This window comes from Gastrolobium bilobum, unplaced genomic scaffold (assembly GCF_033153095.1).
Source record: "Gastrolobium bilobum isolate Gb01-03AN ecotype WA unplaced genomic scaffold, APGP_CSIRO_Gbil_v1 utg15463, whole genome shotgun sequence".
Classification (NCBI taxonomy): Eukaryota; Viridiplantae; Streptophyta; class Magnoliopsida; order Fabales; family Fabaceae; genus Gastrolobium; species Gastrolobium bilobum.
Window position 1 is genome coordinate 93,902 of NW_026897110.1, and position 144,179 is coordinate 238,080.

Genomic DNA, 144,179 nt, shown 5'->3' on the forward strand with positions numbered 1-144,179 from the left:
CCTGATCCATTATATATTTTATATTTTTTTTTATAAAATATAAATTTAATAAATTTAACCGTTGAATTTTTCTGATATTATTATACTGATCATACACACTTGATTTTAGACAAATAGACATATACACATAGGATTTTATAAGAGTTATGTTGTAGGAAAAATGATTGTGTAATTTTATAGAGATTCGTTTTGTGTGCCGTAATTTTCTTTTTTCTTCAAAAAATTGGACCCCACAAAATGTTGTGTGTGTAAAAAAATTTATTGTGTCATGTTAAATAACAAATGTAAATCCCATATACATATTATAATTTCATAATAAATACTTACTTATATTTTAAAAAGTATATCATACATTGCAATGAAATTGTTCGATGAAGTATCAACTAATTTTTAAATGATATCAGAATTTGTACACTTGATCTACTTAATTACAATTTTAATTTTCAAGATCTATAAAATATTATAAAACAACAGGTTCGACAAGAGTCACTCCTAGAGCAAGTGGATTTTCTACGTATGTACATAGGCTGTTTGACCAATTGGGCTTTTTTATGATTTTAATTTATCAATTTAGTATTTAGTTGAAGGTATTTACGAATGGAGGCCATTTAGTGACGCGAGGGGGGGCCAGCGTCACTGAGTGCCGCTACCAACCCCTCGCGCCACTCATACTTTTTCTTCTTCTTTTTTTACTTTTTCCTATTAAGTGTCGCCCCCCCTCCCCCGGAGCACTCACAGAATTGTGCCAAGTGGCACAATCTGATTACTTCTATTACCGTAAAATTTCGGAAAGCCATAACTTTTGACTCGGGTATCCAAATCAGATGATTTTTTTTTTGATTTCACATAACTTTTCGAGATCTACGCAATGGCATCTCATTTAACATAATTTATCTCTCACAAACATAATTCAAATATGTAAAAAAGTGTAATTAGTGTTGCAAATTTAAACTATATTAATGAAAGGTAAAATATATCAAATGAGGTGTCATTGGGTAGATCTCGAAAAATTATGTGAAATAAAAAAAATCATTTGATTTGAATACCCGAGTCAAAAGTTATGGCTTTCCGAAGTTTTACGGTAATAAGAGTAACCAGATTGTGTCACTTGGCACAATTCTGTGAGTGCCTCAGGGGAGGGGGGCGGCACTCAATAGAAAAAAGTAAAAAAATAATAAAAATTTGTGAGTGACGCGGGGGGTTGGTAGCGGCACTCAGTGACGCTGGGTCCCCTCGCGTCACTAAATGACCCCCGTCCGTAAATACCTTGAACCATATACCAAATTGGTAAATTAAAGGAATAAAAACCTCTAATGGGTGAAAGAGCCTATGTACATAGATATATAAAAGATGACATTGTAAAAAGAAATTGACTTAGATAGGATGCAATGAATTTTTATCTAAATTTCAAGATTTTGTCAAGTAATAAATTTATCATGGCATATTAATTAAATTAATCATAGTTAACTAAATCATGTTCAACTTTTCATTTTTCTTCACTTTCTTAACTTCTTAACTTTCAAAGTTGGCTTTGATTTTAAATATTGTCCTTCATCTTCCTCTCTTTTTTTTTCCTTAATAAAATCACGTTTTAATCAATATTGTCCTATATTTCTTAATTTTTCCATCTCTCATGCTTTGCTAAATGCAGGAAGTGAGCTGAATAAGGCAATTAACAAAACTTCAATGGAGTGTCTTAGATTCAGTATGTACACTCTAATTACTAATTGCGATAATGTTCTGAATAACAAGCGAATGATGCTTCCTTAGATTTGTTAACTCTTGTTGTCGCAAGGAATTCATAAAAATTATGTTTCACAAATTGTATGTATTAATTAAATCCAACATTTTTTTCAGCGGTATCCCCACTCATCTATTTGGGGGAAATTAATCCCCTTTCTGGTGTAAAGAGTGAAGATTCATGTCTTTTGCCATCAACTCCAAATTATTTAGCTTAAGAATTGAATAAAAAACTTTTCAATTCCTGGGTTGCTTCTTGCAAAACTCGCTTACTAGTTGTGCCACCCCTCAGGATTTAAACCAATATATAAAGTTGTTCTATCTTGTTGGATTGAGACATCCAATCAACGATTGATATGTTTCTATAGGATTTAGATGCCTTCTCTCAGGTGCATATAAAGGAGGTACTTTAGAAAATAATGAATCACTGTGCACTATGATAACATCATAGTCAAAGGATGTGGTGTGTGTAAAGTGACATATAAGATAGAGAGTTCAAAAGTGTACGTACCTGTAGGTTTTACCTTTTATTTATAGAGTTTATCTATGGGTAGTGGATTTTTGAGAGTCCAATGCTTGATCCATTGCTATCGCACTAGAATTAGTATAATTAATGATATTTTCTTTAATTCTTCTCTTAGCTATTTGCCCTTCTTGGGCCTTCTAGAGTGTGGGTCTTTATGAAGGGTCTGTAACAAAAGTTAAAAACCAATTATTTTTTAGATATTTATTAACCTATGAATAACATGATTATTCAAAATGATTAATGGTAATTGACCTGGACCTATACTAAGTAGGATCTAGGGTCCAAAATATTTTACAATCTAAGAGGCCAAATAAAGAAGGCTTAAGGAGTAAGAAAACGTGTTCATCACGCAAGCATACGAATAACAACTTAGAGTTCTTAAGCCTCCTCAGCAGCCAATGGCTGATGGACATGCATGTGGTTCTGGCTAGACCTAAGAAGCATAACTCATAAAACAAGCATCCTGCAAAAATCACTTGTTCCCGCCAGTAGGATAGAATGACATCGTACTAAGGCAGTATAAGTAGATCATGTCATCCCTATATAAAAAAAAGCTCAGTGCCCATGCATGATCATCTTATCAAAAATAACTTAAACTTATTGATTAAGTACTAACTTAAGCGTCTGAGTATCTTGCAGGTACCTCTTTCTATCTGTCCCAGCCAAGCAAAAATCTCAAGCACTAGTACAACCATTCTAAAGGAGTATCCCGTGACCATCTTGCTGCATATTCATCTCGGATTCCAACTGAACCAGATTCAATCGTGTATGGTTAGACCCAACATCTCTTGGACCGATCATAGGCGTCGTCTATGGAAATTGTAAATTTTTATTTCCACTCCAAAATTTTGAAAAACATGGTTAATACCAAGAGTAATATATCAAATCCTAGAATAGATCCCAAAATCTAAACCTAGGAAGAACATATGTAACCCCAACCTCACCACCTCAAAATGACCAAACTCCATACCAACAACTAATGACTACCAACCTCCAAATCCATGATACCCTAAAGCAGCAAAACCTTAGGTTGAAAAATCAAGAAAGTGAATTGCCTGAACTCAAGAAAATACAACGATAAACCACTGAGAAACATCAATCATTTCTAGTTGAATGTTCTAATGAGAATGTCCAGTAGTCTCTCCATAATGAAGAACAAGCTCAATCTCGAAGGTAACCCAATCCAAAACAAAAAGAACCTAAAAACCCTCATCCACATCATGGCCAAATCTCTTCGCATTTGGTAGATTAAAACTCTTATCCAGTCCAAAAGACCATTTCAAAAGTGGCTTATCCATTCATCCCAGAGATTATGGATATTCTTATGTCGAAGGATATCGAAATCTCCACTAAAAATTATAGAGGAAAAGACGATCCACACAAGCACTCGAAACAATTTCGTACCAATATGATGGCTCAGGAAATTCCAAACGTAATCAGCTATATATTGTTCCTAACTATTTTGAAAAAGGTAGCCTTAAGGTGGTATTCTTCTTTATTACTGAATTTCGTTCATGACTAGAAATATTTTATCCCACCAGTTCGAAATAAGATTTGCAATACGCAAGGCGTAGTACAAGTCCACCAATGCATTAAAGGATGTCAAACAAGGATCCCACAAATCCTTCCAAGATTACATGAATTGATTTTTTAATGAAGTTTTATTGGTGAAGAACTTGGATCCATATGTCTCCTTACATTTGATTATTGATGGCCTACAAGAAAGACTTTCCTTTACCTCCCTAGCAAAACATAAGTCTTTCCTGTGGAAGAATTTAGAGCCTGATCAGAAAAGTACATCAACTTAGAAGATTACAAATGATCCTGTGTCGATACTGAAATGAAAGCATAAGCTATAAGGAGGAAAAATGATTTTTGACCCACAAAAATTTCTGATATAGTAGATATGTATTTCGAAGCCAAAAATGTTATTTCATCCCATAAAGATGCCCTTCAGCCCTGCAATCATATTGATGATATCTATGGGAGGATAATTTAAGAATTTCCTTACAACTTTTCATAAAGCTTTTTACTAAATGCATGTTAATAAATGTTATCATATTTGCAAGATTGTATGTCACATATTTTGCAGGTTGCCTACATCTACAAAAAGATTATTATTCAACGTATCTCTGCAAGGCTGGATTGGCCAAACTAAGATGAAGATACAAAGAAAACAGAAAGTTAACATAAAAAAAAGTTATACCCCCATCAAAAAGAATCCTACCTAAATAAAGGCATTTTAGAAAGGAAAACACCTCTAATATAAGAATTTTTTGAGCTCATATTATTCTCAGTTTTGAAAGGAATCACTACGGCCAGTCCGTATGTTAAAGCTTATACTTTGAAAATTCATATCTCTTCACTCGCTTAGCCAAAAATTATGAACCATATGTTTTTAGAAAGCCCTAGATGACTAGTTCTTCAGGTCCAAATCTCTGAATTTTTGACAGCCTAAATTATTCTCAGTTCTAGTTTCTTTTTTTTTGGTAAGTAAAGGTTTAGGTGAGGTTTGTTCTAGATTTTAGCTACCATTTCTTGTGAAGGAAATTTCATTATTTTGAACTTTATCTCTATTTTCTACTTTTGTTTTCTTTGACTGTTGGAATTGTCAATGTTTTTGTAGGCTTGTGAATATGAAATATTGATTAGAATAATGTCACTGCTAGACTTTAAAAGTAACCTTTAGAGGAATAATTTTGCATTTAATTATCGAAAGTCGTATTCCATAACAGTAACAAATTGGGTCGACATAGGGAATTAAACTTTATGGTATCACAAAGACAATCAAGATTAAGTTTTCCTATAAAGGAAGCCCAAATAAAGGTGTCCTAGAGAGGAAAATATCTTACGAAGACAATATAGCCTTAGTTTTCTTATGAAGGAAGTTTAAATAAATGCATCCCGGAAAGAAAAATATCTCGCAAAGACAATGAAACCTAAATTTTCCTATAAGTGTAGCCTAATAATGTAAAGGTAACTCAGAAGGGGAAATATCCCCTCGACAATTTTCTCTAATTTCCTATAAGAGTAGCCTAATATAAAGGAAACTCAGAAGGGAAAACATCCCAAGAAGAATTTTCTAAGTTTCCCTATAAGAGTAGCCTAATGTGAAGGCAACTCATAAGGGAAACACCTCGTGAAGAATTTTCTAGGTTTTTTTTATAAGAGTATCCTAACGTAAAAGCAACTCATAAGGGAAAAGAACTTGTAAAGCCAAAATTAAATATCTCCATAAGAGAAGTTTACTTGAAAAACATCTCAGAAGGGAAAAAGATAACAAAAAAAAAAAATCTCACGAAAAAATCTCAGAAGAAAAAACATCTCTAGAAAGTGAAGAAGATTTAAAAACATTTCACAAGTGAAGTTTATCTCAGACGACAAAAACATCCAGTTGAAGGAAAAGGCACCCTTGTCAATTGATGATTCATAGAATGCCAAATAAACATACAGAAATTTAAAGCATGATCAAGAAAAAGAGAACATTTAAGAGCCTAACTTTGATATCTCGACACTTCAACAAGTGAAGCTCTAATCTGGGGTGGAGGGCAACTAATTTGGACCTACTAAGCAGGATCAAAGATCCAACCCATTTTATAGCCTAAGAGGCCTAGTAAAAAAGGCTTAAGGAGTAAGATAATGTGTTCATCCCACATATACATCATCGAACAAGCATATGAATGCCATAACAGCAGCTTAGAGCCTCTAAGCCTTCTCAACCACCAATAATTCAAGGACAGACATGTGATTCCGGCTAGACCAAAGAACATAGACCATAAATAGGCATCCTAAAAATGAGATAGGCTACATAAGCCATTTGAACCCACCAATGATATTGAATGTCGTTGTACTAAGGTGGCATAATTAGGTCATGCCATGACTATACAAAGAAGGCTCAATGCCCAGATTATTTTATCAATCATAACTTAAGCTCATTGACCAGGTGCTGACTTAAGTATCGGAGTGCCTTGCAGGTATCTTTCCATAATCTCCCAGCCAAGTAAAGATCTTAAGCACCAATACAACCATCCCAAAGGACTATCTAGCTTCAAAGACCATTCCGCTATAGATTCATCTTAGATTCCAATTGGACTAGACTTAACTGTATGCGGTCAGGCGCAACATCTGTTGGACTGATCAGTAATTATTGTCTTGATCCAATAACACTTATAAATTTCTCTTCTTTTCACCGTCGTAATTTGAAAAATGTCCTTGGCCCCATTAAATCAAGTATTACCTATTATCCAACGCCTAACATTCAATATCCACACAAAATCCCCCAAAATCCTCACCCTAACACGAAACACAGCATGACCTAACCCGCCGCATCTCCCTACATACATAGTCACGTATATAAGATAACCTCAAACATACATACAAAGGATGTGACCTTGAGAACTAAGAACATAAATAATAGAAATTCACTCATTGCGTCCTCTCTCACGGAAAACACTTCATCAATCACCATTCATATCATCTGCCAAGATACTAGTCTTCCCGTATCATGATATTGGAACCATATTAAAGGTAACACATCTTATCGACCACCACATCCCGTATCAAACATTTGTGAAACAAGAATAAAGAATGAATCATTTTTGTTTGAATTTTTCATGCGATAGGATCATAAGGAGAAAAAAATAAACAAAACAGTAAATAAAGGCACCGTAAAATTTGTTAAAACCCTATCGGTGGCATAAATTAATATCTCATCTGTTTTAGAAAGCATAATTTGTAGGACATTTTCCGGTGTAGTTGGAGGAAAAAATAAGTCAATCTCGCAATTTTTAAAACTAACTCAACTATTATGTTTTGCTTTCGCATTGCACCTGAACTTCAAAAATTTAAGATTTTTATTCCATTTAGTACCTTCTTACCTTTCATTTGGGTTCATCTACTACCGACTCCAATTAATTTGAGATAAAGGTATTGCTGTTGTTGATTGCACCAGAACTTCACCTTAATGCTTTTCTTTCTTATTGAACCGAAACCTACACTATAAAATTGATTAATCTCACTATAACTTCAAAGTTTTAGTATCACATAATTTTTTTTTTAGATTTTTATTCCGTTTAGTAAAAATAAATTTTATGTATTTTCAATTTAATTTGTCAACAATAAGAAATCACATTAGCATAATAATATTTTTCACTTTTAGTGAACATTCATTAAACAGGTAGAATCTTTAATTACTTTATTAATAAGTTGCATTATATGATTCAACAATAATATAGCATTTTCCCGCTATATGAGATTGACTAGGTGAAACTGGCTACATAGAATAAACAACGTCATTGAGTTATGTTATGAACCAAATTCATGAAAAGGCTATTCAGATTTATATCCCTTTTATCCTCTATAATTTTTTCTCCGGTGCCCCTCTAACTTCAACTACAAGGCTATACTTTTTCCTCATTAGATGCTACCTCAAATTTCTTTTTAATACATTCATTTTATTTTTATCTTATTTAATATATCTTGTCTTATATGTTCACTCATTCATCACAACACCCCTCATCTCTGCAACACTGAGCTTATGCTTTTATTTGTTCTTCATTTCCCAACATTTCAATACTATACAGCATCGCAGGCTTCCTTAAGCTTTGGACTTCTTCCGATCATAAGCAACATCCAAGACATTTTTTCATTTCATTCACCCAGCTTGAAATGATATGATTTACATTTCTTTTTTCTTGTTTTTTTTACGATAAATCACACTATTGAACCTCAACTCGTGGAATGATATGATCTCTAATTTTAATCTCTAAACTATTGATACTACCCCTCTTGCTAAAATTACATTTTATATACCCTGTTTTACTTCTACATGATCGCAAGCAATTTGCTTCCATCTCCACATTTTTATTTAATTATATATTCCCTATCTCAACTCAGGTTTAGAATTTCCTATTTTTATCATGTTTTTCACAATTTTCTGACTATTGAATTTGTGTTCCAACATATCAACAGGATTGGTATAAAGTGAAAATCAAGTGAATTTACTTGCAAGCATTATTGTAACTGGTGTTTTATTTTATTTTATTTTATTTTTGGTAATAAGGTTGCATGTTTTGTGTGAATGCTTGCTTATTCGAATCTGGGAAGAAATAACTGCTGCTCAACGTCAATCCCTTGTTACTTTCATTAATGACGGAGCATATGCAAATTTTCAAAAATGTTTCCTCAAATGGAGGAAAACAATTCAGATTGTATTCCCACTTACAAAGCAGTACATAACCGGCCTTTCCTCTAAAGATAGAAAACTTGAAAAGGGCATGACGGGGACAAGCAGGGTGCTATCTGAGCTGTGTGATTTTGTATATATGTACAATGAAAACTGTTTCCTTCAATATTATACAATAACTATTGGACATGATGCTCAGAGACGGAAAGGAAACTGTCTCCTCAGAGATCGAGTAACTCAGCATTCATAGATTTTGAATCAATTCCCTCCAGCTAACCGTTATTATCAGATAAGATAGGTATAAGGTTCCAGAAACCAGCATTACCATCCCAATCCTTCCAGATAATATAGTGAGGAAAATGCAAAACAAAGATGCCTCTCAAGCTGAACGGCAACTGGGGTCATCTCTGTCTGTACTGGTTGAACGGATGTGAGCAGGAATGAGATCAGACTATAGAGAGAATTTCGGCTGGACTGCTCAAGATACGGCCTTGATTATGTTGAAGGTGATGAACAATGTATAGTGGAAACTCAATCCTGGGGATCGGCACTGCTTCCAAAAGTTGAAGAGGGAGGAGCTAATCCAGGCATCTGCTCGGGGGACCAGGGGTAAACCCCTTCTTTCAGGGTTAAATCAACACTAGAGCCATCAACAAGTGGAGAATATGGTTTTGTCATTTTATTTTTCGGTATTCCCTGAATATCGATGCAAAAGAATTTATCACTCAGAACTGATTAATATTGTGAACAATATATGATGCGTAAGCATGTTTATGACATGGTATTTTCCCGCATCATTTTAGACATGGTCAGTTGTTAGTCAATCACGGGATACCACATATAATAAACTATAGCAATAAACAAATGAATGTTTAATGAAACACATGATGAAAAAGGAACATACCTTTACACCTGGGCCGTAGGTGTTTAATGCATGCGCAATTGAAGAGTAAACTTGAAGAGCTTGATGGGATTCAGGGCTGCATTTTATAATGCGAACATTTTCTTTCATATCCAATGATCTAGACTGCAAATATAAAATGAGCCGTGATGGAGGAGCTTTAGGGTTGTCTTTTTTTCCATGTGTCAGTTCCATTGTACCCAGGTTATCCCACAGTATATCCCATAGTATTGAACATGGATCCCTTGCGGGGCTGAACTTCCTCTGAGCAATAATATTGGATGGTTGCTGAAAATAACAAAAGATTACCATGTAACATTGGATTAAAGAAAATGGATTTTTAGTAATTGTTCTCAATCATGAATACGTACTTGCAATAGTATGACTCTTCTATGAGTGACCATGAGGATTTTCCCTTTTGGAAGCATGAAGTGATCTTCATATGCATCTGATAAGGCAAACTTTCCGCGAACTTTGAATAGATCAACCTGGCCAAAAAATGAACCTGATTCTGCCAACTGCAGTATGACCTTCATGACAGAAGTATGGCAATTGTTTAGAAATTGAGCACCCAAAAGAAAGTCAAAACAAATACAGGAACCAAAAGGGAAAAAGGAAACAAGGCACGTTTCATTGATCGGACTAACAAACAGTAAATTAGACAGAAAAATATTTTTATAACAATGGCCATCCACATATTGAAATTCACTCTCCCTAGCTGCTCAATATCTGGATAACAGCTCTTGAAGCTCAAAATAGGTATTATAAAAAAAAGTTTCAGGTGTCTTTACTAAAGTTTATGGAACGTGATGAAATTAGTTTAGTTGATTGGGGGGTGAATATCATCTTAATAAAGAAAGGTGACGGTGCGACAAGAATTGCATGGATATAGACTAAGAAAATTTGACATTATAGTTATATAGACTAAGAAAATTTGACATTATAGTTATTCTCTGTTTCAGAGTCATAGCCAATGTCAGAAATGGTCAGTAAACCAGGCGACAAAGAAGATGAAGTGAATCCCAAAATTCCAATAAATAATAAAGTACTACTCTGAAGTAGAGTCCTCAATGAGAATTAGCTTTCTTTGTTTCAATATATATCATATAAATATTATAATTAAAAGCTCAAACGTCTAAAAGACAAAATGAACTTCAAGTCTGTGATCTATGGCAAGTTGAACCTGCGGTACCTGTCCTTCAGCTTTGTACTCATTATATAGTCGAAGCAAATTATCGCCACTTATAACACGAGGTAGTCTCCTCCGCAGAAGTTGTTCGTCAGATGTTATAGCAGATGCAATTTTCATTCTCATAGCATTAGCACCTTCAGTCGTTTTTGACAGAAGATCCAGAACTCCACTCACTGGTTGTGCAGCTGCACCAATAATACCCTTCCCAACGCCCTGAACAAAACCCTCAACACCAGAAGATTTTGCTCCTTCAAGAGGCTTTGTCAAAATGCCAGTTACCCCTCTGAATAAACCTTTAGCTAATGCTCCACCTCCCTCTCTTATAACATCACCAAAATCCTCCACACCTTTGCTTTCCTGTCACAAAAAAGTTATATTAAACATAGATATCAGCATCCTATCTAAGCATTACACAAGACCTGATATTTTTAAAACTGCAAAATTAGGAATAACAAAAATAAGGCAGGCAAAGCAATAGCTAAGAGAAGCAATGCCGTATTCCCAGGTTGCTGCTTAAAACTTCAACCTTTAGGTTTAGTGGTTGAAGCTCATGCTTGCAAACTTGTTTTATTAATTATTATCAAATTCAATATAATATACTGGTCATTTTTGCTCTGGACACGATCAAAGGGCTCAGTAACCTTCAATGTAGGGGTGGTGACACTTTATAAGTTAATCATAACATTATAAATGAATAAATTACGCTAGATATTAAACAACTCATGTGCTTTCATTCTACATCTTAAGCTGTGAAAAATAGAAAAGATTTATTTAGATAGTCGAATTTCCTGATTTCTAGGGATAGCTGTTGTAAAATTGTATAGTTCCTGATATTAAGGATATATTTGGCGTGTACAGCCTATATAACCCCTAACCCTTTGTAACAATTGATTATTATTAAGAAAACAAGAAAAAAAGGATTTTTTTCTCCTCTATTTTTGGTGCGCATTCTCACAAGAATTTAATATTAGAGCCTATATGATCAAGTAGTTCAGAGTTCGATTATTGTTACCCCCGTTCTTCTAAATAAAAGTTAAGTTTCAGCATAAGGTAGGATGCGGTTCAACCCTAAAATTTTTTCATGTGAGGGGGCGTTAGTTATAAAATCATTCATATGCTATCACTAAAAAACTTAAGCTTTTGAGAAGGTTGATTTATGACAAAATATTGATGTAACATTTATTTTGGATCCTTTGACAATTAGGAATCAAATAATAAGAACCTATGCATCTTTTTTTTATTTGAATGAATTTCATACAAAATCCAGAGTTAGATTGAAACTCAAATTCATGCTTATGTTAACAATTCAAATTAATCCAATGTTACATCCATCAAGGAATCTTATAATTTTTCAAAGAAAAGAGAATAATCAACCATTTGATCACATACTTAAATTTATTTAAATTTTCTAAAATTTGACATGTAAGATCAACATGATAATCACTTATAATGCAACAGCTGGATTGACAAAATCAGTTTCCATTAGGGGTGGCCAATGGGTGGATTAGATCTGTTAAATTTCTTTTAAGAAAGTCCATCCTGCCCATTATCCAAATAATTTAATCATATGCTAAATTAAATGAGTAATGGTGGTGGTAGCTGTGATAGATAGATTTGGCATTTATTTTTGTAATATCCTAGAAAAATAATAGTAATTTATAATAATTATAAATTAATAATAATAATAAATTATAAATTAGTAGTGATAATATATATATTATTAGGAATAATGATAAATTGTGATTAATTGAATTATTAATTGATTGATCTTTTATGCATTAATGTTTGATTGGTAATGTGATTGGATTATGATGAGTTAACAATCTTTATTTGATTAGATATGATGAGTCAGTGATATTCTGAGCCATAAGAAATTAAAAAGAAAAAGAAAATAAATGTACGAAGCCCAGCCCATGTCTGAGCTCTAGACTTCAGCTATAAATAGAGACCTAGCCTAACCCTTAGTATTTCTCTTCTTCTCCTCTTCTCCTCTACTCTCTCTTTCTTCTTACTTCAAATTTTTATTTATTTTATTATTATTTTCCTTTGGTTACCAACCGCTTCTCTCCCCCAAATCGATTTTCTTCTAGAAGGTAGCAAACACGGAAACCAGGTAATCCTAATCCCTAGGTAGTTGTAGGTTTGTTGTGTATGAAATTTTATTATGTGTGATATATGTGCGAAGGTTATATATTTTAGTATCCGGTAATAGCCCCAACCGTGTAAAATTCCTGTTAATAGGATAGCCGCCAGATTGCAGTTAACATGTTTTTTATTTAAAGATTAATACTCTAAGGATATTATGTCTATCAGATTAAAAATAAGAGAATCATGGAAAAATTGCATAGAACAGCATACACAAACCTGTCTCTGCCGACTTTGAATGAACTTCTTATCCATAGACAAAGCAGCTACACCTTTACTCATATGTCCAAGTGCACTACTTGCATTGCCCAATATGTCAACACCTGAAAGCAGCTGAAGTGGCTGGCCTAGAAGATCCTTCCGGATATTTGAGATAGCCATGCTAATCATAGAACTTTGCCTCATGCACACATTCTCGATAAACCTCTGGTTTATCCTGACCTGGTTCAGAGGTACACATTTATTATTAGCACTAATTCATTATATTCTCCAAATCAAAACTGAAAAAACAAATGGCATAAATCTCAGAATTTGTTATGCCAAAAATCCTCAGCATTTCTAGATACATCTCTGACACTAAAATGCAGAGAAGATACCAGGAGGTATAGGAAATTATTTCAGTTAGTCTCCTATCTGTTATGCACATCTGAGTGCAGTTTCTGTTTCAACTGAAAGTTGTCAGTGATTCTAGTAAAGTCAGAGAGATAGCTCTAACCGTGAGAAAACTGTGGTGTGCTATTTTGTGAATAATCTGATTATATCTCTATGTTAGGAAATACTCTGTAACAGATTTCATTCCTAGAATTAGGCATGTTTAATTGTATTTTTTTAGAGAACACTTATGACAGTAATACAACTTTAGCTTCAGTTTTCAGTTCATGTCTCTCTCTCTCTCTCTCTCTCTCTCTCTCTCATTTTCTTTAGTTTTCCTTTTCCCTAACTTTCCTTTACTTTCCTCAGTTTCCCTGTATTCTCAAACTCTATCAGAAAGTGAGATTATTGCATAATTAGTCAAACATGTATGCAATTACATCTATGTTACATCTATTTATCTGTTTCAAGTTCTCTTTACAAGCATGAGTAAGATAATATTATTTTATGAGCCTAATACTTGGTTGTTATTTTCTAAGCAAAATTTAATCATTTTGTGAAAAAAAGTTAGATAGAAATTAAAATACTTACAGGCATATTTTCCATGTTACCCAACGCAGTCATTAAGGATGCCCAGAACCCAAGAACACCCCTTGGCCTTTGACTTGGTGACATAGCCATTGACACTTTGAATCGAACTTCCGAAATATTAAGGACACTGAAATTCAAGGTAATGTCATATGCAGTTTCAAGGAACCCAACACAGATAATCATGCATTTCCAAGTGAGAGTCTTGCATACCCAATTTGAATGATTGGATCAACTGATACAGCAGTTGTTTGAGAATCATGCAGCCTACTGAGCTTCACCTGCTGGATCATTTCGTGAAGGCGCCAAATAATAGGTTCATGAATGTTTATCAAAAAGGCAGCAGAACTTTCTAGCCCCTGCTCACAAGAAACCAGTCATACAATAAATCAGGAAGTTAATCATTGACACAACTTTTTTGCTGAATAGTAATTATAACATGGTGATGCTCACATGAAGACCAATATATGGATAGACACAAAGATCCAACGATCCATTTGACAGCATTGTAACGGAACATTTCAGGATATAATCAGTTTCTGCCACAACTCTCTGTGGCCTAAAAAGAACTGGCATCGGAGTTAACGGCAATTGGTTGTCCACTTGTAAACCACACATTCTGAGTTCAAATCTGGAACACAATAGAAATTGTATTTTCAAAACTAAATGATTGCATATAACTGGATACTCAGACAGAAAAATAATTTAAATTAAATCTTCTAGGCAAGAGGCCAAGTTTTATTGGTAGACTAGATTATGGATTTGAACTTATTTTCACTAGGAAACTTGAGAAAATAGTTAATGAAAGAAAAATAACCAACTTCTAAGTTCTAACCAATTAAAAGATATAGCTGTTAACAAAATGCAAACCATACCTACTAATTCCAGAGCCCAAACCAGTTGAATATGCCAGAACAAGATTCTGAACAGACAGGTACAAAATTTCCTCAGGTGTATGATCAATAATAGATATCCCAAGCTCAGCAACATCAAAATTTATGTGAAATTCACAATCTGTAATTGACATAAGTTGTTGCTTTTGAGAATCATTCATTAATGATAAATATCTTCTGCTCAGAATGCCTGTAGGTTCAGTTTCAGGCATCCAATCACTGATCTTAACAACATTGATTTTCTCTTCCTTTACAATAGTAACACGCAAGGCTTTGGTTGGTCCATCTGCTACATGGACGGGTTGGTGATCAGAAATTTCATCAATATCATACTTGAGTGATTTCATTGGGTCAGTTCCATCTACCAAGAATTCCAATAAACGTCTTCTACCAAGATCTTCCCACAGAAATGAAGCAGCAGAATTTGGTAGAAGCAGCTGCCAGGAATCACCGGTACCATCAACTTGACGAAAGCGAATGGGCAAGAACATGGAGCGATTTTCAATCCTGTTGACAGAAAGGTACTTTCAAAATGGGAAGAATAACTACACAAATGGTAATACTGATGAAGAAAGAAATGAAGAAGTCCAAGGAAATTTTATTCTTAGCTCTTAATCAAATCAAGATCATGACTACAAGTGGACGAAGTAATGAGGAATGCTAAATCCCTCAAATGCTACTTAACAGGAATAGATTACACTCTTATCTAACACAAGTTGACTCAAAGACAAAGGAAAATAACTGCTTGAAATGTTACAAAACATGCAGGGAAAAGCAAATTCCTATTTTTCCCGTCCTTAATGTTAAAAAATGATAGTATTAAAGAACTCAGAGAGGTATATCCCCCCTTATGGTTGGAGACTGTAAACTAACCATGTTTCAGATCCTCTATACAGATCCTTTGTTGGGGCTCTCCAATATGCCACTAAACTAGACCTAAAATTAGCTTTGTAGTGTTATTTGTCAATTCCTCTCCTAACCCCATTACGAGAGTTCATTGGGCTTAAAAGGTGGACAATACACAAATCTATTCACTTGTGCTGAGAAATTCCACAATATTTATTAGAAGAATGAGGGACGGCAAGGATCAAACTCTGGACGATTTGGTAATAGAGGCTTTGATATCATGTCATGCAACCAACTCTTCTAAAAGTTTAAGATGTTAGGTGAAGGCATATATGAATAATTTTGTATTTTATATTATATTTCTATCAGGTACCTTACACCATGGTCCTTTGTTGCAGACTACCAATCCTATCAACCACTACTCCTCCAAGCCACTACTAAGATGCTGATTGGGCATCAAATCTTGATGTTGACGAGATCAACCTCCGGATCATGCATTTATCTTGTACCAAACCTCACATCTTGGTTGTCAAAGAAATAGTCACTAGTTGCTAGGTCCAATACTAAAGCAGAGTACAGGAGTATATCATATACAGCTGCTGAAATCTTATGGATTCACTCTACTTACAGAGCTAAAGGTTGTGAAATTATCAGCACAGTTTCCTTGTCACATAATCAAGTGCTTCGTTCTAGAACAAAACACATAGAATTGGACACAGAGAAGGTGATAAATATAATTCTCAAGGTTATCCAGATCCCACCACAAGACCACTGTGCAGATATTCTGACTAAGGCTCTATTTATCAGCAGATTAAACTCAGTTTATGATCAATTTCGTTGATCCATCAACCCTGTGTTTGAGAGGGAAATGTTAGGATATGATAGTCGTTACTGTATTTAAACAGCATTCCGCAGTTACAGCAGTATTCTGCATGCGTGCAGTTACTGACAGCTATCAGTCTCTTTTAGTCAGTTACAGACAGTTACAGTTAGTTAGAGTAGTTCTAACTATAGATGTTTGTGCTAGACACTGTAGAACACAAAATAACAGTATCACACTCAGATCTGGACTCAAGAACAAGTCTTCGCTTGCTTAACTACACTAACTACTATCACACTCTAAACAAAAAAAAATAAAATGAAAAGAAGAAGAATATTAGAGAGGAAATTTGGAATTCTGAATCAGAATGTTATTTACTTGAATGTTAATGTACAAATGTATACAAAATATAGACTGATGTGAATAATTACTTTCCCAATAAAGAGCTAAATTTAGGGAAACAAATTTGGAGCAAATCAGAAAAAAGTTTAAACTGTTAGGTGAAAATAGATGAATGGTCATATACTACATTTCTAACATGTTCCCTTAGATACAAAAGTCCTTTGGGCTTGAACCATGGATAATGTATACGTCCATCTACTTTGTGCTTAAATTCAACTTTTTAGAATTTAAATAGGAATGTCAAGGATCGAACTCTAGACCACTCGGTCATAAAGGCTTTAACACCATGTCATGGATCAACTCTTTGAAGGCTTAAACTATTAGGTGAAGATACATTAATGGTTATATAATAAATTTAGAACACACCTTTTCAGAATAGCAATCCTTTGTCCACATCGTGCAAGTCTCTCTTTCTATCTATTAGGTGAATACACATGAATAATTATGAATTGTTGTGCACGAACCGATTGACAACATTAATTGCATATGCTAAAGCCGGTCTAGTATAAGCAATATATTTCAATCTTCATACTAGCCTTTAATACTACCTTGCCTTTTATCAAACTTGGGACTCTCTTCACTTCCCATTTGGTGGTTCTACTCAATAGGGACAACAGTAGCTTTACACGCAAGTTTTCCTACTTCCATAAGGAGATCAAGGGCATATTTTCTTTAAGAGGAAAAAAACACCTTTTTTACCTTAGATTTCAAAGGTCTTTAATTTTGAATTCACCAATCCAAAGAGAGTTGGGTCATAGTGAAAGTGGTAGCCCAAAAACAGGGTCTTTGAGCACAATGAAGGCTTATGCGACAGCTTGGCCATAATGAAGATGGGATAAGCAATGAAGGTGATGTGGCGATGATTGAAAAAAAGATAGACTAGGTGTAACACCCCAAATTTCTAACAATTTATAAAACATTCTTTTAATAAATAAATTGTAAAAATTCACGTTTTATATAATTATGATAATAGAAATATTGCGGAAGCTAATCTAAAACTAATTTGGGGAAATGTTACCGCCACACCTGTACAGGGACAAGACAAGTGCAAGGCTAACTCTATTACATTCAAATAAAATCTAAGACTTCATTTTTATACATAATATTTATGACTAGCTAGAAATCCTGAGTCACTGCCCACTGCTAGTCCGATCCTTTGGAACCTGTTTCAAAGAAACTCTACTCCCCCGAAGGATCATTGCAGACTGCAGTCAAACAAACACAAAAGTCAGCAAAGCTGGTAATCCCAATCAAAATACAATTAATGTAATTAATAATCAAATTAAATCAAATATCAATATATATAATCAAATAGTGATCAATCAATATCAATTCCACATTAATCAAATCAAATATCAATATATATAAAATAATAATCAAATTAATATCAATTCCATCATATATTATTTATCTTTATTAAGTTCATTTAGTGTACTTAGTGGGAAGAGAACCATGGTAAACCCAGGAATAAGAGAGAAAAAAAAAACGGATTAAAGACATACATAAATAAATATATATAGATTAATGTGAATAATTGTTTTTCTAATACAAGCTGATACTACAAAACAAATAAGGAGGAAATCTGACCTATAATAAGTCATGTACTCCCTATAATCTATCCTATCATTATCTGTCTAACAAAAGATAAAAAAACGAATCTATAGTAATTACACAATTTTTTATATTTACAACAATTATAATGGCTCATAGAGTAGAAAGTGAGAGAACAAAAACCTGTAAGGACTCGACAATGAATTTGGACGAAAAATAACTTCAAACCGGGATCCCTTTGCACCAGTTGTTACTGCTACCCTTAATTGCATTAGGTCATCTCCAACATCTTTTTTCAAGCTAATGCGCATTGCGCCTTCATAGCTCACACTAAATGGTGTACTCCATTTGTAGCCATCAATACGCAACTGAATGAATATATGAACCTTTATAAGATAGAAAACAAGCCAAGAAATGTAAGTAGGACAAATATTTTGAAAATCAATAATTCACACCTTCAATAGTTCAACTTTGGCTGATGACTGCCACCCAAAGGGTTTTGGAGGATCAGTAGGATGAATCCATACAGCTGACTGAGTATCACATTGCTGCAGGCAGAGACTACATCCAACCCTATTAATGAACATTGTGTGTGGCTGGAAATGAACCACCTGGACATCAAAAAGCTTGACAGTTTAGTTACTTACATCTGGTATGGGGCTGGTCTTGAACCACGCGATATGCACTAGCCATTGATAAAGTTATAGTGTGTGTTTGGATAGGCCTTTTTTCCCCCTAAGAAAAGCTACTTTTAAAAAAAATAAAAATCTTTTTGCACAATTTTATGCGTTTGGGTAGCAACTTTTTAAAATAAAAAGATTAAAATAACGAAGTTAAAATGGTTTATTTTTTTTTTTTTTTTTTTTTAAAGTCAGGATTCTTTCTAAAAAAGCAAAAGTCAAAAAAAAAAAAACAGAAGTTAAAAGTTAAATTTTTTTTTTTGAAAATCTAATTTTACTCCAACCACTCCACCCCACTACCACCACTACTGCCACATCATTTTTAGTAATTTTATATATAAAAAGTACATATTAATTTTAACATTCAAATAACTTTTTATTTAAAAGTACTTTTTATATATTTCATACAAATGTAAAATAGCTTTAACTTTTAAAAAACCATTCTAAAAAAGGCACGGCATAAAAAGTCTTTTTGTCAAAAGCCTATCCAAACAAACCCATAGACATTACCAGAACGGACATAAGAAGATAAACCAAATAATAATTTACTGAAGGCAAGAGTATAGACACTCCAACCTTTGTTCTGTCTGAAGTCATTTTCAACAAAGCTGAAAGCTTGTAGTAAGATCCATCAGAATTGAAAGCCTTGACATCAATACGTTCCTGCAAGAGTTTCAATGAACATTATATACTATGGAACAAACATGAGGAAATACTAATGCATTGCAGAAAAGATGAAGCAGTTGGTTTGTCCATTTATGAATAACACCTTGTTTTCCAATTCAAGCAGAGAAATCCCAGAGCTGTAAACTTCAGAATGGCGCATAGAAACAGAAATGCCCAGCCTAGGTGACAAGTATGTATCTTTCTGAGATTGAAACATTGTAACTCCACTACGACCAGCATAATCTTGTGGAGAAAGCATGCTAGGGAATGGGCTATTGTCTTCAATTACTTCAAGTACTTGTAGGTTTCTCCTTGAAAAATGCCTTTTATCCATTGAGCTTATGGGATTTTTCAAGGCTGTCTTGGCAGACTTAACTGCCCTAGAGAGAGAGACAGAATCCATCTCTGCATTTTCCATAGGTTCCACTTCCACCACACGATATGCCAAAGCTAGAGAAGAATCATTGACAATCCAATAAGGGACAAAAAGTCTTAAGGTTTTTGGTGCAGCATTTGTCCCACCCATATCATGTTCAATGCTCACACGCAATTTCCTGCACAAATGTTGATGGATATTGTTAGAATATATGAATCATATCTCAAAGTATCTTGATTGTATCTTCAAATAGTTTAGAACATCTTATATGATCTCTAAGGAATACTTCTCTTATTTATTTATATTTCACAATTTATTTCCTTATTTTAATAGAATTTAGAGTCTAATATTAATATAAATATAGATAAGTACTTTGTAGATTGTTTCGCATCATAACATATCAAATTAATACCAATTTCATATTATTCACTTTATTCTCTATTTTCTTGTTTCCCTACCTAAACCTCTATAGTTTTGACATGGTATTAGAGTGGTACAATCCTCTGAGATCTGTTCCATCACTATTCCGCTATCGGGTTTCCTAAAATCAGAAACTCAATTGTAATGATGTCATTATCACCATGATTATTTTCTTCTCATCTCTCTCAACAAACCAGTTGTGGTCACTGCCCAATGAAAAATATTTCCAAACCCATCATGCCCACTGCGCAACGGTTCTTTTCTCTTCGCTAAGCCTTAATAACAGTTTGCCAATCCTATCGTGCCTACTTCTAACAGCGCACTGCCAGGCCATCAACTTTTTCAGCTACGGAAAAAATTTCCCAACCAAATTTAGAAACCCCCATATGTAAAACACCTTAACAAAAAAATAAAAACGCCCAGTCTAGGTCGTCCAGATCTCAGACGCACGCCGTCATCTGCCTCCACGTTGTTGGACTATTGGTGCCTTCTTGCCATCAACCTTTATTGCTGATTCACCGGCCTTCATCACATGGTTTTGGAACCACCCTTCATTGTTTAACCCTAACTGCTTTCATTGCAGCCCATTGCGCGTGCCTTCATTGCGCTTGAAGATCCATTGGTCACTGTCCTTGAAGACTCATTGCCACCACCACAGTTTGCGGCCACCTTCCACCTATTACGCCTTCGATAACTATTTTTTGCAGAGCCTAGATTATATAATTTTATTATTTTCCTTTTCAAAAGGTCCATTTGTAACAAGTGTGAAACTTAGTAAGCTTTAACTTGAAGGGGTGTGAGAATATATGAAAAATATCACGATATCTTGATTGCATATTAGAATAGTTTAGATTATCTTATATGATCTCTTGGGAACTTTTCTTATTTCTTTATATTTCATGATTTATTTTCTAATTTAAATAAGGATTTAGAGTCTAACATTTGCATAAACAGGGTTAGTGCTTTGTAGATTTAAACACATCATAACATATCAAATGAATACCAATTTCATATTATTCACTATATTCTTTCTTTTCTTTTGTCCCCACCAAAATCTCGATAATTTCAACAGATATGATCAAAGCTATGATAAATATTATGCTTACAAAACATGTTAGAGATATATTATAAAACCATTCATGTATCTTTACCTAACAACTTAAACTTTTGGTAGAGTTGATTAATGACACTGTATCAGAGCCTTTATGACAAAATACTTCACCTCTAAGAGCAATATTATAAAAGAACATCTAATATTTGACTATGGAAAGGTATTTAATAAAGCGCAAAAGCATATACTAACTTAAAGAAAATTTATGTGATTTAATTTTTTTCTTTAAAAACAAATTACATACTGTTGTAAATATGGAAAATTTGTTATTATTTGTTTCCTTTATTAGCTAGATTATGTTTTCTTATTTCTTGGGATTTAGGTTTTGTAAAGAATCAATTTAACCCAAAAGCTTAAGCTATTGGATGAGGTTACATTAATGGTTTTATATATCTCTAACACGCCTCTCATACGAGAGCCTTTTGGGCTTGAAGGGTAGACAATATACAAACTCATCTACCTGTACTAAGAAATTTCACAAGAGAAAGTGGGGGAAATAAGGATTTAAGTCGTGATCACTTGGTCACTGAAGCTCTGATACCATGTAATGCACCAATTCTCCAAAAGCTTAAGCTTGTGGGGCGAGGGCTTTTTAATGTTTTATACTATTCTCTAATACGACCCCTTACACGAGATCCCATTGGACTTGAAGGGCGGATAATGCACAAACCCACCTACCTGCACTAAGAAAATTCCCCGAGAGAAAGTGGGGGCGGTGAGGATAACCTGGGACACGAGACTTTGATACCATGTAAAGAACCAATTCAACCCAAAAGCTTTTGGGTTGAATTGGTTCTATACAGGTTTATTCCTTTAGGCCCATTCTTTGTACCTATTTTTACACAATAGAAATAGCTCTCGATCTAGGAGCCTTTTGCTTCCGCCATTGCCGCCTTCAGAGCACACTCTTTTATGCCTTTTGTGCATTCAAGCCATCGCCTTTAGTGTGGATTCTCTCATATAAGCGATGTGCCTCCGCTGCAATTTCCTTTCCCGACAATCTCCAGTCACTAGCCACCACGGGCCTCCATGGGAAAAAATTTCCGACAATCTTTTAAGATTAAAAGGATATTTTTTGACTCAAAATCTCAAGATTTATCCTTCTACGGCTATTTCACATCCAAACGGCCCCTCCAAACGTGTCAAAACACTTCATTCGCACCTTCTCCCTCCGATAAGCATACTTTCTTGTCAATTACAACTTCGGCAACCACACATACAACGTCGCAACCTCCAGATTGGAAACTCCCTAGAAGCCCATCAACTTCGTTGGTAATTACCTGTTGAGATATATAAAACCATTAATGTAGTCTCACCCAACAGCTTAAGCTTTTGGGTTGAATTGGTTCTTTACATGGTATCAGAGCCTCGGTGTACCGGGTTCGATCCTCACTGCCCCCCACTTTCTTTCTAGTGGAATTTCTTTCTTCGCATAGGTAGGTGGGCCTGTGCATTGCCCACCCTTCAAGCCCAGTGGGCTCTTGTGTGAAAGGGCGTGTTGAGATATATAAAACCATTAATGTAGCCTCACCCAACAGCTTAAACTTTTGGGTTGAATTGGTTCTTTTCATTACCCATTCCCTTTCTTGTGTTGCCTTCTCTTTTTTCGTCCATAGGACATCAATGCATCCGCTATGAGGAGCCTGAACACACAAAAGACGTATGCTTTTGCCTTCTTAGGAAGCAACATGTTCTAGAGAAGCTTGGTAAAGTATCCCAATATGTGACTATTCGACGAGAAGTTCTTTGGCTATGTCTGGTAAGATCACACACCTTACATCTCTTCTTACTTCTTGCACTGACTTAAAAATTCATGAATCATGGATTCTTGTGCAACTAATAATATGACTTGTTTAGCTGAGCCGTTTCTTTCATATCACCCATCAAAGCCTACTGAAGTCTATGTTTCCTTCTTTGTTTGTGCATTAATCAATTGGCTCCTTCCATTGTGATTTTTGTGAGCTTGCAAAACACCATCATGTGCCCTTTCCTTTAAGTTCAATAAAAAGTATTACTCTTTATACTCTTATACATTCAGATGTTTGGGGCTCTTCTAAAGTGCAAACTATTTTAGGTGCTAAGCGGTTTGTTTCCTGCATTGATGATTGTACTTGGGTGACATTGATATTCTTGATGAAAGACAAGTCAAAAGTACCATAATTGTTTATTCAATTTTATCACATGATCGAAACACAGTTTGGTTAGAGTATTAAGCGATTAAGATTAGATAATGATATAGAGTACATTAACCAACGCTTGTCACAATTCATTTCAGACAAGGGTGTGATTCATGAGTTCACAAGTGTGGACACCTATCAACAAAATTGGGCTGCTGAAAAAAAAACCCGTCACTTGCTTGAAGTAACCAAAGCATTATTTTTTAGACATGTTCCCAACTCCTATTAGGGAGAAGCCATGTTAACTGCAGCCTATTTGATCAACCGCTTACCCTCTCGGGTGCTTGGCCATGTCAATCATATTCTTTCCATGATATATTTCTTTCTTTTTGTTCCAATTATGCAAAGCCTTCAATCTCGGGTCTTTGGACATGTTGCCTTTGTCTATATTCATATACAGCACCGGAGTAAATTGGAACTCCGAGCTCTCAAGCGTCTCTTCCTTGGTTATGCTCTCAATAAAAAAAGGTACAAATGTTATCATCCTTCGAGCCGTAAGTTCTTTGTCTATAAGGATGTAACTTTTTATGAAGATGAATCCTTTTTCACTCGTCCTCCGCATCAGGGGGAAGGCGGTCCAGAAGCTTCGTCTATTTTCTTCGAGTCCGAGTCCCATTTACCTTTGCCCAACTTTCCCAAGTCAAACTCTATTGAATCTGTCCCAATTACTACACAATGTGATAATGAGCAGGAAGACTTGAATTGACGAAGCGGATAATAAGTTAGAAGACTTAGTTGATGAGGCTAGTAGTTCATCTGATGCTTTAGCTAACATGCCTCCACTTTACAATATATAGAAGGCTAATCTACAGAAGGCTGGAACACCCCAATTATTGTATAAGAAAAAGAAACAATCCATACTGTCCCACCGACAACTACGATCGTCTGAACCATTGGTAAGTACTGGATGCACTACTATTTCTAATCCTGATCCTAGCATTATAAATCCTAATGACTCGTCATTTCCTTAAGGAAAAGGAAACAGATTTATACCCAACATCCTATCTCTCATTTTGTCTCATCTAAGAAACTTTCAGTGTAGCATAAATTTTTTATTTCAGCACTCATTCCATCTCAATCCTGACATCAGTGCACGAAGCATTAAAATATGAGAATTAGGTTCAAGCCATGCATGACGAGATGAATGCCTTGGAGAAAAATATAACATGAGAAGTTGTTGATAAGCCAAGCGGAAAGAAAGAAGTAGGGTGCAAATAGGTTTATACTTTGAAATATAATTTAGATGGGACTCTTGACAGCTATAAGGCTCTACTAGTAGCCTAGGGTTACACACAGACATATGGTTTTGATTATGATGAAACATTTGCTCCAATGGCCAAAATGAACGCCGTGAGAGTCTCATTGTCCTTGGCTGCTCAATTTGATTGGGACATGAATAATTAGATGTGAAGAATGCCTTCCTCAACAACGAGTTAGAAGATGAAGTTTACATAGAAATTCCACTGGGATTTGACTCTACAAATGGAGATAGCAAAGTGTGTAAGTTAAAGAAGGCTCTGTATAGGTTGAAGCAACCCTATTTGCTCGGTTTGGAAGATTTACTAAGGTCATGTTATCATTGGGATACCAGCAGAGTCAAGGAGGCCACACACTTTTCTTTAAACATTCCCATGAAGGTAAGGTCACTATTCTCCTAGTTTATGTTAATGACATTGAATTTGAAGTTAAAGATTTTGAAAAATTAAGATATTTTCTAGGAAGAGAGGTTGCCCATTCAAAGTAGGGAATCTTCATCTCTCAAAGAAAGTATTTTATTGATCTCCTTAAAGAAGGAGGAAAGCTTGAGTGCAAACCTTCTAATACTACTATTAAGTAGAATCATTAACGGAAAAATGACTAGGAAAACCCTAAAGTTGATAAAGGGTAATATCAACGGCTGATAGGAAAATTGATATATTTGGCTCATATTAGACTTAATCTAGCTTATGCAGTTAGCATTGTTAGCCAGTTCATGCACAACCAAGGGAAAAACATTTGCATGTAGTAGAAAGAATTATCCAATATCTTAAGGCCACATCAGGCATTGGACTATTTTATTCAAGAGAGATGGAAAACTATCCTTAGAAGTTTATATTGATGCCGATTATATTGGATCTATGATTGATCGACGGATCTACCTCGAGATATTGTATGTTTCTTTCTAGAAACCTAGTAACATGGAAAAGTAAAAAGTAAAATGTAATTGCTAGGTCGAGCGCAGAGGCAAAATTTCAAGCCATAGCCCAAGGTATTTGTGAACTACTATGGCTGAAAATTGTTCTAGATGATCTCAAAATAAAATGTTAAGAACTATGAAGTTACTCTATGATAATAAGTCAATCATTGCTATTGCGCATAATCTTGTTCAACATGGCCGAACGAAACATTGAGGTTGACCATCACTTCATCAAAGAGAAAACATAGTGGATTGATCACTACTTCATATATTACTTTTGGTCGCCAACTAGCTGATGTCTTTCACCAAGGGACTTCCCACTGACAAATTTTAAGAATTTACTAGCAAGCTGTGAATGATAAATATATATTTCTCAGCTTGAGGGGGAGTGTTGTAAATATGAAAGATTAGTTATTATTTGTTTCCTTTATTAGCCAGATTATGTTTCCTTATTTCTTAGGATTTGGGTTTATTCCTTTGGAACCATTATTTTTCTATAAATATTGTAATCCTTTGTACCTATTTTTACACAATAACAATAATATTTCAAATTTCTTTTCAAGTCATACCTTCTACTTTGCTGGTGAACCATCCAGAAAGATGAGACATGATTTGAGAAAGAAGGATCCAGTACAAGAATGGGGTCCTGAATCAAGGAATCAAGGAAAGAACATGAAGGTCAATCAAGTATCTTGCAATAAATAAACAGTTACAAATAAAAAATTTCTTAATTATACAATAAAGTTCAGAGCTAGATTAGTCATCACCTTTTCCATAACCCAACCACCCTGCACAGCCAAAGTAAGATACAAAGGTTTCTGAATATCGGCGGAATAAATATGTACACTTTGACGAGAAGATATGACACCATGATGCCGCTTAACACAATTTCCTTCCTTTGTTTTCTCTGAGATCGAAATTTCAGCAGGACAAGGAAGCCGGTTCTCCAATTTTATAGGAGAGTTGATAGATATTCTCCAATCATATACAGGTACATTTAGTTCAGTATTAAGAACTGAGGCATCTGTACCCACACTAAGCCATAATTGTTTATTTCCATTACTAGGATTACAGCACAGAAGTATATCCTTTTTCTCAAGCTCATTCAGCTTCAAAGAATCGGGTGTCACAGAATTCTGTCTAGAACCTTGAACTAAAAATTGGTCTTTGGTATATATATAACTTGAACCGACAGCTACAACACGACCCCATGAGAATGAGGGCTGAGAATTATCAAAATGAGGTCGAACTTGCAAACATTGGTCAGAGTCCTTGGATGTACTTCTCCAAGATAAAACAGCAGAAGCTCCAGGGTGCACGGTATTTGCTACGCTCTGCAAGTATTCTATACCTTGTTCAGAAATTTGTCTTGTACGAATCCAACGCCTTCGACGCACAACATCAGAGGCTGATTTTGTTGAAGACTTTGAAGAAGTAGGAGGCCATCTTAAGTTTTTAAGGTCAGACCCATATGCCCAGCCTTCCTTGTCAACATACTGAAACTTATCTATGGACCAACCTGACGCCCATTTCCAACCAGGAGGAAGGGGAGGTTCAAAGAAGTCCTTCAAAACAGTGCAAGTAAGGATTATAACCAAAATGATGGTATCTTACGTAAGGAAGTAAATAAGTGAGGACAGAAAATATAAATATACCAACCTTAGATGAGTACGAGGAGTCCCTTGTGCTCCAGTGTCCAGGATTATCATACGGCACACTTGGCCAATTGTTACCCCAACCAGATGATGGCTGATAATACTGATTTTGAAAGACTTCTTCAACTACAGTATTAGAACTGTTTGCTCCAGGTGAGGGATCATAACCATGAGATGCATGACATGTTGAAATATTCAACATCACATCCGAATCATTCACTACTGTAACAAGACCCCTGAAAATTACATGCTTCTTTCCATTTTTCATCACAACTTCCATACCAATATATTCATTCTGTAATGATTTTGGAACCACTGAAAGTGGAAGCAATGATCGAATACACTCCCACTCATCCTCAGGACCAAGCCCCACCCAAAAACCTATGTCTCTATCAGCAACGTTCTCAATTTCCATATCTTTTGGAAGGTTAGCAATTGTGTTTTTTTCAAAATAGGAAGTTGAAATAAAGAGGCACCCATCATGCATGTCTTCAACATTGCTTTGCTGAACCTGCAACAGAATACGAGAAAAAAGCAAAAAAAAAAAAATCTAAATATTTAATTTTATCAAAAGGACAAATTGTGTTAAAATGATGATGAAAAAAAATAGTAACTAACCATTCTACTGAGTGGATATGATCTAATATTCTGAACATCATACGGTTGATGAAACATTCTCACTGAAGGAATCTTCTTTAGAGTATTTGCTCCATGTCCAACAGAAAAAGAAAGTGCACCCACAACATCCCCTGCACGATGAATACATGAGTTCTTAGGAAAAAGCAAAAGCAAGCTGAGTTGGAAGAAAACATAAACTCCAACATGGAAATAACAAATTACAATTACTAGTTGGAAGAAAACATCTGACATGCAAAGTTTGAATAAAGTGACTCCATTAATCAGATAAACTGAACCTATGCACATTTGACTTTGTATAAACAAAGTCCGACTGAACCAAGCATCCTAGACGTATACAAATCTCTCAGAACAGGGCATCCATGACATATACAAAGTCTCACTGAACAAGGCATACAAGAAATACCTTTTCCAGCTTTTGCAGCAAGATTCGTAACCTCTATCTCCAACTTAGCAGGGGCCTGTAACAAATTTCTCAATGTAACAGTAAATGCAGCAAACTCTTTAAGTATGCAAGAAAATCATAGATGAATGAGGTAATTTATGCACACACACACATACACACACACACACACATATATATATATGGGGGAAACTGCCGATTGAACAAACATTTCAAGAAGACCAAAAAAAGAGAAGGTAATAAAAAGGAGAGACCCCAAGTTGAATGTATAATAAAAAAGTATATATATGAAATAACTGTTGCCTAAGCAAAACAACATTTTCTAAAGCGATGTAATTATCTTCTGGTAGACCATAAACTTCATATTGCGAGAGCACAGTTTCTGCTCAAGATTTTTTATTTTTTAAATATATTTCAGTTAATGAGAATCTACAAATAAATAAGTGAAGCAAAACTATAAACTAATCATTTAATAACACAATACCTTTCGGGGAACTTCAAATATGAAAAGTTCATTCCACTTTACTCTGCCTTCATCCCAATCATTAATTCTTGATACTACAGGCTTCACACACTTTGTTCTTGCACTTTGGGGAAAAAGCTTTTGCTGTTCTGATGCTTGACTGTCAACAATGAGACGCAAAGCACAGAAGAAGTTATGGCTGTTACCATCATCAATGATAGGTAAACCCTACAAAAATTGAAATGAATCGATTTTAATCTTCCAGATAGGCAGGGAAATCAGGAATGTGGTCAGAATTATGTATAAACCATTTCAACACATTATGACCTTGGCTTCAAGTATCTGTACAGCAACATAATAACGTGCTTCCCTAGATTCATCCGCAACATTTAACCTATTTGAAAACCTAGGAGGTGGAATCCACACAGAAGCACAATCGCCATGATGTAGCTTGTCAACTGTATCTACATCATGTTCAACTTTTTTGACAAAAATGTCACACCCAAGTTTATTTTCTATTATCACAGTCTGCAAGTCATCCTCATCTAGTGCAGAAAAAGTTGTATTTTCTCCTTTGCCTTGTTGACCACCAACCTCCTGCAAATGCAAACAGTTAGCAAGGCTTTTAAAAGGCATGAGCTTTAAAGGAAAAATGGATAAAGTATTCAGAGTTTGACCGCATTTAGCTTGGATGCTTTCTGTTCAAGCTCTAACTGTCTTCTCCATGAAAGAATGCTTCCCACGAAGGATTCAAGGTTTGCTGCACTGAGATTTACATTCAAGATGCTGGTAGCAGAAATTCGAACTCGCTTCCCAAGTCCTAATGGCGATTGTACATTGGTATCAAAAGTTTCAAACCTAAACAAGTTAGAAAGGAAACATCTAATCATTGGCATATTCTCAACAGGACTGGCTCATGACTAAAATTTAAAGCAGATACTGGACAATTAGTATACATTAGCAATTAAAATATTGTATGAAAAAACTAAATAACTAATCAATTACTTGAATATTCCATCGAATGGCTCCACAAGGGGCTCCCATGCCTCTAATTGTGCATTGAAGGTTGAAGCAACAATTGAAGAAATCAGTACTGCATTAATCCCATCTAGTCCACCGTGTGTTGCAAGCTTAATATTTGTAATTGTAGTGTCAAATAGGGGTCTCATCTGAAAGGGTAGTTGAATTCAGTGTTGAATTTATAAAAAAGAATCTTCTGTTACTAATTTTTTTATCATTGGTAAATAACTGGGAAAAGAATGTCAATTGTTTCATAATAGGCATATAGAACATACCATTCCACATAAGCTGTCCAAAATCGTAAGGGAAAAGCATCGCAACTTCAGCTCAGCATTTATGTTTTCCCGATTCTTGGGCTTCATAGAATCACCAATTTTGTAGGCCAATCGGCTTGATGGTTTTTTAAGGTCAGAACGAGCAAGAAAAGTGCATGCCTGCATTAATGTAGGATGATAATCAAACTCTCTTTCTTTTTTATCTTTTTGTGTGTTGTGGGTGTGGGGTGGGGGGTTAAATCATGTAATCACAGCTCAACAACTACAAGCTTTTCCACAGCATGTGAATCAAATTAACATGCACCACATAAGCAGGTATATTTGTTTCAACTTTAAAACCATTAACATTAGATTTTTAGAGTGTGTTAACTGAAGTGCAAGTAATGATTGACCTGATTTTCAACTTTCCATATGCTCCAACTTTGAGGAGCCCTTGAACTTGAAGATCTCAAAAGAGGCACCTCATGAATGTTTGCTTGGCTTACAAGATCCATCCTTGGGCAGCAAAACAAATCTGCACGTGGGGCTTCATCTGTTCTGGAGACAACACATCCCAGAGAAACATAACCAGGAGGAGCTATAGGATACCAGAAGAAAACTTCATCAAACCCTTTCCCTACAATATGGGAAACTCTGGTAAATTGAACAGGTTTTGAAGAGATATCAGGATTGTCATTCTTGAAGATTATTCCCAGTGGAGGAGGCTCTAGGCTGAAAGGCAGGAAAGAGACAAGATATCAATCCCAACAAAAACATGAAGTAGGTTAACTAAAAGATAGATAATAGAAAGGTTAAAAAAAAAAGCCTAAAACATAACAGGGTCTAACCCTTCAGTAATGCAATCACCCAAAACAGCATAACCACGATGTTCGATAGGTCGCCAAATGGAGACTGGGCGACGGAGGTCACTACCTTTGTCCCACCAAATCCTTTCAAAGTTCGGTGTAGACTTATAGCAGTTAGTTGCTTTTGAAATGGACTTGAGAATATCCCATCCAGATGTATTCACACTTTTGCTTGTCTGCTGATTATTATTTTCAAGTTCAGAATTAAAATCTGACACTGGACCGATCAGAGGAGCTCGAATTGAATTCCAGACAAGCAGATAATTTAAGTTATAACATATGTCTTTGAGAGGGCAACCAGTTGCAGAATGTGCAAAAAATGAGCCAATAGCATTATCAAGGCGCCATATGCTAAATCCAGATCTGAATTGATTGTTTGATGGGATATTAAATAAGCAGTCTGAATATTTTGCTGATGTCACAAGATCAGAACGTAAGCAATGAACAACATGATTTGGTGGTGGTTGGTTCCCAACATGGGCTACACAGCCTAGTGTTGTGTACCCTGGGGGCGCAATGGGCATCCAAAGAGAACAATCACTGTCAGAAACAGAATGGCCTTCACCTCCACCATGCCCTAGAATATTCATGAATGACCCAATAAGATGGAAATCAACAGGCTTCCTTACACGGCCATATGTGTTACTTACTGCCATTACAGCCTGTGAAGGAGGAATTGGCCTGAAAGGACAATAAAATAAAATATTACCACAGCAAGAAATCAAAATAGTTCAAAACTTATCATATCAGAACAGGGGAAAAAAAACCACAATTCACAAATGACCCCACTTGCAAAATAAGTGAATACCATATATCAGAGTATATGCAGTAGTGAACCACTGCTGCAATGTTGTACTACTGCTAGTAACTACTGTTAGTTAAGTTAGCTCACTATTAGTTCTGTTAGTTCAGTTAACTTAGCTGTCAGTTGGTTAGCCAGTTAGTTGCTACCTGCTAGTTAGTTACAATATCTGTTTCAGATCTGTTATTCTGCTTTACAGCTGTTCAAGCAACTATAGCCCTATAAAAATCTTCATTGTGTTTCAGATCTGTTATTCCAAGACTATTTCTCCGCTATTCTCATTTCTTTCCTCCACTCTCCTCCATTTTCTCTTGGTTTCTATTATGGATTCATAGCCCTATCCAGGCCTGATCGACAACCAATGGCATCACCACAAGATCAAAATGAAGCTGTGTTTGCGCACACACCTGTTCCTGGTGGTTCTACCACTAAGAATCAAACTTAGATTCATTCCAAAACTGCAAATCAGAACAAATCTGCTCGAGTGTTGTTTTCGCACTCAGTTTTAGTGAACCTATTTCTTGATGTGGAAGCAAAAGGTTGAAGCAGTAGTCAAGGCACATCGGCTTCATCTGTGTATTGCCTCTAAGGAAGACCGAGCTATGAACAGAATCAATGAGACTTATCTAAAATTGGAGCAGCAGGATCAGATGATGTTCTCTTGGCTCCTCTCCTTTCTCTTTGAGTCAATCCTTACTAGAGCTGTTGGTTGTGTTCATTCATTGCAAAGTGGGGAAGAAATCCTCAACTTTGTCTATTTGCAGATGCATGCCAGAGTCTAGGAAGCTCAGGTCTGAACTCCAAAATATGAAGATCTCAGAATACCTTCTCCGCATCAAAGCTCTTGTAGATTCACTCATATAATAACTCAAATAATTAATTACATTAAATAGAGAATAATGAGTAATTAAGGGTTAATAGATGAAAAGTCTAATTTAAAGCTAAGTCACTTTCAGGGAAAAAGTGCAAATAATAAAAGTGTTGGGTTAAAAATACAGTTATGCAAAATGGGTAAGACCCAAAATAAATTAAGTGTGTGACACACCTAATTGGGACCCAACCCACTTGAATTTGAATTTAATAGGCAAAGGTGTGTTGTAAAAAGAGAGTGGACCTATGGGCAAAATAGTCCTTCCCCTTTGAAGATATCGTCCAAATATCTTGAATTTCTCTCTCCTCCCTCCCTCACTCATTTCATCTCACGGTCCCCCTCTTCCTCAATACTCACCATTTTCATCTTCTTCAAACATCGTATTCCATCGACCAAGAAAGAAGAAAAGAGAGAAACTATCTTCATCTCCTTCATCCTTTCTTGGAGAGACCCATAGTGGGAGCAAAGGACACCCAACCATACCTCCATCTCTCTTAACCCAATACCATGGAAAAGTCCTCTTTTCTTACCATTGTGGTGGCCATTTCTGAGGGGCTAGGAAGGGGGAGAGTCGGCCTTCCATTGAAGCTTAAAGCTTCAACCATTCATACTCAAGGGATTAGAGGTAAGAACTATGAATCTTCTTTGGAGTTTTGAGAAATTGATGGAACTATGAATCTTCTTTGGAGTTTTGAGAAATTGATGGTTAAGGTTTCATGGAAGAAATTCGGGAGATTTTGGATTATGTTGGGGTATGTTGATATTGATGGGTATTGTGTGTACCTTTGGTATAGATGTGTTGAACCTAGTAGTGATTGTGTTGGAATCACCATTGGAGCCTCTTTGAGAATTAAGGCCTTGTTCTTGAATTTGAAGAAGCTTGGGGTAAGTGTCTCACATTGGTTTAATGATGCTTGAGTAATGGATTAGATGAATTCATGTGTAGGTAATATTGTTGACTAATTTGATTACTCATGATAGATGACCATAGGTAAATTGATGTTACTGGCTTTGGAAGTCATAGAGCAGAGGCTTGGGAACTAATCACCAAAGGTAAAATCTTGAGCCTTGGGATTAGTCCCACTTGTTGTTCCACCATGCTCCTTTGGAGTTATGGTTATGGTATTGAATGATTAGTTGATTGTTAGTTGAATGGCATAGTTGCATTCATATAGAGTTGTTGTGCAATGGTGTACGGACCAATGAACAAGCACTAAGGGCTAGATTTATGGTTAGTGTACGGGCTAACGTAAAATTGAATTCTTATATTGATGAATTGATTATTTAGTTCTTTGACCTTTTGAACATGGATATGGACTTCTCTTGGAAGTTCCATACGAACACTAGCTGTGAGGTACGACTCATTGGAGTAGTCCTAGTATACTGGGTGCACAAGTTAAATCAATTATGTGTTTCCTCTGTTTATATGATGCTTGTTATGCCATGTATACTAATCCTTCTTGCGGGAAATGAACTCAAGGGTAAAGGAATCCTCCAAGGATCCAGAGTTTACTGAGATTGTTATCTCACCCTGTTTGGGGATTATGTTTTAGGTGCTCTAAGTGAAGAAGTTAGGACTTCTCAGGGCAAGAAGCCTACTTAATGCATGAGATCTTATGTTTTTGGATTATGGCCCATTCTGATGAAGTGGCATGATAGGACCATTATCTATCATAACTGATGAGTTGTATATTTTGTCATAATTGTATGTACATGAGTAGTGAAGCCAAGTGTGATGTAAATCTTGATTTTTGGTTATATTTACATCAAGATGGACAGACTTTTCTTAGTTTTGGATTCAGATCTAGCAAATGTGAACCAACCTTATTCAACAATCGCCTATCTTCTAACTATATCCATATTCTTGTGTATGTTGATAATATTGATGTCACTAGCAATGATCCTCAGTTGATCCAGTAGCTTATCACTAAGTTCAACTCATCTTTGTTCTCAAACTTATGACTATTTCCTTAGTGGTGAGGTCAAGCACCTTCCTACTAGATCTATTTTGTTATCTCAGTCCAAGTATACTAGTGACCTACTTACTAGAGCCCACATGGTGGATGCTAAGGGTATTTCGACCCCTATGCCTGCAGGGTGCAAGCAATCAAGACATGTGGCTGATCACATCTCAGATCCTCATATCTATAGATCCATCGTAATGTGCAAGCAATCTGTATTTTCCGTTTCTTGCATTCCTAAAAATGATCTTTAGCATTTTGGGATACTAATAATAACAGTTTAGAGAAGGGAAGGGAGGTTGGAGCGGAATTTTACCATTGTAATCATGGCATTGTCTCTATGCTGACCTTTTTCTTCTCTTTTGACTTCGTTAACAAAAGAAGAGTACTATTAGAGGTATATAATATCTTCACCTAACAACTTAGGTTTTTGGGAGAGTTGATTCATGATATGGTATCAATACTGATCGGTTGAGAGTTCTATTCTTACCGCCTTCATTCTTCTAATAAAAAGTTTATTTTCAGAACAAGAAAAATAGGCCCATTTATTATCCATGGTTCAATTCCTAAAAGGTCTCTTGGCATGATGGGCCTTTGCATTGTTCATACTTCAATCCATAAAGGGTTTTTGGCATGAGGGAGGTGTTAGAGATATAATATAAAATCATTTGTATCTTCATCTAATAGAGTAAGCTTTTGAGAATGCTGGTTCATGACAAGTACGATGCTACAGATAGGATAAGTCATCATCTTAAATGATCATGATATTTTTTCCTGATCCGACCTTCACTGTTGACCAAGTTGTATACTCCTATCGTAGATTTCTTTGGCATGATCAAGAGAGTGAATTATAGAAGATTAGAATGCAAACAAGGTAGACATAAAAAAAGAGAGGATACCTTGATGTCACACAATCTCCTAATACAACATAGTTTGCAGGAGCTCGAGGCCTCCAAAAGGTAATATTGCTTTTGGGACCAGTCTCTGCAAAGTAGAGAAGACTAAAGAGTTCAACATTCTCTCAGCTATATGGTGCACAATATATAACGTTCAAGTTGATAAATTGAATATATAAAAATAAATGAGAAAATTTGTGAGCAGGTTATTCCCCATAATTAGCAAGAAACCTTTCTCAGACACCCAGATTTGGTCAAAGTTGGTGCATTGAATAAGGGGAGATGCATTTCCAAAATTTAATGCAGCAGATGCCTGACTTTGAAGATTTAGTATAAGAGAAACAGCACTTAGTGAAAGATGAATACAAATGTCCGTTGATAGCAATGATATATTTTTTTTGTCTTTCACAGAAGTATATCCTCCTGATATATCCACTGGATCTAGAATGATAAGTCCAGAACCAGCCTCAACAGTAAAATCCTTCACCAGGGCTTTGATCCAAGTGTCTTTTTCTGTGGAGGCATACCTATTCAAATAGACAGAAGAAAATTACAGGTCAAATGTTAGTCTGCAAAACTCTTTCACTTTTTTTTTTTTTTTAATAAAGAAAGAATGCATGAAGGGAAATAAGAGAAATTGAACATTGTTTTGCTCCGTTGAGCAGATATTGACTGTTTAAAACAAAGAAAATTGGGGGAATTATAATTTAGGATTCTTGGCAAAAAAATAACTCCAATTGAGGAACAATTAATAAGTGATTCACAATGCCTAAAGAGTGGTTTTTGGTTAATGGGCTAACCCTATACTGACATAATTCACCACTTTGGTTAATTAATCCAAAACTGAGAATACTTCAGCCAAGAATTCCTAAACCATAATTTTCCCAAGAAAATTTAATGCTGTCTCCTAAGATATCTCACATGAAGCTCAGGTCCAACTTTGCACGAATAAGCTTCTCGCCATAAGATGAATCATCAAGAAATGACTTCGTACCATCATAGAACGTGAACTCGGAAGAAACAACCTAACACCAAAGTACAATAGCCATCAGACAGAAGACCACCAAAAAGAAAAAAACAACATAGAATAAAATGAAAGATTCACCTCATCAGGGGGTGGGTAGTTTTTTCCATGAATAAAAGTCAGACAAACATCTATAGCTCTTTTCTTCTTCTTTTGAAAAGTGAAAAATATAGTAAACATAGCACAATGCAACTACCTAAACTAAATCAATAAAACATTTTAGCAGTTCACCTAGTATCAAAAAATTTGCTCGGTGCAAATAGAGATGCGTATGCCGTTGCCAATGTATTCAGAAAATAGTGACAAAACAATAGTTACATTATTATATCCAAAAGTACAAGGAGGCTTTCCAATGGTCTTGGTTAAATGTTGGCAACTTCGTCTCTTTTTTTTAAAACAAAAAAATAAAAAAATTATTATAGAGAAAGAAAGCGGAACGGGGGCAAAGAATAAGAAATTCTCTTAGAGCCATAAACAAGAAAAAAAAGAGTCAATTGAGCAAAGTAAGCCACTCACGATGAATTACCAATAAAGAAACCACATTATCATCTACCTGGGTTTCAAAGGTAAAACTTCGAGCTTCATTTGATTCACTTTGAGAATATATAGAAGTGTCCAATGTTTGATTCATGTTGTCAAGGCTTTCCTCATCACCAGATGACAAATTGCCTGGAACCACAATGTCAACCCCATCTTCTATAGAGATTGAGTAGCTGCTGTCATTACTCAGGTGCGTATACTTCCTTAGAAGAAAACCATTCTGATAATTAAATAACAAAGAAATAAGCTTTCTACTAGAAGCTAATCTGGGGAAAAGAGGGCAATAAATGCCGTTTAGCAATTCTCATATAACAGAAAATCTGAATATAGTTCTCTTTCCATATTTGAACAGAGACAAGAGATTCTCCTTAACAGGTGACAAAAAAAAAAGGGGCAGAAATAAACAAAATTACTCAGTGATACAATAAAGCCATCCTATTTCTGTGCATATTTCTCAGAATATATATGGACAAACAAGCTCACTCATTACACAACAGAGAAATTGTTGCCTAAGCTCCAAAGACAAACCAAAAAACAACCTTACCTAACAACATATCAAAGGACAAAGATGAGTTCTTAAAAGCCAGAGGCATTGCTCTCCATTGAAATACACTAAAAACAGCCGAAATGGCACACTACCATAAAGCACTATCTCCTAAGTTCTAGGAAAACTACAGACATTATTCAATAAAAATTGTTCCAAATTTTGTGCGGACACAAGATTCGCCATAAATTATAAATGCCTACTCTTAACCGAAGTGGCTACCAGACAGCACAAGAATAAATGAATTTCTGTTTCCAAACAAGAATATTAAATGCTGTAGGAGAGAAAAGGCATTTGAGGGACAAAATTTTGCAAATTATCATTGGTTATTATGCATATTGAGGAAGCTTTGGATTCATAAAGGTGCTTTAAGGAGGAATTTCTACCTCTCAAATATAAACAGGAAATAGGAAAACAACTTACAGATTAACAGGAAGCATATTACCTCAATTTTTACATTAACAAATCGCAATCTTTTACCATGTCCAAGGACTATAATTGGTCTAAACCTTGTGCTGCGGACTTCCTTTGCATCTGTTTCAACAGATAAACAAATAACCTTTCCACAACCATCATATGTGTATTCATCAATGCCTACACAATCTGCCACTAACTGTTTAGATGGAGAGAGCTGCACCACATCATCTTTCTGCATGTAAACTGATTCCATCAACACTATGCTACTGTTTCGGCTAATAGGATCATTCTTTGGATCCGTTGTTTCCTCTCTTCCAGTTAGTGCTCCCAGAGCAGGCACAAAAAACTCAGCCACAGCAAGAAGAAAATCTGGCACAACAAGGAGTCGTGGTTGCTGCACACGAATCACAAATGATTGGGATGACATCCGCCACCTGCAGTCCATCAAGAACATTGTTGAAATGGGCATATCATCAATTACAGCTTCACTCATAGTCCTCCTTAAGCTACCCAGTTTAAATGATAAGGGAACTTTCCCAGTAACTGCTTGTTTGGAAGCATCAGTAGATGATCCTAGCATCAGACGCATTTCAGGTTTCGTATCAGGACGAACATCTAGTATAGAGAATTTTGGAATTGTCACAAAGAGGTCTGTCTCTGACAAAGAAGTCATACGATATGAAACCCAAAGACTTTCCAGCTGCAAAAATAACGCACAAAGTAAATGGGAATGAAAGACAAGCACATTCCAATCAGACATATCAAGCTGAAAGCAAAATTTTTTATGAGGTTGAAATAATATCAAAACACTGAGGAAACGTCATGCAAACAAATTCAAGTGTACATACAGATATCTGAATCATATGCTTAAAATAAAAACAATCACCGCAATATGAGCCAGTGGAGACTCCCCGTCAGTGCCATTACAAAGCTCCAGCAAGGCATGGTTCACCACAACAGTTATAATTGTAACTGTTTGTGACAACAGAAGTTGACTGTTCAGGTTAACCTTATCAACCAGAAGCCTAATAGTATCCTTCGAACCAGATTTTCCACCACGAAAGCTAGCTGGAAGCCTTGGCTGTTCTGATAAATTCATGTATGTACAATCCAAAATCACCTTATATTCTTTGTCAGACATTACACCATGCAATAGATCCACCTGCTCAAGAAATCATAAAATTAACTGAAGAATTTGGTGTCTTTTCTGGAATGAAATACAAGAATTAAAGCATATCAATTTACAACTACTTATGATACGAAACCGCTGTGAGGTTAAGAGATTCACAAGACTTTCATATTTGCAGATGTATTATGGTCGGATACTTACAAACCTCGGTTATGCGCTCAGAGCTTGAAACCTCTTTTTTCAATAAAATTCAGAGCCTTAGGCCAGATAAAGTAAGAAAAACAATTTTGCCTCCAACTCTATCCGTTTGGTAAAAAAGTACGGTGAAGATTTTGATATTTCACCATGGTTATTAGTTCATATAGAATCCCGAAATAATGGTACAGTTTTACACAATTTTAAGAAAGGGAGAGAGAGAGAGACAGAGAAAAGAAAAAGGGGGGGGGGGGGGGGGGGGGGGGGATCTTAGACATAAAGGTCTGGAGTTACCTTCACTTCAAGGGAAAATGTCGGGACTTTTCGGAAAACATCCCTCAAGCTTCGACGAACAAATATATCAAGTCCTTGACCTTCCCGTATCATTGGTTTTCCAAGACAACCATCAATTCCAACAGACATGTTAATACCCAGAATCTGCAATTCATTTGCAGTCAGGAAGATATCAAGGATTTAATTGCGACAGCCCATATAACAAGAAACATGTACCTGAGCATGAAGAAGATCAATATGCACAGCTGATGGATCTTCTTCTCGAGATCCATGCCAACTGAATTCATTTTTAATCTGTAGCTTGCCCAGATCAAGTTGTATATAACTGGAAATCAAAAAAACAATAAGATTAAGACATTTTTATAATGTAGGATATAAAAGCCACTCGTGATCTTTCTCATAACAACTTAAGCTTTTAGGAGAGTTTGTGTGTAGCAAGGACTTAGAGTCTCTATGACTAAGCGGTGATGGTTCAATCCTTGCCATCCCCAATCTTTTAAATAAAAGTTGAAATTTAGCATAAGGAAGAGGAACTATGTGTATTTTTTACGCTTCAAGCCAAAAGAATCTTATATGTGAGGGTGCATGTTAGATATTAAATATTAAAAACCATTCATGATCATTCACCTATCGGACTGAGCATTTAGGAGAGTTGGCCCTTAACATAGTAAACACTAAAAATTTTATTATAAAGAAAGAGTAAAGAGTGTAAAGAACCATCTCAACACAAAACCTTAAAGTGTTGGGTGAGGGTCATTTTAATGATTTATATTATTCTCTAACACACCGCCTCACACAAGAGCCCTTTGGGTTTGAAGTGTGGATATTGCACAGGCCCAATATTTTTGGTTTTACATTGTGCTTATTTTAATTCCACTCGAAAGTGGGGGGTGGTGAGGATCGAATTTGTGACCTCGTGGTCACCGAATCTCTGATACCATGTAAAGAACCATCTCAACCCAAAACTTTAAGGTGTTGGGTGAGGGCTTTTTTAATGATTTATATTATTCTCTAACAAAGAGAAAGGAGATTGATGGAAATCTAAAGACAGACCCTAAGAAAAAACAGGGATATAACTTGCCTCAATATGTAATTAAAATATGTAAACTAATACTATTTTTTCTGCCTCTATGCACACAAATACTATTTTTTCCTTTAAAATATGTAATTAAAAGAACACATTATTATTAAAGTTTTAAAGAATCTGTCTATTATTAAAAAACAGAAAATAACATCACCAAATTGATATGGATATTCAAACCCCTAATAACCACTCCTAATTCTCCCAAGAAAACAATTTTGATCTTTCAAATCTTTTGACTTCCTCTATCCTGCATGTTAAATAGTATCTTCAAATTAAGGAAACACATCTCATATTTATCTGATTGTATATTTGGTAATTAATTAGGGATTGATTTGACTAGATTAGATCAGATTTGTATTTTCTGTAATTATTTAAATCCCATATAAAAATGAATGAGGCTGTGAGGAATTCTCAAGCCATTAACAAATGTTCCCTTGAACACTGTGCATTAAAGAAGCTGCCCCTGCCCACAAGTCCTCCCAAAATTCCATTTGTGTAATCCAACCAAAATGAAAAGCAACCATAGGAAGGAAAGAAACATAAGTAACTTTCTTGCATCACTTCTTCCACCCGAAACTCTCATATTTGTCAGGACTATAGCATACACCACCACGCATACCCAAGCACATATTATCACGCTTACTGTAATTCAAGGGGACAATTACTTATGTGAATGATCGTGCAATACAGTTTTTGCCCTACTATACTTAGATTTTCACACTATACAGTCTTAAAAAATACCAAGTACATCATAAAAAAAGATTGCTATTGCATTCAACAAAAAGATTTGAGGATTCACTAACTCTTTGCTGATTGAATTCCTAGGAACAATGATAATTGGAGTGTCAAGAGCAAGATCCAGCTTGAGAGCAGTAGCTCCATCTATTTCATATTTCTGAATCAGCCATTCAAATCCTCCAACTTTATCAACAAGTTTAATAGCTTCTTCAGTATGAGGGGAGGCAAGTTCCATAAAGTACACCATTATCTGGAGAAGTAAAACATCAAAAGATATAGTAATATATATATGTGTGTGTGTATTTTTATTTCACGTAGAAAAAGAAATATGTCAAATGCTACATGAACCTAGAGACCATTTGAAATTAAACATTCTATACAAAACAGTACGAGAAACTATATCTCAAGAGCCAAAGTGCTTCAACATGAGAAGCAGAAAAGTGCCAATTTTAATTTCTGACTCCAAATTTACCGAGTTTTTGAGCATACCTCTTGCACAAATCTATAAAGGAAAACAATGCGAACAGCTGAGAGTTGACCTTGCAAACTGTAGTCATATCCTTTATAGTCATCATCTTCAGCACTATAAGAATTAAATTTGAACTGAAAAGAAAAATTCAATATATATTAGTAAAATTTCCATTAGGATCATTAATGACAATGCTAATTATTAATCATTACATGAGAAAAATTTCTTTGAAATTAATTAATGACATTATCATCAACATCAACAACACCTTTATCCCAAAAAGTCAGTGGTAGATGAACCCAAATGAAAGATACGAAAAGTTTGAGAAAAAAATGAAAAAGAAGAACACATAAATAAATAAATAAATAAGACAAAAAGATTGAAAAGAAATGAAATAAGAGAAAAGAAGGAAGAAAGACAGAAAGAAAGGGAGATAAAGAGGAAAAGGAATAGAAATAAAAGTAAAAAAATAAATAGATAAAATAAAAATAAAATAATATATATATATATATAAATATAAATATATAAGTAAAACTAAAAGAGGTATAGGTGGTGGGAAAAAAAGAAATAAGAAGGGGAAGGGGAAAAGAAATAAAAGGAAAAAGGGGGGAAATAAGGAATGGGGGAGATGAAAAGGAAAAGGACTAAAAAGGAACTATCTGGAACATAAGAATAACAACGGGTCTAACCCTCTACCATGCTTATATCTTTTCTCCATTCCGTCCTAAGATACACCGTCCGCCAATCTATATCTAACTCCATTAAATCTTGTTTTACTACCTTCCCCTAAGTAAGTTTTGGTCTACCTCTACCTCTCTTTGTGTCGAGATCTTGGTAACAAACTTTTGTTCTTACGGCAGCATCCAGGGTCTTCTCATTACGTGCCCAAACCACCTCAATCTATATTCCCTCATCCTTATTTCTTATCGTATTCATCCTCGTATAAACACACGTCAACCTTAACATCCTCATTGCTGCTCATGTGGCTTATGTGCTGGCCAACATTCAGCACTATATAACATTGCAAATCTTACTACTATTCTATAGAATTTTCCTTTTAGCTGAAGGGGAATTTTGCGGTCACACAAAAATCCAAATGCACTTCAATAGGGACACCATCGGGTCCCAAAGCTTTATTAGTCTCCATCCTCTTTAAAACCTCATTAACTTCATATGTATTAATTCTGTGTACAAATCTTCTACTCAAATCATCATAAGCGTCCTCCAAGTCCTCCTTGCTTTTACATCCCTAGTAAAAAGCTTGTTAAAGTAGCTTATCCATCTTTCGTTTACATCTTTATCTCTGACTAAAAGTTTTTGAATTTCATCCTTGATGCATCTAACTTGGGTGAGGTCTTTACTTTTCTTATCCTGCATTTTTGCAAGTTTATATATACTTTTTTCACCATCCTTGCTCCCAAGATTTTTATACAAATCGGAAAAAACCTTGCTTCTAGCTTCTGGGATTGCTTTCTTTGCATTTTTTCTCACTAATCTAAATTTTTGCAATTTCTCATCATTGGAACTTTTATGCAAAGATCTAAAGCATTCCTACTTCTGCTTAATTGCCTTCTAATAATGACATTATACATTATTAAATATTAATTATCAAATAAAAAATTTGTTATATGTATAATTAAAATGCAAAACACATTAATTTTAGTTGATCATCAAAGTTTTGGGATATCATTATTAATCTAAAATGTATGATGATTCACACACACCTGATTGAATCTATAATTTCATAATAGATTTGTTTTAAATTTAAAAGAAATATATGTATATATATAACATAAAAGTTAAAAATGCTAATGTAATTAAATAATAAAAAAACAGACATAGAGTAAAAGTTATAAAGGTTTCTAAGTCATAAAAAAACACCATCATAACATGACAATAAATTTGGATGATATTTTTTCTAATTACACATCCTACATATAAGTATTAAATTATGTATAGAAACCAAAACAAGAAACGCATAAAAATAAAACAACAAACAAACTCACTCAATGATTAAATTTTGAATGAGTTAGGTTATTGCACTTTATATTGTAGTTAAAAACTTATCCGTCAACAGGTTTTTAGATTATATATAGGGAAAAATGTTTTTGCAGTTACTGTAGATATGTTATTTGAATTTATTCCCAAATGACGGCGTTTTGGTATTGACATCTTAAACAATTATAAATATTGTAGAAAATCAAGATTAGAATCTTTCCGTTTTTATTTGGGATGCAATTATATCCCTGATTTATAGCCTATTAATTAGAGATTTATTTTTTTCCTTTTAATAGGGATTTGAATTTGTTTCCGTTTTTCTCATTTTCTCATGTATAAATATACCTTTTCAGTGAAAATCAAATAGTATCAAATCAGAAAACCTTTTGTCTTACATCTCACAATATGGTATCAAGAGCAGGTTGGTTATGAGAAAACTCAGCCACCACAACCACCATCAAACCGGCGGCACAACGCCGGAAAACTCAACCTCCAACCATTATTAAGGTTGTTTTTCCTTCCTACAAAGTCCCAAGAGCAAAGTAAGGCTACCAATCACTGTAGAAGGCAAAATCCCAACCTTCCACCGCTGTCAGCAGCCGCCGGACAATTTTTTCGGTGACATTTCCGGCCAAGACCCACACCATTCGAAACAGAAGGAGTCGATCTACAAGTTCCAAGAAGGACCATCGGATTCTGCTGAGCCACGCGCCCCAACGCGCTAGAGAAAGGACGGAGCGTTCGTCCTACGCGCAGCCACCATACAGTGTGTGCAAGCCACGCACCTCCCTGCAGTGCTCTGTTCCAGTTCGAAGATCAGAGAGAATCGAAGAAAAGACAAGAAGAGCAGAGAGAAAGCTAAAATAATATATTCCTGACTTAATTAAAAGGTGGCACTGTACAATACATATATAGAGCTGTAGATGGACAACTCAGCAAGAAAAGAAATGTTCTAGAATATGTACAGCTCATCCCATTCTAACAGATAAAATTGCAAAGAATATAATTACAATAATATCCCTAATATGCCCCTGCAAACTCATATGTGTGGAGAGAGTTGTGTGGAATCCAGAACCATGAGTTTGGTTCTAATATCAGCAAAGCGGGCAGTAGAGAGAGGCTTGGTGAAGGTGTCAGCAATTTGGTCATAGGCTGGAACATAAGATACTTGAAGTTGTTTAGCAAGGACCTTTTCACGGAGGAAGAAAATATCTAATTCCATATGTTTAGTTCTAGCGTGTAGAACAGGGTTATGAGAAAGTGCAACTGTACTTAGATTATCACAGAAAACAAGAGGCACTTGAGTAGGGACTTGTAGTTCACACAACAATGATTGAATCCAAATTAATTCAGGGCTATTAAGGCAAGACTTCTGTATTCTGCTTCGGTACTTGAACGAGCTACAAGAGTTTGTTTCTTCGACCACCAAGAAATCAAATTAGGACCCAGAAAAATACAAGCACCGGATGTTGATCTACGATCATCTGGATCGCTTCCCCAATCTGCATCACAGAATAAAGTTAGAGGCATGGCAGTGGCTGGATCAGCAGAATGAAGGAGAAGACCAAAAGAAATGGTTCCATTGAGATATCTAAGAATTCTTTTAACAAGCTTCCAATGCTCCTCAAGAGGCTGACTCATGAATTGACAAGCTTTGTTTACAGCAAAGCTAATTTCTGGTCTTGTTAAAGTTGCATATTGCAAAGCACCAACAACAGACCTATATTGATAAGAATCTGGGTGGTAATCAGCACCATAACGAGACAGTTTACAGCCACCAATCATGGGAGTGGATATCCCTTTTGCATCAGCCATATTAGTCTTGACCAAAAGATCTTTAATATATTTTGATTGAGAAAGAAAAAGAGCACCTGAAGAAAGTCGTTTAACTTCAATCCCACGAAAATAATCAAGCTCACCAAGATCCCTAAGAGCAAACCGAGAATGAAGATGGGAGATAATTTGTTCAATAAATTTGGCATCATTACCGGTGACAATGACATCATCCACATAAACCAGAATATAAATGCAGTGAGATGTGGTGCGAATAATAAATAGAGAAGGATCACACCAGCTGGTCTTGAACCCCAATTGGAAGAGAGTCTCCTTAAGTTTGTCAAACCAGGCCCGTGGTGCTTGTTTAAGACCATAGAGAGCTTTGTGAAGTCTACAAACAGCAGTCTTGTCATGTGATTCAAAGCCAGGTTGTTGCATATACACCTCTTCCTCTAAAACACAATTGAGAAATGCATTATTTACATCAAGTTGCCTAAGAGTCCAGCCAAAGGAAAGAGCAAGAGTTAGTATGATGCGGACAGTTATAGGTTTTATAACAGGAGAAAATGTTTCACCATAATCAAATCCAGGCTGTTGATGAAAGCCCTTTGCTACTAAACGAGCTTTGTATTTATTTACAGAACCATCTGGGTTTTCTTTAATAAGAAAAACCCATTTACATCCTATTGCTTTTCTACCAGGGGGTAGAGACACTAGGGACCAAGTAGCATTGGCATGTAAGGCAGTAAGCTCATTTTGCATAGCCTCAAGCCACTTAGGACTGGCCAAAGCTTGTTTAACAGATGTAGGCTCCATAGAAGTAACAAGAACAGAGGGTTGAGCTGCTGTTTTAAGAGTCTAGGTTCCTTAAACATCAAGAGTCCTTGCTTAGTGATTCAATATTTGTTAATGCAACTCATTACCCAAAATACACCCTACTGCATCTGTTCCTTCTAAACCCTCTAACACAGCCCCAAACCAGTCTCTGTTTGCCCCTGTTTTTCAGTCTTCAGAACAGAGCATGCAGCAACGCCTCCCAATATTTAGGGGGGCATCTGATTTAGCTGGACATGGTAGAGGCCGCTCTAATGGAAGGGGAAACAGAGGCAGAGGACGTGGAAGAAGTATTTTGCAGTGCCAACTATGTTATAAAATTGGACATGAGGTTCACTCATGCTGGCATCGTTTTGACCCCACTTTTGTACCCACACAGCCACCATCTGCTTTGATACCATCAGAGAGAATCGAAGAAAAGACGAGAAGAGCAGAGAGAGAAAGCTAAAATATTATATTCCTGACTTAATTAAAAGGAGGCACTGTACAATACATATATAGAGCTGTAGATGGACAGCTCGGCAAGAAAAGAAATGTTCTAGAATATGTACAACTCATCCTATTCTAACAGATAAAATTGCAAAGAATATAATTACAATAATATCCCTAATAGAAAAGGTCTCTTTCGGCTTGTCTCCCTCTTTCCTATCTGTTTGAAGGCTCAAATCAGTGATTAGAGACCTTTTTTTATTTCGGACTATGGCTATCCAAGAAAAAAACAACTTAGAGAGTGACTATTGCTACTATTGGGCGCGAAACATTTCCACTTTTGCTGTTGTTTCTGTATCAAACTCCAAGTTTGCTGCTGTGTTCGAATTGGATACGTTAGCTTCGAATTTGATTGAAAGTAAATTTCCATCCAGCAATGTTGCTCAACAAGGTACAGCTCATGTTGATAATAGTAGTCGTTGGATTCTTGATTTAGGGGCTTCAGATCATATGACAGGTAATGCAACCTTATTTTGTTCTTATACCCCTTACTATCAACAGTCACGAATAAGAACAGCAGATGGCAGCTTCTCTACTATTGCTGAAAAAAGATCCATTAAACTTTATGAACACATTACTTTGAACTTAGTCCTTCATGTTCCCTCTCTTACTTGTAACCTTATCTCTATCAGCAAACTTACTCTGAGTTACATTGTGTTGCCAAGTTTTCTGTCAATGCTTGTGTTTTCCAGGATTAGGACTCGGGGCTGATGATTGGCAGTGCTAGAGAGGAAGGACTCTATTATTTTGAAAAAGATTCTTGTGAAGAAAAAAATTTTGTGAACCACTCGGTATGTTTGTCTGATGATTGTAATGATGTTTTGTTGTGGCATCGTCGGTTAGGACACCCAAATTTCATTTATCTTCAGAAGTTGTTCCCAAACTTATTTATCAATAAAAATCCCAGTTCTTTTTCTTGTGATATTTGTCAGCTTGCAAAACATTCTCGTGTTTCTTATCTTCCTAGAGTCCATCATGATTCTTCTCCATTTACCTTGATTCATAGTGATATATAGGGTCCGGCCCGTGAAAAAAATATCTCTGGTGCTCGTTGGTTTATAACTTTCATAGATGATCAGTCTAGAGTATGTTGGGTATACCTTCTAGAAACTTCTTTTAAGGAGGGTAGAATGTAATACCCTATATTTTTATTAATAAAATAATAATAATAATATAATAATAATAATAAACTATAAATTAGTAGTAATAATATATATATATAAATTTTATGGTGACAGATAACAAAGTATAATATTAATTTTATTTTTAGATAAAATTATTTTGTGCCATATGAGTGCTATTGGAAAATAATTTTGATACTTTGTAATACTCTAGATTATTTATAATAAAATAATATTATTTATAATAAAATAATATTAATATGTATAAATTGTAATTAATTGGATTATTAATTGATTGATGATTTAAGCATTAATGTTTGATTGGTAATGATTGATTAATAATGTTCGATTGGTAATGATTGATTGGTAATGTTTGATTGGTAATTAGTAATTTGATTAGATATGATGAGTCAATCATGAGTCAGCCTTGAGTTAGCAAATAAGTTAGTTATATTCTAAGAAATTAAGAATAAAAAGAAAATAGTGTATGAAGCCAATATCTGAGCCAGATACATCAGTGAGGAATAAGGAAATAATTGCACGAGACCTATATCCGAGCCCAAAACTTCAACTATAAATAGAGGCCTAACCTAACCAAACCAATTCACTCTGAATCCTCAATAATTCTCCACCACTCTTCTTTTCCTCTACACACTCTCTCTCCTCACTTCAAATTTTTATTTTTATTATTATTTTTCTTTGGTTACGAACCGCTACTCTTCCCCAAATTGTAGAAGTCACCAAACACGGAGACCAGGTAATCCTAATCCCTAGAGAGTCATAGATTATATTGATATGAATTTTGGTCTATGTAATCCTATTTGTAGGATATTTCTTTTATATAAAACTTGGATGTAATCCTAATCCCTAGATATTTTTAGATTATATTTTATGTGAAATTTGGTATACGTAATGCTCTAGGTGAATGTAAGATAGTTTTATATTAAATTTGTTGAATGTAATCTTAATCCTTAGAAATTTTTAGGATGTTTTCATATATTATATGTAACCCTTAGGGTATTTAAATTAAATTATTTTAATCTCTAGAAATTAATTGGATTTTGGCTTTACTCTAATAGATGTGAATATTTGAATTATGATATGATGATTGGATTTGGATTTTACTCTTTGAATTCTGATTTCAAAAATTATGATATAATGATTGGATTTGAGTTTTACTCTCTTATATGTTGAATATGAAAATTATGATATTCTTGGATAATGGATTTGAAAATTATGATTTTCTTGAAAAATTGAATTTGGAAATTATACTCTTGATTAAATTGATGTGGAAATCATGAAAACTATTTGACAATTATGAGAATCGTGACAAGATTGAATTAATTGTGTGTGATTGTAATAAATTAATAGTGGGAGGATAGCTTTGGGGTGGTACCTCCCAAAGTGATGAACACAACTTTTGGGCTTTATGCCTCCGATGTTAAACTGATGTGAAAAAGATTGTATCCGTTCTTCCCAAAGTGGTATCTGGCAGGGTTTCCCAGGATACTAGTAGCAACTTTGGGAAGAGGTGTGCACGCTAGGAAGATGTGAATTGATTATGGCTAATGTGATTTGTTTGTCACTGGCAGGTTTTCCCGGGTCATAGGGTAGACTGGCAGGGTTTCCCGGGTCTACCATGGTTCTCTTCCCACTAAGTACAATGAACTTAAACATGATTAACAATGAAATGTTATTTGATTTGATTATGATGAATGTCATTGAATTGTGAATATTACCATTTATGTAATATTATAATTAATGTTGTGCTGAATATGTTAGTTGATAACTGCCCTTTCTAAATACACTAAATGGATTAAATAAAGATTAATATAATTAATAACAAGTTGATATTTGATTTGAATTTTTGAGTTATTATGAGTTATATTTATTTATTTATTTTTGTATATCGGATTTGGATTACCAGCTTTGCTGACTTTTGTGTTTATTTGACTGCAATGATCCTGCGTGGCTGCGGGGGAGCAGAGTTTCAGTGAATCAAGTTACAAAGGATCGGGCTAGCAGTGGGCAATGAGGATAACTACTCAGAGATTTTTGCTAATCCTAAATTTTATGTATAAGACATATTTCTGATTTTATTGTAATATTTGTGAATGTAATAAAGAGTCTTGCACTTGTCCCTGTACAGGAGCGACGGTAACATTTCCCCAAATTAGTTTTAGATTAGCTTCCGCAATAGATATAAGATCTTAATAAATAGTTAAATGTTATTTATTTTTTATTTATTTTAAAATTTTCTCTATTATAGGAATATTTTATTGTTGTTAAAATTGTTAGAAATTTGGGAGTGTTACATTCAGATAATGGAGATCCTCCTGGTAAATGGGTAAAATTTTACAGCAGGCGAGAACCACCTCAAGAGCCTCTAGACTATCAGGATTCTGACTCGAGTCTTAGTTCCAGCAACACTGATACAGCCAACCTAGATGTGCCTATTGCTCTCCGAAAAGGTACTAGATCTTGTACTGCTCATCTTATTTTTCATCATATCACAGATGAAAAGTTGTCCCCAGGTTTTCGTGCTTTCAACACTATGTTAGACAGTACAAAAATATCAAAAAATATCCAAGAAACACTTGATGATCCAAAATGGAGGAATGCAGTCTTTGAAGAAATGGATGCGCTCAACAAAAATGGAACTTGGGAGTCTGTAGCATTACCCAGAGGAAAGAAAACAGTGGGTTGCATGTGGGTGTTCACAATAAAGTTTAATGCAGATAACAACATCAACAAGTATAAGGCCAGACTGGTTGCTAAGGGATTTACTCAGACTCATCGGATAGACTATCAGGAGACATTTGCCCCTGTTGCTAAGCTTAACACTATTCGAGTTCTTTTATCACTTGCTGCAAATCTTGGTTGGCCCTTGCAACAATTAGATGTAAAGAATGCCTTCTTGAACGGTGATCTACATGAAGTTTATATGGATCCACCACCTGGTTTTGAAAAAGGAGACGGTTCAGTATGCAAGTTGAAGAAGTCTCTCTATGGTCTTAAACAATCCCCTAGAGAGTGGTTTGAGAAGTTTACTCAAGCTGTTAAGGGAAGAGGATTCCTCCAAGCTCAGACTGATCACACTTTATTTTTAAAACACTCTAATGGTGGTAAAATTGCTATTCTCATTGTTTATGTTGATGACATAATTGTCACCGGTAATGATTGTGAGGAGATAAGCTCTTTGAAGAAATGTTTAGCTAATCAATTTGAACTGATAGATCATGGATCTCTCAAATATTTCCTGGGCATGGAAGTTGCTCGAAGTAAGGCAGGAATTTCTTTAACTCAGAAGAAATATATTCTAGACCTGTTACAAGAAACAGGAATGCTTGGGTGCAAGGCAGTAGAGACTCCAGTTGAACCCAATATTAAATTAGGAATTGAAGATGGGAAAGAAGTTGACAAAGAGCAGTATCAGCGATTGGTGGGGAAGTTGATCTACTTATCTCACACTCGGCCTAATATTGCATTTGTCGTTAGCATGGTTAGTCAATTCATGCATTCTCCTAAGGAAAAACACCTGAGTCAGTTTATAGAATTCTGAAGTACCTCAAAAACACCCCTGGTCGAGGATTGTTCTTTAAAAGGGGACACAAGAGGATGATTGAAATATATACAAATGCAGATTGGGTTGGCTCTGCATTGGACCGAAGATCCACTTCAGGATATTGCACCTATATCTGGGGAAATCTTGTGACCAGGAGAAGTAAGAAACAAACAGTTGTTGCCCGGAGCAATGCAGAAGCAGAATTTCGGGCTCTAGCCCATGGTATTTGTGAAGGAATTTGGTTAAGAAGACTCCTTGAGGAATTGAAGATATCTTTTTCCCTACCTGTCAGAGTGTATTATGATAATAAGGTTGCTGTCAGTATTGCTCAAAATCCAGTTCACCATGACAGAACAAAATATGTGGAGGTTGATCGTCACTTTATCAAAGAAAAACTAGATGATGGAAGTGTATGTATGATGTATATTCCTACCAAAGACCATATTGCAGATATCCTCACTAAGGGCCTACACCGGCCAGCCTTTGAAGACCTGATTGGCAAGTTGAGAATGGTCAACATATACCTCTCAACTTGAGGGGGAGTGTAGAAAATCAAGATTAGAATCTTTCCGTTTTTATTTGGGATGCAATCATATCCCTGATTTATTGCCTATTAATTAGAGATTTATTTTTTTCTTTTAATTGGGATTTCAATTTGTTTCCGTTTTTCTCAGTTACTCTTGTATAAATATACCTTTTCAGTGTAAATCAAATAGTATCATATCAGAAAACCTTGTCTTACATCTCACAATAAATATAGAGACTATTATAACTCTGAAATAAATTAAAATTACAAAAACACCATGATTTCCGCTCAAAACAACGTCGTATTAGGCTTACTGCAGATAACTTATATATACTATAAACTTTTCTAAATTGAAAAGAAGTTATGCATGTGCTGAACTCTATATTTGTCAATCAAATCGAAAAATTAAGTGATATTTGAAACAAAAAATAATTCAAGCAGTACACAGGTAAAACAATCTGTTACAACTTACAACAGCGAAGATTCTGTAATAAAAAAAAACTGAAATTAATAAAATAAACACGGAAGGAGTCTCTAAAAGGTTGGTCAACAGAAAAAGAAAAACACACCTTTATAAGGGAGTCAACACCAGGATTACGTAAGTCACAAAGCCAATCCCAACATTCATTTGTTCCAAGGGATGTATCACAGAGTCTAAAGTTGCCTAATGTTCCATCAATGGAAATAGAACTTGGGTGAACCTTGATAAGAAAAATATTGAATTTCAGAGTTTGTACACAAATGAAGCAAATAATACAAAGCAACAGTGCTTTTTATAACAGAAGAAAACGAAAAAGAATAATTTAGAAATAGATAGGAACCAATACCATACAGAGAGTCAGAAACGAAAGTTAAAAGAAGGCTCTAGACCAGCTAAAAGAAAGTATGCCGTTACCTTGAGATCCATTAGGAAACTTTCTTGTACTAACGTAGCAAGTTGAGAACCATCCTCCTTGTTAAGAAAAATAGTTACATTGTCGACATTCATGTTTAAATAAAATACTACACGTTCTTTACCAAATCCTAACAATCCTCTAACGCGCCCCTTTTCATCAGTCCTCTCCTTCACCAAAGGTCTATCTGCAGAATTTGCCGAAATGTCTGTATGATTTGTCACTTTATTTCCAGAGCTTATATCCAAGCCAAAACTTATCAAAGCAACAATAGTGGGTCGGTTGCAAAAGAATTCCAGTTTGGACATACGAACACACATCTGGGCATTAACAATAAGAAATGTAAATACATCATTAAATCATAACACATGAGAGCAGGTCACATACGCCAATTCATTGTTGACAATCCTCAGATTAATTACCTGTGTGTCTATACCATCATAATCAGGTGAGCCAGAACTCCTTGTTGAGAAGGAGACAGATACAAAATTTGAAGTATCACTTCCCTCTGCCTCATAATATACTTCATGAGGATTGCCCTTTCCCTTTTCAATTTCCTTTTCATGCATTAAGCTTTCAAAAGACACAAGATCAGAAGCAATCCCCATCAAACCTTGCTGATCCAAATCCATATTATGTAAATAATGTCCTCCATCTGCTTGAGAAATGAATTCAGATAATGCATCCATAAAGCTATCATCATCATCAGGAAATCCAAGAGATACATCCTTCCCATGGGAAGCAAATGAGCCAGAGGAAGAAGATGCAGTTTCATTTTTCAAGATTGAAACAGCTAGATAACGTGGAGCTGCAGATAAACGACCCTGAAGTTCATCCTTAATTTTTAAAGAATGCAATTTCATCTTCACTGTCAGGTCACCATCTGCAAGAATGACATGCACCTGTGAAACAAAACAGCAACCACAGTTGCATTGGTAACTTAGCCAAAGTTACACAGATGTTAAATATGAATTTACTACTAAATTGAAATCATGTTGTTGGCAAAAAGCAATAGCTAAATAACACAATGAACTTGTAAATTTGGTTCACAAAATATTTTTCTTTCATCACATGTTTGTTACTTTGTTTCAAAAACAGAACCAATATAGCCTGGAAATTAATTCTGCGTCGGGAAGACTGCTTTTCTGAGGCTGATATTATCCATCTTTACTATCTCTCATTTTTACAGCAGCAGCCAATTCCTATCTTATCGACTTTACAATAGTCGTGCATCTCAATAATAATTTTGTCAAGAATCTTAAACACAGAAGATTTGGAGCCTCAGCCTCTCCTTGTTTATGCTCAGAAGAATATTTTACTTGCAAAATTCCAATAAATTAAATGCATTTCACTCCCACCAATGTTGCCAAAGAACAGCATAAATACCATAACGTCATTAAAGTTTCTAACTCCAATTTACAAGGTCAATATTTGTAAAACACAACAAAATTCATAAGGGCAAAGTATAAATACATATACAGCTGTTTCAAATTTATAAACCACACGTTACACATATAAAGAAACAGAACTTTATGTCCAGGAGTCAGCAGCAAATAAGCACTATATATTCTTATCTTGTATCGAAAAGGAAAATACTCAGGCATCAACTATCGAAATAAAACTTTTCACACATCAGACTGCAAATATCCAGACCATCTTCCTTCCAAGGTGTAAAACAAATCACCCAATCTCTAACTCCTGAAAAAATATCTCATAATATCCTTTACCTAAATCCCTATAATTTCAATATGGTATTAAAGTGGTACCATCCTCTTTGACTTGTCCCGAGTTTCCTTTACTTTGGAACTGTTCTGTTTGATATATTTACATCAGCAAATCTTAATTTCCAATAAACATATTTTGCCTTCCCAATGGCAGTGACAAATTTTGGTAACCCATTCTCTCTGATTCATCTATGGTAGTGGGCTTTTCTGCCAACTGCTACCACCATCTTCTTTGGAATCTGATAAGATTGAAAAAAAGATAAAAGAAGTTTCTGGAATCCTATTGATAAAGGCGACTCATACGGGGATCCACAACATTAGTACACAATACATTTGTAATGGACACACAGGAAATTACAGCAGCAATGGAAAAATACAGACGAAGGAAATACAGATTCTAATCCAGAGCAAACAACAGAGCCTCCGGGATTCTCCCAGTACCAATTCCCAAAAGTGTGGATAGGAACACCGAATCTAGTATGAAAACAACTCATGATAAACAATTGAAATATGGAAAACAACTCAAACTGATTTTCATTAAAAATAACCAAGCGCACCGAGAATAAACATAAATAAATGTGACAAATTATCTAAACCCCATGGTGAACTCATTACAACTTTGGGCCCCAAATATCAGAATAGACCAAACAAAAGGGAGATAAAGGATGAAAATTGACTTTTCCGAGGAAAGAACTACAGATATGATTCCCTAAATGACATGACTCACATGGAAAAGTAGACAAATTGGATAGGCGAGGAACCATCTTTTGGAGCTCGCCAAGACTAGGATGAACAAGTTGAGAGAGCATAATAAGCGAAAAATCTTGGACTAAGCAAGCATGAGAAGAGCTAGAAAGATGATAAAGCTCATTGGGCATGTTGGAGAGATAGATATGTGCAAGAAAATTCGCCGGTGAACGACAGAATGGTCGCTAGTGAACATTGGAAAAGTCGTCAATCAATGGTGATCAACGCCTCTCAAAGGATCTTGGATGATTGCCCGAGAAGGACTGAGGCCGAAAACTAACGGACGTGACAGTTTCTGGAAAAAAAAATTGTACACAGTGTATAGTGGGTCCACTGAAAAGACACGGATTAGAGTTTTTCTCTTTATGTTGAATATCAGGACCCAAGAGGCATATACTGAAATCCACGTGTTTCAACTATACAGCGGAGGGTCTATTATATGACTAAATGAAAAGGAATTACAAAGAGATATAATTATGTGGGACTTCGTCCCTCACACTAAACAACTCTATACTACTCTATTTACAACAATGAATATATCCGCAATGTGTTTGGCTGAACTAGGATGACATAAAACAATAAAATGGGCATATTTATTCATTCTATCCAATACTACAAAAATAATATCCACCCCACAAGCTTTAGGCAATCCCCACCCACAAAATTCATAGAAATATCTGTCCGTATTTTAGAAGGTATGGGCAGAGGGTTTCAACAACCTAGCTGGCGACAAATTTTGGATTTTATGCAGTTGACAGTCATGGCAAGCGATCACATATTCCTTAATATATCTTTTAATCCCCTCCCAATAAAGTAAACCCATGGTCCTCTTGTAAGTCCTAAGAACTCTTAAATGACCTCCCATAAGAGAATCATGAAACTCCTTCATGACTAATATAATAAACTCGAAATTTTTTGGTAAAACCACTCTTCCCTGATATAATAATCTTCCTCCACCAAATTGAAACCCTTCATGGGATTTTAAGTCACACAACAAATGTTGCATTACCCCCTTTAAGCGTCAAGTCATCATGCCCCTTATGCCCTGGGCGACACATGTGCTACAATGGCTGGGACAAAGGATCGCGATCCCGCGAGGGGGAGCTAACTCCAAAAACCCGTCCTCAGTTCGGATTGTAGGCTGCAACTCGCCTGCATGAAGCCGGAATCGCTAGTAATCGCCGGTCAGCCATACGGCGGTGAATTCGTTCCCGGGCCTTGTACACACCGCCCGTCACACTATAGGAGCTGGCCATGCCCGAACATGGTAGTCAAGATCGCGATCCAAATCGCAGAATTAAACGATTTCACTATTTTTGCCTCCATAACCTATCTAAATCGTCCACATAATCGCTTTCAAACAAGATGGTTGTGGATCTCCGTGTAAAATTGCAAAAACGACAGGATTGCAAGATCTAACCGTGCCGGATGATTCAAAAAAGATCAATTCTTTTAAGAAAAACTCACTCATTTTTGACAGCAAATTTCGTTTCCAAACTGGCTGAACCTTCCCCTTTTGCTCTGAGGGTTTCTTGTGCCAATAGAGAGTAAAAGATAGAGAGAAAATGGTGAAGAACTTTCAAATTCAAGAGATAAAATTTGGAACGTCATAGAGTGTAAAAGTAAAGAGGGAATTCAAGAGACAAATGAAATTTTCCTAGAGAAAAAGAACAATTTTTTGTTGACGTACACAGGGAGAGTGGGTAGCTGAAAAGTAAAAAATTAAGATAAAAGAATTTTTGAGTTCCAGTTACGGGACATGTTTGCATAGTAATAGCCTATGTAAAGAACCTAATAAGAATATTATCAACAACAACAAAAAACCTAATAAGAATACAAAATATTTTGTTTTTATGGTAATTTTATAACCTTTTATCTAATGGGCCCCTCTTTCCCATTGCACTCTCCATCGTTCTACCCTTTTTTTTTTTGAAGTTATTGTTTTTTCCTCTTAAGCAATTATCCTTCCTTTACATTTCTAGAGAACAATCAAATATCATTTTTCTTTTTGCACGTTGATCTTATATCATGTATATTTATCCATATAAATATTACTTTTTATAGTTAAAATTACAAATGTAAGATTTTTGCGATCTGTGTCGATCCCACGATTTACAATTTTGCCAACCCCTTTTGATCTTAAGTAAGGTCTCGATTTTGACTACCTTGCTTTGATCAGATTGAATCTCATCTTCTAATTCTGACAAATTAATTAAGTTTACCTGTGAGAACTTCATCGACCATATTGACCACCTTGTTTTCCCTGCCAGGATAGTATATCATCTCAAAATCAAAGCCTAATAATTTAGATGTCCATTTATGTTGTTCCTCCTCTAAAACAAACTGCACTATTAGAACCCTCAGGCTTTTTTATCAGTTTTCACCTTAAAATGTCTACCCATAAGATTATGTCCCCATTTTTGGCCTGCAAAAACAATTGCAATTGTAATTTCCTGTTTCCATTACAAACATAGTGTGTACAGAGGTTATGGATCCCCATTTGATTCACCTTTATCAATAAGATTCATTGGCTAATATCATCTCAAGGTTGGATCTCCTATCCAAAAACCTTCACTAGTTAAAGTGATTGAGCAATCTAGCCATCGCACTAAGTGTCGTCAGCAAAATCACCGTCACACACAGCTTGTCCAGTCAAGGAAAGTATTTTACATGCCGCCCTCCCGACACTCGCTCACTCGATGCCAATGCCATTATGTCAGTCAACATTCCCTTGTCCTATTTAAGGCGTCAAAAAGTCCAACCAGCACTGCTTAGGTAGTCTGTCATTGATACCCACCTTAAATTTTTTTTTAGTGAGCATTGTTCCTGTGACACCATCCCAGCTACAGTTGTCATGCCTACAGTGCTAGTTTCTTTATCGGCTCCTCATTCTGCTCTAGCAATTTGCAATCCCATTCCCATTGCAGGATGTTATCTTGTTGCTCAATGTCACAAACCTTTGAATTCTTTAGTCTTGTGATTTACCCAGCATCTATTTTAGCCCAAAAAATGTCTTCAAGCAAAACTAATTCCCTTTGATTCAACATTGTCGTGAACTATGTCCCCTACATTTGTTGCAGAGAAAGTCATATAGTAGTGTTCACTTTACCCAAGTCTTCTCCGACCATCCCCGGCTCTTGTTTGCTCAATTGGCTCTTTTCCAAGGCTAGCATAGCATTGGGGTGGAGAAAAACGAAGTGTTTTTGCCCCTATTCCAGACACATGCAATTTCACCCTTGTTTTTATCTCGCTGTCTGTCTCCAATTTCAATTTTAGTTTCAAATTTTTTTTTCCTATTATTTGAAGCTTCAAAATGTTGTTCTTAATGATCTTCGAGGCAAAACTTTAGCACTTGTTGCCAATAATTGCGTGATACAAAATTTCTACCTACAATCATTCCAGTTATGTCTCTTCTTTATTGGTTGGGCAACATCCCAACTAGCTTTTGAGGTTGATGATCATTCTAGCATTGCTCAACTCTCTGACATCTTCAACGACCCTGAGTTACCTTTCCATCCATATTTTTGTGGAACCCAAATTTTTATTATTCTTTTCTTTTGTAGAGAGTTCTTCTGTAACAATCTTACGGTTTGATAAGCTTTAACATGAGGGAGAGTGTTAGAATATCTAACAAATATTTAATAATATAATTTCAGTATCTTAGAATATCTTAGATTATCTCTTAGGAGTGGTTTTAACATTTTATTATATTTGATGATTAGTTTCTATATTTAATTAGGATTAGCAATCCAGATTTAATATAAATAGGGTTACTGATTTAAATTTTGTATCACATCATAAAATATGATTACATGCCAACATCAATATAATATTATTATTCTGAGTATTTCTTTCCTCTCTTTTCCTTCTTTATCTGAATCCCTATAATTTCAACAAAAATAATACAAGTTCCTAAAAACTACTTTTGGAGCAATTAAACATGCAACGTCACTACAACCTAGGGATACCTATCCGCATACCTATAGAAAATGACAACAGTGCATAACATGACTATTGAAAGAATTGATCAATCTAGGGCCATTCCAATTCAAGAATAATACAAAACGTAGAAGCTTGTATGAACAAACCTTTCCCCCATCCGCAACAACTTCAAGAATTAGAGACTCATCAAGTTTTCCATCAATGTTGTCTCCATCCTACACAAACATTAAAATAAATATAAGTCTCAATGGATTTGAACAAAAACATATCCTCAACTTTGAACCTAAGCAAATAATCCAAGTACTAGAAAACACAAATAAGTTCAACAAGAGACTCTTAGCAATCTGATATTTGGACAAATTGGACACGAATTGTTAGGGAAACGTGACAAAAAGAAACATAACGTTAATGATGTGCCTGAATGAGAGTATGTCTGAAGAAAATATATATATCTCTATGCATTACACACCTCATTTCTCATGCTTGTGCAAGACAAAGCCTTAAAAGAAATGCATCTGACCTTTCCATATATAAACAGCTTGAATTCCACCAATGACCCATTTATAACAATGTCAGCTGTTTTTGGATTTGTTGTATTAAGAACATTGTAGGAAGCAGTAGCACCCTTTGAGTCACCTAGCACATCAACTGATGGGGGGGCCTACATACAGCATGTAAATACCTTTATTAAATAAACTTTAAAGATCAAGGAAATAAAACTTTTACATAACAAAAAGCATGAGAAAAAAGCAGATTCAGGATGCCATACAGAAGCTTGATATGTAGCTTGAATAAGTCCTTTAGACCAGCTAGCCTTCTCTTCCTCTCGAAAATCTAAGATCCAGGTACTAGAAGATTCCAGAGCCTGCAAGGTATACATATTTTCAGTGAGAAAACACGAGCAAGCTAACCAAAAATAACATTGCTAATGCATTACCCATAGTAATTTTCTAGCAGCTTTACAGAATTTTTTTTTTTTTTGTGCCCCTACTTATAAATTGGCATTCAAAAACTGAAACAAGCAATCAAAGCATAAAAAATCCTCCTTATCATAAAGTAAACATTTTAGCCTAGAAAAAAAAAATTTATAAAAGAGAAGAGAAGCAAACTACAAGTACAGATAAGATATCTTCCAAAATATAGATATATGTTCATAAATCATCAATATAAAAAAGAAGCATGATCCCACAGCTACAGCACAAAGTTAACTATCCTCGGCAAAAAATGTAAAAATAAACCTAGGTGAATTTGCCAGTTAAGTTGGAGACGTGACAGAGGCATGTCAAAAGCTTTATCTCTTCCCATCATTTCCTGTCTTGGATTTTCATACATGCAGATTGCGGTCTATAGACTCTCCTGAAGTGTTCTCTTGTCAGTCTTTCTTCATTTTGGTAATCTAAACAGTGCCTAGGTTCATTAACGTCTATATTTATTGTATAGTCTAAGAAAACAGTAATTAGGGTATCTAGTATCTTTGTAAACTAACAAAATTTGGACCTGATTATGTCTTGGATCCTACTCAATACAGGTCTATTGCTGGAGCACTTCAATTTGCTGCCATCACAAGACCTGAAATCAGTTATAGAGTGAACAAAGTATGTCAATTGCTCTCTCAGCTGCTTGGAGACAAATGAGAGGCAGTCCAGTCCTAGTTCCTGCTTACCCGATGGACCTGTTGTAAATATGGAAGATATCTATTATTATTTGTTTCATTTATTAGTCAGATTATGTAATTATTTATTTCTTCTACTAGCCAGATTATGTTTCCTTATTTTTTGGTATTTGAGTTTATTCCTCTAGGCTCGTTAGTATCTTTATATATATTGTATTCCTTTTGTACATGTTTTTTTTAGAATCAATAATATTTGTCAGTTTCTCTCCTTTCAAGTTGGAATCAGAGCCGATGTGACTAAGTGATCATGAGTTTGATCCTTACCGCCCCCATTCTATTAATAAAAATAATTAAATATTGTGGAGTTTCTTAGCACAGATAGGCTAGGCCTGATACATCATCCGCTCTTTAAGCCCAATTGGCTCTCGTATGAGGGAGGGAGTGAGAGAAAATAAAACCATTAAAAAAGCCTTCACTTAATAGCTTAAACTTTTGGGTTGAGTTGGTTTTTTACATGGTTTCAAAGCCAATATGACTAAGTGGTGATGAGTTCGATCCCCATTGCCCTACATCTGTTAATAAAAATAATTAAATATTATGGAGTTTCAAGTACAAAGAGGTTGGGCTTAATGCATCATTCATCCTTCAAACCCAATGGGCTCTCGTGTTAAAGAAATATAAAATCATTAATGTAGCCTCACCTACTACTCATTGGTGAATATTTTTGCCCCCAAACTGTGTTTCCACTCTGATTTCTGGTCTTCATTGCCACATCATCCTTCCAACACCCAGAAATTTTTCTCCACTGACATCCCAACATGGCTCCAGCCTCAATCCGCCATGGTGATTTCACGCCCAATGGTAGCAGCAAGCCCCCACACGCATGCCACCTCCGTCGCATGTGGCAGCCCATGGCCCATTGTTTTAGATCACAACCTGTTCCACATTGCTCGCTGAGCTCCCCTCTCCTCAAATCTTCCTTGTTCACCCTGCATCGCCTTTATTGTAACTTCTCTGGCACCTTCTGTCCAGTTCTCTTTCTCAATTACCACTAATGTGACCCATGACTAGATCTAGCTACGACAGTTCCAAGGACACCATAAAGGCTTAAGCCTCTATCTTCACCAACTATGTTGGTGTCCCACTCTCCATTGATAAGTTAGATAACAGCACCTAGGATATCAAAATGTGGCTTACCAGGCAAAACTACGTGGACGTGGACCACCTCACCCAAGCTAACTTTTTGGCTATCGTTAAGCACTCTAAGTGTGTGAAAAGTGAAATAAAGTGTACTCAATTGTGTAAAGAATCAATTCAACCTAAAAACTTAATTATGTTTAGACTACATTAATGGTTTCATATTTCTCTAACATGCCCCCTCACACAAGAGCCCTCTGAACTTGAAGGATGAACGCACAAGCCCACCTACCTATGCTAAGAAACTACACAATTTTTTTAATTAATATTTCTTAATATAATTGACGGTGGTGAACCGCTTGGTCACAAAGGCTCCAATATCATATAAAGAATCAATTTAACCTAAAAGCTTAAGATGTTAGGTAAAAGTCACATTAATGGTTTTATATTTCTTTAACATATTTATTATTCCCAAGGGAGATTACAACATATACACAAAGCTATAATAACAGAAAAGAAAGCAAATTATTACATGGATTAACCATAATCAAACAAGAGGATCCTAATTAATTCTTAAGAATAAAATCACTGTTTCCTAAAATACACTTATATTTTAAAATATTCCACAAGGTGGATCGAAACAGACACCTAATTATGCAACATCATCATGATGAATAACATTGAAAAGAGAGGCGATGAATGAAAAACAGATATAATGTTTAAATCTGAGTGTATTGTTAGAAAAGTATAAAACCATTAAGATAGTCTCACCCAACAGCTTAAGTTTTTGAGTTAAATTACATGGTATCAGAGCCTCGGTGTCACGAGTTCGATCCTCACCGCCCCCCACTTTCTCTTGTGGAATTTCTTAGCACAGGTAGGTGGGCCTATGCATTATCCACTCTTCAAGCCCAGTGAGCTCTTGTGTGAGGGGACATGTTAAAGAAGTATAAAGCCATTAAGTTAGTCTCATCCAACAGCTTAAGCTTTTGGGTTGAATAGGTTATTTACATGTATCATAAGTAAAGTGGAGGCTCTATTATATAGAACGACTATAACCACTACATACGACAAATATAACGATGTAAGACGTCTTATCAACCTCTTTTCAATACATCTAACACATCAAGTTCATTATTTATCCCTCTTTGAAACATTTTTGCAATGCTCACATCACATACGAATCTGTTTGGCCATAGGCCAAAGTTCTTTATTCCAATGATACATATTAATTTCGTGGGGTTTGTCATAACTTCACAAGTTTCGATGTCCATCAAAAGGTTTTTGCAATTAAGGTTTGCCTATATGGCAAACATGGCTTTTGTTAACCTATCTCTATTAATGGCTGATATTCGTCACTAGCCCCTTCTTCAACTGCATATTAAAAAAACTTTCCTCCGAAATGATCACGCAAAAGAAGTTTATATGCAGCAACCAATTAGATTTTCAGCTCAAGAGGAGTCTGCTAGCATGGTCTATCATGTTCGCAAAATCATATGGTCTTTTAAGCAATCTCCTCGGGGCTAATTTGGCCGATTTAGTATTGTAGTTCAACAATTTGATATGAAAAGGAGTTAAGATGTCCACTCGGTTTTCTACTACCATTCAGCTCAAGGATGTATTTAGTTGATTGTATACGTTGGTGACATTGTTATTACCGACAACAATCAGCAAGGCATCATTCAGATAAGACAATATCTTGGTCTTCACTTTCAAACCAAAGAACTTGGCAAACTTCGATACTTCATTGGTACAAAGATGACACAATCAAACGAAAGATGTCGTATTTTAATGAAAGAAGTATGTCATGGAAATTGTTGAGGAAACTAGCATGTTAAATGCAAAACTAGTTGAAACTCCTATGAGTCCAAATACTAAACTCCTAAAATCTAAATCAAAGGGAGAAACTTTCGGATCTAGGAAGATGCAAAAGGTTAATAAGGAAACTGCAAACCTCAAAGTTAATTGTCCATATATATCTTAAGCAATCAATGTGGCAAGTCATTTCCTATATTCACCTTGTGAAGAACATTGGGATGAAGTGATAAAGACCTAGAAAAAAAGGCCTAGTATACGGAGATAAAGGTTACCCTCTAATTATTGGATACTCAGATGTTGATTAAGCAAGCACCCCTACTAATACATGGTTCATATCTCTAATACATGGTTCATATATAGGTTCTATCAATTCATCAAGGTAACCTGATGTTATAGAAAAGAAAGAAGCAAAATGGGATTGCAAGATAAGAAACGTTGATGCAAAGTATCAATGCATGACCTCAACAACATGCAAGCTCATTTGGTTAAAATAACTGCTCAAAGCTCCAATTTGGAGAGGTTATGGAGAAGACAGTCGTCTATGATAACCAAGTTGTGTCGCATTCTTGTTGCACGTTGCAAAGACCAAAAGCTACAAACCGTTATGCAACGCATTGGTTTCTTTTGTGGTTGTTGTGTACACTTCTACAAGAGATTTCGCCACTACAGAAAAGGGCTTCAAAATTCCATTTTTGCCCTTCATTTAGTGACCCAATAGTCTTTTTTTAAGGGTTAAATTATCTTTTAACCCTTATTTGTAATCTGACTCTATTCTCTCTCTCGTACGCAAAACCCCCTCTCTCTCTTATGTTAAACCATCAGCGACCAGCCCTTCCACTTCCAGCAAATAGCGAACGGCAAGCAATGACTGACTACCGACGATAACTCTCTGTTCTAGGTTCTCTCTGTTTTCTTTTCTTCTTCTTTTTTGGTAAATTGTTCTCTCTTTTTTTCTACCCGTCTGTTTTTTTCTTAACATAGTTTTGGAGTTTGAACTCTGATATGTTATGCCCAGTCTCTGTTTTTTCCCAAAGCTTAGTCTCTGTTTTTTTTTTTTTTTTTTAGCTGTCTTTGTTTGTGACATTTTAACAACAACAGCCTCATGACAAATTTTAGAAAGCTAAAGCAAACGTATATTATATTTTTAATTTTAGGCTTAGCAAAAATAGACTTTATTGAACATTGCTTTGTGACATTTAAACAAGACCAGCTTCATGATATTTTAATAAGAGTAGCTAATTCTAGGTTCTATTGATCTATTCCGCTATTTCCGCAAAACATCTCACTATAGCGCTATAGTATTTTTCAGGGTTAGCCGTAATCCGCACTTGATAACTTTGTAATAGAAAGAAAATCTCATCCAGAGACATCATCGTAAGCTTTGTCCACTCAAATAATCAACCGGTGTATCTCTTCACTAAGACATTGGGAGGTCTCCAACTGAGTTATGTATGTAACAAGCCTGGTGCAGAATTGCATATGACTTATATGCTCCAGCTTGAGGTGGAGTGTTATAATATAAACAGTGACTATATTTGTTAACATCTAAATTCATTGTATAGACTAACCAAATCATGTCATTAAAGTAATTAGGGTCGCTAGTATCTTTGCAACCATTGTTTTTCATCTATAGACTACAATCTAAGTTGTTTCAAGACAAGGATTTCATTAAATGTCTCTCGTTTCATCTTTTCTTAACTCTTCCTTTTTTTGAGCCACTCTCCAAACACTCGTCGATTCTTTCTTGATAAAAAAATTTAGAAATTTAAAATACCCTAAAAATGTGTTCCTTTTGTCTAGACAGTGGCACTTAACAGAGTTAATTTGTTGCTAGTTGGCTTCACACAACTCTTTCTCCAAAAATGTGTGTAATGTGCAGCTCAGGTTCAGAAACAATGGGGCAAATGTTATTCACCACAAGCCAACTACCATTAACTTGTTCATGGTTTCCGGTGTTCCATGTTTTGTAAGCAGTGTAGGTAACATAGATGTTATCGGTCAATTTTTTTGTAATCAATGTAGCTGGCCCGACCAACTAGGATATGGCATGGTTGTTTCTATAAAAACAATCTGCTAGCCCACTTTTTACTTGTACTCACTCTCGATTCCTCAATTTTCATTTTTCTTACAAAAACTACAGTTTATGAACAATCACCAACAACAATTGCCATCCAAATCCTAAACATGAAAAACATAACACCGAGTCATGACAAAGATATGCAAACGATAAAAACCAAACTCCATTATGAACAGTAATGGTATAAATTGATCATTTCAGAAAATAGAACATCATGCTTCTTTCAAGATTAATGTAGAACTTGTTTAGCCTACCTTCTGAATGTCCACCCCCCTGGTGCTTACAGCAATACAAAATGGGGAACCACCAACACTTGTTGGGGGAACATCAATGACTTGCCTACCAGCCATGCTGCAGAGTCCAAAGACCAAATTACAAAAATACCAAAAATTTTAATTTTCAAATAAAAAATTCCATCCAAAAGCTATAATCACAGCAAAATCATATAAAAGTTATAAGGCAAGTCAAGAAGTTGGAAAAGATGGCGTCATTGTAAAAGGGATGTGGACTTCAGTCTATACAAGATGTTATAATGGTATCAACCAAAATATGATTCACTTTGCATAGGATAATCATAGGTATCAACCAACACAGGGAAAGATTGCATAGAAGTAAAGGAAGTTTGATATTGATATAGAAACGTGTAAACAGTACAACATTACAAAATGGCATTAGATAACAAAAACAGTGATGGAAACTTAATGAAAATACAAGAAACTGAACGGTAAAATAGTTCTAGAGCAATTTGAGAGGCTAAGAAGGTCTCTCCCCCTATGGTTTCCCCGCCCAAGATGGTCCCAATTTTCCAGCATCCCTACCTTCACAAATAATAAATATACCGAAGTGAATTGTCACACACTTCACCATTTATTTTGACTTCAGTATTTTCAGTATTTTGCTGTTTTTGAGATTATGGTTTGATTATCTCTCCTTTTACATTCTACTTTTATTACTATTCTGATTGACGCTTAACAAGTGTGTGTGTTCCACCTGCGCAGAAGTAGCTTCACTCGACTAGTATAGTTTATTACTGGGGACAACAAAACTCTAAATCTGGGAATTGGGGCGCATACGCGCTAACTAAGGAATCACACTACAGAGACGTTTAACAGAAAAAATTTCTGTTAAAAAAGGGAGATACTTTAACCTTTTCCTTTTTCTTTTTGATTTTATTTATTTGTTTTATTTTCTTTATAGTAATACATTTCTGAAAAAAATAAAAATAAATAACATTCCTGAATTTGAAAAAGCCTAATCAGTGACTAAATTGATTCAATCATAAGAAGCATAGGTGATATCTGTGGAGCAATAATAGGAATTACTGTCATAATCTGTGAGGAATAATAAGATGTGAAGAATGCATTCTCCAATGGTGAATTGGAAGAGAAAGACTACATGGAGATTCCACTAGGGTTTGACTCCATAACTGGGGGAAACAAAATCTGTAGATTGAAGAAGGCCCTATAAGGCTTAAAACAATCTACCCAAACTTGGTTTGGAAGGTTTACCGAAGTCATGACGTCGTTGGCATACAAGCATAGTCAAGGAGATTATACCTTTTTTCTCAAACATTCCCAAAAGGAAAAACTAATTGTTCTTCTTGTTTATATAAATTATATCATTATAACAGTCGATGATGATCCAGTGGAGATATGCCTCTTGCAGAAAAGATTAACTACCGAATTTGAAATCAAAGAACTTGGGAAGCTCGTATATTTCTTGGAATTGAAGAAGCTGATTCCAAGCAGGGTATTCTTATTTGTCAACAAAAGTATGTTCTTGATCTTTTGAAAGAGCCTGGAAAACATGGGTCGAAAACCACCAACACCCCTATCAAGCAAAATAACAAATTGGGAAAAAAAGAGAAGAGCCCCTCCAGTTGACAAAGCAAGATATTAGCGACTGGTAGGATGATTGACTAATCAAGTCATACTAAACCTGATCTGGCCTTTGCTGTTAGCACATTTAGTTAGTTCATGTATGACCCTTTCGTGGAGAGGATTCTTCAGTACCTCTAAGACTACTCATGGGAGAGGATTATTATTTCAAAAAGGAGGGAACCTTTCCTTAGATGTTTACACTGCTAAATTCTCTCTGCATGCATACAAATGGGGAACCTTGCTCAATTCTCTCTCTTTTTTGGTAGATTATTGTATCATTTTCTATTTCATATGATAGCTTACACTCCATGCAAACTCTTCTCTTCAATAAGTTTTTTTTTTTTTTCCATAAAGAAACATTGGAGTTAATGTCCAAGAAACAAAAGTGAAAATGATATATAAAACCTTAGGCATCGCTGGTAACTTTGGGACTTTGCAGATTCAAATACATAAAGATACGATCCTGAAAGCACTAGGAAACAAGGATGCCACGTAGCAACAGAGTTGCCAATTCCCTGTAAAATGAACATTATTTGAATTCTTGACTAAAATAAAAAATTACCTTAAAGTAATGGTCTAATGTGTAAATTTACAAAGAATTGGAAATACCTTCCAAACTAGGATTCTACCATCAGAAGCAAGATCTGAAGGACTCCAAGGAGCAAGTTTGGATTGCAAACTATCAGCTGGAGGCTCACTACAAGTTTCCATAGTCTTATACAATATGTTCAGCAGTTCCATGATTCTGAAATATCTCTCTGATGAAAAGTGAACACCAAGGTTCGGCACTTGAATGGAAATAAGAGTGGATGGGTAACTAGGATGAGGCACTTTAATCTTGAGTAGAAAGAGAGAGAAACATCATAACAACAAATTATGCTCATTAAAACATCATCCAAAAATTACTACAGAGCAGTTTGGATAAGTATATAACAAACAAACCTGATTAACAAGTACTGCCATTCCACACCTATCAATTAGAGAATAGACATTTTCAACTTTTTCGGTAATGGGGGAGTTCAGTATTTGACTATCATAATCTGGCATCACCAAGCTGCAGCTCCCGAAATCAGAGCCACAGTCCGTAAAAAAAGCAGCGATATCTCGTCCAGATACGTAAAACCGAGAATAAAGATTCTGCCGCTGCTGATCACACTGGCTTTCCTGTGAGAAAACTTAATCATTTAAGAAAACGCCAAGCAACATAAGCACAACTCAAAACCTCATATCTCAAAAAAACATACCGCAGTGTGCATTGTAAAATGACCAAAATCCAAAAGAAAATGACTATCACATCTGTCTGAACCACTAGATCTGAGAGGAACTCTAACTTTTGGAGCATCAAGATCAATATCAAAGGCAAATCTGAGAAATCAGTCAACAAGAATCTGTAAATGAGCATTATATGCCTTTTCAACTTAACAGAAAACCATTAATAAAATAAAATGAAAAAGAAATCATGCACTGAACATTCAAATATTTCAATATGCATGCCAAAATTGCCAGTGCTTAAAAAAAAAAAAAAAATAGATTTCCATTGTTACATATAGCCAACGGATGAATAACTCTGCCACTGGCAATTATTTAATCTTCACAAATTCCTCTGAAAAAGCTTACCTAGCCACCACATAAATACTCAATATTTCAAACTAAAGAATTTTGTATTTCTTTGTATTGATTTGAATAAATTACATAAGGAGTATTTATACAAGAAAGAATCGCTAAGAATGACTCAGCGATGACTAATCAATCCTAATCAATCAATCATAATCAATCCTAATTAATAGGAAATAAAAACGGAAATATTTGAATCCTGATTTCCTACACTCCCCCTCAAGTTGGGAGGGAAATGTTGATCATTCCCAACTTGCCAATCAAGTCTTCGAATGTTGGACGGTGTAGGCCCTTTGTAAGGATATCTGTAGTCTGCTCTTTGGTAGAAACATACATCATACGCACACTTCCATCATCTAATTTTTCTTTGATGAATTGGCGATCAACTTCCACGTGCTTTGTTCGATCATGATGCACAAGATTTTGAGCAATTCTGACAGCTACCTTGTTGTCACAATTGGTAGGGAATATGAAATCTTCAACTCTTGAAGAAGTCTTCTCAACCAATTCCTTCACAAACTCCATGAGCTAAAGCTCGAAATTCTGCTTCAGCACTACTTCTTGCAACCACCGTTTGCTTTTTGCTTCTCCAAGTAACAAGATTTCCCCACACATAGGTGCAATAGCCTGAGGTAGATGTCCTGTCCACTAATGAGCCTGCCCAATCTGCATCAATGTAGACTTCAATTGTCCTTTTATACCCCTTTTTAAAGAAAAATCCTCTTGGAGTGTTCTTGAGGTATCTGAGCACCCTATAGACTGCACTAAGATGCTTCTCCTTGGGTGAGTGCATGAATTGACTAATCATACTCACCGCAAAGGCAATGTCAGGACGCGTGTGAGATAAGTAAATTAGTTTGCCAACCAATCTCTGATATTGTTCTTTATCCACCTCATTCCCATCTTCAATACCTAACTTGGTATTTGGTTCCAAAGATGAATCAGCAGGCTTACACCCTAACATTCCAGTTTCCAACAAAAGATCTAGAACATATTTCTTTTGTGTGAGAGTGATGCCTGTTTTGCTCCTAGCAACTTCCATACCAAGGAAATATTTGTGAATGCCAAGATCCTTTAATTCAAACTGAGCTGCTAGATACTTCTTCAAGGAGTTCAATTCCTCAATATCGTCACCTGTAAGAACTATGTCATCTACGTACACAATAAGAATAGCAATTTTACCATCCTTAGAGTATTTGTGGAAGAGAGTGTGATCAGTCTGTGCTTGAATGAAGCCTCTTCTTTTGACAGCTTGTGTGAATTTGTCAAACCATTCTCTAGGAGAGTGTTTCAACCCATATAGAGACTTTTTTAGTTTACACACTGATCCATTTCCCTTTTCAAAACCAGGTGGAGGATCCATATAGACTTCTTCATGTAAGTCACCATTTAGGAATGCATTCTTCACATCCAACTGTTGCAGAGGCCAATCTAGGTTGGCAACAAGTGATAAAAGAACTCGGATGGTATTGACTTTAGCAACTGGAGCAAAAGTCTCATGATAATCTATCCCATGAGTTTGCGTGAACCCTTTTGCAACCAATCTTGCCTTGTATCTGTTGATGCTATCATCTGCATTGAATTTTATTGTAAAAACTCATTTGCATCCTACTGCCTGTTTTCCCTTTGGTAAGGTCACTATCTCCCAAGTTCCAATTCTTTCTAAAGCATTCATTTCTTCAAAGACAGCATCCCTCTTGATCATCGAGAGCCTCATGTATATTTCTCTGTATCTTTGTACTATCCAACAAAGTATTGAAAGCACGGAACCCTGGGGACAACTTTTCATATGAAATATGATTAGGAATAGGATGAGTAGTATAAGATCGAGTACCTTTTCTGAGAGCAATAGGAAAGTGTAGAGCATTTTGATCATGGCACTCAAGTGTTGGGGTGCTGGAACTAGAACATGGTTCAGAATCCTGGCAATGTAGAGGCTCTGGATTATTTACACTTTGAAGAGGCTTTCGCCTGCTATAAACTTGTCCCCACTTTGAGGAGGCTCCGGATGGTGAGGATTCTGTAGCTCCCCCTGTTTCCAATAGTAGAGGTAATATTGTGGCATCAGTAGTTTCTCATGACTGATCTTCATCTGCTCCTATAGACTCCCCCTGAAGAGAAGTCAAGGGAAAGTAAGGTTGAGTCTCAGAAAAGGTGACATCCATAGAGACAAAGACCTTACGAAGAGAGGGAGAATAACACTTATAGCCACGTTGAGTAGGAGAATAACCAAGAAAGACACACCGGAGAGACTTGGGATCAAGCTTAGATCGTTGATGAGAGGGAATATGGACAAATACAACACAACCAAATAACTTGAGAGGTAGGGAGGAGACGCCTTGGAAGGAAGGGAAGGTGCGGAAAAGACTAGAAAAAGGAGACTGAAATTTGAGAATGCGAGATGGCATTTGATTGATCAAATATGAGGCAGTGAGAACAGCTTCCCCCCAAAGGTATTTAGGAAATCAAGATTCAAATATTTCCGTTTTTATTTCCTATTCAAGCATACGGGATTACTAGCTTGATGAACACTACAAAAATTTCCATAGGTATTGTTAGAGATATATAAAACCATTAATATAGCCTCACCCACAAAGTTTTTGGGTTGAATTGATTTTTTATATGGTATCAGAGTCTTGGTGTTTCGGGTTCGATCCTCCCGCCCCTACTTTCTCTTGTGAAATTTCTTAGCATAAGTAGGTGAGCCTGTGCATTGTCCACCCATCAAGCCCAATGGGCTCTCTTGTGAGGGGGCGTGTTAGAGATATATAAAACCATTAATATAACCTCACCAACCAACTTAAGCTTTTGGGTTGAATAGGTTCTTTACAGGTATATAGACAAAGGAACCAGAAAAAAACGAATCAACAGCAAGCATTAAAACAAAGAAACCAAACGCATCCCAAAATAAGTAAAAGAAAAAAGAATAACGACAGATTATAACCTGCTTTGTTCCTCTAAAACCATTTGAAATTGCTCTTGTGCTCTGCGAGTCACTTTCTCAAACTTCACCTGCCCACGTAATTACCAGTTAAAAAAAAAGATAGCCCAGATAGGGTATAAAGCTACAACAGGTTCCCACTCAATAATTACTAGAGGAAAATATTATATGAAGACTTTTTTTGAAAGAAACATTGGAGCCCTAAATACATGTTCCATTTTATTACATGTTTCCTTTTTCTTCCAATTTACTTTGAAATTTCGATGGATCCAAATTCTAAGCCTTAAGGGCACTTGGTTCACTCACTAATGGACTCTTCTTTAACACAAAATAACATTTCTGAACAATAGAGGAGGAATCACAAGGAATAAAGAAATTATATCCTACAGAACATAAAAGCAAAAAAAAAAAAAATCAATAAAAGTTTGAACCTTGTTGCCCTAAATTTTTTAAATAAATGTTAAATTCATAACAAGTTGTGCAATGTCCAGGCTTCAAGTCCAAATGCCCTTTGCGTGAGGCATATGTTACACATAAAATGATTCAGGTAATTTCTACCAACAACTAAAAATTTGGGAATAGTTGGTTCATGATACTTAGCTACACAACCTTAGCATTAAAATGAAAATTTTAATGTGAAGCCAATGAATCGCCTTAATGTCAAGTATCTTACTGCATAAAAGTAATACAGCATTTCTCTCTATTAAACACCAATACTAGCCATGAGAATCTCTATTAAACACCAATACTAGCCATGAGAAGGCCCCTGGATGCTCCCGCAAGAACAAAAAAATTTACCAAGAGCTCGACACAGAGAGGTAGAGGTACACCGAAACTTAGTTGGGGGAAGGAAGTAAAACAAGACTTAATGGATTGAGATATAGATTGGCGGACGGTGTATCTTAGGACGGAATGGAGAAAAGCTATAAGCATGATGGAGGATTAGACCCGTTCTTATTCCTATATTTCAAATAGTCCATTTTTAGTCATTTTCCTCTTCATCTCCCCCCTCTCCTTTTCCCCTTCTTTTCTTTTATCCCCTTCCCCATCTTATTTCTCTTAACTTTTTTTTTCCTATATCCCTTTTATTTTTACTTCTAAATATATATTATCTTTATTTTATCTATTTATTTTTTTACTTTAATTTCTAGTCATTTTCCTCTTTATCTCCCTCTCTGTGTCTTTCTTCCTTCTTTTCTCTTATTTCATTTTTCCTTTCAATCTTTTTTCTCTTGTTTATTTATTTATGTGTTCTTCTTTTTCCTTTTTTCTCAAACTTTCCGTATCTTTCATTTGGGCTCATCTACCATCGATCCCAACTAGTTTGGGATAAAGGTGTTGTTGATGTTGATGTTGAAACACCAATTCTTGATCTCTTAATCTTCGTGGTAGTAATTTTCAAATCATATAACTACACAATATCTAATGTTTAAAGTAAAGCAGTAGCATGCCATTATGCTGTGAGAGTCAAGAATTTTAAGCCATGTGATAAATATGAAGCGATTAAGTCAAAGAATCCTTCATTTATATCAGGTGTAATTGAAAGCTCAAACAAAAAACATTAAAACAATTAGCGGAACGAATATTCAAGCATTAAAATGGTGGGCTTCTTCTCAATAATTTATTTGTTAGTTCAAAAATCTTTTACCCAAAAGTCGAATACAAGGCCATAATTACCTGCAAGGCAGTAGCTGTCTCCAATGCAACAGTAGGACTGACTGCCTTGCTTCGCTTCAAAAACTCTAAGATACGATCAATACTTTCCATCAAAACCTGTAAGCAAAGAGTAACAGATATTCTGAATATAAAGCCGATGAAAAGCAAGAACCTTCTAAATAAAAATAAATTGATTTCAAGCATTTGGGCGTTACAAGTTTTTTTTTAGTATGAGTTTGAAACCTACCCCTTTTCAAGAATTTAGTTCTTAGCATATTTGACGACTAACCAATCTGTCAACAGTCTTTTAAATACATTTGTCTACTCCGTTTTGAGGATTTGGAAGGAGGTAAAGGCTCAGACGTATCTATATGTAGTTTAGGATGTCGTGTATTTAACAAGAATCCAATCCCAAACTTTTTGTAGAGATATTACTTTCATTGCAACTCTTATAGGATAAAATTGACTTTTGGGTTCTGCTATGGGTCTTAGCTCATAGTAATTTTAAGGGGAGTGTAAAGAGTTTCATTATAAGAAAAGAAATCATTAAGACAGAGAAGAAGAAAATGGAAGATAAGAGATTCAAATAATAAAATTTCTCCTTTTTTACTCTCCCAGGGATCAAGAAATCACCGTAACATGGCAGGGAGCAATTGTCGCTGACAATCTCCAGTCAATATTCTCCCCAATTGGCAAGTGCACAAAACTAGCCACTAATGCATTCACCTTTTGCTCACTATAAACACTCTGCAATCAAGTTCCCAAGAACTATGAACAAGCATACAAAAAAATCTAAAAAGAAGAATTGTTAAACATCAATTATATTAGCAAACTGCACACAATATAGGATTTTAAAGAACCTGCAAAAAAATAAGTATGCGCAAAATAGTAGAGCTGGAAAAAAAAAAAAGGAATGCAAATGCAAGTTACAAGAGATAAAAAAACAGTAATATATATGTAGAGAGAGAGGCGAGCCTAGAGCAGTGGTAAAGATGTTCCTTTCACGGATTCAAATCCGGGAAACAATCTCTTTCCAAATATGAAAGAGTAAAGCTGCGTACAAGGATTTCTCTCACCCCTACCCTCACTAGTCCGGGTTTAATAGAGAGTGATATATATATATATATATATATATATAGATAGATAGATATATATACATATATATATATATAGAGAGAGATAATTCAAGTCTGCACGACAGTTTACTTATCCAATGGTTATTTCAGTAACATAAAAATTAAATACAATATTTATTCACTATAAATAATAAAGAGGCAAACCTGGGAAAGTGAACCTTCAGGAGCAGATAAACCATAAAACTTCAGTAACACATCACAGTAAACGCTGCGATGCTTGAACTTTGTTGACACTTGAAGTTGCTCAAATCGACCACAGACAATTTCTACCTGATTCACACTGATAATCCTAGCAGCACCCTGACCAATAGATACAGTTACCAGAAACTGGACCATATTCTGCATATCTTTTGCGGGTCTTGGCATCAACTCGTCATCAGGCTGGTAACTTAGTAACTTATTGATTGCATGCCATTCATCTTTAGTCAAACTTTCTTCTGTAAGCTGTTGGCCCTCAGAAGCATCATCCGGAGAGGTTTCTTCTGTGTCAGCACGCCTAAATAAAAATGCAACTATGGTAAATCTCCATGTGTGCAGACAAAATCTATCAAAAAAAAAGACTTCAGCAAGACCAGGAAATGTTGCTGAAATTTAATCCAACACAAGAAAAACATGAAGCAAAACAGTCCCAAGTGACAAGAATATGTAGAAATAATTAAGTTGATGGCATACCATCTAAATGAAAACCAGCCCTTTTTCTTGATCCTCCTTTCTTCAGCTGCTACCTTGGATTTCACAGATTCAACCTTGGCATGAGCTAGTAGCCTATAGATTACCAAGAAAAAAAAGGGGACAAAAATAGAAATTGCCTTTCATTATAAATGAACATATATTGGTGCAAGAATAAATTGGTACCCCAAAAATATGGATAACACATTCTCAGTGGTAGTAGAAGAAGAAAAAGAAACTAAAACCAAAAATAATTCAGAAAGATATTGGTTAATATGGTTTAGTCTTCCAGCTTATCGGAGGAGCTGTGAAGAAAACTATCCTGAAAATAGCAGTGAGCTTATAACTTAAGCAAAGTTTATTATCTTCACACTTCTATGGAATAGAGCCGTCTTTATGGCTTTCCCTTGGTTAGGGTCATGGTTTATTAGAATTGCTTTCTTTGATGGACTTGCAAAGGTATGTTAAAGTGCTTTTTAAGTTCAAGTATCTTGCTCTATATCGTCATCTGTTTTACTTTCTTTTATTTTTCCCTCTAGTTATAAAAACCTCTTTCTTCTCCTTCTATCCCCTCTCCCCACCCCTTTCCTTCAAAAAACGGTAGGATTCCAAAATAGAACTCTCAAATAAAATATTCACCATTAACCAACAATAACCATTAGGAGTGATTATATAAGCAAATATTTTATACATAACTACGTCAAAAGGTTGTTTTTCCTTCTTAGCAAATACTTTTAATAGTTCACTAATTTGGATTCTCCCAAAGAAAAATGTGCATCTTAATTTTTTTCACCTTATGCTAAATTTCTTTGATAAAAGGACAACACAAAGGCAAAGGTGGATAAGAAATCATCCTTAAAACTTTTTCTTTCAATAATTTTTTTTTTAAGTTATAAGTAATTACATGTCCCAATCTAGTTTGGGATAAAGGTGATGCTGATTCTTAATTACATGTGATTCTAACCTCTTGATCACAATTCCTCGGAAAACTATAATTTTGAATCATACAAAGAGTACATTTTATTTTGCTACTAATCATAAGCCACAGCTTCCATCTGCATCTGAATTCTACACATTGTATGGTACTTAATACTACAATCAGATTAACTTGGTAAAAAAACAATAATTACTCATGCTTAAAAAAAAAAAAAAACATTGGAGTTTTTACCATGCATCATAAGGGTTTATACCAGTTAGATCTCATAATGAAATGGTTTTGGAAAACTCAATGTTGGCAGCAAAATTTCAACAATTAAACATCCAAAATGTGCTGTTTAGCATGTCTAAGACTTTGACCCAATTTTGGTGAAAGCCTAAGTAGGCCAATATAAATCAGTCCTTCAATATAATCACAGGCTGAGCCATGATGAAAATCAAAATAAGGTCCACATAATTTAAGTTGTTTATGGTTCTAGGGTCTTTAAAGAACTAGACTGCAAGCTGCCAGCTTGTCGACAAGAAGCGGAAGAATTTGTCTTCCCTTGATAAATTAATTAGCTATCAGTATAATACAGGGATTTATCTTGAGAATTAAAAGGATATGTTTAATAATATCTTCTAATATCTTCTATTTTAGGGATTGTGTTTCAATAATTAATTAGTTAGATTTTTGTAAGTTTTGGCTTTATTTTGTTCCCCTTTTATTACTGATTGTAATTCCTATATATAATGGATTGGGCCGAGGTTTCTTCCTTAAGTTATTAACAAAAAATCCTTTCAACATGGTATCAAGAGCTGGGTTCCTCTCCAGCCATTAGGGTTAGGCAATTTCTCTTCCTCTTTATAATCCCTCACAATTTGTCATTGCCAAACAAGATTTCACCATCAACATTAAAACCCACCACACCAAACCAATCACTTTCAAGTCAGAAGAAACCTCTAATCTACAACCGCGCCGAAGCGCCACAACCGGAATCCTTCCCACGCACTCTGCCTCAGTCAGAGCGTGAGTCCCACGCACGCCCCCTCTGACGGCGCGTGAAGTGCACGCACCACCTTCCAGTTCGTTATGCTGCCAGTTTCTCCTAGGTTGCCAAAGCCTACTTGTTACACCTTGGTTGTCGTATTCCCATTTCTAGTTCAGATTTAATAGTGGGTCTTGGTTCCCACCTTATTCAAGCATTATTCCTTCATTTTATTGCATTTTCTGTTCAGGTTTATTCTGTTCTCTGTTCTAGAACGTGTATTATTTCTATCAGTAGTCTTCTTGAACAATTATGGCCTCAAGTCCAAGTGACTCTAATTCTGAGATTCATCATTCATCCCGAGTCACCAATCATAACGGTAATTTTCCTCTTATGCTTGCTCTGGGAGTCCAACAATCACCTTCGAGAAATTAAATGGTACAGCCTTAGCACTGGCTGCTAGGTTCTACCTGGCTGGATTTTTTGGCACAGGTTAAAATTATTTCCTGGCTCCACCACTGATTCTAGATTATCTACCCAAGGCATTGGTCATGTTTCACTCACTTCATCTATACCATTAAAATCAGTCTTGTTTATACCTGAATGTCCTTTTAATTTGATTTCCTTAAGTCAGCTTACCAAATCTCTTAATTGTTCAATCACATTTAATTTTGATTCTTTTATTATCCAAGACCTTGGTACGGAATGGACGATTGGTGTAGGACATGAATCACAAGGACTTTATCATCTCAAGTCAACCCCTCATAATGTGTATGTTGCTACTGCACCCCCTAGTCTTCTCCATCAGCATCTCGGTCATCCTAGTCTGTCAAAACTTCAGCAAATAGTTCCAAGTCTTGTTAATTTCAAGTCTTTCAATTATAAGTCTTGTCAACTTAGGAAGCATGTCAGGGCCTCATTTATGAGTCAGGTTAAGAGTCAAGCAGAGTCTATTTTCTCTATAATTCATTCTGATGTATGGGGTCCAAGTTTTGTCCCCTCTCTGAAGTTCAAATATTTTGTTACTTTTTTTTATGAATTTTCTCGATGTACTAGGTTATCTTAATAAAAAGAAAGGTTCAAAGTATTATCCATATTCCAATCTTTTCATACTGAAATTAAAAATCAATTTGGCAAGTGCATGAAAATTTAATGTTGTGATAATGCTAAAGAATATTTTTCCACTTACTTCTCATCGTTTATACCTTCTCATGGTACTTAAAATCAATCATCATGTGCACGTACTCCCCAAAAAAATAAAACAAAATAGAGTGGCTGAAAGAAAAAATCACCATCTTATTGAAACAGCTCGAACATTATTATTACAAGCTAAAATGCCTTTGCATTTTTGTGGTGAAGTTGTCTTGACTGCTTGCTATTTGATCAACTGTAAGTCTTCATTAACAATCAATAATCAAGAACCTCTTTGGTTGTTAGTTCTCAATTGTCCTATATATCCTGTCCCCCATGAGTGTTTAGGTGTACTTGTTTTATCCATGATCTTTCTCCGGGTCGAGACAAGTTATCTCCTCGTTCTATTAAATGTGTCTTCCTTGGTAATTCCAAATTACAAAAGGGATATATCACTGTTATTCTCCTGTCACACGCTGACGGTATACCTCTGTCGATGTCACTAGGGGTGTGCATGGAGCGGTTCATAACCGGTTTCGACAAAAATCGAACTGATTTTAAACGGTTTGGTTTTAAAACCGAACCGGTTTTTTTTATCAAAATCGGTTTTTATTTATCCAAACCCGTTTGAAACCGGTTTTGATTTAAAATCAATCAAAACCGGTTTTGATTGTAACGATTCAAAACGAAAAACTATAAAATGTAATGGGAGGAGATAGGAGATGGGAAGTGGAACAAATTTGCAAATGGATTAAGAGTTGGATTGGAACTAAGATGTGTATGTGGTCGTATTGAATGTCACCATGTTGAGTCATTAACCTTTGAACTCTGGCGTCTGGTTATGGCACCACGTTGCTGCATCCAAGCAAAGCATGTAAATTTTTACTTTTCCAGCATCAGATTCAAATTTTTCTTTCCTGTCCCAAATAAAAAAAAAGTATAATCTCTACTCCTTTTTCCATTCAAGAGTTACTGCAAATCCATTAAAATTGCGAAATTGGGAGTTAGGGTTCATGGGCTCAAAAATAAGAGATTCTGAATATTGAAGATAGGGTTAAAAAGTAAAAATAAAAAATTATTAAAAAAATGGATATGGTTTGGTTATGTTGGATATCCAAACTGTTGTGAAAATGGATAACCGAACCTAAACCAAAATTAAAAAATTGCGTTGGTTTTTTAAACCGTTTTATAAAAAACGGTTTTTAGAACGGGTTTGATTCAGTTTATGGATTGGTTTGGATCATTTGGTTTTTTTGAACACCCCTAGATGTCACCTTTTTCGAAGACACGCCCTACTTCGCTTCTTCTACTTACTCAAATATAATTTCTGAAGTTTTACCCATTCCATATTTCGGTCCTCCTCTATCTATCTCCCTTGCAAGTACAACCCCCAGAATCTATAACTATCAATCTGAGCAAGTCAAGTCAATCCAACCTCTGCAACCCAAACGGTCATTCATTCCTATAACAGAGGAGGCAGTCCTGAGCCCATTTGAATCATGTCATGTTCCAGACGCTTTACCTACTACGGATCCATGTGACCCTAGCGAGTTTGTTTATGAAATTTCCCATTGTCATTCGGAAAGGTATTTGATCCACTCGTAACCCTTATCCTATGCATAATTTCTTAAGTTTTCATCATTTGTCTCCATCATGTTATGCTTTTGTGACTTCCTTGTCCTCTGTTCAGCTCCCTAACACTGTAGGTGAGGCCCTTTCACATATTGATTGGCATCAAGTCATGATTGATCAGACGAATGCCCTTGAGCATAGTGGTAAAGAGAACTTGGTTTCTCTTTCCTAAGGGAAGAAGATTGTTGGGTGTCGTTGGGTTTATGCTATCAAGGTCGGCCCAAACAGACATATTGATCGTCTCAAAGCTAGTCTAGTTGCAAAAGGTAACACTCAAACTTATGGTCTTGATTACAGTGACATGTTCTCTCCATTGGCCAAAATGGCTTCTGTTAGTCTCTTTCTTGCCATGGCAACTACTGGGCATTGGCCATTGTATCAACTTGACATTAAGAATGCATTCCTTCGTGGTGACAATGAAGAAGAGATTTATATTTAGTGGGACCACATGAAGTTCGCCCAATGATAGAAGTGTGTTAAGTTTGTTGCTAGCATTCCTCTTCTCTAAACAGATTCCTACAAAACTAGAAGTAACAAGCTTCTCCATCCCAGTGAATCTTGCATGCATAAAAAACCAAGCATCTAAGATTTCTATACAAAATCAGAAATGATTTTTTAGTTATTCTAGAAATGGAAAAACATTAGTCACAAGGTATAGAATAAAAGCTTGATATTCTTTAGAACAAACACTACAACCTTCAATAATCATCACCACAATGAGCATCTAAAGTGATATACACACCTCCATAGAAGAATCACTTTCGAATCGAGATCCTTCTCTATTTCTCTTAGTTCTGTGCGGTTGACATGTGATAAATCTTGAAGAGAAGTCACGTACAACTGAATGTATCGTCGCCGACACTGACAAAGATGCCGAATTTGGTCCCAAGACAAGCGGTAACTGATTTAACACAAAGAGCATAAAGTCAGCCTTAAATCCAAGAATGAATGAGAATAGCACAGCATCCACATTACTGAGAAACTTCTGAACTCTGAAAAACATATATCATTAAAAAGTAGCTGATTTATTTCAACAGAACAACAATTTAAGTTACCACATCTTCTGCTGCTGGAGCGCAGCCCGTGCAGCATACTGCCACCATAAATAAGGAGCCTTTGAGATGGGAACTGCAGGTCGTAAATGAGAAACTTCCATATATGTTTTATATCTTGAAACAGCTTCCAAAAGTTTAATCCAATCATGATACTGAGCCTGTAGTTCAGGGTGGAAAAGTTAAAAAAAGTAATTTCAAGGAGATGCAGATAAATGAGGAGTGTTAAAAAGTTAGGACATAATATTGTTAGTATGTACTGAGCATCATTGGTCTGCGCTTATACCATTCATATTACACTTGACCTAATTCATTAGCATAAATGCACATATACACAAAACTTAACCAAAATAAGTTAGAGATCCCCTCTCCTCATTCTTTTCTTATCTCTTCATATCTTTAACACTCCAATACATTTTTCTTCTTTTATCAAAATGAAAATATGACAGGAAGAAAGCAATAACATCAACATCACATTTATCCCAAACTAGTTGGGGTCAATGGAAGATGAACCCAAATGAAAACTACAAAAAAAATTGAGGAAAAAAAAGGATAGAAATAAAATTAAAAAAATGTAGCACGTCTGACTCCAGATCAGAAAGAAGAAAGCAATAACAGGGGGGGAAGCAATAACAAACAATATAAAATCGTATTAAGATACCCCAAATCACAGGAAGAAAATAAGGAAAAATTCGCTCAAAATTGTTCACTGATTCCTCTACTCATCCAACAAGGAAACCCTAAAAAAAAAAGCATTCTCACAAATCAACAACGAAGCCAAAAATATTCTTGATATCATGTTGAGAATGAACATGCAGAGAGAAGAACCAGCGAGAGTGAGGGAGAGTAAGAGAGAAGCTAGATCTCTGAACTTGAACCGAAAACTATAGAGCTTTTATATATGAGAACTGAATCTAGTATTTATAGACCGGGATCAGTTAGAGGCAGTTACTGATTCAGTTGAGACAGTTACTGATGTCAGTGTTAATAAAGAAACTCTGATTAGAATTACAACTGCAGAAAGCCCATTCTGACTAAAGCTTATTCCTAAGCTTGGTCGTACATTCTCTAACAAAAATTATAGGATATCCGGCATGATATCCAATACAGGTAACTATCTAAGACAAGCGAGGCAGACATTTCAAGCATCCAGGCTTCTAGACTTTTCGTATTCTTATTTAGATTCCTGTTCAGCATTAAAGTCAGGGAGTGATACTAGAAATAAATAAAATCCAATAAAAGTAAAATACCTCTGTAAGAGTAAGAGAGACATTCGTAAGGACAAGGGAAACTTTCTCAAATGGAATTTCTGGATTAATTCTTTCTTGGTTTCCAAGACGGTGATACTGCAGAACTGCATTGATAGGATAAACCAAGTATGACCGGTTCATAGCCCACTTAGACACCAACTTATGATCATCAGTAGGCTCATTTATGCCATCTTCAAATATCTAGTACAGAACAAAAATTAAAAACACATGAAATGAAGAGCAAGAGTCACAAACCAATAAACAAAATATAGTTGATAGTTATAGATATGTATCATATAGAATGAGAAGATGGAATCTATTAAATCAGAATAAACCTCAATCCATTCATGGGGACTGATATCCTCCCATCTCTTATCAATCTCCCAAGGAAGCCTGTTAGAATCATGATAAAGAGCTAGCCTCTCAAGTTGCACTGACTGTAATGAGAATAAAATATTTGTCAGGCCAACATAATAAGTTGCACTGACAGTAAACAATGCACAATCCCCCATTTGAACTATGAGCTAAACATTTAATTAAATTAGAAGTGGTGGCAACAAGAATCAAACTATATCAAAGAGGCCCTATTAACTTCTTAAGAACTAAGATATTTAAGCTGCCAAGCAATATTTATTAATATCCCTGTGCCACTCTGGCCTGGTCCATGCATAGCCACAGAGGGGGGGGCAGGTGGAAGTACAAAAATCTGTTACTAAATTCATATAAGACCACATAAACAAGCAAGAAATTGCCCAGGACGCAACCAAACTCTAATTCAAAGCATTTGGCTATTGGACTATAGAGCAAAAGATGGTCCATTTTCTGGAATCATGAATAACACCTGCCTTGGAATCATTACTACGTGTATTGCAAAACAATTCTTTGCAACCAACAAATAAAAAGTAAAAACACAAGTTTACAACATACCAGACACATATTAAGAGATAAAGCTTTACTTGACCAAATAAGTCTTGGTATGTCTAAATTTGGTTCCTATCTCAGAATTGACCTTCAAAACTGTTCATAAAATTATCTAAGCAAGGATACTGCTCACCTTCCTCAATCTATCTAAAGCACCACTGGTATCAAAAGTTTCATTCCCCTGCTCATCCATTGTAACAGCAGCAAGCTTAGCCAAAGTCACACCTGAAGAAAATGGATGGCCTGGATTACTGCAAACAACATGTATTAGTATTAGCAGGTGGAAATAAAAAATCACTCTCCATGAAACCCAGAGTTGCGATGGTAGAGGTGAGGGAACTCTTTGTACGCAGCCTTACCCTTGCATTTTAACAAAGAGGCTGTGTTGGATTTGAACCCATGACCTTTCGGTCAAGAGTAATTTTACCATTAATCCAAGTTCGCCCTCATTAGCATATGGAAATCAAGCTAAAGAAGAATCTCATTAATCTAAAAACAGAAAAATTAATTAACCAATATGCATGCACACTTATACCCTCCAAAGAAATTAAAACGGTACTGCTTAGCCAACCTGACTGAATCTTCATATCTGATATGCACATTGCTGATAGATATCTTGAGATTTCCAATAATTGTAGAAATTAGAGAACTCAGCCATGAATTTCCAGAAGACGACTGTAAGATAATAAGTTATCAGTCATGTTGTTTAGATAGAACTGGTTTAAGAATTACGGAAATAACAGAAGAAAAGAATGAATCTTGTGTAGAACTTTATTGATGAACCCCTCTCCTCATATAGAACAGATGGTTTTCCTGATGAGTTGAGGTAGAAGAATTACAAAGCTCCTCACAAATGTCTCATAATATCTTCTTACTAACTAAATAACTGCCCTACATTTATTCTTTCTGTCCTATTTATAACCTAATGACCTAGGCCACTCCTTCATCTATTTAGGACTCAGTAAGTGCTCTCCTCCTCCTCGCATAGGTTTTAGTGATGGGGGGTTCGTGAACATATTTCAACTGCACACACGTGCACGCACATACACACACGAAATGAGCAATTAAAACAAAGAACCAAATGAACTTAAAAGCAATAGCCAGATTCTATTGAGGTCACATACACTTCCTGGCTTAGACTTAGATATTGCATCAAGTGTAGCTGACTCTGCTTCCTGCATGAAGACAAAAAAAAAAGGGACTAGAGATCAAAAAGGAAATTTAACAGAGCTCTTAAACAATTTCTGCTATACATAAACAAAATGGTTTAGTTCAGATAGAATATAAGAAAAACATCTCAATAATATCTTGATTGTATCTTAGAGTATCTTAGATTACCTCTTAGGTTTAGTTTCCATATATCCATATATTTCATGGTTTGTTTTCTTATTTAATTACGTTTATTCAGTCTTTATTTTCTCTTTTCTTCCTTCCTACCTAAATCCCTATAATCTCAACAAGTTCAATCACAATGTTGAAAACTAATTCCAACTTCTACCCTTTTTATTCAAGAAAGTGAAAGAAAAAGAGTCATCCAATATCACAGTTAAGTTATTAACAACAAAACAACTCTTTACAAAGCAGAATTATAGAGCTAAACCTCGTACATCAAATATCACAGTTGTCAGAATGTATATATTAAGTTGTGTTAGATTGTTCCACATCATGTAAATAGGGCCCAAGCCCATATATCTTATTATTATAAATATAGCCCTTGTGTGGTCATACTTGAGAGCTGAGACACATTTCTTCAACTTCAAGTTGGTACGAGAGCTCTACATTCTGGGAAATCCTACTTTCGCGAAAACCCTGATTACGTTATGCCCACTGTGCAGTGGCCACCCACCCTTTCTGTCGCGCTTCATATTGGCACCAACAACATATCTTCCTTGTCGTGCATCCTTTCGGCAGTCCCCTTTTTGGCTGCACATCCGAGATCCGACCAGCATCGCTGTCATCGTTGCCACCATCGCCGAAAACTTTTCCGGCAAGATTTCCAACTGGAACACATGCCTCCGCCCGATCTACGTCGTCATCCAAAATTGTGTCGCCAAACTCCTCCATGCGTGCCTGCACAAGCCAGCAACAGCTGGCCGCCAGCCTTTCTTCCACACACGCGTAGAGACTCTATTTGTAGGCACGTGGACCCTCAATCTGAACTATTCTTGTATTATTGAAAAGATACTAAACTGATACAGTAGCTGCTCTATTTATAGAGCAAAGGACTGATGACTCATCAGAGAGTCAGTTTCAACTAAACAACTATTTACAAAACAGAATTATAGAGCTAGACCTAGTCCATCCAATATCAGAGTATCAAACTGTAGAATATTCTAGATAGTATTTATTGATGTAGTTGGTAGTTGTATATTTAGTTGGTAGTTGTATATTTGTTGATGTAGTTGGTGGTTGTATATTTATTAAAGTAGTTGAGGTAGTTAGATGTACTCAATATAAAAAGGACCCATTGGGTCTCTCAATGAATCAAGAAAGTATTATTCAGATAAAACACTTCTTCCACTTCTTCTTTTCTTCATGGTATCAAGAGCTGGTTATATTCCAGTCTCTTCCCCGATCTGATTTAATTTTAAGTCATTTTCCTATTCCTTTTTTTTCGTTTTAGCCACTGCCCAAGCCAGAATCCTTACCTAGACACCTCCAACCACGAAACCAAGGCCACCATTAGGTTCAGAACAAGATTTTGAGCCAGCCCACAGAAGACCCGTAGCAGTACTGTTCATTACTGTAGCAGTACTGTTCATTACTGTAGCAATTACTGTTTCACTGTAGCCAAGATTGCTCTCATTGTATTTGGAGGAACTTTTTTCTGGATACCTGTTGTTAGAAAACCATGGACGTTGAAAATTTTGAAAATTCGTCTTTTCAGAAATTGATGTCTCAACCTGCTGAGGCAACTAGTCATGTTGCTCAAAAAGGTATGGCCTTCCATGTTGAACGTAGTAATCGTTGGATCCTTGATTCAGGGGCCTCTGATCACATGACAGGTAATGCAACCTTATTTTTCTCCTATACCCCTTACTATCACCCGTCACGAATAAGAACAGCTAATGGGAATTTCTCCACTATTGCGGGAAAGGGATCCATTAAACTTTCTGAGCATATTATTTTGAACTCAGTACTTCATGTTCCCTCTCTTACTTGTAATCTCATCTCTATTAGCAAACTTACTGCTGAGTTGCATTGTGTTGCTAAGTTCTCTGCAAATGCCGCTTGTATCTTTCAAGAACAGGACTCGGGGATGATGATTGGCAGTGCTAGAGAGGAAGAAGGGCTATACTATTTTACAGATGTTCATTGTGAAAAGAGGATTTTTTCGAACCACTCTCTATGTTTATCAGATGACTGTAATGATGTTTTGTTATGGCATCGTAGGTTGGGACACCCAAATTTTGTTTATCTCCAGAAGTTATTGCCGAACTTATTTATCAATAAAAAGCCAAGTTCCCTTCTTTGTGATATTTGTCAGCTTACAAAACACTCTCGTGTCACTTATTCTCCTAAGAAATATCATGAATCTTCTCCCTTTACATTGATTCATAGTGATATTTGGGGACCTGCTCGTGAAAAAAATGTCTCGGGTGCTCGTTGGTTTATTACTTTCATTGATGATCATTCTAGGGTATGTTGGGTATATCTCTTAAAAGATAAGTCTGAGGCAGCATCCACTTTTAAAAACTTTCATGCTATGATTCAAACTCAATTTCAGACTTCTATCAAAATTCTGCGAACAGACAATGGTACTGAATATTTTAATTCAGTTCTTGGAGATTACCTAAACCAGCATGGAATTATTCATCAAAGTTCTTGTCCTAACACCCCTCAACAAAATGGGGTGGCTGAAAGGAAAAATAGACATCTAATTGAAGTTGCTCGAGCTCTTTTATTCACGATGCATGTCCCTAAATATCTGTGGGGGGGAGCCGTCTTGACAGCCTGTTATCTCATTAATCGGATGCCTTCTCGGGTACTAAATTTTCATTCTCCTTTATCCTGTCTTACTAAATCTTTTCCCTCTTTCAGTGCTCTTTCTTCTCTTCCTCCCAAAATATTTGGCTGTGTGGTTTTTGTGCATATTCCTCCACATCAAAGGTCCAAACTTGACCCTAAATCCATCAGATGTGTCTTCATAGGATATTCCCCTAATCAAAAAGGTTATAAGTGTTACTCACCTTCTCTCCGTAAGGTTTTTGTTTCCATGGATGTTACCTTTTATGAGACACAATCCTTTTTTTCCCCGACTTCTCTTCAGGGGGAGTCTATAGGTATTGGTATGGATGAAGATAAGCCTGGGAAACCAAATGATGTTGTTGTCTTATCTTGGCCTTTGGAAACAAGTGGAGTTATTGGGAAGGAAACAGGGGGAGCAACTATACCTGAATCTAATGATCCTCCTGGTAAATGGGAAAAATTTTACAGCAGGCGCAAAACACATGAAGATACTCTAGACTGCCAGGATCCTGACTCGAGTCCTTGTTCCAGCAACCCACTTGAATGTACTAGTACAACCAACGTTGATATGCCTATTGCTCTTCGGAAAGGTACTAGATCTTGCACTGCTCATCCTATTTCCCATTATATCTCATATGAAGAGTTGTCTCCAGGTTTTCGTGCTTTCAACACTATGTTAGATAGTACCAGGATACCCAAAAATATACAAGAAGCACTTGATGACCCAAAATGGAGGAATGCAGTATTAGAAGAAATGGATGCACTTACAAAAAATGGAACATGGGAGTTTGTGACATTACCTAAAGGAAAGAAAACTGTTGGTTGCAAGTGGGTATTCACAATAAAATTCAATGCAGACAATAGCATCAATAGGTATAAGGCCAGATTAGTTGCTAAGGGATTTACTCAGACTCATGGGATAAATTATCAGGAGACATTTGCTCCTGTTGCCAAACTTAACACTATCCGCGTTCTGCTATCTCTTGCCGCCAACCTTGATTGGCCATTGCAACAGTTAGATGTTAAGAATGCCTTCTTGAATGGCGATCTCCATGAGGAAGTTTACATGGATCCACCTCCTGGTTTTGAAAAAGGGGATGCTTCTGTGTGCAAGTTGCAGAAGTCTCTCTATGGACTTAAACAATCTCCCAGAGAATGGTTTGGGAAATTAACTCAAGCTGTTAAGGGAAGAGGGTTTACCCAAGCTCAGACTGATCACACTTTATTTTTTAAACACTCCGACAAAGGAAGAATTGCTATTCTGATCGTTTATGTTGATGACATAATTGTCACTGGTAATGATAGCGAGGAGATAACCTCTTTAAAAAAATGTTTAGCTGACCAGTTTGAACTAAAAGATCTTGGATCTCTCAAATATTTCCTTGGCATGGAAATTGCTCGGAGTAAGGAAGGAATTTCTTTAACTCAGAAAAAATACATTCTAGACCTGTTGCAAGAAACAGGTATACTTGGGTGCAAGCCGACAGAGACTCCAATTGAAGCTAATATCAAGATGGGAGTTGAGGACTGGGAAGATGTTGATAGGGAGCAGTACCAGAGACTAGTGGGAAAATTAATCTATTTGTCTCATACTCGTCCTGATATTGCTTTTGTTGTGAGCATGGTTAGCCAATTCATGCATTCTCCTAAGGAAAAACATCTTAGTGTTGTTTATAGAATTCTCAAATACCTCAAAAATACCCCTGGTCGAGGAATTTTCTTTAAAAAGGGGCACAAAAGGATGATTGAAATCTATACAGATGCAGACTGGGATGGCTCTGCAATGGACCGAATATCTACTTCAGGATATTGTACTTATGTCTGGGGAAACCTTGTGACCTGGAGAAGTAAGAAACAAACTGTTGTTGCAAGAAGCAGTGCAGAAGCGGAATTTCGGGCTCTAGCCCATGGTATTTGTGAAGGAATTTGGTTACGAAGGCTTCTGGAGGAGCTGAAGATCTCTTATTCCTTACCTATCAGATTATATTGTGATAATAAGGCTGCTGTCAGCATTGCTCAAAATCATGTTCATCATGATAGAACAAAACATGTGGAAGTTGATCGTCACTTTATCAAAGAGAAATTAGAAGACGGTAGTGTATGCTTGACATATATACCTACCAAGGAACAGACGGCGGATATCCTCACCAAAGGATTACTTAAGCCGACCTTTGAGAATTTGATCAGCAAGTTGGGAATGATCAATATATATCTCCCAACTTGAGGGGGAGTGTAGAATATGTAGAATATTCTAGATAGTATTTATTGATGTAGTTGGTAGTTGTATATTTAGTTGGTAGTTGTATATTTGTAGATGTAGTTGGTGGTTGTATATCTATTAAAGTAGTTGAGGTAGTTGGATGTACTCAATATAAAAAGGACCCATTGGGTCTCTCAATGAATCAAGAAAGTATTATTCAGATAAAACACTTCTTCCACTTCTTCTTTTCTTCATAAGTCAGTAGTTGACCTAGTCCATCCAATATCAGAGTATCAAACATAAGTCAGTAGTCAAGTGCAGGATAGGCTAGGCTAATGTGAAAGTAATGTGTTACTTCTTATATTTATTATAAAAAATAATAATTTATCATGACAAAACGAAGAGAGGAAAAGACATCCTCTGAGACAAATTACAAAGAAGCAGGGACCCAAAAACATGGGAGAAATGTATCAAAAAAGAAAAGCCACCAAATTCTGCAGGGTACCAGACAATAATTAATGTCAAATACTTGTTTGGAGAGGGGATAGACAACAGAACAAACGAAGTTCTACTGTTCTTCACCTCTAGTTAATTACTACATTTTTCCTTCTTTTGAATCTCCCCTTTTCAAGGGAATGGGTTAATGAAAGAAATATATAGCATAACACTGTGAATTACACTATCCTCCCCCAAGGTTTATAAAACCTAGTAAATACCCTCCCTAAGTGTCTTTTTTTTTTCTTAACAGAAAATATTATTAGAAAGAAAGAAGGAAAAGAACATCGGGCACAATATGATTAATCCATCTAGTTAGGGTAATAAAGGGGCTTGAGTGGCCCAAAAATGTTAGTGTTAGAAGAGTCTAATATAAAATCATTAAAATGTTCTTCATTTAACAGCCTAAACTTTTAGATTAAAATGGTTCTTTAAATGGTCTCAGAGTCAATGGTTAATGGCTTGTGTGAACCGAGTATTTGGATACGATAGTTAGTGTTCGGTTTTAATAAGTCAGCCAAACCCATGATGTGGAGCCAAGGACTTGATGAGAGTAGCCAAGCCTTGATGTAAACCCATGCCACGTTAGCCAAGGACTTGATGTAAACCCATGCCATGTTAGCCAAGGACTTGATGTAAACCCATGCCATATTAGTCAAGCCCTAATGTAACCCCCATGAATACTTGGGGAGCAAATGTGGGCTTCGGACTCACACTAGAGGGAGAATGTTGAGAATCCAAGTATGAATAGTAAAGTCTCACATTGGTTAGAAATGAACTAAGAGAAGATCATATAAGTGGAAAGACTCATTAACTTAATGCCTCAAGATTTTGGATTGAAATGCGATGTCAAGCGCACTTACTGTATCGGATTGCCACTTAACCCATTTGATGGTAGTTCTCCTTTACCATGGGCTCTCCCTGTTACCCAACAAAATCCACTTATTTTGATAGATTGCCGCTTAGCCCATTTGATGGTAGGTCTCCTTTACCATGGGCTCCCTCTCTTACCCAACAGAATTCACTTATTGTGGTGGATTGTCACTTAGCCCATTTGATGATGCCCTACCATAGGCTCCCCCCGTCACCCAACAGTGGTATTAGAGCCTCCATTGCCAAGTGATCACGAGTTCGATCGTCACCATCACACATTCTAATAAATATGTAACTGTGGAATTTCTTAGTACAGATAAGTGGGTATGTGCATTAGTCACACTTCAAGTCCAATAGGCATTTTTGAGAGGGGATGTGTTAGAGAAGTCTAATACAAAACCATTAAAATGACATTCACTTAATAGCTTGAGCTTAAAGGTGTTCGGTTCTCCACCGCCCTCATTCTTCAAATAAATATTTAACTATGGAATTTCTTAGCACAGCTAGTCCGACTGGTGCATTATCCACCCTTCAAGCCCAATAGACTCTTGTGTAAGGGGATGTGTTAGAGAAGTCTAATATAAAAACATTAAAGTAGCATTCACTTAACCACTTAATCTTTTGGGTTAAAACGGTTCTTTATAGTTAGAAAGTAGTCCAATCTTTTTGGATATCAATAATCAAAGTTCCCTTGTAAAAACTACAAGCAGAGCATCAAGAGAAACCAAAAACATAGTTTTATCCCATTACATGATGTAAGGTCACAGAGATACCCTTCAAAACATGGGCATTCCTCTCAAACAAAATATATTGTTAAACTGCATAACCAGTATCTGAGATAAAAACATAACCATGTTATTCCATGCATGTTAGAGATATATACTCAACGTGTATTAAATTGTCAATTGTAGCTTGACTCTGTTTCTAATAACAGAGTTAGTTGGCCTTTTTAGTTGATGTTAGATTTTGTTTCTAATAACAGAATCAATTGGGCCTTATTCTATTTGTTAAAAAGTTTAGTTGAGACAGTTGTCTCCACCTGACTCTAAATAATCAAGTTCTTGACAGAGTTATTTAACCATGAAAACATACAGATTCAACGAGAATCCTCTCTGATCTCTCTCTACTCTATCATTTTCTTGCACTTTCTCTCATTTTCTCACACACGGAGAGAAAATGCGTCAAATCCTTTACGCCTCCAATTCCATATTAGACAGCTATCTCTCGTGTAGTTGATATTTTTCAAGGGGTAAATGTGTCTGAAAAGAAATTCACAAAGGGGAATATATGTTCAGGGAGGGGGGAAAACCCTCAAACAGGACAGTTACATGTTTGAAGAAAATTTAAAGGGATAATTACAGCCAAAGACTATGACAGTAGTAATATTTATATTATTTGGTATTTAATATTTATAAATATTCTCATCTTCTGGACATTGGGCGTGAATTCCCAAATTTACATCGTAATTTAGAAAACTAAAACGGGTGTTGTGTTACCAGAGGTTTCATAAACCTGAAAGAGGTCAGTATTATTTACTCAACAGTATAAATTGAAGGAAGACATTTTTTAAACACAAGAAAATTGCATGAGAATAATACAAGGAAAAATTGGTCTGATGATAAATGTGATGATAAATAATTTTACACGCTTTTATTAGAGGAAAACAATTATTATAAATAACACAGTCGACTCAGCAATAACAAACATGAATACACCTTAAAATAAATAAATGAGAAATTTCCGCAAAATTTGCATGGAATCTGACCTCAATCTGCTGGAGCTTGGCTTGGAAAAGTTCTTCCCTATCCTCCTCCTGTAACAAAACAAGATCAATTTGCCAAAAGACACAAGCATGTATTAATTAAACCAAATAAATATACTGTTGTACCTTTATAGTCCGACTATCAGCAGCAGGATGAGCGAGAACAAACACACGATCGATCAGAACAATCACAGGTTCTTTCCCCAAACTTTTCCACGGAACCTATATTACATTACAGAGAGGAAAAAATTCAAACAAACAGCCCATTTGAAAGCACATCGTATGATTCCAAAGGAGGAGAAAAGGTAAAAGCAACAAAAAAAAAATGTTGCAAGCCAGAAAGCATCAACAAAAATAATATAACAAAATGCATTGAAATTACAAAATATTACATGCATGCCTGTATGCTGTATGTTTAGTAATGACCCAAAAATTGGCAGTGGACAATCAATTATGGTAAATGCTACCTTCAATGTAATGGTACCAACAAAGCCAGCTTTGACAGTAACAGGGAGTTTTAGTGCATTAAGTGCCTCAGCCTTCAGTTTCAAATCCTTGAGTACAACATCACCTGCAGAGATCAAGTCTGAGGTTGGAATAAAAATGAACAAGAAATCTCTCTATGGAGTACAAAACCTTTTTGGAGTAATGTGAAATTTTACAAGCATTATAACATGACACAATGTTTCTACCCAACAATGCATTTTGTGAACAATTTCATCCAATAAAAAGATATTCATTGGCGCAGGACTAAATGTGGTTCTACACAAAAATATTAAAATGTATAGGTATAACATAAACAAGTACATAAAACTACATCTAGAATACAACCGGTACATGCTTAATCACCAAATTAAGAAAGAAAATAAGAAACTTAAGCAGAAAGTTTTTGTTCCCAAGAATATTGGTGCTTCAGCATTCATTGTATCACTCTCAATATCCAAAACGTGCCTGAGACTAATACAACAACTGTTTTGAAATGCTGGTGTTTTACAGCTAGTATGACAGCGTATTAGTTTCCAACAGTGATATAACCAGCAAGAAGATAAAGATTGATTCATAGCTAAATACAAATGTTTCATTTAGCAATAGAGCAACCCGTAATTACATAATTTGATGTACACAACACAGGTAACCTTAACGTAATTGAAGAAAAAAATTACAAAGTTAGCAATTTAATTTTCTGGGCCGTTGAAAATAAGTTGTAACAAATGTGCATCAAAAGTGTGACAAAAAATGCAATGGGGGGATAATTATCTGAACAGCAAGTTATGCAAGTTTTTTTTTCAGAAAAGAAGAATTTATTCAGAGAGAAAATAAATAAAATTCATAAGGATCGGGAATCCTCATAAATCAGAGAAGAGATCATCAACAGAAAAATGAATAAGGAAAAACAACAAATTACCTCAAAGAGCAAGCCAATCCCTTTCTATATCAAAGGAGTAAACCTTAAAAAAAACAATGACCTCAAAGCTACAAAAATGCTTAGAAAAACAAGCCCATCTCACGAGAAATGTGGACGACCAAAATCTATCTAAAGACTTTAGAGTTATGCTCCAACCAAATGTACCATAAGCAGTCCAAGAATTCCAGCATATCTTACTCTCCTTTCTACTAACAAAACCTCTAAAGAGGGAAAAAAGAAAGAATTCCAAACTATGACAAATCCACTGTTACCCAGTCAACAGATCTATAACTGCCAATTTACCTCACAAGGCAAGAAGTTTTTCCAGGCTTAAGGACTTTGAAAAAAAGCAAGAGTTTTCAGAGAATATATATTAGTCCTTAGTTTAATTTCAACTTAAGGAATTATAAAGGCATTTGAGGCAATTGGTAAGTAGGTGTCAATCACTAGAAATGAAAGAAGTTATAATTAAAAAAAACGGAGAAGGAGGAGGGACTCACCCACAAAGAGTATAAAATATATGCATATGAAGAAACAGCCATAAAGAAACAATACTAAGCATATTAAATTTATGCTTGGATTAAGAATAGCAGAATACAAACCCTTCCAGACACTGATTCTCAACGCCTCGGAAGACAGTCCATGTACATATTCGCCCAAATATTTTCGAAGCAAATGCAGTACCTGTCAACAAAGCAACATTACTAGCTCCTCCGTCCACAAGATTCACCAAGACCATATCATAATTTAAAGGCATCAAATAATGGCAAGACTTAGAAATGCAACAACTGTGCTTTGCGGCACAGAGAAGCATAGTCTCCAAACTAGCTTTACTTAACATAGTTGTCAGCACTATCCATTTGCAAAAATAATCCAAACACATTGTTCAGGAAACACCGCAAATCACGCAAACCGGAGCACAGACACACAGGAAATTTCAAATTCAATTCCAAGATTCTCAGCGCAAAAAGAAAGAAGAGTGAAAAAGAAACATCGCAAGCAAACACGCACTCATACACAGCAAATTTAAATTCAAAGACGATGAAAATTATCGGAGGATTCTTACGTGAGCTTCGAACATGGTGAAGGATCAGACCTAACAGCGTCCGATCAACTCAACACGCAAATTGAAAAAAATTCATGATGAAATCTGCGGTGGGGAAAGTAGAAGGAAAATTAGGGTTCGATCTTGAAAGCGGTGTCCCTGAGATGCGGACGGTTGGAATGGAATGAAGAAATGACGTTTAAAATGAGAAGGACGAGTGAAGGGAAAGGAATGGAATTAAGATTAAGTGAGAAGAAGTGTTGGTTTGTAAGCGTAAGCTATATAGGTCCCGGTCACTTGAAGTTAATTGAGTGGGGACATGCCATGTTAGAACCTTGTACTGACACCCCGGCTTTGCGGTCCCTTTAACTTTCACTAAAATTTGTTTTTTACTTTTCTTTTTTCTTTTTTTCTTTTTTTAGTACATTTTAAAAAAAAAAAATCTGCTTTTGATTTAGTTAGACAACAAAAGCATTCATCATTCTAAATTTAAAAAAAAAAAAAAAAAAATCACTTTTTAATGTTCACATCATATTTAAAACAAAGTTAGCATCTATTTTAGGATTCAACAATGAATACGAATATTTAGTTCCAAGAAAAGATTAATGAATATGATTTTTTGGATAAAAATTACTCATAAATTAATCAATATAGCTTATATGCCCCTACCCAAATAAATAAATAATAATATACATGCCAATATTTTAAAACAAAGGAGGTATTCACTATTCACTACTCTAGAATCTTGTGTCCGTCTCCATTAGATGATTTTTTTTTTTTTTTTTTTTGAGGAGACGGGTTCAATCTTTGGACTGTTTGTTGAGACTTTGTCCTTTGCAATTCGTGTCAATTCCCTATGCCGGCCAAACGTATTCATTGACATGACAACTAAGGGAATCGCATAATTGTTTGTTTTTAGACCTCATTTGGATTTGAACAATGACAATTTGTTTAGATATTTGTCCATGAAGAGTTGCTAAGACAAAAAACAGGATAGGATAGAGAAAAAATAATCAGTCAAAATGAAGTCACATTTTTTTACATATTCCCTGCACTGAAAATTTTACATGAAGTCACATTTTGCAGCGATTGCCTTTAGTCAAAAATGAAATATTACAACAAGAGTCAGTTGACTCACTTCTTTTCACCCAGACCTCTTACACGTTGCAAAACACGTACAGATTCACAAAAAGATGTAAAATCAAAAGCTGAGGAACTTGACTGAGTGTTTGGGTTCTGATAAATGACAAGGTCAAAACCACCAAATTTACTGATTAGATTCCCAAGCTTTTTGCTAGTCAACCTTTGAATGTCTTCAATCTGAACCAAAGTCCCATTTTGTCCGGAATTACGCCACCACCTCTCAAGAATCTTCCTCTTTGTCTCACAAGTCTCAACTGAGACAACAGCTTTTATTTTAATGTCAAGGCGGTGTAGTGCAATTTCTGCCCCACCAATTCCACTAAAAAGTGATAACAGTGTCAATCCACTAGGGAAAATGGGCTTCAACACAGAAAGATGATATCCCAATGTATCTGTCTGGAAGCAGCATTTAAGTGATTTAAGTCTTTCTGTCAAATTGTTCTCTGAAGCACGTGTGTGATTCAAAGGGTAGCCTAAGATAAGCTCCAAGTGTTCAGGCTCCATAGGACCCAGTTTGTATTTACCAATCCACAAAAGATTCAATCCACGACAATAACGAAGAATGTCGTTCTTCTGTTGAGATGTGACCACTCCACCAGAATCAGCTAGAATGCTTCCTAGCCTATCACAAAGTTGAGCTATTCCATTAGTTTCACAAGAGATGGAGCTCAACTGCTTCCTAGAATCCCAAGGTGGCCACCATTTCTTTGTCTGTGGTATTGCATCTTCTATAGTCATGGGTGGCTTTGGAAGGATGTGGAACCTGTTTTCAACTGGAAGATTGTGTACATAACCTTCTATTCTATTTAAGGCTGAAAAGACCTGTGTACTCACAAATTCAGGTTCAATACCATATAAAAACTGAGACATTTTTGCCCAAGAGTCGTCTGATATGTTTGAAACATTTCCATATAAGAAAAATGGAGGCTTTGCTGCCATTCTGCTAAGACACCTGGATGGATTTGATTTGTAAAGTTTCGACGTATCAACCTTTTCTTCTACCCAATAAGAATCAAGACAAAAGTTTGAATCATCATTATATTCATACTTGGGCCTTTTACCTCTATCATTCTCCACAAAATCGGAATATCTCATGTCAGAAACAGCGTTGGGAAATTCATCAATATACTCTTCTTCCTTCACCCTTTGACCACCATAAGTTTCCTCTAAGTTGACCTGCCTTGATTGTGAAGGTTCATGGCTGAAATTCTCCACTTTCACTTCTGCTGTACCATATAACTCCCCTTGTAGTTCATCTTTGATCTCCATAGAATAGGTAGGAGCAACGGGATACTGAACAAGCAAGAAATTTCATCATTCAGTTAATACCTGAATGGTTATTATTACTAAAGAATAACACTGGGGACAGTACATTTTAGTCTAAAATTGACAAAATATGTCTTTAATAGTTTCTAGCACTGCTGTTGATTTCATGCACTTCATACAAGATTTAAATAATAATATAATATAAATGTAAACTTTTAATATCTGTATTCTAGTTAGAACCTGATAATACTTTTCATGAATTTTGGAAAATTTTGGATATTAGTTGTTAAAGATATAATATAAAATCATTCACATATCTTCACCTAATAACTTAAACTTTTGGAAGAATTAATTGCATAATATAGTATCACAGTCTCTATGATCAAGTAATTTAGAATTCAATCATTACCTTCTCTACTCTTCTAATGAAAAGTTAAATTTCAGCATAAGATAGATGTACTTGTGCATTGTCCATGCTTCAATCAAGTTCAAAGAGTTTTGTGTGAAAGGGTGTGTTAGAAATGTAATATAAAACCATTCATGTATCTTTGTCTAATAGCTTAAACTTTAGGGAGAGTTGGTTCATGACAATATTATTTTAAATTAATTTAGTAATTACTTTTTATGCCTATCATATTATTAAGTCCAAACAACAACCAATAACATAATGCTGACAACTTCTGTCAAAGTAAAATACATACTAATCAGCAAAACAAAGAGATCATATGGGTTTTTTAATAATTAACTAATCATAGCACATTCTTCCATACCACTAATTATCAACAAATGATAACTGGAGATTAAACATTTAACGAAAATAATATAATATGCATTAGGACATTAACAAGATTAAACTATTACTCTTGGTATTTTCCTGTTACTGTCATTTGAGTTAGATTAGACATAAAAAGGCAATTCACAATAGGTCAAAATACAGCCTTTAATTGAATATCAATGGATGGTGGTACCAGTAAGTTGATGTAGCATGTCTAAACGCAGCAGAGAATTTACCAACCAATTCCTTCATTAACCTATTTCTCAGCTGTTGTGGGGTTTGCTATTTTTATTTTTACCAACAAGGATAATTTAGGTGCTGGGGTCCGAAACTAGGCAGTAGGCACTAGTCTGTGTGAAGTAGCCAGGCGCATTCCTCCTGATCCATGTAGTTGACTGCTTGTAAAAGGGCGGGAGTATGGAAAATGTTTGTTTTTGGCCATGCAATATAGAAAATATGAGCAATGCTTCTCTATAGTTTTTTTTCAGTTTCCTTTCCTTCAAGTTTCACTGCACCTTTTGCTTCGCCAGTAAGCTAATTTTACTTTAAATATTTTGCTATAGTTTTTTAAGCTCCTACATACACTCCCAGTGAGGCTCATTTTAACGTAGACAATGACAATGCATATACTTGTCACCTGGCACAACTTTATTTATGTGCATAAAGTGTAAATTAAAAAAGGAAAAAAAGGTCATGAAAATAAAATTGTATGGAGCAATGCTCATTATTGTAAAATCAAGTATTACAATTATAAAGGACTAAACACAAGTTAAATTACAAATAATGATAAGAATATATCATTGAAATATGACAAGTATAACAAAATCTAACCTTATATTCCATGACATATTCGATCCCATTTTGTTCTGCAAAAATAAAGTTTGTAAACTCTGAAATTGGAACCTCTGGACCTGAAAAACAGCCAATTAGTAAGCAAAAGATGTCGTGAAAGTGTAAGTTAACTGCTCAGCAAAGTTGCAGAGCTGAACATAAGAGAATGTTGGTAAGGAATACATAGCATTTTCCAAATTTATCCAAGGCAATGAAATAAGTTCTATTCCAATATTGTCATCTCATAACTCTTTAAAGATAAATACGTTACAAAGGCAAGACTGCAAACCTAATCTCGCAGCTGCTCAGTTTACAAAAGATCATCTATCACAATTACTCACCTAATTTATCAAATGCTGATGATACTTCATCCTCAGAGAAGCCCATTTGAAGCAACTGAAGTGTTTTTGCCATAATTTCATATAGTTTTTCATTGTTAGTCTGCGATCCCACAGGTTCAAAAATTAGAGGCATAATAAAGTGATGAAATAGTAATTCTAAATATTTTCTCATATATTGATTAAGACCCAAAGGGTTCCTTATATACAGAATATAACAGGTAGTTCAAGGGTTACAGAAATAAAGAGAAATAAAGAGTAATCAAGAGGAATAAAGAGAACACAGTAAACAAAGAGACTTCAACATAATCAAAGAAACTAACAGCTAGTAGCTAATAAAAAAAAAAAAAACTAATAATATTCTAGAATATTCTACATAAAGACATAACAAAATACATAAATTTTTCAAATATCAAGAGATACCATGTCAAATATGTTACGACCGGTATTAGAAAACTGGGGGGCAACCTACAGTTGGGAAAGTATATTCCCGCAGGAATATAACCTAGGCAGTGGTTAGTTCTGCTGAGGGCAGTGTTTGTGATTGGTTATTGTGGTTCATATCCAAAGCATGACACGAGATGGGAACGAAGCATGGCATAATAGTACAGATGCTTGAGGCCGAAATGCAGTGGAGAAGATAGTGCAGAAGAAGAAGGCAGATGCAACACTGCTGGCCGAGCCTCTATAGCTGAAGTCAGGCATAGTTTGGATTGGTAGCTCGGTGGAGCAGATGGAGGAGAAGTTCAAGACAGCAGCCCGGGGGCGCGAGTTATGTGTTGTTCACCAGCAGCCCCACCTCCACTGAAGGCATCGTAATCGAGCCCGAATGTGGCGGACCATCATCAATCACTCCAAACTGAGCAACCGAGGGTATGCACAGGAACGGTAGTTGACGATGGAAGTTTGAGAGAAGGAGAGGAGGCATCGGAATGCAGCAAGGAGTGGGTCTCAAATTTTACCTAATGAGTCATGCCCTAAATGATCTCAACAATGTGCTTCATGAAGGAGGGTTAATGGGTCCATGCCATCAAGGCAACACGCAAAGCATGATACTGTTATCCGTCAAGTATTGGGTGCATAATTTCGCATTCGAATTAATGTTTGTCCTATTAAAGGACATAAGATTATGTCATTTTATTCAAAACTACTGTGTTTTATAATGAGAGAAACAGAATTTATAGTGGGAGAAAGTGAGAGATTTTTTTTTTAACTTGAATATTAAATTAAAAATAGTAGTTTTAATTAAAATGACTGTCCTTTAAAAGAACAAATATTTTTGCCTTTGCATTTGACATTTTCCCTTTCTGAGGAGGTTTTATCATCTGTTTTAGAGCAGTTTTCACCTGGCAAGGGTGATGGTTCATGGCATGGAAGCTGCTTAGCTTTGGCTGAACTTGCTGGTTGATGAGCCTTACGACAATCAACCTGACCATCCTTATCTTAAGCAGGGAATATTAGAGTATTTAATCTTCTATCTGTTATGGACGTGTAACTATGTGCAGTTTCTATTAGATTCTGTTTCTACTCACAATTGCCAATTTCAGTTAGTTATTCTGTTGACAGTAAAGGCGATGTCAGAGAGATAGCCCTACCTATATATCATACTCAGATTTCTTTTCAGATAATACATTTTGACAATAATTAAAGTTTAGCTTCAGGTTTTAGTTAGCTAGCTCTCTCTCATTTTATTCAGATTTCGCTCACTTTCCTCAGTTTCCCTGTATTCTCTAACTCTATCTCTGAACAAAGACCAGAAACAAAGCTCAATTAAATCTAAAAATAAAATAAAAACCTCATAAATACAAATATATAATAAATCTCTCCTAGCTTTTAGTATATCTGCCAAAGAAATACCTAGAGAAAAGTCTAGAGCTGAACACGAGAAGCCATGAAGATAACCTAACCCATAATAAATCTAAGTAAAAGACTGCACATTTATTTCATAAGCATTCTGCTTCTAGAAAATATACCAAACCACAACATACAAAACACAATGCTGCAAAACTTTGACCTCCTTACTCCTGTCAAAAAAGCCTTCAAAACTAATCCAAGTAAACTATCCAAATTCTGAGGCCGCCTAAAATTCTCTGGAAATCCCAAATAATCTATACTCCAAATGAATCAAGCTTCTATTCATATCAAATTATAACAGCCCGTAGTACACATGACAAGAAAAGGCATGTGAAAAGAAATTAACTGCCAAAATAGACAGATTTCACAAAAGAATATATACTTTCCTCGAGGTAAACTATACACCATTAAATCACATCTAAGTCTTAAGAAAAGCGAGTAGACAACATGTAGAAACATGGTCCATATTATTTTGTCTAACAAATAATAGAGTTAATGGTTAACTTAAAAATTTGACCGGCAGGATATAGTAATTATCTTTTGAAAATTTTCATTAAATGGGTCAAATAACAAAACCTCATTTCCTCTATCATCACAGGTGATATCATCCGTTTCCTTTTTAAATTTTTTAGCAATCTGGGCAGCAAAGATAAAGTCCACCAGCTCAGGAACTGACGCTTCATCACCTGAAATGAAACAAGGAATCAAGAAATCCTTATTGATGCACCACTTTCTTGGCTAGTTAAAAAGGCCTGTACAACATATGTTTCTACTTTCCAGGACAGTTAAGACAAGAAAAGCTGATAAGAAAACAACTATGGACCCATATAGATTGAAAAGTATATATTGTATCATACAAAGCAGCAGTCCAGGTAAATACATCCACATACCAAGCCTATGCATGGCAAATTCTACTTCCTCTGCAGAGAAATTCATCATTAGCAAAGAACCCCTTCTATCCTCAATAACTTCATCAAGTTCATCAGGCTCCTGTAAGGGAGATTATGTCAAACAAGAATCAAACTGAATTAGACAAAACATATGCTATATTAAGGGGCCTGATGAAACTAGAAAGCAAATTTTACTACCAACTACCAAGCACAATAGAGACTAAATGCCGATGCCAACCAGGGAAAGGTGAAATATATAATGCATAGACAATATCACCCTAGACAGAAAAAGCAAATGCATCACTTGTCAACATATTTGACAAACCGGCGAGTACATCTTTACATGATGCATGTGGTATATGCAACAAACTTGTGCCATGTCACATTAATAAATTATTTGTGTGGTTTTAATGGTTGACAGTGAGATGCAAGAAAATCAGAAAAGCAATGATTTGAAAGAAAATATCTATTTCGGATTTTGGATGACATAGGAGTACACCTGTACATTAAAAAGACTAGACCAACAGAGACAAACTACAGCAAGCACAAACATGTGACATTATTAGATCAGAAAAATCCGCAGGTAGCACATGGTTACAGCAATAATTATAGCATGCAATAGAGCAAAAATAATCATTTAAATTCAAGTCCAACTATTCAACTCATTCCTACCATGATGATGCCATGACTAAATATTGTAATAAACCAACCAAAGTTCCCTGAGGAATAAGCAAGTACCTCTTTTGGTTGATTGACCATGGAAATCTCCGGAGGATCCTTATCATCAAATAAGCTATCCAGAGAATCAGAAGACTCTGAATTTGATATTTGAAGGGCCTATATAATCACAAAACAAGATGAAAAGGCAGTTAAAACTTTTACATAAACAATTTACACAGAATTAATCCTTGAAAAAGGGAAAACATTTTGAAAATTGACATTTCAAATAAAAAACAATAAATAATGTGGATAATTGAAGGCGAGCCTTGGAGCAACGGTAAGGTTGCTCCTTTATGACTGGAAGGTCACCGATTTGAATCTAAGAAATAGTCTATTTGTAAAAATGCAAACATGACCCTCACACCTGCCCCCGAAAAATCAGGGAACCTTTGTGCATTAGGGTTTGCCCCTTTCCCTATAAATAATGTGGATAAACAGAAACACCAAGACAGTTATCCTATTTTTGGCTGTTTAGTTCCTGACTCAGTGAAGCACCTTAGCATTTACAATAATCTTATTTACAATAAAGTTCAATTGAATACTGGCGAACACCTGAAACAACATAAATTCAAACAATTGCTATCACATGCTGTAATATCCCAGAAAAATAATAGTAATTTATAATACAATAAATTAATAATAGTAATAAATTATAAATTAGTAATAATAATAATGGGTGATAAATTGTTATTATTTGATTGATCATTATGCTTTAATGTTTGATTATTTGATTGGTAATGTTTGATTGGATTCGGATGAGTCAACAAACATAAATTGTTTAGATATGATGACTCAACAAACATAAATTGTTTAGATATGATGAGTCAGCATTGAGTCAGTAATGTATAAGCCCTAAACTTCAACTATAAATAGAGACTTAGCCTAACCAAACCAATTCACTCTCCTCTACTACTCTCTCTCTCTTCTCACTCCAAAAAGTTTATTTTAATTATTTTCAATCTTTATATTTTTTTTTATTATCAACCGGTTCTCTGCTCCAAATTACTCTTTTCTTCTAGAAGTTAGCGAAAACGGAGACCAGGTAATCCTAATCCCTAGGTATTTTTAGATTATATTTTTATGTGAAATTTGGTATATGTAATCTTAATCCTTAGAAGTCTTAGGTTAATTTTATATGAATTTTGATAGGATAATTATGATCCTAAATATATCATAGGGCTATCTTATATGAAATATATTGCATGTAATCCTAATCCCAAATAATTGTGTTGACCTGTATATATAATTACGTTCCTTATAAATTCGATTTTGTTAATAATTACTATCTGCTAAATGTTTTCTCAATTTGCTTCTGCCGAACTCGGAACTGCATGTATACACCTCGCTGCAAATTTCTTTCGGTTTCTGTGCAATTCTTTAAATTGAATTCAAATTGTCGTTGCTTTTATATATGTAAACATTGTTCACAAAACAAAACTCTCCTCGATTTTTGTGCGTCACTTTCCATTAAATTAGATGCCTGATTGGTTTCTTTCAATTTGCAAATTAATATGTCCTTCACTTTTGCTTATATGCATATATTTGCAATGTTGTTTTCTCGATTTACGTGATCAACCTATTTCAAATACATGCTTTCAGTTATATGTATTTAGTTACGATTGTTTCTTTTGAATCCTGTGCTTTACTTTATAAATTGAGGCACTATATATATATATATATATATATATATATATATATATATATGTTTTGGTAAATTGGAAATTAATTGTTCGCTGGAGAAAATAGATATTACATATATTTGAAATAAATTGGGAAATTTTGTTATGTCTGTATAAAAAAAATTAATAGTGGGAGGATAGCTTTGGGATGGTACCTCCCAAGGTGATGAACACAACTTTTGGGCTTTATGCCTCCGATGTGAAACTGATGTGAAAAAGATTGTATCCGTTCTTCCCAAAGTGGTGTCTGGCAGGGTTCCCCGGGATACTAGTAACAACTTTGGGAAGAGGTGTGCACACTAGGAAGATGTGAATTGATTATGGCCAAAGTGATTTGTTTGTGACTGGCAGGGTTTCCCGGGTCACATGGTAGACTGGCAGGGTTTCCCGGGTCTACCATGGTTCTCTTCCCACTAAATAGACTAAATTAAATAAAGATTAATATAATTAATAACAAGTTGATATTTGATTTGAATTTTTGAGTTATATTATTATTTTGGATTATTATGAGTTACATTTTTTATTTGTTTATTTATTTATTTATTTTTGTATATCGGATTTGGATTACCAGCTTTGCTGACTTTTGTGTTTGTTTAACTGCAATGATCCTTCACGGGGGAGCAGATTTTCAGTGAAGCATGTTGCAAAGGATGGGGCTAGCTGTGGGCAGTGAGGATCACGACTCGGATATTATATTTCTAGCTAGTTTCTAAGTTTAGAAATTTTATGAGATTTAAATAAATGCATAAGACATATTTCCTTTATTTAAACTTTAGTCTTTGGTTTTATTTTTAATGTAATAAATTTAGCCTTGCACCTGTACATAGTACAAGTGCGGCGGAAACACTTTCCAAATTTGATTATTTTGAACTTCCGCTGTTATTTACAAAAATTATTGAAATTATTTATGCTATTATAAATTGTTAGAATTTGGGGTGTTACACATGCCTATGAATTCCCACAAATGCCCGTGCTTGCAAAAGTCAAATATGACTTGCCCGCGGCACTATTTAATGAAGAATATTGCACAATTAAGAATTAGGACACACACAAACCACTGATAGTCAGCATGCATATTAGCAGCCAGAGTTATTAAATTGGCGCCATGGCAAATTGTGGTGGCAGATTTTGGGGAAAACGCCAAACGAAAGCCTTGGTGTTGCGGTTTTGTAATGGCGGCCACCGTACCAATGGCGCTGGAGCATCATGGCAGCTGCTTGAATGAAATGGCATATGAAATTAGAAAATCCCTCATCTTTGGTTTGGCCTGTCTCTTGGTTACCCCCCTCCATCTCTGGTGAGTTTCCGGCCTCCTTCTCCATCTCGGGCATTTCTCTAACATACTCCTCTTTGATTCAGGTAAGGCCTCTTTACTCTGTGCTCTTTTTTTCTTTTCATTTATTTTCGTTTCTTTTGATTGCAATCCAGTCCCCTCTTCTCTCTGATATTCAGGTATTTCCATAACAGAAGAACAAGCTCCTGTTTTTTATTGATGCTCTGTTTTCCTAAGCAAAACTGAGCAGGTTTTCTTTGTTTTCATGTCTCTTTATTTTTAAAAAAATTTAATGCATCCATTAACCTGCAAGTAAGGCCATAACAGAAGAAGCACATGCTCCTGTTTTTTACTCTTTGTTCGTTCAAGTTCAAGATAAATTTATAAGAGTCTAGACATCAACATGACAGCAACATGCATAAGAAACCAGTTTGAGTTCTTTAAAGCCATAAGACATTGATTATGTTATGTTTTGTTATGTCTTTGTGTTTTATCTCCTTTCCATTGTTTTTGTATTGGACTTTGTGAAGTTTAAGTTAGAACATGTTTATTATTTTTTATGTAAGTAAATTTTTATTATTTATATTATGCAGTATATTTTAGTGTTTTAACATAGCCACCATGTGTCTGCCATTTTCCAAAACGCCATATGCCATAATTTGATGGCAGATTTTTTGCTTGCTACCATCTGCCATTTAAAATACCGGTCATATCATAAGCAGAGGCAGGGAAAATCTGCAAATCGAAGGACCTAAGTTTGTGGATTAACATTTATTAATACATGGATTTACTACTAACAAAAACTAAAACATTTATAGTACCAAACCATTACCTTGAGTCAAACAGAAAGAAGTATCACATATTTGAAATTAGTTTCCCAAATAGTAGACAATTTTTTTTCTCTCATTAAACAAATTTATTATTATATTTTATTCGTATCCCTTCATTTACAAATGGGGCTGTTATTTCTACTGATTGCTCCTAATTTACAAAACAAAAAACAGCATAGTTAGGTTACACCCACTAAATTTTCGAGTTTATGTCTACTAAAAACAAATATATGTTAACCAATTTATTATTTTACTATTAATGATTCAATTTTTTTATAAAACTACTTATAATTCTAATTAGATAGACGCACTTATACTCTAATATTTTTTTATAATTTTGTGCCTTTCCAAATATGAACTCACTATCATTCTTGTATTTGCATTACACACTAGTGACCTAGGTTGAGATCAAGAATGAATCTAAGTGAGACAATTCATTTGCAGACGTGACTGAGAGTCAGACATTAAATGTTCGATTCTCCCCACTTCTGTCACTCTTCGTACCCTATCCCCCCCCCCCCCCCCCTCTCAAAAAGTCTCTCTTCTTTTTTTTTGGTGGGGTGGGGTGTGGGGTCCAAATTAACAGGGGTGGTGCACAAACACTGTTTTGTAAACCCGATGGAGTAGAAAGAAGAAAAGGATATCAAGAGATGGTGAATAAATCTAGGACAAGCAAGGAAAGAAGCCAAATATAAAGTGAAACTCCATGCAAATAAAGAATCAGGAGCTTTATCTTTATATCATCATTCAATTACTTGAAATATTCTATTAATTCTCTCTAACTAAATAATCCACATCATGCAAACAGGACTACATTGCATTGAGCAACTTAACATCCCAACTTCTAACTCCAAGAGCAAAAAAGACTAAATGCATTACGTGACATAATTCATACAGCAAGACAAAAGACAAGATTCCATAAATTTTTAGCACCGAAAAAGGGAAGGATAGTCAACACTCAACTCGAATTATTCAACTAATCTTTTACTTTAAAAAAAAGGTCAAATGTTCATTAGACCTTCAACCTATACAGTACAGTAAACATTCTACAAACCTGGAGTTTATTAGTTTATACCGTAGAAAGGATAATTTTTCTTTTTTGTTGTTGGGGGGTGGGGGTGGGGGGTGGATAGTTACCTGCTTTGAGTGACCATCAGAACAGAAATTTGGGGCACTTCTCCTACCCCTGCTTGTATTAGGAGAGCCTTCCAAAGAATCTGATGAGTTACAATTGGATTTGTGAGCCTAATCCATGGAAATCAATAGTCAGCAATCAGAATATTCAGTCAAAATTTTGGAAATCATATTGGCTGCAGTATTAACATATCTAAGGAGCATACAAAACTGTTATATATATTATTACAAGTTTCACATCTATCAAAAGATCATAAGAGGAAGCAGTAATTTATCCTTGTTCCTACTCCCCCCATTGTATATATATATTCCATATTAAGTACTTACTATCTACTTCTGCAAATAGACAGAAATCAGGGATATATATTGAAAGAAAAAGAAAAATAGAATACAAAGTCCTCTCTTAGAAAAAGATAGGATGTGAATCAGGGATAGAGTTATCTACATCCCTAAAAATAGGAAGTTACATTTATCTTATCACTATTTAGAAATATCTAAATTAATCATATACAAAGTCCTATTAGCTTGAAAATATCTTCCATAGACAGCTTGCTGACTAAGCCATCAGTTTTACTTGGACAGTCCCTTTGTGAGAATGTCTGCAACTTACTCTGTGTAGGGACATGATATGCAGATATTTCTATTCTCTATCTTCTCTTTAATGAAGTGCATATCAACTTGCACATGCTAGAGTCTGTCACGGAGAACAGGATAGTGAGATATGGAGATTGCAGACTTGTTGTTAAGGTAGGCTTTCATAGGTGTAGATTTGTCAACCCATAATTCTTTTCCTAGTCTTTCAATCCACATAACTTGCAGATTCCATGGGCCAGTGGTCTAAATTCTGCTTCAGCACTACACCTAGCCACTACATAATTTTTTTACTTCAAATTCTGTAACCAGCTTCAAAGTGTTCAGGTCCATGTCAGTACATGAATTGGCTTACCAAGCTTACTGCAAAAGATATATCCAGACGAGTATGAGATAAATAAATCAGTCTCCCAATTAGTCTTTGATATCTTTCTCTAACTACCACTTCCTCAGTCTTTGCAGGTTGCATCTTTGTATTAGGTTCACTTGAATATAAAATAATATGTTGTTTATTGATCTGTGTCAGAGAGTTACAATATATAGAGACCCTAATGGGCTTAAGTGAAAGGCCCAAACCTAATCCTAATACAGTCAGAATAGTTACGGATAAGACGGAATCCAATCATATCTAATCATATCTAATCATATATTCTAACACTCCCCCTCAAGCTGGTGCGTATATATTATGAGCACCAAGCTTGTTACAAATGTATTCAACCCGAGGACCTCTAAGAGCTTTAGTGAAAACATCCGCTAGTTGATCAGAGGAGTTGACGAAAGCAGTCTTGATTTCTCCTGACTGAATCTTTTCTCGAATGAAGTGACAATCAATCTCTATATGTTTGGTCCTCTCATGAAAGACAGGATTAGAGGATATATGTAGCACAGCTTGATTATCACGGATGAGTGTCATGGGTTGTTTCTGTTCACAAAGATGAAGCTCATGAATCAACTGCTTTAACCAGACTAACTCACAGGTAGCATTTGCCATTGCACGATACTCAGCTTCTGCACTAGATCGAGCAACAACAGGTTGTTTCTTGCTCTTCCACGAAATTAAGTTTCCTCCAAAGAAGACACAATAGCTAGAAGTAGAGCGCCTGTCCGAGGGTGATCCTGCCCAATCAGCATCTGAATAACCACACATTTCTGTATTTCCCTGATCTGAATACAACAAACCTTTTCCTGGTGCTCCTTTGATGTATCGGAGGATCCTCACAGCAGCATCCCAATGTGAATCACAAGGGAAATCAAGAAACTGACTAGCCGTACTAACAGCGAAAGAAATATCTGGCCTAGTCACAGTAAGATAGTTGAGCTTCCCAATTAGCCTCCGATAACGTCCAGGATCAGATAACGGCTCCCCCTATCCGGGCAATAACTTGACATTAGGATCCATAGGTGTATCAACTGGTTTACTCCCCAACATACCAGTTTCTTCTAGGATATCCAAGGCATATTTCCTTTGACAGATAGAAATGCCCTGTCTGGATTGCGCCACCTCAATTCCCAAGAAGTAACGCAGCTTCCCAAGGTCCTTTGTTTGAAATGTACTAAACAAATGCTGTTTTAACTGACGAATTCCTTCTTGATCACTTCCGGTGAGAATGATGTCTTCAACATAGACTAACAAATAGATACACTTATCAGGAGATGTAATCCTATAAAACACAGAATGGTCAACTTTACTGCGGATTAAGCCAAACGCCTGAACAGCAGAACTGAAGCGACTGAACCATGCTCGAGGAGACTGCTTGAGACCATATAAGGATTTCCGAAGACGACACACCTTTCCAGACTCCCCCTGAGCAACAAAACCAGGTGGTTGCTCCATGTAAACTTCTTCTTGTAAATCACCATGAAGAAAGGCATTTTTGATGTCAAGTTGAAGGAGTGGCCAGTGACGAACAGCAGCAAGGGCAAGAAAGAGGCGGACTGACGCCATCTTAGCGACCGAAGAAAATGTATCGCTATAATCAAGGCCAAAGATTTGAGTAAAATCCTTGGCAACTAAACGTGCCTTGAGACGATCAATATGGCCATCAGGTCCAACTTTCACAGTAAAAACCCAGCGACAATCAACTATAGACTTCTCTCGAGGAGCAGAAACAAGGTCCCAAGTGCCATTGGAATGAAGTGCAGTCATCTCATCAAGCATTGCTTGGCGCCACCCTGGATGGGAAAGTGCTTCACCTGTGGTCTTAGGAATAGAAATAGAAGAAAGACTAGAAACAAAGGTGAAATGAGGTGAAGAAAGACGGTCATAACTCAAAAAGGTATAAAGAGGATAAGGGTTACGAGTAGTACGTGTACCTTTTCTTTGAGCAATGGGAAGAGTCTCTGATGAAGGATCCGGAGGGGAAGAAGCAACAGCAGTGGGCGATGAGTCAGCAAGAGTTGAGTCGACAGGAGGCACAGTTTTGCGACGCTGATAGGTGAGAAGTGGACGGTCCTCAGGTATAGAAGCAATAGGTTGCTCATCTGGAATAGAAGCACCTGCAGCTGGCAAAGACAAGTCAAGAAAAGGGACAGGAAGTACATGATCAACCTGTGACATTTGAGATGGGATAGAATTAAAGGGTTGTTGATTAAGAAAAGTGACATCAGCGGAAACTAAGTAACGCTTAAGGTCGGAAGAATAACAACGATAACCCTTTTGAAGACAAGAATAACCAAGAAAGATACACTGAAAGGCTTTGGATGTTAACTTATCCTTACCAGGAGTGAGATCATGAACAAAACAAGTACAACCAAAGACATGTGGAGTTAGAGGATAAAGAGGAACATCTGGAAGCAATAGATTATGAGGAATGTCATTGTGGAGCACAGATGAAGGCATGCGATTGATGAGAAAACAAGAGATGAGTACAGCATCTTCCCAGAAGTGAAGGGGAACCTGCATATGAATAAGAAGGGTACGGGCAGTTTCAATGAGATGTCTGTTTTTACGTTCAGCCACCCCATTTTGTTGTGGAGTGTGAGGACAAGTAGTTTGATGTAAAGTACCTTGTGTGGCCAAGAAATTAGAAAAATCAATAGAAACATATTCCTTAGCATTATCACTACGTAGAATACGAATAGAAACACCAAATTGAGTATGGATCTCAGTAGAAAACTTTTTATAAATGGAAAATAACTCGGAACGATTTTTCATTAAATAGGTCCAAGTGCAACGGGAAAAATCATCAATAAAGGTAACGAAATACCGAAAACCTAAGACAGACAAGGTACGACTTGGACCCCAGATATCTGAATGAACAAGAGAGAAAGGGGCATCAGCTCGTTTATTGACTCGACTGGCAAAAGAGGAGCGTGTATGCTTCCCTTGTTGACATGACACACAATCTAAAGACTGAAGACCGGACACAAGAGAAACCATTTTCTGCAACTTTGAAAGACTTGGATGACCAAGGCGACTGTGGATAAGTTGTGGAGATTCTGTGAGAGAGCATGCTACTGAAGGACGAGGCACATCCAGATAATAAAGCCCTCGTGACTCACGACCCACTCCAATCATTTTCCCCGTACCCGGATCCTGCACAGAAACAGAATGGTTAGAGAAAGTAATGGTGCAAGTGAGGGAGTGGATCAACTTACTAATAGAAATTAAGTTATAAGGGATGCCAGGAATGTAATAGACAGATGTCAGGGCCAAGGTAGAGGTCGGACGAGCTTGTCCAATCCCACGAACTAGGGCTTTGGTTCCATCCGCAAGGGTAAAAGACGATAAATGATCAGAATAAGTAAGAGATGTAAAGAGTTCCTTATTACCACAGAGATGATCGGTAGCACCGGAGTCAAATATCCAAGTGCCAAGTGATGTAGAATGAGAAACACAAGCAACGGGATTACCAGTATAAGATTGAGACTGAGGAGAAGCCTTCCTAAGAGGGGTTTGGAGTGCAGCATAGTCCGAACCTGAACCAAATGATGCATTGTCTGACTGAGCTATATTTGCAACAATAGAAGGAGAGTTAACCTCCGAGAGATCAGGAGATGCTGCTGCCATTTAAAGATAAAATATAAAAGCCGTAAACGAAGGCAAACGATATCCAATCAAGAAGAACCACGCGTCTAAGGTCAGACCCACAGAGAAACAATCACAGATCCAGAAAGGAGAGGAGAAGGCGAGCTTCTCTGTCCAAGACCGGCCGGAAAAAGCCGCCGGAATAGTGCTCACGCGCCGGCAGAAGGTGGCGCGTGAGGCCCACGCGCAGAGAAGACAAGTGGCGCGTGACGGCGCGTGGGAGATGCGTTGCTGACCGGACCACCACAGACCTGGTCGCCGGGAAGAGAGGGTCCTGATCGCGTGAAGTTTGGTCGGAAAAGTCGCCGGAAAAAGTCTCTGGTTGCCTGAACAGTGATTCTGACGGCGGGTGGTGGTTCCGGTGGCCGTCGGAGGTGCTGACGCGTTTGGAAAAATCACTCAGAGGCTGTTTACAGCCCTAGAAGGCTTGCCGGAAGGACGCACGGCAAGAAAGATGACTCCTAAGCAGTGGGCTTAGGTTTTAAAGAAAAAACAAGGTTTCTAAGCGGAAGCGAGGGTTCCCAGAACGAAAGAGCTCTGGTACCAACTTGAATATAAAATAATATGTTGTTTATTGATCTGTGTCAGAGAGTTACAATATATAGAGACCCTAATGGGCTTAAGTGAAAGGCCCAAACCTAATCCTAATACAGTCAGAATACAGTCAGGATATTTACGGATAAGACGGAATCCAATCATATCTAATCATATATTCTAACAGGTTCAATCGGAGTTAGAAGTTGGAACCTCTTTTGACTCTCTCAATAACCTATATCGTTGGATGACCAAAATGGGCATTTACTTTACTAACATATTGGAAAAATCATTTACCATCATGACCATGGCATCATAAATCAAATTAATATAATAGAATTCTTATTATATGATATATATATATATATGGGACCAGTTATACTTACCACTAAATTATCTTACCACCTCTTACTACCATTTCATTACCGTCAGATCAGATTTGATCCAATGACTCTGGGTTAATGTTAATTTCTTTCTCTCTCTTCCATCTCACCCTCTCTCCCATCTGCCTGTGGCAAAACTGAAAAAATTATCAGGGTACATTCCAATGAATGTATCCTGTCAAACTCAAAAAAATTAAGTCTTTTCAAACCCAAAAATTCAATATCACACAAAAACATATTAGCCACCGAGATGAATGAGACAAAAAAGAGCACAATAACTTTTGGCAACCCATTCCAATCCAAGTGACACACCAATAAAAGAAACAATATTAAAAAATTTATGATTTTTGTGGGTCGATTTAATTTGTTCGATGGCATTATTCTATTACACAACGATCGCAGGAAATTGGCATCACTTATTCCCACCTGTGAGATTCCTTTATTTTGACTTTGGGTGGATCACTTCCTTTTGTCCCCAATTCCTTTGCTACCTGTGATGTCAATTTGGGCATGAATTGTTCGAATTGTTATACACTGCACACCAGCACACGAATTTTCCATAGTCATTGACAATAAACGAGAGCGAGAGAGGATGTGATTCGAGAGAGAGAAATTAATATTAACCCAAAGCCGTTAGATACGAGAGAGTGAGAGAGGATGTAATTAGAGAGAGAGAAATTAACATTAACCCAGAGCTGTTAGATAAAATCTAATCTAACAGTTATAAAATGGTGGTAAGAGGTGGTAAGATAACTTGGTAGTAAGTATAACCAATCCACATATATATATATATATATATATATATATATATATCATAGATAGGAATTTCAATGAAGATTTTATCACTGTGGAATTGTACCAGCGCTTGAGTGTCATTTTCCTCTAACAGCAGAAACAAGCAACAAGCAGCCTAAAGTAGGTTTATTACATCCCAAAGCAATAATTACCACAAAATAAGGTGATTTCACCGCTCAAGGTCACTAATAAGGGAAGTAATCCAACAAAAACTTAAAAGAGAAAGCATGCGGATATTTGTTAAATACTTAAATTGCTAGTAAATTATTGCACCGAAGTTGTGAAATAGCATAATTCAAGAACAATGATTTGAAACTTTCAATCTACTTACAGAATATCTCAAGAGAACCTCTAATAACGTTTCAGAATTTTCTTCACCTATAAATTTAAAAGAAAATCAATCAGAACTGGAGTACTTCAATTGGCAAAGTGAAATTATAAGTTCATAAAATGTGCCATTCACTTAGTGCAAGACAAAAGCATCCTGCTCACACATAATATACCATTCTCCTCTATCACTTTATCAACAAGGCGTGGGAGGAATCCCATTCCAATAAAGAATGATCGTAATTTGCCTCCAGATGAACTTGCAACATTGTCCTGGTAATTATGAAGGAAGAAATTAAACATAGGCAAACAAAAAAAATTGAAAATTTAATCAAGACAATTATTTTTATAAATATCATATGCTATGATACATAGTGAACATAGAGAAATAATGTCTCATCATGTTATTAGAATGTTTTGGCTATTCATGATAGGATATTATGTATAAATTGTAAAAACAGTTCAGAACAAATTTAGGATTATGGATCCGAGATTGAATTATTCTAATTAATACTAACACAAATATATAGAGAGACTATGTGTGGAGTCCTGTGAACTGTTACAGACACAAATTTAATACAAAAAGGTTTATTCTCTGTCTTCAATTTTCGCCAAGTCTCTCCCAACAAAACCCTGAGCTTTTGGATTGACTGGCTCTCCTTCACATGGATTCTATGCTTCTCTAGCTAGTGTGGTCAACATTTCAAACTTGCAGCCCACAATCATGTAAATAAACTAAATTTTAGCACACTGAAGTATTGGACTTACATGTCGAGCGAAAAGGGCTTTCCCATGAGACAGTTTGTTAGAGATATTAATCAAAATTCATACTCAGCATGTATAGTTTCTTGAAAAAAATCAGTTGAGGAAGGTATCTTGCAATATTTCCCAAAGTTCATTTAATTAATCAAATGTTTCAACCTCAATATCAGGAATCCATAAGGTAATTAATGAGAGTTCGGGCAACACAAGATATGATTAATAGCATCTAAGACTCGTTGAGAAATCTGCAGCATACCCCAACATCCCCTGAGAATGTAACATAAGGTGGCAACTCATCATCCAAGTCCTCAATTTTTGGAATCACGATATTTTTGCCTTGTCTTCCATTTGAATTCCCCTCCATTTCACCTGTATATTATTAATCAATACATTAGGTATTTCTAGCAGAATAAAATCAGAAGGGCAGTCCCATAAACTTTGCATGTGTGCCCTTTCCTAAATATAAAATCAAACTTTGAGTGAAATTTTAAGTATCATCACTTGAAGAAATCCATCTATTTCCAAAAAAAAAATAAAAAGTTCATCTTGAAGAAAAGCTAACGGCGTAACCCCAACACCAAGGGCAAGTACGGTTGCTGCTGAACCTTGTCGGTTCATTGAACGGAAGAAGTTGTGACTTGTGAGTGAGACAAATGCAAATGCAACAGGAGATTGGGGAATACCTGATCGGTGCTCGGAGAGGATGATGGCGCGTGGTCTACACTCGCCCCACACTGACGTGAAGAGAAGAACTGAAACAAACAAACACAAAAAGAAACAGAGCAGAAGAGAACAGCAATAGTACTTGACATTTAAAAGTATGTACTATTGACATTTAAAAGTATAGTTCACAAGTTAACTTAGGATTCATATCTTTGTCTCTGATTTTGCTTGCATGACACGTGGAATTGGGTGGGCTGATACGGCTCTGAAAACCCACCTCCACTTAGGCCCAGCAAGGCCTGGTATCGCTGTAAATAGTAAAAAAAATCCAACTTCCTCACCATTTGTCATTAGGTTGGAATTGGTTCTTTTACAAAATTTTATGTTGTAAATTTTATTTCATCATTGCTATGTGGTTTACATTGGTTACAATTTTAATTTTTTTTTAAATTGTTTCAAAATATTATTTTATTTTATATTGTTTTTAAAAAATAATTTCATGTTGTAGCTAACTCACTTTTTCGATAATTTGATAACTCACCAAGTGAAGGTTTACTTGAAGATCTGAGCCTACCTTCAATGTCATTTCTTAAATTAAGATTGAAAATATTTCGAATGAAGAGCTAATATCATTGCATCGTGAATTTCAGAAAGGCACACTCAAGAACCTAAATATCAGTGTCCAAAAGATTGGATTGACTCGAAAATCAATATGTAGGTCATGCAACCGGTCCGCGTTTCATATTGGATCGAGTATATAATAGAACCAGTATGAATTGATGCAAACTGGACGGTTTTTGCCAAAATCGGTGATCCATCCACCCAGATCGGGTCGTAATTTTTTAAAACAACAACACGAACCATGGTCTATCTCAATAGACATTTATTTAAAACAACAATTATTAAGTAATTTATTTTTCTTCTTACCCTCAAAGAGTTCGAGTAGATAGAAACATGATGAGTTAGGGAAGAAGAGTTGAAAATGACATATGATAGTAGCTTGTTGCCTTTAAAAAGAGAGGAAAAACGAAGGAAATGGAGGAACACCGACCAAAATGCCACTCTTCACCAACTTCTTTACCTAAATGCCACGCGAACAGTGTTATTTCCCAATCTGCCACGGGGGCAAGTTCGCTACCCGGTGTAGCGAACTCGATTTGCTAACGTGTCACATTTCTAGTAGATAACAAGTACCAAGTTTAAAAAAAAAAAGTTTGAAGTTCGCTATCCCGTGTAGCGAACTTAGTGTCCACTAGAAACGTGACACGTCAGCAAACTGAGTTCGCTACACCGGATAGCGAACTTGCCCCCGTGGCAGATTGGGAAATAACAGTGTTCGCGTGGCATTTAGGTAAAAAAGTTGGTGAACAATGGCATTTTGGTCACTGTTCCAGAAATGGAGCACACATACAAAAAGGGTCTTACCAGTTACCGATTTGGACTAGCAGCGAGCACTATGCAAAAATCACTAAAGAGGGTAAAGGATTAGGGCAAGAAGGGAACAACACGAAAATAGTTTTTCATATTTTGCATAAACATAATTGTAAATTTAAATTGCGTAGGTGAGATAAAGCCCATACCCTCCAACCAAAGACCTCAGCAAATGGACCAGTCAGGCTTTTGATGCGGCCCACTATTATTTTCAAATGGGTATTTTTTATGAAGATTTTCAATTTAACCCTTAAAATAAATTTGGAACATTAAATTGGCCTTTTTTTTTCTCGAGTTTTACTACTAACCCCAATAAAACATATATTTTTTTTAGTATTCAATAATTTTTTTGGGTAAGTTTTTAGTACTCAAATTTAAATTCACAAAAAATAGTTAATACATTTTACACCTAAAGTATTGCCAGTTCATCACCTTACTTTTTTTTTTATGATTTGATCTTTCAAAATATTATTTTTCCCTTAAACTAATTAAAACAAAATTGCATTAAACTAATTAATTTACTTACACATAAAACTAAAGTTAAAAAAATTAAAGTTAAAAATAATAGAGGATGTGTTTGACACATTTCTTGCTAGGAAAGAGATGAATGTTGTAACGCCCAACCGCTTCACAAATCAATGACTATCCCCACATACTAACACAAGACTTTTCAATGTGCTTTTTCCTCACTCGCACACTTTCCGGAAAAACTTTCCAGGAGGTCACCCATCCCAGAATTGCTCCAAGTCAAGCACGCTTAACTATGGAGTTCTTCCGTTCCGGGCTACCGAAAAGAAGATGCATCTTGTTAGTATGGGTAGTACCCATTAATTCTTATAAATTTTCCCAAACTGTGCAATCTCACACATGCACAATCTTTGGAATTCCTCTCTTTTGAGTGTCGATTCGAGTCATTCATGCATGTAACCCCCCGCTGGAAGCCTGTCAAGAGTCGCTACCTCTCCGTGCCTCTTTGCACCGGCGATCACTCCCCGCCCTCGTCAGCGCTCAGGATGTTACATGCCCACCAGCTTCCGCCTGGTTCATTCTCGAACCACACCGTACTGGAAGAGAGGCCCTGCTCTGATACCACTTGTAACACCTGACTGCTTCAAGAATCAATGATTATCCCCACATACTAACACAAGACTTTTCAGTGTGCTTTTTTCTCACTCGCACACTTCCCGGAAAAAACGTCTCAGGAGGTCACTCATCCCATAATTGCTCTAAGTCAAGCACGCTTAACTATGGAGTTCTTCCGTTTCGGGCTACCGAAAAGAAGATGCATCTTGTTAGTATGGGTAGTACCCATTAATTCTTATAAGCTTTTCCAAACTGTGCAATCTCACACCTGCACAATCTTTGAAATTCCTCTCTTTCGGGTGTCGATTCGAGTCATTCATGCATGTAACCCCCCGCTGGAAGCCTGTTAGGAGTCGCTCCTTGTCCGTGCCTCTTTGCACCGGCGATCTCTCCCCGCCCTCGTCAGCGCTCAGGATGTTACATGCCCACCAGCTTCCGCCTGGTTCGTTCTCGAACCACACCGTACTGGAAGAGAGGCCCTGCTCTGATACCACTTGTAACGCCCGACTGCTTCAAGAATCAATGACTATCCCCACATACTAACACAATACTCTTCAGTGTGCTTTTTCCTCACTCGCACACTTCCCGGAAAAACTTCTCAGGAGGTCACTCATCCCATAATTGCTCCAAGTCAAGCACGCTTAACTATGGAGTTCTTCCATTTCGGGCTACCGAAAAGAAGATGCATCTTGTTAGTATGGGTAGTACCCATTAATTCTTATAAGCTTTTCCAAACTGTGCAATCTCACACCTGCACAATCTTTGAAATTTCTCTCTTTCGGGTGTCGATTCGAGTCATTCATGCATGTAACCTGCTTGGTCGAACCGAGAGTTGCTCGGGAATATTTCTTTCAGAGAGCAAGGGTGTAGAGTAGTAATCAGGATTGCCAACAGGAGCAATCTACTCTGACTAAGAGCAACCCTCTTCAACTATACGCAAGCGTACGTGTCAAGCAATATAGGGTATTATAGCCCCAGATTTATCGTCCTCAGGGAGCAGTTATGAAGTAAGAAGCGCTAAAGGAAACTTAATTTGTAAAATGGAGCAATAAAAGAAATCACTATTCTCAGCTAAGCTTCACAAAGCGCAATCTCTGGGCAGCTAGTTAAACAATGTTAACTATTCTGAACCAGATGAGAGCAGTGAATGACTTAGCATGGTCATCGAATAAAATGGCATCAATTGAAGTAACTTTAAGAGCAGTCGACGAAATGAAAGTAAGAGCATCAGCTAGTAAAACACAGTTCAGTTATCGTGAGGAAAAGGTTATGATAGGAATTGAGTTAAGATTAATTTCAGAAAGAAAAAGATCAAGTAGGTGTTACGGGTTCCATGTTTTCATCCCTTTGGTTAACCCTGCCTGGTAGCATATTTTACAAGTGGATTTTGCTCATTCCCTTGTTTTGCTATAGGTAAGCAGAGGGTAAGACCTTACTCTCCACGTTACTCCATAGTACTTGGAGTTATATGCAAGGAAACCATGCTGCCTTCTCAAAAGAGCATGGATTCACATGGCAGTGCTCCCCATTCCAGGTGTTTATCCCTCCTTTCTTCAGGCTAAACTACCCCAGGATTTTGAGAATGCTCCACACGCCTTTGTCAGTGTTTCATCAACCGAGTGGTCCCGGGATGAGGTTGCCAGCCCAAAGGGTTTCACAAAATCAATAAATTAAACCAAAGAGCAACTCAAAATTCATTTATAAAATATGTGTTCCTTACAAAGCTATCCTAAGACAAAAGGGATTACTTCTATGGAACCCTCACCTACTTAGAGGAAGTTAGCTCCTAGTGAGTATTTTTACAAAGAAATAAGAAAACAAAGAGACAACCAGTCCTAGGATGGGTGTTGATCCTCCTCTTTATGAGGATTGCTTGTTCCTTTTATAGGGTTCTTCATTTGATCTCCATTGTTCCTTTCATCAAGGGTTGTGCTTTGTCTAAATCCTCTCCAATGGTAGATTTGCTTCTTGCCAGCTTGGCCTTAAATGGAAGTGGTCCCCTTGCTTTTGGCTCCCTATGTGAGTAGGAGTATCGGATTCAGGGTGGCACCTCCACTCCTTCTGTTGTAGCTGACGTGGCGGCTCCCCATTGCTCAGCTTCTTTGCTTTCGTACTGTAGCAGAGACAGCACCTTCACCTTCTCTGCTGTAGCTGACGTGGCGGCTCCCCATTGCTCAGCTTCTTTGCTTTCGTACTGTAGCAGAGGCAGCACCTTCACCTTCTTTGCTGTAGCTGACGAGGCAGCTCCCCATTGCTTCTTTTGACTGCCGTTGTACTATAGCAGACTTCTTTTTCCTTTCTGCGCAACACTCCTTCTTCTCTCTTCATTTTGTGGTTCCTTTTGATGGGCCTTAGGTGTCCTGAACAAAGCAAACTAACCCAATAGTCATATGTGAAAAAGATAATGTTAAATTTGCTTCAGGTCTACCTTAATTCCCACTTTCGGCATTGCTCTGGTCCACTATTCAAAACAGTTGCTCTATATGAAAAGAAGAAGGTTAAAGGGCGTGATTTATAACCAAAACATGGGTTTTGTGGAACAATTTACACTTAATGGGCCTTAACTCTTGAGGACTACCATAACCCCCCGCTGGAAGCCTGTTAGGAGGCGCTCCTTGTCCGTGCCTCTTTGCACTGGCGATCACTCCCCGTCCTCATCAGCGCTCAGGATGTTACAAATGCCACAGATGGAAAGAAAAGAGTGCAGTTTAGAATGAAGATGGGCGAAGAAGAGATGAGAACAACTTGGTGAGATCTTCTACGTATGAGAGGGTGGAAATTGATGGAAATGAACGTGAAAGTGTTTACATGTCAATTTTGTGGTCACTGTGATGGGTATGACCGAATACCAACAAAGTGATATTGCACTTATTGACTGCATTCGCGAAGGGAAGGAGTTTAGCTAAGGGATTTTTCAGCTGTTATGGGGGTATAGGTAAGACACTAACCTTCTGAATTGCCTTATTTCGGTTATAGGGGGATAATAGGTTATGTGGATGTCATTGTATGTGGGGTTCACTATTTAGAAGGTTGTGTAGATGTATAGCCCAATTCCATTTTAAGAAGTTAGACATATTATCATTAAAGGATATTTTGTACACTATTATGGCTAAATTGATACATAGGGTTAGAACCTAGTTCATTCAAGAAACAATAATCCCTAATGCCTTGGCCTAGTAATGTCATATTAGGAAAGAATGAAGTAAGTAACAAAAATTAGATCCTTGAACCCTTTATACTTTTGGTTACAACAAAAGAAGGAGACCTAGTTTTTCTCTTAATTATTTGTTTACTTAGCTACTTAACGAGAGAGAAAATTGTACATTAATTGAATATCTCCTTTGCTAGGTAAGAGTAGTGTGGAAAAGGAAGACCCAAAAAAAAGTGAACTTATTTACTTGAGTAATTGGAAGAAGAGGTAACTAATGATGCTTGAACCTCGTGGATGCTATAGTTGATATGCCATGTTCTTGTGTGATCCATGGAATTAATGATTGATTATGATGAATATGTTTATGAGAAACCAAGATGTTACATGTAGAATATCTACCTTGTGTTCAATGGATTCAAGCATACAAGTAGCATGTACGGATGCTAGTGTATCATGCATCGTTCAATTTACATGCATTATATGAGATTGTTCATTGAGTGTGCTGAATGTTGTGCACCATTACACCTACATAGCATAACATGTGATTCCATTTTGAGATTTCAAACATAAATTATTTGAGCATTCATCATATAGTGCTTGGTATCAGAGTGGAACCTAGCTCGGTATCAGTGTCATCCTCAAATAAATATCCGAACGGCAAGTCTGGAGCCTGATGCACAGCAGCTTGGGGCTGAGAGGATGACCACCCATCATGTCGGAGCTTGGTCCTCCCCTTGGTATCCACTGCTCTTTTCTTCGAAACGCGTCTCTCAGCCATGCAGTCACACTATGAAACAAAAATAAAAATAAGAATGCAAAATCAGAATCAGAATGCAGGGTTAGGGTTAGGGTTAGGGTTTTTAAAACGCAACAAATCAGAATGCGATGTTTTAAATGCAATGTTTAAAACGCAACACAATAATTCTAAACGCAAATTGATAAAACACAAAGTCAGAATGCATTTTACATTGTATCAAAAATTCAAAAGGAATTTTTTTTACCTTTCTTGGAATTCAATCGGTAGAAGGAAGCAATAATGTGCGTGAAGGATGATCCCAAAAGAGCAAGAAAACACAACTAATGTGCTCAAAGAACAAACCAATTCGCACTCCAGCAGCTCTCTACCCAGGTACCCCTCCCTACCCGGGTAAATAATTCAAGCCATTTCCCAAAATTTGAACAATACCCGAGTATCCCACTACCTATCCGGGTAAATAATTCAAGCCATTTCCCAGATTTTGAACAATACCCGGGTATCCCACTTGACTACCCGGGTAGGGAGAAATTTTCAAATTATACCCGGGTAACCGCCTATGTACCCGGGTATTTCAGGTTATGCACAGTAAAACAGGGTAAAATGGGTGATATGTTTTGGCTGGAAGGCGAATTTGTAATTAATTATTAAATAAAGGCTACAGTGGTCAAAAGCTCACAATTTTGCCTTTTGCCCATATTTGCATATTGACTGAGTTATCAAGTGTAACTCATAAGCTACTACACCTTTTTAGGGCGAGCAACTTTATATTAAAAAAAATAATTTGTACAATGTTTACATACCGAAAAACGTAGAAGATCCTTTCAAGGAAAAAAATTTAAATAGTCTTGTAATAAGAATTTACGAAATTATAGTCGTTTTAAATATATTTACAAATGAATAGCACTCAAACACGTCCCATGGAGGCGTCCTGATAGAGAGAGACACGTCCCACGAGGATGTGTTTTAAGAGAGAGACATGCCCCAAGGGTGTGCATTTCACCAGATGCTGACACTTCACGAAAAGTCAACAGTTTATCTGTAAAACTTTTGAAGTCCATAACATTTGGTGTCCGAATTAAGTAAAAATTTTTTTGATTCCATACAATTTTTTTAGATCTGCGCAATGACACATTTTTTGACATATTTTGTCTCTTACAAAAAAAATTCGAATTTACCACAATGATACTATAAGAACGTTTAAACCCAGATTAATAAAAATAAAACCACTTCATGATTAGGAATATTCATAATAAATATCCTTATGATTATGGTACCATTGTTGCAAATTGAAATTATATTTATAGGAGACAAAATTCAAATTCCGCAGAACTTTCTCAAACAATAGTGTTGGCAAGTCCATCAAAAATATTTTCCAAAAAATGCTTCTTTGTGCTCTATTCTGCATATTTTTAAAATTTTATAGTATATTACACACACATGTTAATTAATTAATCTATTTTTGCTTACCAAAAAAAATAAAAAATTAATCTATTTCTAATGCTTCTAAATTCATCTCCGTTTTTCTCTTTCAATTATGAGAAAACTGCTCGGACGATTATCACCTATATTTAAATAATTAATTTTTTTTGTAAATTTTCTGCACTGGACTGACAATGTTAGATATCTAGAATACAATTAGTCAACTTAAATAGAACCCTCAATTTTATAATAAGCAATATTTTAGCTATTGGCCGCATAAAAATTATCTTATTAATTCGTCAAATAAAATGTCATAAAGATCTGTTGCTATTTCGATTTATAGTGTATAGTTGATGATATTCCTTTCGCAGGTAATGGTAGAGGACATCATGTGCATCTATCCCAAAGCACAAAATAGATAAGAATAAAAGGAACATAACCATTTTTTCCCCTTTCTTTTTCCCTTTTTTATCTAAGTTTTTTTTTTTTCCGCATGAGGTGATAGAGAAAAATAAAAATTGTGAAGAGAAAAAATAAAAGCAAGCTAAGAATTTCAATTTGCAATAATGGTACAATAATCATAAGGATCTTTACTATGAATGTTTCTAATCATGACAATGGTTTTCTCTTTATTAACGTTTTTATAGTATCATTGTTGCAAATTCTAACTTTTTTTGTGAGAGACAAAATAAGTCAAATGAGGTGTCATTGCGTAGATCTCGATAAACTGTGTGGAGTCAAATTTATTTACCTAATTCGGGCACCCGAGTCAAAAGTTATGGACTTTCAAAATTTTACGGGTAAATTGTTTACTTTTTGTGCCTCGTGTCAGCATCTGGTGAAACACTTCCCCTTGGGGCATGTCTTTCTCCTAAAACACACCCTTGTGGCTTGTGGAGCATTCTCTCTCTTCAGGTCACGCCCCTATGGGACGTGTTTGAGTGCTACATATTTGTAAATATATTCAAAACAATTACATTTTTGTAATTTTTTTAAAAAAGAAATATTTAAACTTTTTTGCCGTCAAAATTTTAGAGTTAAGTTATATTAATAATTTTATACTTCTCTAACACTTTTTCCTTACATGTGAGCTTCTCTAACACGTCTCCTCACACAAGAGCTTATTTGACTTTAAGGGTGGATAATACACAGGTCTACCTATATGTGGTAAGAAATTCATCAAAAATTAATTAATTATTAATTAAATGGGTGAGTATTAAATTCTCTGATACTGTATAAAAGATTATTTAAATCCAAAAACTTGAATTGAAGCTACATTAATGATTTTTGTAATATATATAAATTTCTAATTTCTATTTTATGAGAAATTTATATCAAAATGAAGTTTTTATAAATTGTTTTTTTAATGGATATGACTTTTAAATTCGTGAAAATTATTATCCTAAGTAACATTTAGTTACAAAATTTCAAAATTATAAAACTGCGTTTAGTATCATGTATGAAATAATTTTCCGAGGTTAAAACATGGGGAAAAATGTACATACCACACTCACATAATCAGTAAGACCCATTTTTTTATATAAATGTGGTAAAAAAAAAAATCTACAACAAAAATTAAATCCTAAAACATATTACATTTTAGTTTATCAATTTAATCCGATTTTTTCAAATTTAATGTAAACGATGTTTATATATTAATACAGCTACAGTCATAAGAATTCACAGAAGATATAAAATAAAAAAATCCGTAAATCCTTATTAAGTTTCACCAATCAAAAGAACTACCATTAATATTCCACTCAGCACTTACAGGCGTACTGAATGATTTCACACTACAAAATGGAAAAAAGAAACAGAATAACATGTGGTTATATTCTTAAAGAGAAGCTTTCATTGATTCAGTCGTTACATTTCTTCATTTTAACCCAAATCAAACTAAAATACATTCCAAGAAACAGAACAGAATGTAGACCTCAAAAATATAACAGAACTATAGAAAACGGGGGCGTTGCGAGGAGAAGTTCTAGCAAGTCGACAACAGAGTATATGGAAGCTGCAATGACGAAAACACACTTGTATGTTGATCGCTCACAGACGAAAAATAAAAGAAGTTATGCTATTTCATTTTAAAGTTTTTTGAATCAACACTGATCTAAAGATCCATGACATCAAAGTATGGCGTTGTATCAATCAGTAGTAAAAGACTGAAGAGAAACCCAACTTCCCAACTGTGATACAGTCAGGGGACAATAATCCATCTTCACCAAAAAAGATCCAAAAGGTGCCATGACATGCATACGCAAAATTTTAAGGATGAGATTCATTTTTAACACAAGTAACTCCTTTGTCCAGCTGTAGTGCTCTTGGATCAAGTGGGATACTCCCAACCTTCAAAACGGAAGACTCAACAAATCCATTAACTTTGACTTGCATTGAGCCTACTGTTAGAACATCAATTGGTTCCTTATTAGCAACACCAACGCCCGGTGGTTTAGTCTCTATCTGTCTTGGGGTAATAGTCACTGAACCAATCTTTAAAATAGAAGAAATATCTTCTTTTTCAGCTGTACCTTTATCAGCCTTATCATCAACAGGCTTAGTGCTGGTGACATCGAAACTACTAACAATATGCTCCGCACTTGAAATTGAAGTCTGTTTTAAGCTATCAAATTCATCATCCATCTTTGAATTCTTCTCGTCACTGACAGGAGGAATGTCAACAGCAAAATTCAACTTTCGAGGTGGTCCCAGTGCTGGTACCGATAACGGTCTTTCAAAACTCTTGATTAGGAACTTCGATTTCTCTTCCTGCAAGATTTTCTGACGGTTTTCATAATACATGAAGTCATCGAGCAAAGACGTCTTCAAAGTATGATTTTTGAATATTTTCAGCATCTCCATACCTTTCCTATACATTATCTGCACATGAGGAATGTGAATTTGATAGTCAGATCATATGAAGTAATAGTGAGGGAGAAAACACACACCCAACCCAAAAAATCTACCAAAGTAGAAAAAATCCAAAACAAAACCACAATTTAAACATAACAGCTTATCCCCAAATTAAAAATATACAAAATGAAAAACAAAACACACGTTCACTTCAATCAAGACAATGAAGTCAAAAAGTACGATAATCAGAAAGCCTCCACACAATCATGTGTGTTTCTATCTATGTCAAGTGGGTGGGTGGGGAACTACACCCTCTATAGCCCTTAAGGTACCCGTATTCAAAAATTCAAACACTCTTTTTAGACAGACCAAACATCTTCAATGCACTTACTCAGGTAAGACTTACACAACCATTAATGTTAAATGATTATGGGCACATTCTCAATTCTACTTTGATAAATGAACGGACACAAAAATAGTATATACCTCTTGTGTGTCTCTGCTATTAGTTACTGGCTTGTTCTCATTGTTCTCTAGTATAATGTGCCTAAAATTTGTGTTTGGCACATCTTTTATGATGTGCCACTTAACAGGGAAGCTCCCACTCCATTTATCTTGCTGCCAAAAATCCATATCCTTATTGAAGTCAACTGGCCCAACCATCTCAGCAACCCCACAAAATTGACCACTTGCATTAACCTACATTGAAAAAAAAAAGTCAGTATGACCAATAGAATAGGATAAATTTTGCATTTCACAGTTTTATTAGATGTAAGGATCAGAAAGAAACAGAATCAAAACTCATTTAATACATAATCAGAATGGAAACTCACAGAAAAGAAAAGAAAGATAGGAAAGCCTCCAGATTTTCCAGCAGCTATTCTCTTAGCATCTTCATAAGCACTCTCCAATTTCTTGTTGCCATGAGGAGTTGATGACCACACATTATATTTAACGCTCTTGTGCACGTCATCCTCGCTGTATGATTTTATAACAAAAAACTTCCCATTTTCATAGTCAAGAGAGAAATCTTCCCTATTATATTGATCAGTATAAATGATGAGGTTATCTTGTGTATTACTATCTCCTGCCTTTGTTGTATAGGCTTTGACAGCCAGCAGCTGATGTCTGGACCTACTAATTCTAGGCCCTCGATTTTGCTCACCCAAAACATCAGAGCTTCCCTTTACATCACTCAGTACTTTGCCAATGTGAACCTTCGGTCGAAATCTTGCAACTGCAGACTGTCCATTAGCACTAGATCCAAAGTCAGAAAATCCACCATTCAAAGGGAGAGCTACTTTCAATTGATTACGATGAGACAAAACATTTCCATTTGAAATAGTATCTACAGGTCCGTTTGAGGCTTCAGCACCTCTGGCCTAAAAAATTAAAAAGGTAAACATAACCATCAAGCTTATTCAAGAAATTTTAAAAAGTTTCGAAGAGAAAATCATGTTACCAAAAACAATAATAAAATATCTTCCAACAGATTTGAAGTATACAGGGCCTCCCAGATGTCCTAAAACTAATACGGATCTACCCATTTCCCTCCAAGTATGTCCTCTTCAAAGAAGTAGGACCAGAAAGCAGTGAAAAAATTTAACTACCTATAATATTATCAACTAATTTTAATTATAGATAAGAGGAGTCTGGCCTAAACAACATGCCAAAAGCAAAAGTGGGCTCCATGTACTCAAATTCAAATATATGTTAAAAAGGTTAAGATTCCTACCTGATGGACAGGTGCCGAAGCTGAATTCAGAAAACCACTGCCAGAAACACTTCCATTTGTCAAGTCTTTCTTCACCCCAGCATTAGCTCTCGGTCCTTCTGATACCCTGGCTAAGGAACTTGTCTGATTTGATAATGGTTTTGAAGAGTTCCTAGTAAAGGCACCAGAAGCTGGATTGAACTTATGTTTCAAACCTCTTCCATCAGGTCTACTGACAGAAGCACTGGTATCAAACAATGAGTCAACAGAACTATCAGGAAAATTGTCTGGTTGAACAACAAGAGGAACATAAGAAGGTGAAGAAACAGGGTTCTGATAATTGGGGAAGGGGTAATATTGTTGTGCTCCACCAAATGGACCATCAACTCCTATCATAGCACCAGGAATATAAGGATTGTATGGATTGTATGGAGACTGTGCAAATCCATAGTTAGGTGTATAATATACGTATGGAAAACTTTCGTTTTGTGCACCCTGGCAAAAGAACAAACAATAATCAGCTGTCAACCAAAAACATATGACACACGCACACATGGGTGAAGGGGAACTACACTCACCGTGTACTGAAAATCAGGACCATCTACACCAAAAATCCTATGGTGGTCCTCCCACTCCACGGGTGATTCAAATCCTAACCACAATAAATAGCAAGTAATCAACATGATGTATATATAATATACCATCAACCCAAAAAGCAGTGACATATAATGGTTTTGAATTTACCTGTACAGTAAAACCCATAATTGGCGGCAGGGTAATACATGTTCTGATCAGCAACAAACTCAGGGGCTCCTTCGTTAAACATGGCTTCAAATTGTTCAAAATTTGGGCTTGTCAAGTGAGAGTTCAGATCAATACCTTCAATCTGAAAGTCAAAGTGATAGTAACATAATTTAATGTCATACACATAGTCAGAGATGAGTAAAAAGTGCCTAGAAAACAATAATGTCAAGTCACTAATGGAGACCTGATATATCAATAAGAAAAAAAGAGTAAAATGCAAAGGTTAAAAAATTCTATAAAATTACCAAATAAGCATCCACGTTTCTAGTTTCAGAAACATCATACATTTCCATACCAGATCTGCCACCACTGCAGACAGCCATAACATGAAGTATAAGCAAACATAACAATAAATAAGTATTAAAATGAGAAAATAGCATCAGACAGAAACCAGGGTTTTCATTAATCAGCAACAGACTAAATCATCTAAAGTATTCAAAAACAATCATGAAGAACTTTACAACAATCCAGAATTAATACAATGAATCCTTACAAACGTGAAAGATAGTATAAATGAACTACAAACAAAGTAATGCCAAGATAACTCAAATTAAACCTCGTATCATATGTTATAGAAACAAACCTACTGAAAAAGGATTTCATTAGTCACTCACTCACTGTTACCATTCTGGTACTCCTTTAGCCCGATACGGTATACACAAATACCATTATAAACAATCATGTCAAGTTGACGTGCGAAAAGAAAATCATACCAATTGAATCTATGCTTATGCTATGATTCGCAGTGTCTGCTATTTGAACCTTAACTGGTGGTAATTAAACACTTAAAAAGTAAAACCCGGGACAGTTATTTATCCACTATCTAGCTACCATTAAAAAAAACAAAAAACAAAAAATCTGCTGTGAAGGTCGAACATCAACGCGGTTTGACCTTCAAATCGGGAAACAGCTCAGTAACTTACTAACTAAGAAACCAATTTAACCACAAAAGGAAAACCCTCTCTTCCCTCGACCTAGAGAACAAGAAACCCCACTCCCAAATTCTAAATCGAGAACTCACAAAAGGGGAAAACACATAAACAAGACGGTAAACCCCGCAAACACGAGGATTCTCCACTCGACCTCGCATTCAATCAAGAAAGACAAGTTAAATTACCGAGTCGAAAGAGTAATGAATCAATAGATACACACGGGCAGAAAGAACAGAACAAAGAGAGGCTCTAAGCGAGTATTTACCCGAAGAAAAAGAAGAGGATAAAAATCAAGGCATGGTTGGCACAAAACGCCGTCGGAAATTGGAATTGGAGAGCCCAAACAACGAAAGAGGAACCTGCTGGAACATTCGGATAGCGCCCCTACGAAGCCCTAACCATCAACTGATAAATGGAACAAACAAGAGCCCATTGCCATTTCAGAAAGGCGGTTTTAGTGTGTGTGCAAGAAAAATTAAAATTAAAATAAAATTAACGAGAAAGGGAAAGAGATGTGCAATTAGAGATTCCCATCTATTTAAGATACGAAGCGTTTTGTAATTCCATTTTTATTTTATTTTTGGTTTTTATTTCTCATACAATTTTTTTTATTACTGGAATGCCCTCGCTTGGTTTCGGATTCAAATTAATAAATGCTAAAGGGTGCGTTGAAGAATGCAAACGTCGCCGTTTAGGCAGCTTGCTATGTACGCATGGTAGTGTGGTTGGTTGTGAGGACAGTCGTGCCGTGCGTAATCTGTCCAATGAACAACGATGGGTTTAAGAATGGTTTGGTTTACCCATAATACCCTTGGGGTTGCTCCACCGACAATGTCACCAGTGGAGAGTGGAGACAAGGAAGGGGGGAACAGGTCAAAGGAGTACTACACAAGGAGTAGGTGCACTCACTTAAATTGTAACTTCTTAATTGCATTTAAACTTATTTTCTTAATGAAAAGTACTGCTCTTCTTTCATAAGACAAAACTATTTTATATTATCGAGAGAAAATGAATAGATTCTATTATTATAAAAAATATACAAAATTAAAGTGAAAGAATATAAGAAAAGTTACTTTTATGAAAGAAGAGTAATAAAATCCTTTCTTAATAACTTCTTATATTTTATGTCATGAATGTCATAATTTGAGCACGTTTACTATTTATCGGCTCTAAGGATAAAGTCGCCCCTAAGCACTGCCTACATAATGTGTGATGATTCCTTTAATCATTTTGATATGATATTTTTTTTTTTTTGAGATACAAAGGAAAATAAAGAAAACAAAGAAATTAAAAGGACCACAGGGTCATGACCTCCATTTGATCATTATAGACTAAAGAATCACCAACCGTGATCATTTTGTCACACTTCATCAAATTATTTATTAGACTGTCACGTCAATAGTAAAATTTTTCGAAATGTCACGCGACATAATTCTCTACACTGTGTAGCAAAATACGTGGTCAAAATGTCAGAGTGCACAGTCAGCAACAGGACATGTGTCAAGCCAGCAGTAATTCGCTACACTGTGTAGCGAATTACTCATCCAATAGAACTTTGCCACATCATCTTGCATAATTCGCTACACAGTGTAGCGAATTACTGTCTGCTTGACACATGTGATGTTGTTGTTGACTGTGCAGGCTGAATATTGACCACATAATTTGCTACCCTGTTTAGCGAATTATTCCAACCAATTGTGACTTGCCACATCAGCAAGCATAATTCGCTACACAGGATAGCGAATTATGTCGCGTGGCATTCTGAGAAATTTTACTGTTAACGTGGCAATCTGTTAATTTTTTTTGTTGAAGCGTGGCAAAATGATCACTGTTCCAAAGAATCACACCCTAGTGGTGGACTAAAGAAAATCAGGACATTCGCATTGTCACTCAAGTGATGCTTTGTAAGCCAGTCTGCTACTTTGTTAGTTACCTTCTCGCAGGATATGATAAACTGTGTGAGAGATCAAGATCAAGAAGCTCCTTAATATCTTTAACTAATGGCAATAATGGATGATATTTTAAAATATGCGAATTCAACTAGAAGGAAATAAGAACTGATATGGTCATAAAATAAAAACGTTTTTATTTTAGAATAAGTGTTACCTATTTTTTAAAATTTAAATTAGCAACCAAACTAATGAAAGCATTGATTTATGGCTTCCAAGTTTGATCGTGGTTTTATTGATAATAATTAAATGTGTATTTTTAGCAAAATATAATATCTTAAGTGATAAATTAATAGAAATCATAAAATTTAAATTAGGTAAAAAATTTAAATTAATATAAAAAGATCATATTATATATATTGCAAAATAAAAAATCAGAGTATTTATTAGACTCAAATTATTTTTGGTTAAATTAAAAAACAGTTCAATTATAGATTCTTCTTTAATGATACAAGAAGTTTTAACTTTTACTTATTTATTAGATTTCCGCACGGTAACGCTACTTGCAAGTTGCAACAAAGATAATATAAAATACTTCTAAAGTGGCATTGTCTTTATTCCTCAAGATTACGTTAGCTCTACTATCATTCAATTATTTGACGGAATTGGCATGATATATCATAATGTTGCCTTGTATATCTAGCAAAAGCTGTTAAAGAGTAGAGCATAGAATATAAAAGCACAGAGAAGAACTGAGGAAGCGTTTGGCAGAGAAATTTTTTTTATTTATCTAAGAATCTCGATTTTTTAAAATATAATTTTTACATTCAGTTTACAATAATATCTAAAAATTTAAAATTTTAAAAATTTTAATTTTCCGTGAATCCGAAAAAAATCCGTATGCCAAACTGACCCTTATGGAACAACTAATTTACTATTTCTTATCTGATTATTTTTTATCTCTCTCATCTCATCTCTTATCATTGTTGATTATTATTATTATTATCGATTTAACATGACAGATTCATGCTAAATAATTCATAACAAAAAAATTCAATCCCACCGCCAATACATTTTGACACATCAGTCACTCGGTTTGTTTTGAAGATTGCATCTTTATACCTTTACTCGTCTCCTGAATGCTAGTGCATGCTACTGAATTTGTAAATTCTACTACACATTGGATACCCTACGGAAAATTAAGAGGAATAGTTCACCTTTTTTTTTTTTAGAAAAATAGTTCACTTTTGATCTCCAGAAAATGCACAAAAGGATTACCACAAAAATAAACTCACAAATCTGAAATCTCGACATGGTACTAAATAACACCCTGCTCTTCTCCCCATAAAAGAATAATTATACAAATCAATGAGAATTGCAACTCGCCAATTCCAGTATACTGCTCCCCCCACTCCCACCCGAAAAATAAATAAATAATAAATGTTCTTTCCTTTATACAAACATTTCAAAACCCTGACATTCCTTACGAAAATTTTCATCTTCAACCATACTTACCTGTATTGCTGGAAATACAAACCATACCCAGGGAAGGCATTCAGAAAATTCATGATGTGTTGCGAGGGCAAAACTTGTCCCTGTACGAGCACATGGTGGTATTTGTCTATCAAGGACAACACAACTTTTTGCTCGTCAACGTCAAGTAATTGACCTGTTTTCGCATCATCACAACGGCAAATGAATTACGTAAAGAACCATTTTAACCTAAAAAATTAAGCTAGTGGGTGAGATTACATTAATAATTTTTATATATCTTTAATATGTCCCCTCACACGAGAGCCCACCGGACTTAAAGAGTGAATAATGCACAGGCCTACCTACCTGTGCTAAGAAACTCCACAAGTTTTAATTAAGTATTAATTAAATGGGAGCGGAGGAGGATCGAACTCGTGACATTGAGGCTCTGATAACATCTAAAGAATCAATTCAACCCAAAAGCTTAAGATGTTGAGTGAGGGACTGAGAGTCTTTTTAATGGTTTATAATATTCTCTAACACTCCACCTTACACGAGAGTCCACTGCGCTTGAAGGATGGATAATGCATCAGACATTTAAAAAACTATTTCAACTCAAAAGCTTAAGATAGTGAGCGAAGCTACATTAATAATTTTTATATATCTCTAACATATTATAAACAGCAAACTTTCCATCTAGTACGAAGTTGTGAATAAATCAACTCTAAACTAGAACTGGGATACACCGGATAGTAAGTAATGCTGCATCTGAAAATCCAAGCATACTAAAACGTTTTGTCAACTTCATTAATTTCTTAAAATCATATTCAAATCATAAATTATTCTGGCTGATGAGATGCAATAACTTCTAGATTAATTATAAAGATGAAACTACCAACTCTTTTTTAATTTTTAAAGTATTTTTATATAGATGATGCAAGTACCAAATAACAAATAGCAGATAAGCACACATACCTATAACAAAAAAGGCTTACCTAATTCCATCTCCATTTCTTGATCTTCAAGATCCCCCTCTTCAATAATTGAACCATTTTCCAATGCCTCAGCAGCTTTAGCATACCTATCAAGAAATTCTTCTTCTGTTTCCTCATATTCCTCAGCCTCAGAGTCCTAATTGAAACAAACAAACAAACAAAGAACATAAAAAAACAGAATGTATAAGCAAGGGAAAATGTTGTTCGCAGCAAACTGTAGGCAAAAGGAGATATATCTTGACGTGCTATATGAACAACACTAAAAGAATGAGATTTATGCAAAGAAACGGTGAAGATGAACCTCATCATAATCATCGGAGCCATCATTCTCACTGTCCTCATCCTCATCGTTATAATCATTTTCAGGCTCTTCAGCTTCTTCTCCATCTCCTTTCCCATCCTGCAATTCTTTCAATCGTACAGATACCTCCAACAGTGATGTAAAGCAGTTTTGAATTGAATCACCACATGACTTCCCTTGTTTCAGAAGTTGCTCAATCAATCGGGCCAGTGTCATCACTAAAATTCACCCAAAAAGAAAAAAATAAAAGAAAATGGTTTGTGAAAACACATTCTTAAATGCTTGACAGTGCTTATTTGCAAAGAAACCTAAGTTATAACACCAAACTGTTAGAACATAGATGAACAGCATCCTTCAAACAATTTTAGTTAAGAATATAATTATGAGCAAAGAACATGCGTTCAATGCAGAACCAACTATATAGTGTACAATTGTACATTATTGAACCGACTAGATAGGGTGCATTCTTGAAAGCGTATCCAAGCATGGTGTATGTGATCAGATAAGTTTGCACTTCAGTATTTGGTTTCAGCAAAAACAACATCAAGGATAGCAAAGTGCTAAATTGCTTAAGGGTAAATTTGGGCAGGATGCAGGAGGAATACGAAGAAAGCATATGATAGATACAATCAACAGTTATGCAGGCCATTATTCAGTAAAAGAAAAAACAAATCTTCTCTATATTGAGTAATGGATGAAAGCAAACTACTTACCAATTAACTTCATCTCAGACTCAGCTGTAAGACCAGCTTCAAAAGAGCTATTGGATACATGACATAAAGCAGATCCCCAAATTGCAATTCCTCCATCTTCACCCTTTTCCAGAATACCTTCTATAATATCAGGATAACACAAATAACACGAAGATATAGCAAGCAATAAAGGCTTCCAAAGTGAACCGGGCGTGCTTCGGACTTCTATGAAGTGAGAGAAGGCTGCCTGACTAAAGACAATAGCCAATGACTTTTTTACACCTTCAGTTTCAAGTGAATAGCTTGGACAATGTAGTAACATATGGACACATGAGCAAGCTCTCAATGTTGCAGAAGGATATTGCTTAATGGCCTCACCGATGAAAGTGCCAATGCCCTCTACAATTGAACGTTCAGTTACAGGTGGAGCTGGAGGGGGTGGCATCTCTTTTACAAGAAAGTTTTTCAGCCTATATCTGCAATCTAAATTCACAATTTCCTTAATGACATCAAAAATCGACAAATCCTCTGATTCTTCCCATGCATGCCACTCTGCAATTATTTCAGCCCAAACTGACAGCAGCTCTGACACTTTAAGTTCTTGAATCATGTAATCTTCATCAATAGATAACATGACAGACTGTAGCAAAGTTGACAAATCTTCTATGCACGATGAAGGGGGGGAATGTTGGTCTAGTTGATCCTGACCAAATTTAAAATGAGAATGTGACAATATGATATAAAAGATTGAATTAAGGAGAGACAATCATTATCTGACAGCCAAGCCATAAAGCAAAGAGACTAATCAGCACAAATAGTTTGAATGTATCAAATAGGATCAAAGAAGTATGTAAAAATATAGATTAGAAGAAGTACATGCATTAAAGAGAGATTGTTGTTGTGGCATCTGTGAACACATTTGAGGAATTCAAGCGGAAAAAAAAGGAAAATTGTCATGACAAGTAACATAAATTAGGGCTTGAACAAACCCATTCAAATTATCTTTTCTGCTTTCAGATAGCTACATAAAGCTAAGAAAATCAAAGTTCAATATAGGAAGGCACTCAAACTAACCAGTGTGCAATGAGGTGTTAGCCAAGCCTGCTGCAAGAGTGCAGCAAAAGCTCTACCGATTGCCATTTGACCCACAGCCCATTTTTCATGGGACTCTTTTGACTCAGATTCTTCCGGCCTGGATTCTTCCCAAGTCTGACCCATCACTGCCAGAGCAGCAATTGCACGTTCAACTACCTATTGCAAACACATACTCAGATCAAAAGTACAACTTGTGTTGCCCAAACATAATGAACCAGAGACAAGTCCAGTATGGTCAGAAGTAACAAACAAGAAGAAATACATACGTGCTCATTAAACTAAACAATTGAACAAAATAGCAAGGCAAACACATCACTGAGGGAACCAAAAACATTGTACTCAATGTTACCGTTGAGGCAACCCTCTATATTATATTGATTACAGATCAAGGTGCATGGATATATAAAGACAAAAGGGAAACATAATGTTATTGACATGCATAAGTGACTATACAATTCATTATAGACAACCTCTACAACAAATACGAGCTAGAGAAATAATCTATAAAACAAAGCATTCAAATTTGCAAACCATTGGGTGAATAAGACTTCCAACTTTCATCCAACTCAAATCATAAAAACTTCCAATCTTGAAAACCATTTGGATTCAGATCAAGAAATTTCAATAAAATCTTGATGTAAAGCGAAATATACATAGCATATCCAGATTAAATATGTTATTATGTGATAAAAATTGATGGTCAAACAATCAATAGATTACTAACTGACAAATAAAAAAGAAAGATCAACACATACTTGAGGCCAAGGCTCCAGATTGGAAGTTAGCCATTTTGAGACTGGACCATGTAATGATGAGACAATATGTGGGATATGGACTGCAACTTTCTCATCTCCAGCTTCCATGATAGAAATGAGAAGCTGAAATAAGGTGGAGCTCTCACTTTCATCATTTCCAATGTTGCCAACTATTACTTGGAGAAGCGGTAGAAAGTCAGGGGGCATGTAATCATTCTGAAAAAGAAAAGCAGAAACTGAGTGGTGAAAGAGAAAAGGAATAAAAATAACCCCAGTCCACAATAAATCAGGGAACTAAAAGCTCACATCAAGTAGTGTAGTGATTGCCCCAACAGCAGAAACCCGCACGGGATAGCAAGAAGTATCCTCCTTATCTGGCATGACCAATGCCATAAGCAAATGAGAATATACATCAACACTCATCTCCTGAAAATGACACACAAGTCGGGAACTCAGTTGGGATCACATTAGGATGTGTTCAAGATATTTTATCACAACAGTTACTAAAAAGCATATTGGAACTCTTTTAAACAGAATTTGTTTCAGCTCTGATAGCTTGATTGAGATTTTGTCTTACTTCTGGTAGACAGGAGCCGAGTTCTCCAAGTACCCAGTTTGCACTTGCAACTAGGTATGGCAGGGACAAAGCTTGGGTATACAGTGGAAAAATCCGTGTACAAACCAGAGTTGTCACAAATCCAGGTTCTTGCTCCCTCAAAAACTGTATAAGAAAAGGTCGAATTAAAAAAAAAAAAATGTTGTCCAACATCGAAATACTGATGGCTTGTTGAACAAAAGGTGAAAGGTCCTCACATCTTGTAGGCCACCATATGCCATCAGAACGCCAAAGTAACTGTGACAGTAGATGATGTAACAAGAATAAGTTGATAAAAAGTCATATAATGAAAGGAATATAAAATCATTAATTAATATAAATATTAATTAAAAATTAGAGACATACAGGAACAAGGCATTGTTTATAACATGATACTCACAATGAGTACCAGAGGAAACGATAAAGGGAATCAAAAAATGAAAAGCAATTAAGCTAAATATAGAGTAAATGATATCTATACAGCAAACAACCTCGTTCCTATCATGAACAAAGTCTTTTTGGGAAAAAAAAAAGAGGTAAAGAATAGGAGGGCGTAATAATATATATAAGCCATCACATGGGTATAAATTCATCAAGGCTATAAACCGAACTGATTAAATCCAGCTAAATAAATCCCCTTAATGTTGTTTCAAAAGATAAGGCATACTTTTCAGTATTTCACATCCATATTACTGCTTTGCAAATAGGCTGTCAAAAACATAAAAATACTCCTCATCATAAATTGGACAATTGGTCTTAAAAATAAAATTTGCAATTTTTTGATCAGGCATATACATGTGAAGCATACATAAAAACTCACTCATTCAGGATTTTCTTTTGAGACACATTGGAATCAGAAGGAATGGGAAACTTAGACAAAAACGGAAGCACCAATAACTCCCCCATAGAGCGGGCCTGATTGCTTCTTTTGTTCTTTTGACCCTTTTTACGCTTGGTTGAAGTTGATGAACTGTCAGTAGCACTCTCCATTGGTGGCCCCTGTAGAAATAAATGACCAAATGAACTATGGTAATAACTTAAGGGCATAGCTCAATGAATTTTAATCAAGTAGTAACCTTTGAAATTGAAATAACACCAAGTAAGTTTATTGCACTTTTTCTGGCAGTGAATAAATCCTCTCTCCATCCAGAAATTTCGTCCTAAATAAACAATTCTGGTCAGAAATAAGTAGGAAATAAGTAAAACAATAACAAAAACATCAATTCTCATACTATATCTGAAGGAAGATTCTTCCTTATATACTCATCTGCATCTTCTTCCCACTCTGACATATCCTATGCATTAACATTTCCATTAGAAATTAAAGAGAAAAAAGCATATGTTAAGCAACTCAATTTCAATAATTAAGCATTCTTAAGCAAAAAATTGTCCCTGATATTGTTTTGAAATAAATTCTGACCTTCTCATTCATTACCAATGCTGGAAAGATCGCAGATTCCAATAGAATTGTAAAATGTGGAGAAACTAATCGCCAACCCTGTATTAATTGAAATCAAACTTTATTAAAAATGAATATTTAGAAAAATACGTGGATCAGAAAATCCGAAGCATCCTAACAATTGAAATTCAATTAAAAAAAAAACTTGTAACTAAAAAAAAAATATACTGAGAAAACCTACCGGCCCAGTCTCCAATACATTTGAAATTACATCAAAACCTAAGGACAGAAGCCTCTCTGACAGGAAAGGAAGTTTCTGCAAAAGGAACTTGACTTCAAATTTTGGAATACCCAAAAAATGAGGAAATGTAACAATAAATATCAATGCAACACAAGTCCAGAATCAAGTTTTAGATAAAAGAAGATTTGGAAGCAGCATGGAAATGAATTTAGGTGGTTAATGAATAAAATGCTGATCTGAGAACAATTTAAGGAAGTGTATTCAAGAGTAGATTAGAATGTTTGCAGTTAAACAAAGAACTAGAAATAGCAAGCATATCCATTGTTCAAGCCAACTATTAACCAGTTATTAAGTACAAGAATTAAGTACATTATCTTACACTGGTATTTTTGCTAAATTTGACTATGTTTAGAACACAACTTATAATTTCCGGCATCAACCTGAAAATGGAGAGCATATATTTCAATATATAATACCAAAAATGCTTAAATCCATTTAATAAAAAATTTAAGCACTACATTACTTATCAGAATGTTTCCTGTGCCGGGTGACAAGGGCAGAGAAAATAAGCAAACTTCTTTTTCCAGTCTTCAATCTTGTCAAATAACCATCTTCTTGAGTGACCATACAATCAAAGCTCAGAGAACCCAAAATGCTCATTAGGTCCCGACAGAATGAAGGAAGTAGAGGAGCTAAAGTAGACGGCATGTAGGACCTTACCTATAATATAAGTAGGGGTATCAAATAAAAGTAATATAGAAATTTAAAAAGGACGTCAAATAAATGTAGCATAAAAAAGAATTAGCAATAATGACTGTAAACTGGGGAAAAGAATAGGCCTGTACTCTTGGACCAGATACCAAGTAGTAACAGATAAAAAAATAGGTCAGAATAGCTGACAATTTTCCATTTTACAGAGAAGAATCAACTTATCATCGACAAAATTAACAGCAACTTAAATAGGATGAAATCTTCGTATGAAAAACTGCAATAACAACTCATATTCATTAATATTTACTTTCATAACTATTCTTTAGTCTTAAAAAATACAAAGTTCACAGAATGATCGGATTAGAGAAAACTAAAAGTCTAAAACATTCAAGGATTCAACTGAGAAAACTGAAAGTAGAGCCACCAAATTTAGAAATACTACTTTCAAAGACTGAACGTGTTAAGACTTATGTCTGAATCCACCCACAGAAGATTAGATCGTTTGACTTCTGTCAGCTCCACCAGATTGAATATTTCAAATCAATGCAGACAATAACAAATTTAAAGACTTATGCATGAGAATTATACACATGTCAAACCATTACTTACTGCAAAATGTAGGCATTTGCATATAGTGAGAAGGACTTTCTCAGTTTCTATTTCTGCCCTGTCATGAGTTGCCAAAGCCTGATCCATGCATCACAAAATCACTCAGAAGTGAAGCTTATAAGAACAGGTAAGTAAAGCCAAGAAAAAAACACAATACCTTTTCAACAAATTGATGGAATACAGCAAGCAAAGGCACAATAATTTCTTTGGATGTAAGCTCCAACTGTGGTGGAACAGGCTCTTTTGCAACTTTGGGATTCAAAAAATACTGCAAAACGAAGAAGTGGATTCATATACAAGGCAAAGCACACCATATATCATCTCTACTAATAATTTAAGAATTTGAATTTTCGGCAGCCTTTCACTTTCATCACATTCGAAGTTTTTTACAGAGTAAAGAGGGAGCTACAAAAGTTATAGAAACAGGAACAATCCCATAGTTCAGATAGTAGCTAGCTAACAGGGACATAAATGAACGTGATAAAGAAAAAGATCCTTTTCATAAAGAAAAATATGCTGAAAAAATAATGTTTCAGAGAACAAAAATGGCAAAAATTCTAAATGTATTTAAGACCACATAAAGGAAACAAACAATGAGAGAAATGCACATGTACAGATAAATTAATGATGACCACTAAACTACAGTTCCATGCCCTCCCCTGTCACCTATACGATTTTATACAGCTCAGTCAGTAGATCAAGATTTCACAAAAATTGTCAACGGCCAAAATTCATTTCACATAAAAGCACATATCAATTGCATGGAATAACAGAAATATTCCAAAATCATAAGCACAAACTGTGAAATTTGAATACCTGGAAGGGTCTGAGAAGAGCATGAAGAACAATAAGTGCATTGATAGTATTCCATCCAGAGTTTGAGCCGTTGATAAGATGGCTATTTTGAATAGCATACTGCAAATTAGGCACAAGCTCCGGCCACGAACTCTGCTTAACAAACTCAGCAACAGCGACAGCTCGGAACTGCCACCACGGGAATCGCTCACATAAATAAGCAAATAATAACAAAACACAGTTCAAAAAACGCAACAAGCAAACCAAAAAATAATATACATACCACTTCAACTAAAACCTTGAGAACGGGAAACTCAACTTGAAGCAAAGCTTGCATAAGCTGCTCCTTGAACTCCTTGCTCACATTGGAAGGCGTAGCGCTACTGCCATCGATGTTGCGGCGCGAGAGGTTCTTCAGGTAAGTAGCAGCAGCAATTTTCTGACCTTGGTTTTCTCCAGCTGTTCACAAACACAAAAACGAAAATTCTCATAATCGTCGGTGCCAGAAAGTGGAAAATGATGGTTTGGGAATTACCGGTGGAGATGGAGAGGAGATAGAAAGGGAAGTGCGGAGTGAGGGAAAGACGATCGAGCACATCGGTGGCGGCACGAACGGCGTTGGCGTCTGGGCTGAGTGTCTGGTTGAGCAGGTGAGCGATCTGAGTAACCTCCGCCATGTCACTCTGCTACTACTCACAATTCACAAACCCTAGTCTCTGTCACTCTCACCAGCTTTTGCATCTTGGCGGGAATATGTCTGCTATATATATATATAGGACACAACAGACTCTGCTTTTTCCGATAATAGGAGGAAACAAAAAAAAATTACTTTTCGACATAAAATTTTCACCAAAATAACCTTAAAAATGGAGATGCGGGGGATCGAACCCCGTGCCTCTCGCATGCAAAGCGAGCGCTCTACCATTTGAGCTACATCCCCATATTGAGATGTTGTGTATAAATAAATAATATAACTAACGAGGAAGATTCCAATGGTAGTACCCACCAAAGGCATCAACACTTTAGGGGGTGTTTGGTTGAGGAGAAATTTTTTGAATACTGGGGAAATGTAATTACTAGGGAAATGGTTGGAAAGTGAGTTTGATAGGAAAGTTAAAAAAAAGTTGTTTGGTTGGACAAAATTTTACCAGGAAAATTGAGTAAAATTCTTGAATGTGTGTTTGGTTGAAGATAAAATATTGATAGGTAAATTTAGTAAAATTACAAAATAACCCTTATTTGAAATAACCCTTTATTCAACAAGCTTATTGACCCAACGACAATATTCACATGATCTTTCTGAGTTTATGTTTGGCATCTCTGTCTCTCTCCCACTTTGTAATGACATGTATATATCCTAAATTTTAAAACTAATTATTGTATATAGCAGTAGTCTTCAAAAATAAAGTGTCTCACTTTAATGACTGGATTTCAATAGTAGTGTTCGATATCCATTGCATTGTAATGCGTTGAAGTGCAAATAAGTAGAGAAATTTGTGGACAACATAAAATCATCTCTCTTACTATCAAGTTATTACATAATTGCAGTGATACCACTGCAAGGAGAAAAACCTCCAACAAAAGGAATAAAAGAATATATATTGTATTGAACAACTCTTTTTGTATGAAT

General features: G+C 35.8%; 4 protein-coding genes and 1 non-coding gene across 7 annotated transcripts; all 5 read right to left on the minus strand.

The window, feature by feature from the left end:
* Window positions 1-8,403: 8,403 nt before the first annotated feature.
* On the minus strand, window positions 8,404-96,176 carry LOC133304277 (uncharacterized). Of its 2 annotated transcripts, XM_061504286.1 has the most exons (64): window positions 96,062-96,176; window positions 95,598-95,679; window positions 94,058-94,161; window positions 93,717-93,812; window positions 93,594-93,641; window positions 85,416-85,466; window positions 84,863-84,966; window positions 84,425-84,542; window positions 83,706-83,807; window positions 83,371-83,571; window positions 82,124-82,281; window positions 81,811-81,969; window positions 76,405-76,497; window positions 75,877-76,228; window positions 75,230-75,343; window positions 74,618-74,713; window positions 72,944-73,011; window positions 69,630-69,750; window positions 69,328-69,549; window positions 68,995-69,222; window positions 68,791-68,900; window positions 66,760-66,856; window positions 60,631-60,726; window positions 60,375-60,522; window positions 60,008-60,069; window positions 53,871-54,350; window positions 53,451-53,768; window positions 53,125-53,256; window positions 42,267-42,380; window positions 41,843-42,027; window positions 40,172-40,280; window positions 39,956-40,099; window positions 39,224-39,499; window positions 38,366-39,037; window positions 37,390-37,596; window positions 36,734-36,837; window positions 36,044-36,339; window positions 35,816-35,900; window positions 31,717-31,963; window positions 31,265-31,635; window positions 30,830-31,148; window positions 30,438-30,596; window positions 30,148-30,311; window positions 29,820-30,000; window positions 29,470-29,739; window positions 29,164-29,370; window positions 28,683-28,737; window positions 28,259-28,389; window positions 27,771-28,145; window positions 26,753-27,319; window positions 26,555-26,631; window positions 19,829-20,279; window positions 19,636-19,722; window positions 18,835-18,990; window positions 18,563-18,747; window positions 14,743-15,267; window positions 14,321-14,498; window positions 14,081-14,226; window positions 13,871-13,997; window positions 12,908-13,129; window positions 10,544-10,900; window positions 9,723-9,881; window positions 9,355-9,639; window positions 8,404-9,146 (listed from the first exon to the last, which is right to left on the minus strand). In XM_061504286.1, exons 1-64 carry the CDS (start codon window positions 96,074-96,076, stop codon window positions 8,982-8,984), a joined length of 12,333 nt encoding a protein of 4,110 aa, XP_061360270.1. In that variant the 5' UTR covers window positions 96,077-96,176; the 3' UTR covers window positions 8,404-8,981. The 2 variants fall into 2 exon arrangements, with proteins under 2 accessions (XP_061360270.1, XP_061360269.1); XM_061504285.1 differs by having other exon boundaries at window positions 31,265-31,963.
* An 897-nt stretch (window positions 96,177-97,073) lies between these two features.
* On the minus strand, window positions 97,074-116,986 carry LOC133304266 (probable inactive DNA (cytosine-5)-methyltransferase DRM3). 2 transcript variants are annotated; one of them, XM_061504274.1, is made up of 11 exons: window positions 116,876-116,986; window positions 116,449-116,561; window positions 115,607-115,703; window positions 115,435-115,481; window positions 108,777-108,884; window positions 103,876-103,974; window positions 103,138-103,237; window positions 102,824-102,933; window positions 100,397-100,496; window positions 100,056-100,135; window positions 97,074-98,476 (listed from the first exon to the last, which is right to left on the minus strand). In XM_061504274.1, exons 2-11 carry the CDS (start codon window positions 116,554-116,556, stop codon window positions 97,175-97,177), a joined length of 2,151 nt encoding a protein of 716 aa, XP_061360258.1. In that variant the 5' UTR covers window positions 116,557-116,561; window positions 116,876-116,986; the 3' UTR covers window positions 97,074-97,174. The 2 variants fall into 2 exon arrangements, with proteins under 2 accessions (XP_061360258.1, XP_061360259.1); XM_061504275.1 differs by lacking the exons at window positions 116,449-116,561; window positions 116,876-116,986 and having other exon boundaries at window positions 115,596-115,704.
* Window positions 116,987-126,504: 9,518 nt separating this feature from the next.
* LOC133304268 (YTH domain-containing protein ECT4-like) lies at window positions 126,505-131,472 on the minus strand. The gene is made up of 8 exons (XM_061504277.1): window positions 131,265-131,472; window positions 130,313-130,376; window positions 130,008-130,149; window positions 129,842-129,915; window positions 129,285-129,758; window positions 128,383-128,931; window positions 128,036-128,248; window positions 126,505-127,576 (listed from the first exon to the last, which is right to left on the minus strand). Exons 2-8 carry the CDS (start codon window positions 130,358-130,360, stop codon window positions 126,965-126,967), a joined length of 2,112 nt encoding a protein of 703 aa, XP_061360261.1. The 5' UTR covers window positions 130,361-130,376; window positions 131,265-131,472; the 3' UTR covers window positions 126,505-126,964.
* Window positions 131,473-134,340: 2,868 nt separating this feature from the next.
* LOC133304272 (importin beta-like SAD2 homolog) lies at window positions 134,341-143,272 on the minus strand. Its single transcript, XM_061504282.1, has 21 exons — window positions 143,085-143,272; window positions 142,833-143,008; window positions 142,571-142,738; window positions 141,912-142,022; window positions 141,755-141,832; window positions 140,958-141,154; window positions 140,814-140,874; window positions 140,435-140,509; window positions 140,215-140,292; window positions 140,027-140,089; window positions 139,871-139,954; window positions 139,615-139,793; window positions 139,013-139,052; window positions 138,777-138,920; window positions 138,506-138,625; window positions 138,200-138,415; window positions 137,424-137,600; window positions 136,371-137,052; window positions 135,658-135,875; window positions 135,357-135,492; window positions 134,341-134,557 (listed from the first exon to the last, which is right to left on the minus strand). Exons 1-21 carry the CDS (start codon window positions 143,224-143,226, stop codon window positions 134,400-134,402), a joined length of 3,303 nt encoding a protein of 1,100 aa, XP_061360266.1. The 5' UTR covers window positions 143,227-143,272; the 3' UTR covers window positions 134,341-134,399.
* A 144-nt stretch (window positions 143,273-143,416) lies between these two features.
* TRNAA-UGC (transfer RNA alanine (anticodon UGC)) lies at window positions 143,417-143,489 on the minus strand. The gene has a single exon. It is a non-coding gene; the product is annotated as a tRNA-Ala (tRNA).
* Window positions 143,490-144,179: the final 690 nt, after the last annotated feature.

Excerpts from the sequence above, each read along its gene's own strand:
- LOC133304277 (XM_061504285.1), bottom strand. Across the intron at positions 30,001-30,147 it reads CCATTCGATGGAATATTCAA|GTTTGAAACTTTTGATACCA; the intron begins GTAATTGATTAG and ends TAACTTGTTTAG. Across the intron at positions 19,723-19,828 it reads TGCTTGAATTGGAAAACAAG|GAACGTATTGATGTCAAGGC; the intron begins GTGTTATTCATA and ends AAACTCTTGCAG.
- LOC133304266 (XM_061504274.1), bottom strand. The coding sequence starts at position 116,556 with ATGGAGGGGAATTCAAATGGAAGACAAGGCAAAAATATCGTGATTCCA. Across the intron at positions 115,482-115,606 it reads TAAAGTGATAGAGGAGAATG|GTGAAGAAAATTCTGAAACG; the intron begins GTATATTATGTG and ends TTAAATTTATAG. Across the intron at positions 98,477-100,055 it reads AATATGTCATGGAATATAAG|TATCCCGTTGCTCCTACCTA; the intron begins GTTAGATTTTGT and ends TTGCTTGTTCAG.
- LOC133304268 (XM_061504277.1), bottom strand. The coding sequence starts at position 130,360 with ATGGAAATGTATGATGTTTCTGAAACTAGAAACGTGGATGCTTATTTG. Across the intron at positions 130,150-130,312 it reads GAAACGTGGATGCTTATTTG|ATTGAAGGTATTGATCTGAA; the intron begins GTAATTTTATAG and ends TTTGACTTTCAG. Across the intron at positions 129,916-130,007 it reads TTATGGGTTTTACTGTACAG|GATTTGAATCACCCGTGGAG; the intron begins GTAAATTCAAAA and ends TATTGTGGTTAG.
- LOC133304272 (XM_061504282.1), bottom strand. The coding sequence starts at position 143,226 with ATGGCGGAGGTTACTCAGATCGCTCACCTGCTCAACCAGACACTCAGC. Across the intron at positions 140,510-140,813 it reads AATTTAGCAAAAATACCAGT|AAACTTCCTTTCCTGTCAGA; the intron begins GTAAGATAATGT and ends TTCCTTTTGCAG. Across the intron at positions 137,601-138,199 it reads ATCTGGAGCCTTGGCCTCAA|GTAGTTGAACGTGCAATTGC; the intron begins GTATGTGTTGAT and ends TGTTTGCAATAG.